Raw genomic sequence first — 144179 nt, forward strand, 5'->3', positions numbered from 1 at the left:
GGATCAAAGAGAAAAAGTAGTAACTTATGTTGTTATATATATTTTTTTAACCACCACTCACCTTCATCTATGATACAATTACCCTAAGTGAACAATAGGCATCGTTTACCGCTACGTATCAAATGCTGTAGCTAGATTATATTTTTCAAACAGCAAATGCATATTTTTTTTACATCAGCTAACACAAATATTAGCTATAAACAGTAAAAAGTTTGCGTGTATAAATGACCAGGAGAAAATGATGTATGATATGAAACGTATGGGCAGTGTTAAGGGGGTAGAATCATAAAGATCCTATGCAATTCTATGGGTATTCTATGGGTATTTTTGATCAAGATGAATTATTTGACATGAGGATGGTTTTCATGGTGTCTACAATTCATTAGGGTGTGTGCTGAAGAGTTTGAATAACGATTCTTTGCTTTCATGTGTCCCAGAGGAACGAGACCATGTGATTTCAAAGGAGACATAACACAGCATTTTGGTTAAAACAGAAAAAACTGAGATACTGTATTTGAAATGTACAAAAGCTATATACAACACACACACACACACACACACACACACACACACACAGTAAAATGGATGGGCAGCATACCTGTACATACGGTAAGGCTACTTTAATTCCAGCAAGCAAACTAAAATAAAAACTGAGGAGGTTGCGGTGTATCATTGTTCTTGATATGATTTGTAATCAAAGTAATTCATCCCTTATTTGATTCTCCATACAGTCCATGTCTAGCCCAGGGGGTAGGGAGGGGTAATGAATCCACAAATTAGTGTGTAATCATGTCCACCGAGTACACATGGAGTACTAGCATATTCCTTCAGAGATCTGATACATCCTAGACAGGCACAGGGTATGTGTGCACAGCCTGGTCTAATAGACTAGATGTAACATTGTAAACGTAAATCAGGAACACTCAAATTAGGATATGTTAAGTTTGGATTGGTTACATAAGAGAGACAGTTACTTAAGGCAAAAATTAAAGTAGGGCGGTTGGTCAGGGTGGATGGGTAGGCGTATAACACAAACGCTTAGAAACCCAAAGGTTGAGTGTTCGAATCTCACAACTTTAGCATTTTGGCAACTTTGCAACTACCTACTAATTTTAGCTACTTAGCATGTTAGCTAACCCTTTCCCTAATCCTAATCCTTTAATCCAACTGCTAACCTTAACACCTAGTCTAGCAAACATTGGCCACCCAGCTAACATTAGCATTAGCCACCTTACCACCTAGCTAATCACAACAAATTGGAATTCGTAACATATCATACGTTTTGCAAATTTGTAACATATTGAACAAATTGCTATTTGTTAAATATTGTAAGAAATGCATTTCGTAACATATCATACGGATTGTAATTCATAACATCCGAAATGGATGATGGGCATCCACAAATTAATACATAACATATCATACTAATAGGAGTGCCCCGTATTTAGATTTACTATGCTACGTCTACCCCTGAGTCCAGGTTAGCGTGTGTCTCCACAGACTGATTTACACTGAGGCAGATCTCTGTCCTTTTTTATCATACAGTCAGTCTCACAAAGAGGAGAGTCCTTGGAGGGTTACTGTACAGCTTCTGGAGGGCACTTGGAAGATATTTTATACAGTATGACAAGTGGCCATCTCCTCCACACTAGGGGCTGGTTTCATATACACAGATTAAGCATAGTCCTGGACTAAACATCACTTTCAAATGAGAATCTCCACTCAGCATGGTTTTTAGTCCTTCATTAGGCTTAATCTGGGTCCACGAAAACCGTCTCTAGCTTTGCATGGGATCCTGTTCCACTGCAAGCTCCTCTATACATGGATGGATGTTAACAATGTAGCATCACAATGTTCTATAGTTGCATCATATTGTACTTGAAATAATCAAGTCTCTTTAACATAATTTAAAGCACGTACCATACAGTATATCTATAAACATGATCAAAGGTCGTAATAAGAAAATTATTCTAATATTTCCTCATGCCTTTTTACCTGGCAACATCGTTACATGTATGTATGTTTCATGAATTCACATATTATTCAAACATAATCTATTTAGCAAGGCACTTCGTGAACTGCTATCAGTGCACTGCTTTTTAAAGAGTAACAAACATCAACAAATACGGAGCAATGGACACATATTTGCTGATGTAGTTTTATACCCTTGTCTATTCTTATTCGTAGATACAAAGTATGGCTTTTCAAAACAGTGATAATGCTCCTTATGTCTTTAAAATGTTCCTTATGTCTTTACTATACTTACTTTCTCAACACAAACACTACTTAAAATGTACTTGAGCAAATATGACATATTACTGGATAAGCAAAGTCTCTATACAGGCCAGCGGAGATTGACATGCTCCTGAAGAGTAACTATTTCCATAGGGTATTGTTACATATAATCAGTGCTTTTATAGTACATTTTCCTTGAAATGGTCTGAATACACAATGGGGCATCCCAATAATCTTTCTTTCCTTCCAAAGTGTGCACTCTTTCCCTCCTCCCCACAAAATTAAAGCATTGGATTAGTGGGGCATGGGCTAGGCTAGAGGGAGATGCGATATATTTTCTTTCAAATACAAGAAGGGAAGTGAACAAGTGCACAGTTCGGGAGAAAGGAGAGATTATTGTGACACAGCCAAGGCCTTAGCTCATCATGTTGAGGAACTTGCTCTCCTCAGCCAGGGTGGTCAACATGGAGCTCATGTCTCCGATGGCCATATTACCGATCCCTGCTGGCACAGAGGCCAGGGTCACAGAGTTACGGGGGGTGGTAAGCCTCGAGGAATTCTGGGACAGGCTGGTGAGGAGTCCGGGGCTGAGGGTCCCTGACATCAGGCTGGAGTGGTCTCCATCATCCAACATGGCGTCAAAGTCGATCTGGGCATGCTCCACGCCAGAGATCGATCCAGAGGAGCCGGATGAGTCAACGGTGCTGGTGACCTGGTTGACCCCTGGAGATGCCATGGTAACAGTGGTGCCTCCCGGAGTCTGGCCCATAACGGGGGACATGGGGGAGTTGAAGCTCACATTGTGGTTGTTATTGGGTTCAAACATCTGGATCTGGCCAGCATAAAACATTGAAGCATTGGAGTTTGAGTCTCTGTTATGTCCGCCGGTATGTGCTGCGGTGCTACCCGGCCTCTTTGGACTGGCCTCAGAGGTGTTGTGATGCAAGTCAGACTGAGGGAAACGGTTCTGCTGCATCATACCTCTGGACCCTGAGTGTTGTCTACTGCTCATAGACTTGGGCTCCATGGGAGGCCTGGGCTGCATCCCAGCTCTGTTCCCAGTATTGACGTCTTGCTGCTGAGAAGAAATACTGTAGTTCTGCTGGTCAACCTGAATCATGTGGGGGGCATAGCTTTCAACCGGAGTCCTTGACCTGTAGATCTGCGTATCAGGATTGTTGTGTGTAGCCATCACCCTGCCGTTGGGCAGTGCCATGCCATTAAAGTTGGGTCGAAAGCTGCCATTCCCAGATCCAGAGTTAGGGACAGGGATGATCTCTTGGCCATATCCCTGCTGGGGACTCATCTGCTCAGGATAGTTCATGCTGCATGGCTGCCTTTGTTGCTGTTGGACAGAGTTGATCCACTGGGAGTTGCTTCTCTGGGTGTAGCCTTGTAGCGCCATATTCTGGTTCATGGGCATCACCTGCTGGTTACTGTTACTACCCATTCTACCCTGGAAATGCCCAAAGTTCTGTCTCTGCTGGACCATGGCCAGGTTGTTGTTTCTGAGGAGGTTCTGCTTGGTGAGTCTGGAGGTGGCTGTAGCATCCACAGTCCCTGAGCTGACCTCGTTCCACTGGACTGGCATGTTGTTCTTGTTGTTCATACTGTGAGAGGCTGGGTACTGCTGCTGCTGGGAGCCAGACCCAGGGCTCATCTGGTAGGGGGGTAGGGGAACCTGGCTTGACCCAGACAGGGGCATGTTGGCATCCACCATGGCCATCCTCCTCTGCCCATAGAACTGCTGTTGGGAGGAGGTCATATTCCCCTGGACCTGGAAGCCGCCTTGTGATTGGCTGTTGGCGTAGTTGGCGGGGCCTGCTGATTGGCCAGGGCCAGTGCTCTGAGACCTGAGGTACTGTACGACATCATCAGGCAGCACCATGTCCTCATCTCCTGCATGGTCCAGCCCGTCCATGGCCATGGTCTCCATCACCACGTTCTCTGAGATGCTGGGGGGCCGTGGGGCGAAGGGGTGGTGGTGCAGGCTTCCGTCGGATCGCGTGTAGCTCTGCATGGCCAGGCCCCGGCGGTCGGCAGAGGGAGGAGGCATCATACTGTTGGGGTTCATACTGTTCATGCTGTTGTAGCGTTGGACTCGTGGAAGGGATAGTGGGTCTAGGGTAGGTCTGCGGACGGGGTCGCTGGCTCGCCGGGGAAGGTTCCCAGGGACCTCGTGGGGCATCATGCTATGGCTACCATAGCCGATGTCGCTACAGCGTCTGGGAACGGCTGCGGTAGGTGGGTGGAACAGTTGAGAGTGGGATAAGCTCTCTCTTTCCTGGGAGTGGTCCCCGTACAGGGCCATCCTGGTCCTGAGGCTCATACGCTCCATGTTGGGCAGAGGTGTAGGTGGAGCTCCCCCGATTGCAGCAGCGTACTTGGCCTTGAGATGGTAGTGCTGGGCAGGGGTGAGGCTGAGCAAACTAGAGAGGTTTCCACCTCCACCTCCACACTGGCTGGCCTCGCTGGATCTACGGGACAGGTCTGTGGAGATGGGGTCGTAGGAGTCGGCTGAGCTGATGTTGTTGTGGCGGTTGCTGAACTGCGAGGCTTCGGAGGAGCGGCGGCTGGAGTAGCAGGGGGAGATGCCAGAGGAGCGCCGGCTGATGTAGGCTGAGCTGGCAGTGCTGGTGTTGCTGTCCCGGCGGCCCTGTTCGTTTAGCTGGTTCAGCATGGTCACCTCGCATGATGACAGGTCACCAAGACGCTGACCAGGGTAGGGCCCGGGTGGAGCGATCATATTAGAGTTTTCCAGAAGGGAACCTGAGGAACCAACAAAAGGAACCACATTATAACATATACAGTGCCTTGCAAAATTATTCATCCCCCTTGGTATTTTTCCTATTTTGTTGCATTATAACCTGTCATTTTTTCTTCTTTTCGATTTCATGTAATGGACATACACGCAATAGTCCATTTTGGTGAAGTGAAATTTAAAAAATAACTTGTTTCAAAAAATTCTAAAAAATAAAAACCGGAAAAGTGGTGCGTGCATATGTATTCACCCTCTTTGCTGTGAAGCCCTTCTATAAGAGCTGGTGCAACCAATTACCTTCAGAAGTCACATAATTAGTTAAATAAAGTCGACCTGTGTGCAATCTAAGTGTCACATGATCCGTCACATGATCTCAGTATATATATATACCTGTTCTGAAAGGCCCCAGAGTCTGCAAAACTACTAAGCAAAGGGCACCATCAAGCAAGCGGCACCATGAAGACCAAGGAGCTCTCCAAACAAGTTGTAGAGAATTACAGATCAGGGTTGGGTTATAAAAAAATATCCAAAACTTTGAACATCCCACGGAGCACCATTAAATACAATATTGAAAAATGGAAAGAATATGGCACCACAACAAACCTGCCAAGATTGGGCCGCTCACCAAACCTCGCAGACCAGGCAAGGAGGGCATTAATCAGAGAGGCAACAAAGAGACCAAAGATAACCCTGAAGGAGCTGCAAAGCTTCACAGCGGAGATTGGAGTATCTGTCCATAGGACCACTTTAAGCCGTACACTCCACATAGCTGGGATTTACGGAAGAGTGGCCAGACAAAAGCCATTGCTTAAAGAAAATAAATAAGCAATCACATTTGGTGTTTGCCAAAAGGCATGTGGGAGACTCCCCAAACATTTGGAAGAAGGTGCTCTGGTCAGATGAGACTAAAATGTAGCTTTTTGGCCATAAAGGAAAACGCTACGTCTGGCGCAAACCCAACACCTCTCATTACCCCGAGAACACCATCCCCACAGTGAAGCATGGTGGTGGCAGCATCATGCTGTGGGGATGTTTTTCATTGGCAGGGACTGGGAAACTGGTCAGAATTGAAGGAATGATGGATGGCGCTAAATACAGGGAAATTCTTGAGGGAAACATGATTCAGTCTTCAAGAGATTTGAGACTGGGACGGAGGTTAACCTTCCAGCAGGACAATGACCCCAAGCATACTGCTAAAGCAACACTTGAGTGGTTAAGGGGAAACATTTAAATGTCTTGGAATGGCCTAGTCAAAGCCCAGACCTCAATCCAATTGAGAATCTGTTGTATGACTTAAATATTGCTGTAAACTAGCAGAAAGTTTCCAACTTGAAGGAGCTGGAGCAGATTTGCCTTAAAGAATGGGCAAAATCCCAGTGGCTAGATGTGCCAAGCTTATAGAGAAAAACCCCTTTCTAGGTTTCTAAGGCTTCTTCACATATTCCTCTCAACTCAATCTTTCCTATTATGGATGTGCAATATTTTTTCCACAATTATTTTTTTATTCCTTATTATCGTTTACTAATCGTTCAGAATTATTGCAGGTTCTAAAAAACAGTTGTTATCAAAAACTATATTGTTCCAATATAGAACTTCACACTTACCAACAGCAGGAATGGGAGGCAGCTTGGTGTTTCGGACCTGAGGTGCCTGAGGACCAGAGTTGGCCCAGGGACAAGAGTCCCTCACATTCTTGAGCCTCTCCTTCTTGATGTTCTCCAGCTTGATGGTGACTCCTCCCCCTTTATGAAGCCCAAGACCCACCCCCACTGAGTTGCGGGGGGAGAGGGTAGAGGAGTCCACCATGGGAGGGTCATCCAGTGCACTCAGGTCCCCAAAGCTGCCCCCACTGTGCAGGGCCATCTCTACTCCACTGTCATTGTTATGGGCACTGCCAAGTGGCGACGGCTCACTGCTACATGACGAGTGACCGCCCGGGCTGGATTGATACGTCTGGAGAGGGGGACAGGATAGGTGGTTCAGGTTAGTCACCGAATCAAGCCTATTAAGGGCTTTTCACATTACTCTAGTCGATTTGGTTTGGATTGGCATGGTAGTGTGAAACGGTTATCACTGTCAGACAGGGCATTGTTATTATAAAAAAGATGCTTAAAGATGAAATAAAAGTTTCAAAATTCAGATTAATAAATTAGGTAAACTTTGCAAAACCATAAATTAAATTAATTATGTAGCCTAGCTTTAGTTTCATAATCTTATTTATCATAGAATTGTTAGATTTTTTTCTAAAGGAAACATGTCTAGTGGAGGGACGGGGGATACTGTGATTCTCATCATAGTCAAGTGTTGACAGTGGTTATTTCTGACACAGACTGAACTAGAAAGAATCTTGATCACAGCTTGATTGCTGGAACTATTTGTTCGGCGCACATGCTGAACAGTCCCGTTGTTTGAATATTAATTTGATAATTACTTTTATCATGGCCTGATAGACATTACTGTCAGATCTCTAGGCCACAGAAGAATAGAACTGAATATAATGTGTGTGTGTGTTCAAAGGGGTCCTTATAGTATACAAACACTGGATTGCTGATACTATGTATTGGCCAATGAGAGGGTTTGAAGCCACCTGTTTAGGCACTCCCCAGGAGAGCAGTCCTCCATAGGAATGAATGGAATTCCACAGTATTCAATTAACTGTTTTAAGGACAAAATTACATGTATTTAAGTATTGTTCTGTTGCAGTGGGGGAAGTAACATTAGTACTTTCAAAAAAAGTATACTTTAAGGATATTATTATATATATTTTTAAATGTTTTATTTGTATGTTTAGCTCACATAACATAATTTAAAAGTAAGCATTAAGGTGTGTGCAATAGAATAAACATGGATTTTTTAAATTGCATTTATAAACGCATTTCTATAGCTTCTAAAATATTTCTTACAACGTTGAGGGAGTGCCAAGATGGAGGCACGCTGGCTTCAAAACTATTCGGACCCCTTGACATTTTCCACATTTTGTTACGTTACAGCCTTATTCTAAAATTGATTAAATCGTTTTTCCCCTCAACAATCTTAACACAATACCCCATAATGACAAAGCAGAAACAGTTTTTTAGAAATGTTTGCTAATTTATAATTGAAAAAAAAGAAGAAATATCACATTTACATAAGTATTCAGACCCTTTACTCAATACTTTGTTGAAGCACCTTTGGCAGCGATGACAGCCTCGAGTCTTCTTGGATATGACGCTATACGCTTGGCAAACCTGTATTTGTATTTGCAGATACTCTCAAGTTGTGTCAGGTTGGGATGCGGAGCGTTGCTGCACAGCTATTTTCAGGTATCGCCAGAGATTTTCAATAGGGTTCAAGTCTGGGCTCTGGCTGGGCCACCCAAGGACATTCAGAGACTTGTCCCGAAGCCCCTCTTGCGTTGTCTTGGCTGTGTGCTTAGGGTTGTTGTCCTGTTGCAGGTTTTCATTAAGGATCTCTCAGTACTTTTTTCCTTTCATCTTTGCCTCAATTCTGACTAGTCTCCCAGTCCCTGCCGCTGAAAACATCCCCACAGCATGATACTGCCACCACCATGCTTCACCGTAGGGATGGTGCCAGGTTTCTTCCAGACATGACGCTTGGCATTCAGGACAAAGAGTTCAATCTTGGTTTTATCCGACCAGATAATATTGTTTCTCATAGTCTGAGAGTCTTTAGGTGCCTTTTGGCAAACTCCAAGTGGGCTGTCGTGTGCCTTTTACTGAGGAGTGTCTTCCATCTGACCACTCTACCATAAAGCCCTGACTGGTGGTGTGCTGCACAGATGGTTGTCCTTCTGGAAGGTTCTCTCATCTCAACAGAGGAACTCTGGAGCTATGTCAGAGTGACCATCGGGTTCTTGGTCACCTCCCTGACCAAAGCCCTTATCCCCCAATTGCTCAGTTTGGTCGGGTGGCCAGCTCTAGGAAAAGTCTTGGTGGTTCCAAATGTCTTCCATTTAAGAATTATTGAGGCCACTGTGTTCTTCGGGACCTGCAATGCTGCAGACATTTTTTGGTACCCTTCCCCAGATCTGTGCCTTGACACAATCCTGTCTTGGAGCTCTACGGACAATTCCTTCGGCTTGGTTTTCGCTCTGACAAGAAGACAGCAGCGATTACTGCCTCGAGTCTTCTTGGGTATGAGGCAAACCTGTATTTGTGGAGTTTCTCCCGTTGTTCTCTGCAGATCCACTCAAGCTCTGTCATGTTGCTCTGATATGCACTGTCCACTGTGGGAACTTATATAGACAGGTGTGTGCCTTTCCAAATCATCTCCAATCAATTTAATTTACCACAGGGGACTCCAATCAAGTTGTAGAAACATCTCAACGATGATCAATGGAAACAGGATGCACCTGAACTCAATTTCGAGTCTCATAGCAAAGTATCTGAATAGTACCTAAGGTATATCAGGTTTTTATTTCTAAAAAATGTGCAAACATTTCTAAATACCTGTTTTCACTTTTGCATTATGGGGTATTGTGTGTAGATTGCTGAGGATTTAATATATATATATATATTTTTAACCCATTTTAGAATAAGGTTGTAATGTAACAAATTGTGGAAAAAGTCAAGGGGTCTGTATACTTTTCAAAGGCACTGTATAACTCATTGGGTAGATTTCACAGTACATCACAACATCTAACTGTAGCTAGTATACACTTTAAAACCAGAAGCTCTTGGAAAGTCCTCTGTTTTTAATACATGGAGGAACAGAGTAGTGAATTTCAAATATATTGACTGTTGACTCAGGTTTGACATGCAGTGTTAAAAAGCATTGAAAGGAATAGAAACATTGTTGGTGCTCACCTCAGTGAAGCCTGTCCAATAGGGAAAGTGTTAAGGAAAGAGAAGCACATTCAAGCAGTGACCAGAGAGGTGAGTTAGGTTAAGAAGAGGATAGACCATCAGCAGTTGTATCACAGATCAGTTCATGTGAAAGGTGATATGATAAATGGTGAAAGGCTTGCATTTGCATCACAAGACTCAAATAACATATAACATGTACGAATGATAATGTTAAGATTAGCATTTATAGTATTAAGTTGTTAGTAGTAGATGATAGGATTTTGACAATAGTCAAAGTCAATGCTTTGTTAAAGGCAGCTGTTATGACACAATAAAATGTCACATCCAGTCTTACTATTGAGTTCTCAGTCTTGATTGACTTGACCTGCAGGCAGTCCTCTGCTCCTCTAATGGTGCTGTTGGCCTCCATTTTTCCATCCATCCCTCTACGACTCTGTTTGGCGTTTGCCTCGTTCTCTCCATTCCCCTTAGGAGGACCCCTGGGGGGCACATCGCCACGTTGTTTCTTCGTGACGTGGGCCTCAGGTCCGTGGACCGTCTTCACATGCTTCCTGAGAGAGCTGGGGTCTGTGTAGCGCTTAGTGCACCCAGGGATCTTACAGATGTAGGGTTTCTGGGAAGAATAATTTTACACTATCTTATTATCTGATGTTAAAGTTGATTACCGTTTTCATCCATTGTCTTCTGAAAATACATTATGTAAAACACAAATAAAACAGAATGTTGACTGCATATTGGACATAAAAATCCTTGAAAAATGTAAACACAATGAACTTAAATGTGCATTAGGTTATTTAAATAATGGCAGTGGGTACATACATAGATGTAGCTCACAGTATGTCTCTCATTTGATTGTCTATGGTTGGGTGTCTATAGAAGCCTTACCTCATTGGAGTGAGTTCTGTTCTGGTGCTTGGCTCTGTCTGAGGCGTTGGAGAAGGCTTTGTTGCAGCCCTCGTGTTCACAGACGTAAGGCTTCTCCCCTGTGTGAGACCTCAGATGGGTCTTCAGGTTCTCCAGGCGAGAGTAGGCCTTACAGCATCCTTCAAACTAGAGAGCGAGAGAGAGGAGGGATGGATGGAAACATTGATTGATGGAAAGGGGGAGGGAGAGAGAAGAGAGAGACAGACAAAGGTCAGCGTTAGCAATAGCCTCAGAGACTCTGGCATCACACAAAAGTATTTGCTCTTTGAGAAAATTACTATTAAAAGAGACTGACATATACCACAAAAATGATTTGCTCTTTGAGAAAAATGACTATTAGAACTATTTAAGCAAAGCGCCTGACATCATGGAACACTTTGTTGAAACAAAGCAGCTGAGCAGTTCTGTGTTTAGCTTTGGTATGCTATGCATTGTTATGTGGTAGGATTAGGTATTCCTTCAGAGTGTGCTATGCTGTGCACTGTGGGTAATTGACAGAGTGTGAGAGATGGGATCAAACTAGATTAGCTCAAATGTGGACATAAAAGACCTGAGATCCTCCCTTTCAAAAACACAAGACTTGGTAGAGAGGGAGATAGCTAGGGTGAATGAGATGCATGTGGGATTTAGCAACTAAACTATACAGTAGAGTAGATCTTAATAAGGACCCATGGACCCCTAGTCCTCTTTACACTTGAATAACTAACATCCCCCTCTCATGTCAATCAGCCTTGTGAAGTCTTCTCTTCTCAGAAGTTCTCTTTTAATGGACTCACAAGCCCTCATTATTGAGCTTTGAAGCTGAGGAAACTACACACAAAAAATGTTATCATGAGTGAATCAGTGCAACAGATTAATTCCTTAGTAAAGGCCCAGAAGACTATTCTATGTGGAGTGGATGGATTTCTACTGGTGAGAAGCTGAAGTACCATTTTAAGGCTATGGTCTATAGTTATTATAGTGCACAAAGCAGAATCATAACCAGAGGTAGGACTTATAAATGTGTGTGATACAAGCAGAGATAGTTAAGTGACTGGCTTATCCGTGACCTATTATAGAAGGCTCTGGGCTTATTGGGAGAATGTGTACATGCCCGGGTGCATGTTGGGAATTGGAGTTATTACTGTGCATTTGTGTGGCTTCTCTCCAGTGTGTCTCCTCATATGGACCACCAGCATGTACTGAGCCTTGAAGGGCTTCTGTTCCCGCGAGCACTCATCCCAGCGACACACAAATTCCTTCTTCTCCCCATGGATGTGGTCATTGTTGATATGCTGCAGAGAGAACAGGGGAACATGGGGTTACATGGGAATAAAACACATGGAAGTAAAACAAAGCAGGCATATCCATGTATCTCAACCTGTCTGGGAGATAGACATGAACCTCATCTGTTTCAGGATCTGATATTCTCAATCAACAAGTTGTCAGATGTGTTTATGTCTTTAAAAATGGGAGACACAATTCAATTCTCATTCAAAATCCTATTTTATCTAACCCCTAACCCGTACTCTTACCCTAACCCAAAAACCTAACCTGAACCCTAAAACTAACCCTAGCTCCTAACCCTAACTCTAACGTAATTCTAACCGTAACACTAACACTAACCTTAACCCTAAACCCCCTAGAAATAGCATTTGACCTTGTGGGGACCAACAAAATGTCCCCAGTTGGTCAAATTGTTGATTGTTTACTATTCATAAATAGTTAAACACACACACAATCCTTACTTGTCTTCCTGACAACTGAGATTTACACACATCTCCTTCTCTCTCTCGCTTTGATCAGGAAACCAATAGTGTGTAACATACCGTGTGTACACTACTCTGAGATGTCCATGCTTGAATGCTTGATTTTATTTTCTACCTGGAGATAAATAAATGATGGATGGATGGATGGCTGGATGGCTGGATGGCTGGCTGGCTGGCTGGCTGGCTGGCTGGCTGGCTGGCTGGCTGGCTGGCTGGCTGGCTGGCTGGCTGTACTGTCTGTCAGTACTGTACTGTCTGTCAGTACTGTACAAACTGAACTAGAGTTGGTATTTTAAAATGTTAGTCGTCACTGACATGGTTGAAAGATGGTCAAAGGACCTTGTAGACATGCATCCATTTTTGCCTGAGCGTTTCAAAAACATGACAGTGATTGGACAGAAATGTCTAGAGTTACATTCCATTAAATTACAGAAAACAAACGTAGAATCAAACACAGAGTTTCTGTTTCAGAGGAACTGCCTGTCTTTCATTTAAGTGTGTGTGGTCAGGAGGGCAGGAAGACTCATTCTGCTGTATTGTCTAGGCATGCAAGGCCACTTGGTAAGATTACCCTGCTTAGTGCCTATCCCTCCATTTTCACTGAGCCACACGCACACACACACACAAACAACCACATGGAAAATATTCACACAGCCAGACAAACCACTTTGTCTCCTGGGGAACTTCACCCTCACTATACCCTACTAATGTGGCCACTTTGTCACAAGCCGGGCCCTGGTCAAAAATAGTGCACTATATAGTGAATAGGGTACAATTTGGGATGTAGCCATCCACCCACTGACTGGGTTAGTGGTTGACAGTCCTGATCCTGCCCAGTTCTTTTTCAGAGGAAAAGTGGATGAACAAATGAAGTGTTTGGCCTGCAGCAGGCTTCCATTTTCAGCCATGTACTCTTCATACCATACTGAAACCATAATTTGGGGCTATTGGGGAAGGATTACTTTGGGTAAATAGAACTTAGAAGTTCTACGCCATAATTTTGTGTATTTTTTGTCAAGGTGAGTGATTTCACTTGTATGACTGGTGAGAACATTGTGTAAAACCTTGGAACTACAGTACAGGGGGTGTGTACTGTAGATGGAGGGATAAAGTACTATCAAATACTTGGCAGCAGACTCTCAGTTATTACATCTACAGATGTCTACATCTACGTTGGTATGTAATTAGAAGTCACTGTAACAAGAGACTCATTCACACATGGACATTTACTGTTCATTTTTATATTTTCCTTCCTTGCTGCCTTTCCCTTATTCCATTATTCCAGTGAGTTGTGGTATGTGTTCTACTTCACCATGTCCATCCACACCCCACACCACCAGGCCCTAGCTTTGTTCCCTAATCCCTTCAATCCCTGACAGAGATGCAGTGTAGGGGGAATGGATCCTGGAACTCACTGGGATGGTCTGGACATGCCCTCTGTCAGGACGACTGGGGCAGGGTGGCAGGATGAGGGGGAGAAGTGATAGGGTGGGGGAGGAGAGGGGAGCAAAGGGGGGAAAGAGGGGGTAAATGGGGTTCTAAGGTGGCTCTACTCCTGGACTTTCTTTGTCAAGACAGACTGGAGGCTGGAAAGGGGACGAGAAAGGGGCTAAGGTGAATCCACTCCTGACCCGTAACACTGGGAGTTAGAGACTTCAGAACATTCCAGACTCAGCTCAGAGACTCCCAGTCTAGGTACTGAACTGACAATCCCAGTTAATCATAGCCTATTGGAGTAGAGTACAGAGCACTGCATCAGGGGTTCCTTAGAGAGGAAAGGACAGAGTTCCAGAGCTCTGAGTATGACGATGGATTTACTACCATGCCTCTAGGGTTCAGAGGTCAGAGGTGGCTGAGAGCCAGGGGTTGGGGGTCACATCTGCAGGGGCGTTAGAGTACCTCCGTCTCCTCAGTCGGAATCAACAGGCCTCATTAACCCTGCGCGTGTCCGCCACAGGAAAGGATCAGTTGCTACTGCCTTGACTGGTTAAATCTTAAACCTGACTGGAATGACGCTTTAATGAGGAGCAGAGGAGGCCATTTTGAACATTAAAAAAGTATCTGTGTGCCTCTCTCTTGCCTTACGTTTTTGTCCACTGAAAGTCACAAGCATATCCCCTGACTGTAGAGGCACCAGCAGGCCCCTACTCACAGATGTCCTAACTCTGTGTGGTTACTAAAAATCACTTAATAATTACTCACATGAACGAGCTGGTCCTGGGTGTCGTACTCCTTGCTGCAGCCGATCCAGTGACAGTTGGTCTCGTAGACAGCCTCTGGCTCCTGCTTACACTCATCTTTGTCCAGCTCCTCACTCAGGTCCAGGACATGCTCCTGTGGATGAGAGGACTCAGTCAGAGAGGGGTTCATGACTGTCTTATGTGCATGCAAGCACACAGTTTGTGTGTGTGTTGACAATAGCTTGTACTGTATATAACCAACTATACTGTCACGACTTCCGCCTGAAGTCGGTCCCTCTCCTTGTTCGGGCAGTGTTCAGCGGTCGACGTCACCGGCCTTCTAGCCATCACTAATCCATTTGTCATTTTCCAGTTTTGTCTTGTCTTCCTTCACACCTGGTTCCAATCCCATCAATTACATGTTGTGTATTTAACCCTCTGTTTCCCCTCATGTCCTTGTCGAAGATTGTTTGATTGTATGTAATTGTGCATGTATCATGTTGGTGTGCGACGGGTTTTGTATCCACTTTTGTTATTTAGTACATTTAGGTTTTTGGAGTTTTATCAGCATTTTTTAAACAACTCCGTTTTTACCAAGTTTTTTCTCCTGCACCTGACTTCCCTGCCACTAACACCATTACATATACTGTACTATTCTGCATTTGCTTATCTGCATCTTAATGATCTAAGTTTCCTTTTGCACAACTCACTGTAAAGATAAGGGAAGCAAAAAATAGGTTATGGGATAACATACCTGAAAGCATGGTGATATGGGCCGGGGTCCTTCTGCTTCTGTCTTGACCTTGTGCCTCTTGGTGATCATGGGGTTGACTGTGCTGCTCACTGCCGGGTCACCACCAGCATTCTGCAGGAGAGAGAAGGAGGTACACGTTAGAGACAGAGACTATACCAGCCTTCTGAAGGACATACTGTAGAGAGAGAAGTAGAGGTTAGATAGAGTGGTCCTTAATGGCTCAGTTGGTAAGAGTGTCAAGTTCAATTCACACAGGGATTATACACTAAATGTATGCACTCACTGGATAAAAGTGTCTGCTAAGTGGCTAAACAGAAGGAGTCAGAGATGCAGTGCTCTGGAGTGTGTAGAGACAGAGGCAGAGTTAAGATAACTCAGAGCAAAGTCAGAGCGACATCACAGTATTGTTCTTGGCGCTGGCTGACTGGCTCTGTTCTATGGTAACGTGATGATGTGAGGGTTGGTTGGTTTCAGAGTCAACTAGAGCCAGCCAAGCACCAGGCTCAGGGCCCATAACTCGTATAGCGACCCGACACAGAGACTAAACAGTTTAGACTGCTTTATGAGAGTCAGCCAGGGGAAATATGAAAAGAGAGAAATTATTATCCACACTGCAACGCTCAGAGCTTTGATCCTCCAACCAACTCTCAACATAACAGACAGACAGGCCTTTTTACGCCTCAGTCACAGGCTCTGTGGAGGAGACGCTCAGTGTGAGTGTGTGTGTGTGTTTAAGCATCATAAAAAAGGATATGAAGTGAGGGTTGGGGGTCAGTGAGGAGGGGTCTCTCTAGTATCCCACCCAGCCACTACAGTACAGTACGGCGCTGACTGTGCTTCAGGGGCCCCATGCTCTCACTAACACTAACTTCAATGGCTGGAAACCAGGGGAAATGTGGTTCTGATTAATGTCAGTGAGGGGTGGGGTGGGGGGTGGGGGTGGGGGGGGGGGATTTAGCTTTGTGTGTGTGTGTGTATCTGTGTGTACATTGGTATACTAAAATTGACATAGTGATGGAATTTATGGGTGTGTGTGTGAGGGGGTGACGGTAGATGAGGGGGAAGTTTACATTCATAGAGACCATGTATACAATAGGTTGATAAAGGAGACAGAGGAAACACTTCTATGAACTGAGACAGTTAAAAACTGCTGCTAATGGGAGGGAGTCATCCTCCAGCTCATAGCTGAGCGAACCCTAGCCAAAAACACTTGACAGTTTATGACACTCTTGGGCTGGATTAATTTAGCATGCCATCATTTTATCTATAATTTACGTAGTATACTTTGGACAATATACAGTCTACATTCCATTCACGTTAGAGATCTTTGGTTTCTGTGTTATAGCTGAATGGAATTCATCCGTATCCCTCTCTGGGTATTCACAACTCCATTCATAGAATTGCATATAAAACACGAATTATAGGATCTCTAGGACTACATCGTCATGCACGTCACAATTAAACCAGTGTTTGTGAGATATCAGACATATAAGTGCAGATATCTGACGTAAGACAATGCTACTCACCTGGTTGGACTCAGAGCTGGAGGTGTTGTGGGTGGTGTTGAGGGTGGAGGCTGCCAAGGCGTGGGCATGCTGGCGGGCAGCGAAGGAGGGCGAGGGCTGGATAAGGGGAGGAGTATGGCCGAACGCACTCAGGCCTCTCTGCTGGTTGAGCAGCTGCTGGTAGGCCATGGGGTTGATGGGGTGGGGGAAGGTGAACGACGGACTGAGAGAGGAAAGGACAGGACACTCCATTTTAAGTACAACCGCAAATAAAATAACTGTAATCACTTAGTTATAGAGTTAAGATAACTTTTAAAACTGTACAGCTATTCTATGATTGATTGGTGTATGTGGAGCCCTGTGTAGATTGAAGTAATACATAAGTTCTAGAGATGTATATGTGTAGAACAGTTGTTGTGTACTGTATGTGTGTGCACTACATGTACACTATATACAAAAGTATGTGGGCACCCCTTCAAATTAGTGGATTTGTCTATTTCAGCCACACCCATTGCTGATAGGTGTATTGAATCAAGCACACAGCCATGCAATATACTGTACATAGACAAAGGCCTTACTGACTTTCAACGTGGCACTGTCATAGGATGCCACCTTCCCAACAACTCAGTTTGTCAAATTTCTGCCCTGCTAGAGTTGCCCCGGTCAACTGTAAGTGCTGTTATTGTGAAGTGGAGAGAAACATCAGCCGTGAAGTGGTAGGCCACACAAGCTCAGGACCGCCGGGGGCTGAAGTGCATAGTGTGTAAAAAATCATCTGTCCTGTTGCAAGACTCACTACTGAGTTGCAAACTGCCTTTGGAAGCCTTCCTCGGGAGCTTCATGAAATGGGTTTCAATGGCCAAGCAGCCGCACACAAGCCTAAGATCACCATGCTTGCCGCCATTGGACTCTGCAGCAGTGGAAACATGTTCTCTGGAGTGATGAATCACGCTTCACCATCTGGTGGACGAATTTGGGTTTGGCAGATGCCAGGAGAATACTACCTGCCCCAATGCATAGTGCCAACTGTAAAGTTTGGTGAAGGAGGAATAATGGTCGTGGCTGTGTTTCGGGCTAGGCCCCTAAGTTCCAGTGAAGGGAAATCTTAACACTACAGCATACAATGACATTCTAGACAATTCTGTTTCCAACTTTTGGGATGGATTGGAACACCGACCGAGAGCCAAGCCGAATTGCCCAACATCAGTGCCCAACCTTACTAATGCTCTTGTGGCTGAATGGAAGCAAGTCCCCGCAGCAATATTCCAACATCTAGTGGAAAACCGTCCCAGAAGAGTGGAGTCTATTATAGCGGCAAAGGGGGCACCAACTCCATATTAATGCCCATGATTTTGGAATGACATGTTTGACGAGCAGGTGTCCACATACTTTTGGTCATGTAGTGTATCTTGTACCTGATGCCGCTGACGGACAGGTGTCCGTAGGAGCTGCTGGCTGCAGAGCTGGAGCGTGAGTTGTTAATGTAGGCCACGAGGGAGTTGGGCGAGGTACGGATCATGGTCTGCAGGTCGATGCTGGCGTCTGAGAGAGGGGAGATGGACAGGGCTCGCTTTCTGTTCAGCCTGGGGGTCAGTCTGGGGCTGGAGAACCGGGACACTGCAGATCGAGAGCACCAATCAATCAAACAAACATATTTATAAAGCCTTCTTAACATCAGCAGTGCTTTGCAGTACCCAGGCTAAACCCCAACGAGAAAGCCTATACACACAACATGCTAGTGACCCTTTCTCCCTAACCTGACTAAGTGTTACAACAATTGTGAGAAGAAAACAAAATGTCACTAGTAGTACACTCCCACAGCATACTAAAAATTAAGAACACTAATGTCAGTCAGACAGTAAACCCCCAAAGAGTTACAGTTTTAAGATGAAAGAAGAAGAAACCTGTTAATCCAGAGGTGTTCTAGTAGAGGTCATTCTAGTGCTAGTCTAGCCTAGACTAAGGTACAGTCCCCCTCAGTCTGTCTATGCAGTACCAAATGGCACCCTATCTATATTTAGTGCACTGCACTACTTTTGACCAAAAAGTAGTGCACTACATAGCTAATAGGGTGCCATTTGGGATGTAACCTATATCTCTCTCCATCATCTCTCTAACACCACCCCAACCCTCCTCCTCCCCTTAATGCTCACATCCTCTTATGCATAATGAATCCCTCCCAATAATTTGCTGTAATTACCGTGATAAGAATCTCACCCAGTCAGTTGTATTTCAGCATGTTAAATGGAGGCAATTTAAACAAATTGATTTGAGAATACCATTAAAAGAATGAAGCATAGCTACAAAAGGTAAAGGTAAACCCAGAGAGTCATGGATGGCTTTTACCAAGCTGTTGTTGGAGCACGAATATTACAGTAAAAAAAAAATATGAAAAAACATTAAGTTTTTTCCCACAAACTGTTGATTTGGTATTGTGTAACATTTGACCCTTTTGGAACTAATTCCCTCAGGTTATGTATATAATCATCATTATTCTGTAAGAATGCATGTAGACATCCTTAACCGAGTTCTGTGCATGGAATTCTGACCTGAATTGAGCACGTAGTTCACTTTAACCTTCCTCTTTGGGACATGCAACGGAAAGTCCCTTTTACAGGCTACATAAAACAGTTCCAGGTGGTCAAAGACATTTGGAAAGATGTCTTTCAGGGTTGTTCAAAAAGTTAATTGAATTTTTCTTTGGTGGGATTGGGTTTGACGCTGTTCCTGTGGCAATGGGTGGCAGCTAGGGAGAGAAAGACAGAGATGGTGGTAGGGAAGGTAAAGGGAAAGTGGGATACTTTCCCATTCAGTTGTACAACTGAATGCCTTCAACTGAAATGTGTCTTCCGCATTTAACTCAACCCCTCTGAATCAGAAAGGTGCAGGGGGGCAGCCTTAAATCGACATCCACGTCTTTGGCGACCGGGGAACAGTGGGTTAACTGCCTTGCTCAGGGGCAGAACGACAGATTTTTACCTTGTCAGCTCAGGGATTCGACCCAGCAACCTTTCGGTAGGGGGTAATGGCTAGCAGAATACGGGGTAAGGATGGGGGTAGCGTTGGCCAGCTGCTGTGGGCCAACAGGTGCTGAGTATTATCCCTGGTGTGATGTGGCGTGGCAGGACACATACCAGGGCAGAGTGGTGGGGGTAGTACTGGTCTGGGATGGGGGGTTATTAGGCCTAACAGGGGGCATCATCAGAGGCGCTGGCAACAGGAAGTTCTTAATAGCTCCTATCACACCTCCCCAAAACACACGGACAGACGCACACACCACCACCTGCCAACATGTCAAACACACCACTGTCAACCTGCAGCCAATCCTCTGACCCTTTATTGGGTAAATTAGTGATCCTTTCTTCCAGGCCATATGGACCCAGAGACCACTATACTTATATACCTATGGCCGTAAAAAAACGGTAGTCTTATACATGGTGTGTGTGTGTGGGTAGGTGTCGGGGCCTGCGCACGTGTGTGGGTGTGTGTGAAAAAGACTTATGTTGCTGAGTTGTAAAACAAAAGGCTTATGTGCTTACTTAAAGAGCTGCAGGACTTCAGAGGGACTCTGGCTGCTCTATGAAAACTCAGCTGTAGAGATGTCTGAAAAAGTTGGCAAAAACAACATTCGGTCCCTAAGAATGTTCTTCTATGAAGCTAAAAAAATAAATGTGTCAAGTATCATTAGGCATATTGCGAAAGGAGGGGGGGTTATCAGGGGAGTAGAGGGGGAGGAGAGAGGGGGTGGAGTGGGGAGAGGAGTGGGTTGCTACCCGGATACGACAGTGGTTTATATTATACTCTTTAGAAAGGCTAGGGGTGGATTCAGATTTGCATCGAGTGTAATGGCTCTTTCTATCTTGCCTGGGAATGGGCTGGCCCATTGTGGAGCTGCCGTGTGTTTGTCTGTGTGTGTGTCTGGGTCTGTGTGTGTGGTGCAGCGGTCTTATTCATCTCTGCTCACCACAGAACAGAACTGAATCTCAGGGGAGATTAGCTTATTAATGTGCCACTTTATAAAGCAGGAAACTAAGCGAGGTACGTCTCACAGCCTGGCGAAACTGGCGCCTGCCTCACCCCCTGGACACCCTTACCAAAAGAAAGCCTTAAACCTCATACCCCAACCCCCAAAACCCTCCATATCCCTAGCCCCAGACATGGTCTCAACCCCTTCACAAAATGCTGATTCACCCCCCAAAAACCCACCCCTATATCCCCAGACATACTATAGTAACAACCCCCTAAACCCACCATCCCACACCCCTACCCTCAGATATTGTCTCAACCCCTTTCATACCTGATACCTCTAACCCCAAAATCCCCATCCCCAGAAAAACTGTAGGTTCTCCCCACTCCCTGCGGGTGTCTCAGGGGGAGTTGGTATATGCTGAAAAACACGTGTGTAAAAGGACAAAAATAAGCACCCCTGTGAGGTCATTGTTGTATCTGCTCTGCCTGAGGTCACTCAGGCAACACACACAGTGATGGAGTGCTTTATCGATGGCGGGGCTCTAATTTAGGGGTATGCCAGGTTCTGGCAGCAGGGAGGTGGCGTGGCGCTGGCCCGAGGGATATGTCCTGTTCTCTAGGTCTAGGACTGTCTCTGTGGGAGCAGAGTGGAGCACAGGGAGGGTTGGCTATAATTGGGGGATCTGGACTGATATATAGGTTCATAATTACAGGCACTTGAGTGCACATTAACAAAAAAAACTAAAAGGGGGCTGAGCGATTATTTTAAGCATCTGCCTTGCTGTTTTGATGGAAATGGCTTTGTGGAAAATCTGAATACTGTAATTGAAGGGTAGTAATCCTTAATCCTTTACCCCCCCCCGTGCCTCCCAGTACAACCCCCAAACCAAAGCCCCCCGAATGAGAGTTGGCACAGGTTCCACACACAGCACACAAAGGTAGTCTCCCTTTGTTCAGTGCAACAGGCTTTAGAGGCCTGTAGTTAGTAGTTAGCCTGAGAGAATGATATTACAATGGGATGTAGGGTCTCTTTATCTGGGCTCTGTTTTCCCATCAGGAGAGCCAGTGGAGCCCTGTGGAGGGCCTGGCTTTGTTGGGTCATTTAGTTAGGAGTGTTGATTCACTACCTCCGCTGCTCTCTGGCTATGTCGGTCTGTCTCTCTCTCTGGTCTCTCTTTCACTCGGTCTCTCTTTCTAGTAGGGTTGCTGTACAGTGGATCCACTACCTACACTGCTCTAGCTCTCTCTCTTTCAGATGACCCCAGACTGAGGTAAAGCATGAGGGGTCAGGCGTTGGTCCTCCGAGGCGAGGGAGGGAGGCCCAGTGCGAGGCCCAATCTCCTCCCTAAACAACACCGCAGCCTGGGTACCAGCCAGCCAAGAGCCCCAGCCAAGTTCAGCCACCCCCGATCCCCTCTGCTCTCCTCCGAGTGGGGAGGAATGTTTATTTTTCCTGGTAAATCTCGCTAATACCATCACTGCACATTTTATTAGAGGGAGCTCACTGCGATGATTCCCCTATGAGCCCCCAGTGTCCTGCTAAAGCCAGCTGTGTGTTTTTGTGTATGTGCACACTTCTGCCGGGGGCTCATGTGTGTTCATACAGTAAGTGTTTGTGTATGTAGTCCGCAGGGACTGGACAAGACCCCCCTCATTCTCCGTCCCTTCCTCCCTCCCTCCTCCCCAAACACTAAGATCTCTTTTTCCTCTGACTGCATGGCAGACATTTACTTTGGCAGCAGCTATTGTCATGGGACCTTTGAGTTTCTTTTCCCGGCAGCAGGGTCCTATGCTGTTAGTGCTCTACAACCCTCCCCCCTTGTTCAGCCTTGTTTGGCGCGTTCCTCAGTGAGCTTACTATTAAGACATGATGAAGTGTAATCTGTAGGATTTACAGTATTTAAGTTTACACTGAAAAGGGTGAAAATGCTGATCCAGCTAGAGCAGGGGTGGCTAATCATTTTGTCTTAAGGGCCACATCGGCATTAAAAAAATTCAGAGGAGGGCTGTACAGATTATTTTCCAGACCGATTTGTTCCATCTATCCATCGATCTATCTGAGATTTCTGGGTGAGACCACTCATAACATCACACGCCACACGCAATAGATTTACTAAGGGCTTTAGGGAACAAGGCCCAACTGGCCTCTGCCTGGTCTGGTGGAAACATTTGTGTCTGTTATTAGCGGGGGAAATTGGTCTATGTTGTTTTAGTGGATGAGCGCGTCAGAGCACGCCACTGGCACGGAGGCACACTTGGCATTTCAGCACGGCCCACGCTAACCAACCAACTGACGGACGGCAGGAGGATCTGTCGGTGTTTGTTTTGTAGGCCTGTCGGAGCAGACTGCATGTAGCCTACATGGCACCCATGCCTCAATCAGTCACACAGTGGGCGGAGGAGAGGAGCAGAGAGCTACTGGGGTGCGTCCCAAATGGCACTCTATTCCCTATACTGTATAGTGCAGTAATTTTGACCAGGGCCCATAATGTGTTCTTAGAGAAAGCATTACTACTTAGCTACCTACTCCCCTTCACTCTCTGCGGAGCATAAGGCCTCAACAAAAAGATCCAAAACTGAGAATGGGTTTGCACACAGTCAGATTAATTATCAGATTATTGACTGTTTCATTAATTGTATTACTGTATACAATTGTCAACGTACTGTATACAGTACCACGCATGGGGACAGGGATACATGGTCTGTCCTGAGCAGCTAGCTCTGGGAAACTGGACAGCATCAGGGTGCCATGTTTAGTGTCATTTAGCTATGTTCTTGAGAAAAGACTCAGGTTATAGCTCTGCTTAATGGCAAGTGGTAAAACCTACAGTAAATCCATACATTTAGCCCTATGGAACTATGAGAACACCTGACTGTCTTAAAACTCTTAAGTACACCCGGTACTAGGGCTAGTCTGCAGAATTTTCCATTAACACATTTCTCTCTTTTATTAACCAGCACTATTTTTTAAGCCCACTCTCTCATGTTTGTAGTACTAATAGGAATCATTGGGAAGGGAAAATAACCAGCCATATTATAACTTTGGGTTCACTGAGGACTCAGCTCTTGTGGTAGGTCCAATGAATTTATTAGAGCATAAATTGATTTTTAAATATGCATATGAATTTCTTTTATTTTATCAGAGCTCGGCTTCCAAAACAAACGTAGCGGTCTCGATGCATATGTATCGCCCTCTCTGCCATTAAATGAGGTTCTTTATTCAGCCAGGCCGTATGCTGAGACTCTGAGCCATTAGCTGGCTGGCTAGGTCAATACAGAGCCTGTGTGTGTCTGTGGAGCTGCTAGCCTCGCTAACCGCACTGACGGAGAGCTTCAAGCCAGAGAGTGCCCAGGACGCTGACCACATCAAACCCAGCCAGGTCTGAGAAGTAGAGAACACCAAATAAACCTGCCAGGGGGAGGTGTGGAGGTGAGGGGGGTGCGGGGAGGCGAGGAGAAGGCCCAGTTCTGTGCTGTGTGAGTCGGTGTCTGTGGGTGTTTGAGCAAACAGCCTCCCCAAACAACTGTGGGAAGCCAGCAGCAGTGGCGGTCACGCCGGGAGAGAGAAGTGGGAGGATGGATGGAGGAATGGAGGGACGGAGTAGTGAAGGAGGAAGACAACAACCTCTATGCCCAAATCTGCATGCCCTCCCCTCCTCCTCCCTCTCTTCATGTTTGATTTAGTGATTGAGGGGTAATTTAAACGGTTCATTTCGAGGTGGATCCTGCGTTGGCAGGGATCATGGCGGTAAGGTTTTCCTAGCATGCACATGAGGATTGGTGCTTTAGCGTCACGCAGGGTGGACGGAGAGCGTGACAGGAGGTGCAAACACCGTTAGATGGTAGATGGCTCGTTCTCGCTCTTTTCCCTTGGGTGGTTTGAGACCGGATAAAAGTGATATGGATACCTAACCGGGAGTCTGTGCCAGGCAGGCAGAGAATGTATGCGTTTGACGGTCGAAAGGCATCGAAAGGCTTACTTTCATGGACAGTTTAGTTTAGCTTTCCACTCTGTAGCACTGTATTGCCCATTCATACAGCTAACTGGAAGGTTCCTGAGTTGAAATAATCTCCAGGTCCTAGCAGCATTATTAGGCCTTACTTGTCACTCTGTTCTTAGGCCTGGGACTGTCTGCAAGGCTATGGTCCCTGACCATATGTCTGACCTCTCCTGTGAAAAGCAGGGTTGTTCACCACGTCTCTTCTGTCACACTGTCACTAAATCTCCCCTGCCTGCCACTATCCTCTATCCCTGCCGTTAGATTGCACAAGCAGAGCAGGGACCACAGATTTACAGTATACCTGCCATAACACTGACTGAGAAACAGAGAAGAGACAGATTCAGAAGCCCTGGCATCTGCTGCTGCCTGAAATATAGTCCATCCACTGCCAAACCTCTCTCTCTCTCTTTCTCTATTTGTCTCTCATCTCTGTCTCATCTCTCACACACTTACTCTCTCTCTCTCCATCTCATTCTCTCCTCTTTCTTCCTCTCTCTCTACCTCTTTTCCTCTCCCTCTACCTCTTTTCCTCTCCCTCTACCTCTTTTCCTCTCCCTCTACCTCTTTTCCTCTCCCTCTTTTCCTCTCCCTCTTTTCCTCTCCCTCTACCTCTTTTCCTCTCCCTCTACCTCTTTTCCTCTCCCTCTACCTCTTTTCCTCTCCCTCTACCTCTTTTCCTCTCCCTCTACCTCTCACCATGGTTGCCCTTTTAAGGTTACCACTGTGGATTTGTAGGATGTTACTCATAACAGAGTAACACACCTGAAACACTGTGTGACTAGCTGTGTAAATTAGAGGCCTGTGTTGGGAGAACAGTGGTGGGCCTTTCTGTCATGGGCTTTTCTGTGTTTATAGACACCCCCTGCTACAACTGAGGGTTTTTATAAGTCAAGGAATGCTCCTCTTGCTTTGATGTGGGGAAGTCTTACACACAGAAAGCCATAAGAAGAAGAAAGGACATCTATGAAAAGCACAGCACCACATACCTGGAGGTAAGCACAAAGGGTGATGAGGCTCTTAGTATTTAGTAGTGTGGCATATGGGTACTTCACAATGTACACTGAGTATACAAAACATTAAGAACACCTGCTCTTTCCATGACATAAACTGACCAGGTAAAAGCTGTGATCCCTTATTGACCAGGTAAATCCACTTCAATCAGTGTAGATGAAGGGGACAAAAACAGGTTAGAGAAGGATTTTTAAGCCTTGAGACAATAGAGACATGGATTATTTATGTGTGCCATTCAGATTTAAGTGCCTTTAAACTGGGTATGGTAGTAGGTGCCAGGCGCACCAGTTTGTGTCAAGAACTGCAACACTGCTGTGTTTTTCACGCTCAACAGTTTCCCGTGTGTATCAAGAATGGTCAACCACCCAAAGAGCATCCAGTCAACTTGACACAACTGTGGAAAGAAATGGAGTCAACATGGGCCAGCATACATGTGGAACTCTTTCGACACCTTGTAGAGTCCATGCCCTGACAAATTGAGGCTGTTCTGAGGGGGAGGGGGGTGCAACTCAATATTACAAAGTTGTTCCTAATGCTTGGTACACTCAGTGAGGTGGGAGAGTCCCACATATGATAGTCAGTGTGACCTGGGCTGTGTCAGGTCAAAAGTAGTTCAGGGGTAGGAAACCCTGTAGAGGCACTTCATGTTTTGTTTTAGACCAGGTGATGAATTTAGGCAATTAAGTTGAGTGATTGGTAGAATCAGGTGTGGTGTCTGGTTGGGAAAGAATCCTGCAGTGCAGTGGCTGTTGCACTCAAGGACCAGGGTTGCCAACCCCTGATCTAGGGAATCGGATGTCATTTGGGGTACAACCCAGGATGGTGTGTTTCAGGATTTCAGGATCACTCACCATCCACAGGGCTGATGTAGTCGGGCAGGTGTGCTGCTGCGGCTGCTGCTGCTGCTGCGGCCGCCCCGGTCTGCATGATGAGGTCTCCGTAAGTGCTCCTGCCACTGGCCATGAGGTGGTAGTAATCTGTAGGGTTGGCACCTGGAGGTGGAGGGGGCAGGCTGAACAGACCATGCTCCTTCAGGTGCTCATGGGTCACTGTCGGACAGAGATGGAGAGAGGGGTGAGATGTGAGAGATGTGTCACAGGTCAACTAATGAACAACTGACATGGGGACAGGGAAGACTGACACAGGAACAGACAGAGAGAGAGACGGGGGGGGGGGGGGGGGGGTGAAATGAGAGGACGCAGAGAGACACAGACCAAAACAGTGAGTAGTAGATTTGACAGACGGAGAGACAGAGGGGAACAGACATGGTGCGCTGCTTCACAGGTTTGAAGATCTATGCTACAGAAGATGCCTGGAGGGCAAAAGGCTTTTGATAAAAGATAGGTGAAGTCTTTGAGGTTTGCTGAGGTGTGTGAATGACCCCGGGGGGTAAACGAAGAAGAGAAAGAAGGAGGGAATAGAACATTCCTGCTCTTCTCCTGTCTCGCACATAAATTCATTGAGACAGATTACCCGCACGTGTGCGCACACACACACACACACACACACACACACACACACACACACACACACACACACACACACACACACACACACACACACACACACACACACACACACACACACACACACACACACAGTGGTAGAGAAGGGAAACCCTTGAGCATTACGGAAATATTGATGTAGAACGTGTTAACACCTGCACCCTGTAAACCCACATTTAAAAATGTCACAAGCTGTAAGAGGGAGATGTAGATTTGTTTTATTTCCTTTTGCAGCGAGCCACTGAGGCCTATATCCATAACTGTGGCCTCCTCCCCTAGTTTCCTGCTCTCCGTTTGCCCCTGTGGATATATCTGAGGCTAACGTCTCCACAGATAGAGAAAGGAGGAGCGGAAGAAAGTAGGGATGGAAGGGTGGAGAATTGAACTCCCTTAAAGGGCCTAATGTAGTGGTGTCAAACCAATTTGACCCTGGGGGTCCGTATTCAGTCATCAAAGAGGTCCAGAGGGCTGCACTGAAAATGTGCTATATTTCCTCGCCGTAAAAATGTGCAAAATATTGTCCTCTATCCATAGTTTTTACAATTTCCGATGCTCCCTGAATGTCTAGCTGTCATTTGGGTGATTATTAGCAAGATGGACACAGTCAAGAAACTGTATGAATGTAGGTCTATTATCATTTCTACACAGTTTCCATTTGGTTTTAGTCATTTTAAAGTATATATGTTTTACTCCAACCACCCCTGACTATTGTTAGTTAGATAAACTGGGGAGAAGAGAGAGAGGGGGGAAGGAGGGGTGGAGGTTTGAGCCTCCTTCCTCTGCAGTGCCTAAACCATGGGCCACATCAAAACGGTCCTATCAGGACTAATTAGGGCTGGCTGTGGTAAAAAAAAAAGAACAGGCGTCTGTTTGTGCTGGCTAGGAGGCCCACAGAGAAGCTTTAGTTTCTCCTCGCCTGCCCGGATCACATAACCACTTCCAGTAGCTGCTTTGTTTGGACTGGACAGACAGACTGAGGATGGTGGAGGGTAGTGGACTGGACAGACAGACTGAGGATGGTGGAGGGTAGTGGACTGGACAGACAGACTGAGGATGGTGGAGGGTAGTGGACTGGACAGACAGACTGAGGATGGTGGAGAGTAGTGGACTGGACAGACAGACTGAGGATGGTGGAGGGTAGTGGACTGGACAGACAGACTGAGGATGGTGGAGGGTAGTGGACTGGACAGACCGAATGAGGATGGTGGAGAGTAGTGGACTGGACAGACAGACTGAGGATGGTGGAGAGTAGTGGACTGGACAGACAGACTGAGGATGGTGGAGAGTAGTGGACTGGACAGACCGAATGAGGATGGTGGAGAGTAGTGGACTGGACAGACCGAATGAGGATGGTGGAGAGTAGTGGATAGGTAAGACACAAGGACTTGAGCATGGTAGTGGAGGGTAGAGGATAAAACCAGTAGTCGTCCCGGTGAAACCAGCTCAAAAAGCCAGGGAATTCAACAGACAGAACGCAGAGCCTCCTTGCTCTGCGTTCTATCTCATTTACATGGTTTGGAGTGACCCTACACTGCTGTATCAGACATATAGTAGACATTGACAACACTGACGATAAAGGGTGTGGATGTTTCCTATAATTGGAAGATCTGTCCCTTTCTTGATTAAACCAAGTTGATATGCTGATAAAATGGACTGATTTTATAACTCCACAACAACATAGGAAAAATTATAATCTCTGGGACAAGTAACAGTAGTGTCCAGGCATTAGGTTACTAAAACTACACTCAAAACAAGCTGTCTACAACTACTTTACAGGTATTCTATCTCTAGAATTATCTACAGTATTCTCCAATAGGCTCCAAGCTTACACAACTTTATTTATGTTCACTCAAGCTTAATGCCCTCCATTTTATGACATACTTCTTTGCCACTGCTGCCACTTTATCAGTGACAGAATCTCTTCCGCATTGCTTCTCCTAAAAGCCACAAAGCCATTAAAGTCAACAGGGGAGTACACTCAGTGATTTATCATTGGGCCTCTAAGACAGCTCTATCTCTCAGCCTTTGTCGCCTCTCAGGCAGCTCTCTCTACTCCCTTCAACCTGTTGTTGTAACAGGGTCCTGAGGACAGGCTTGTCATCATATGAGCTCCATATTGGGGAGGGAAATGTGCTTTGTTAGTCTTTGCTAATTTCCATGGTTTCCGATACCCAAACATTTGTTCAGAAACGTATACACACATTCTAGCATGTGTACACATACTCTTCCTTTCTCTCTCTAGCTCTCTTACACTCACATAAGCACTCACACATTCATGCACGCTCACGCATGCAAACACACACACACACACACACACACACAGTACACTTAAGTGATAATGCCCGGGCATTATACAACGGGTAACCAACATTTAATGATTTACAGTTTAAGTTGGAAGTTTACATACACCTTAGCCAAATACATTTAAACTCAGTTTTTCACAATTCCTGACATTTAATCCTAGTAAAAATTCCCTTTCTTAGGTCAGTTAGGATCACCACTTTATTTGAAGAATGTGAAATGTCAGAATAATAGTAGAGAGAATGATTTATTTAAGCTTTTGTTTCTTTCATCACATGCCCAGTGGGTCAGAAGTTTACATACACTCAATTAGTATTTGATAGCATTGCCTTTAAATTGTTAAACTTGGGTCAAATGTTTTGGGTAGCCTTCCACAAGCTTCCCACAATAAATTGGGTGAATTTTATCCCATTCCTCCTGACAGAGCTGGTGTAACTGAGTCAGGTTTGTAGGCCTCCTTGCTCGCACACGCTTTTTCAGTTCTGTCCACAAATTTTCTATAGGATTCAGGTCAGGGCTTTGTGATGGCCACTCCAATACCTTGACTTGTTGCCCTTAAACCATTTTGCCACAACTTTGGAAGTATGCTTGGGGTCATTGTCCATTAGAAGACCCATTTGTGATCAAGCTTTAACTTCCTGACTGATGTCTTGAGATGTTGCTTCAATATATTCACATCATTTTCCTCCATCATGATGCCATCTATTTTGTGAAGTGCACTAGTCCCTCCTGCAGCAAAGCACCCCCATAACATGATGCTGCCACCCCCGTGCTTCACGGTTGGGATGGTGTTCTTCGGCTTGCAAGCCTCCCCCTTTTTCCTCCAAACATAACAATTGTCATTATGGCCAAACAGTTATATTTTTGTTTCATCAGACCAGAGGACATTTCTCCAAAAAGTACAATCTTTGTCCCCATATGGTGTTGCAAACTGTAGTCTTGCTTTTTTAAGTTGGTTTTGGAGCAGTGGCTTCTTCCTTGCTGAGCGATCTTTCAGGTTATGTTGATATAGGACTCGTTTTACTGTGGATATAGATACTTTTGTACCTGTTTCCTCCAGCATATTCACAAGGTCCTTTGCTGTTGTTCTGAGATTGATTTGCACTTTTCACACCAAAGTACGTTCATCTCTAGGAGACAGAACACGTCTCCTTCCACGGCTGCGTGGTCCCATGGTGTTTATACTTGCATACTATTGTTTGTACAGATGAGCGTGGTACCTTCAGGTGTTTGGAAATTGCTCCCAAGGATGAACCAGACTTGTGGAGGACTACCATTTTTCTTCTGAGGTCTTAGATGATCTCTTTTGATTTTCCCATGATGGCAAGCAAAGAGGCATTGAGTTTGAAGGTAGACCTTGAAATACATCCACAGGTCCACCTCCAATTGACTCAAATGATGTCAATTAGCCTATCAGAAGCTTCTAAAGCCATGACATAATTTTCTGGAATTTTCCAAGCTGTTTAAAGGCACAGTCAAATTAGTGTATGTAAACTTCTGACCCACTGGAATTGTGATACAGTGCATTATAAGTGAAATAATCTGTCTGCAAACAATTGTTGGAAAAATTACTTGTGTCATGCACAAAATAGATGTCCTAACCGACTTGCCAAAACTATAGTTTGTTAACAAGAAATTTGTGGAGTGGTTGAAAAACTAGTTTTAATGACTCCAACCTAAGTGTATGTAAACTTCCCACTTCAACTGTATGTATTTTCATTAAAAACGTTATTTAAATCTATTCATATTATTTAATCCTTCCACAAAATATAGTCCTGACACAAATCTAGGGTTGCTACCCAAGCCGGCTGGTCGTTCGTTCTATTGGTTTGGTTGCCGGTGACGTGGCCCAGTCGTTGAGTCTTCTTGTTCTGCATCTGTGGACTCATCCCTGACTTTGTTCTAAATGCTCTATTGCTATACTGGGTGGCAACGTTCTTATTCCTTGCTTGCTAGCTAGCCAACTACGAATATTTTACAGTCACGTCAAACAGCACAGCCAGAATAACAACAAAGTAGCTGCGTTTGTGTTTGTTTAAGCTGTTTTCTAGTGATATTTATTTGGATACATCAATGATAATGAGCTAATGATACACTATTTCACCTGGAATAGATAATGTGCTCTGTCGTCAGGACATTGTTGTTCAGAGGAACTAGCCAACAACACAGAAAACACAATCACTTCAAACTGAAGCTGGAAATACTGCAAACTAGATGCACTTCATTTCGTTTGACCTGTTTTTACTTCGTTTTGTTTTAACCAGTTTTTAAATGGACATTTAAATATCCACTAAAATGATGCTGATTCATGATTTCGACTGGCTGAGAAAAGCTGCCTGCCTGTCTGTCTGTCTCATTCTGACTCCCAACACGTTCATTACTATGGGACAGTTGGAGATTGAATTTAAATACTGAAACAATATTGCAAATATCAAAAGGGTAAGATAGCAAGTTTTACCGCTATTGAAAACCAATTGCTAGTCTAAAAGAAATGGGAGATAATGTCTAGATGCTTTTTACAGTGGAGATCAAGTTCATAAATTGTCTGGCTAGTGGATTGCGCAGTGAGATGGAACAGAGTAAATAGGCATTTCAACGTCATAGCTTTAGCCGGTGGTAACTTGTGGAATAAACACCGGCTGGAATGCGGTTTTAACCAATGAGCGTCCTGGATAAGACCCACCCGTTGTATAAACCATACACATCCCATTACATGAGAGGATGAAAGGAAAAAAGTTTTAATGTAGCAGAGTGTATTAGGTGTTAGACAAATTTTCACAGTATGGTGGGTAATCTGGTGTGTAAACAACATAACACATATACCCAGGTGTGTTCTGGGAGATGTGTTCCAGACATTCTCTCTCTGTGTTTATAGTGAGAACTATCCATTAAGTGTTATTTCCCTTAAACACAGCCTGATCCTCTCATCTCACCTCCTTAAAACTGAACCGAATGTCTGTAAATCTATCAACACACACCCTTACATAACAAGTTTCAAACTATATTTCTGTCTTATTTTTAGGATTTGTATATACACCACTCCAAAAAATAAAGGGAACACTAAAATAACACATCCTAGATCTGAATGAATGAAATATTCTTATTAAAATACTTTTTTCTTTACATAGTTGAATGTGCTGACAACAAAATCACACAAAAATGTTCAATGGAAATCAAATTGAGGGAGGTCTGGATTTGGAGTCACACTCAAAATTAAATTGGAAAACCACACTACAGGCTGATCCAACTTTGATGTAATGTCCTTAAAACAAGTCAAAATGAGGCTCAGTGGTGTGTGTGGCCTCCACGTGCCTGTATGACCTCCCTACAACGCCTGGGCATGCTCCTGATGAGGTGGCGGATGGTCTCCTGAGGGATCTCCTCCCAGACCTGGACTAAAGCATCCGCCAACTCCTGGACAGTCTGTGGTGCAACGTGGCGTTGGTGGATGGAGCGAGACATGATGTCCCAGATGTGCTCAATTGGATTCAGGTCTGGGGAATAGGCGGGCCAGTCCATAGCATCAATGCCTTCCTCTTGCAGGAACTGCTGACACACTCCAGCCACATGAGGTCTAGCATTGTCTTGCATTGGGAGGAACCCAGGGCCAACCGCACCAGCATATGGTCTCACAAGGGGTCTGAGGATCTCATCTCGGTACCTAATGGCAGTCAGGCTACCTCTGGCGAGCACATGGAGGGCTGTGCGGCCCCCCAAAGAAATGCCAACACACACCATGACTGACCCACCACCAAACCGGTCATGCTGGAGGATGTTGCAGGCAGCAGAACGTTCTCCACAGCGTCTCCAGACTCTGTCACGTCTGTCACATGTGCTCAGTGTGAACCTGCTTTCATCTGTGAAGAGCACAGGGCGCCAGTGGCGAATTTGCCAATCTTGGTGTCCTCTGGCAAATGCCAAACGTCCTGCACGGTGTTGCGCTGTAAGCACAATCCCCACCTGTGGACGTCGGGCCCTCATACCACCCTCATGGAGCAGACACATGCACATTTGTGGCCTGCTGGAGGTAATTTTGCAGGGCTCTGGCAGTGCTCCTCCTGCTCCTCCTTGCACAAAGGTGGAGGTAGCGGTCCTGCTGTTGGGTTGCTGCCCTCCTACGGCCTCCTCCACGTCTCCTGATGTACTGGCCTGTCTCCTGGTAGCGCCTCCATGCTCTGGACACTACGCTGACAGACACAGCAAACCTTCTTGCCACAGCTCGCATTGATGTGCCATCCTGGATGAGCTGCATTACCTGAGCCACTTATGTGGGTTGTAGACTCTGTCTCATGCTACCACTAGAGTGAAAGCACCGCCAGCATTCAAAAGTGACCAAAACATCAGCCAGGAAGCATAGGAACTGAGAAGTGGTCTGTGGTCACCACCTGCAGAACCACTCCTTTATTGGGGGTGTCTTGCTAATTGCCTATATTTTCCACCTGTTGTCTATTCCATTTGCACAACAGCATGTGAAATGTATTGTCAATCAGTGTTGCTTCCTAAGTGGACAGTTTGATTTCACAGAAGTGTGATTGACTTGGAGTTACATTGTGTTGTTTAAGTGTTCCCTTTATTTTTTTGAGCAGTGTATATCATGTACAATCTGACAGATATGGGCGTAGAAAATATGATGCACTTTTTAATATTTTGTATTTCTTTTAATGCTCTGTTACAGTAAGCTCCCCTATAACTGCCAGTAGTTTGTATGTGTGTGTCTCACCTTCTGCAGGGCTGAGTCCACGGGCAGCAGAGATCATGGAGAGGGTGGGGCTGCTGTGCATGGAGCGGAGGTAGTGCTCCATCTGGGGGTGGACGTAGGAGTGAGGGGGGCTGAAGGGGGAATCCCCCGTCCCTGCTGCGTGGGGGGACAGACGGATCAGAGAGATGCCGTCTGAGATGACCGGGCTGCCTGCTAGGCCATGATGTCTGGAAAGAGAGAGGGAAAATGAGTTAGTAACAGAAATAGAGTGAAAGAGACAACCATGCACAAGCATGAATACATTGAAAGAGTAATGCAAATCAGTGTTTAGTACAATAGGATTTTAGTGAATTGAACATGTTAGTGGTTTACATGTGCTGTATGTCTGCCATTCAGGTCGGTCCCTGAAAACATGCACATGTCAATCCAAATCCACTACTAGCGTTCCTGATCTGTCCTAGTGAACCGCTCCTGCCTGAAGCATTGAACAAGTTGAGACTGAGTGTCTCAGACTACACTCCTATGAAAAAGCCTACTGTTTGGGTGTCTGTTTGGGTGGGCACAGCCAAGGTGTCTCTCATATTAGTACTTAGCCCTGTTACGAGTCAGCACATCCATCCGGATGTAACTGTAAAAAACTGAGGCGTCTAGTTGGCCACCTTCAAGCTACCAGATTAATAGAACAAGATACCCTGACTAAAGTTGAGTCATTGATAATATAGCCCACAGGTCACAGTCAGTGGGATATAAATGTGTCATCTGTTGGCAGGTAACTAGCAGGTCTGCTTGTAGAAACACAGCCAGGAGGCTGCTGTAACTCTTGATAGCTACTCCCTGAAGCCAGAATAGAACACTGAATACCGTGCCGGCTGTCTGCTGGCCGCTGGCACAGTTCTTTTAACTGTTTTTGGCAAAGCTTGTTCTTTGAAGGGGCATGCTACTCCTTGTGTTAATATGGTTGTTGGGTCTAATTGAAACCTCTGTGTGTGGTGAGCCAGGCAGTACAGCACCTGGAAACAGGTGAAGAGGAGAAGATGTCAGGTTTTAAAGAAAGCAGGCCAGTACCACATCCTCACCTCTCCAGTCTCTATCTGCTGCTATACAGGCTTACAGGCTTCTCCTATACTACAGGCTGCTTCTCTTAACCAATGAGTAGATGTGTCCAGAGGCATTTTTAAAGAAAGCAGGCCAGTACCACGACCTCACACTTCATTAGTCTCCAAATTACCACTTTAATGAGTCACAGTATGCTGTCCATTGGGGAGGGGGGAGGAGAGGGTTGATGAAGTGGAGCGGGACATGGGGGTGGATTCGGGAGAGTGGGATGAGGAGGTGGGGGAGGATGGGAGAAAGTGGGGACGATGGGGTTGGGGGCTCAGCGTACCAGACTTCAGTCTGCTCAACTGATGAGATGCAGGGCAGGCAGGCAACACACAAAAACAACTCAAATGCTCTTGCTTTGAAGAAAAAAGTATTTGAAGCCGATATAAGTTAGTATACACAAAGATGTTTTAACATCCATTAGTTATAATGATAAGAATTCATATTAGATACTACTTGGACCTTAGACTTACAACACACATTTCCGTAGTAAATGCTGATATGTGCCAGGAGTACATGAGGTAAAGAAAATAGTTGAAATACTGATATGGCTTCTTCCCGTAAAATCTGTGGATTTGGTTATACTGATCTCCCACTGAAATCCATAGGGATGAGAAGCTGGCAGAGGCTGGTTGTGGGTCTGAAAGGTGGGTCTGAGATGTTAGCGTTCTTGGCAAGGCCTGGGTTCACCTCAGTCTCTCATTTATACCCCTCTCTGTTTGGGAGCCAACCTGCACCCAACCCAGCTCTTGCTGCTCCCTCCGTTTCCAGTAAACGCCTACAGACAACCAGCCTTGTCTGATGGCCAACTTTCTGCCGTCAACCCCTCCAATGGACGGCCCATAAAGAGGTCTCTGTTCTGGGGGAGCTGAGAAGAAACAGACGCTCCATACACAAAAACACAAGCTGATTCCCTCCCCTTGGAGCTTCCACCCGGCGCAGGTCTAGAGGCCTGTGCAAGTTTCACAGATTAGCGTTCAGCTAACCTGATGCTCCAGGTTTCGTAAAACTGGCACCAGAGTGCTCTTATCTGTCTGAGTAATTTACTACGGACCATGCTGGTTGGTCACCGTCCTTCATGTTTAGCCACAGTGTTCCCGGTTATCGCTGCGCTGTGGGGGGAGTGTCATTTGGAGGCACCGGTGGGATCTGAGGTGTGACGACCCCAAAGAGCCTTTAGAGCGGGCTGAGGCTGCGATCCCAAATGGCACCCTATTCCTTATATAGTGCACTACTTTTGACCAAAGCCCTATGGACCCTGGTCAAAAGTATTGCACTAAATAGGGAATATGGTACAATTTTGGACGTTGACTGACTCGCCTGTGGTCCCGACCTCAGCCACAGAGAATCAACACAGAGTACACAAGTGAACATTTTCAAATGTGCCATTTCTTAATAAACATTTAAAGCCAGATAAGAGGCCAATGTTGTGTTTATACATACAGTGGTATTGGACTCCTTTCAAGTATTTGGAATATAAGTCAATACACTTAATTGAAACTCTGAAATTGAAATTGGCTAGTTTGTGGAGGCTGTGAATGCTCTCCCTTATGGGAGCCCCCTCCTAGATGGAATCTAAACAAGCTTGAAGTGCAAAAATGAACAACTAACCTGACTGGTGCAAAATTAATTGGTCGTGCCCTACCTCCCAGACTTAAATGAGTTATTTGATCAGAGCTCAAATGAAGAAATGACATACAATTGACACATATACCTTTCTTAAATCCCTTGAATTCCTTTGTTTCAATGGTGAAGCGTTTCTGAATGCCTTTTTCGATGGGGTTCTTTGAGCTTCAAAATACCGCAGTAACACATTGCAGTTTTCACACATAATCATCATCAAAACCTTATTTGTCTGTCACAGTATGACACAGAACATGTTAACAAACACCATTAATCACACACGTGCGTGTTTGAGTCTTTGATAATGAGGTGAAATGTACTACCTTGGCCTGTCATGAGACAAGCAATAGGAGACCTCTCTGACAGCTACTATTATTGAAGTCTTGTCAATCTGCCCTCTTTCTGGCAAGATGTTACTTGAACTGTTTCTCCACAGACAGGTCTTAGTCACAGACAGAGCATGTAGTGCAACAATCCTGAACAAACAAGCCTGTGAGAGCAGGCTGTCTCTACATCAGAACCTGTCATTTAAAGAGAATTCCATCATACATAGCGCCATGGGTGGCTACCAGACTAAACTGATGAAACTGAAGTGGTCCTTTGTAGCTCAGTTAGCAGGGCATGGCGCTTGCAACGCCAGGATAGAGGGTTTGATTTCCGGAACCACCCATACATAACATGTATGAAAGCATGACTGTGAAAGGACCTGCATGGTCAATCTGATGTCTGCAGTGGCCATACAGCATTTACTGCGATACGGCCTCTGCAGAATTCATGGCATTCATACTTCATGCGCTTCCTGTAACAACGCAGAGCTGTTACGAAGGAAGTTTTCAAGAAAGTGAGTTTGTGTTTATATAGGACCTCCCGGCCCACCTACTGTCAACCAGCTATACAAAGTCCTCCACATTGTTACAAAATTTGGGAGGTGCACGGTGATGCAGTACGGAGCTCGATTTGGCACGGGGCTTGATTTGGCCTCTGCATGCCTCTGGAGGCTTCTCAATTGTGTCACCCCCTCCATACGGATCCTCCGACCACATTTTCAGATCAAGCATAAATGGGTTTTAAGTCGCTTTGGATAAAAGCATCTGCTAAATGGCATTTATAATTTATTTTATTATTATTATTTATATTATGAAGTCATTAGGAGAGTGGAAGACAGACAGTCGTCTCTTTATCTTTGTCTGTAGCTATGTACAGTGCATTTAGAAGGCATTCAGAATCACTTTTTCCATGTTACAGCCTTATTCTAAAATGTATTAAATCGTTTCCCCCCCCCCCTCAATCTACACAATACCACATAATGACAAAGCAAAAACAGGTTATTAGGAATGTATAAAAAAACAACTGAAATATCACATTTACATAAGTACCCTTTACTCAGTACTTTGTTGAAGCATCTTTGGCAGCAATTATAGCCTCGAGTCTTCTTGGGTATGATGCTACAAGCTTGGCACACCTGTATTTGGGGGGTTTCTCCCATTCTTCTCTGCAGATCCTCTCAAGCTCTGTCAGGTTGGATGGGGAGCGTCGCTGCACAGATATTTTCAGGTCTCTCCAGAGATGTTCGATCGGGTTCAAGTCCGGGCTCTGGCTGGGCCAACAAAGGACATTCAGAGACTTGTCTCGAAGCCACTCCTGCGTTTTCTTGGCTGTGTGCTTAGGGTTGTTGTCCTGTTGGAAGGTGAACCTTTGCTCCAGTCTGAGGTCCTGAGCGCTCTAGAGCATATTTTCATCAAGGATCTCTCTGTACTTTACACCATTCATCTTTCCCTCAATCCTAACTAGTCACCTAGTCCCTGCCGCTGAAAAACATCCCCTCAGCATGATGCTGCCACAACCATGCTTCACCGTAGGGAAGGTATTGGCCAAGGGATGAGCAGTGCCTAGTTCCTCCAGACATGACGCTTGGTATTCTGGCTAAAGAGTTCAATCTAGGTTTCATCAGACCAGAGAATCTTGTTTCTCATGGTCTGGGAGTCCTTTAGGTACCTTTTAGCAAACTCCAAGCGGGCTGTCATGTGCATTTTACTGAGGAGTGGCTTCCGTCTGACCACTCTATAATAAATGTCTGATTTGTGGAATGCTGCAGGAAGGTTCTTCCATCTCACCTCCCTGATCGAGGGCCTTCCCCCCCGTTTGCTCAGTGTGGCCAGCTCTAGGAAGAGTCTTGATTCCCAACTTATTCCATTTAAGAATGATGGAGGCCACTGTGTTCTTGGGACCTCAATGCTGCAGAAATGTTTTGGTACCCTTCCCCAGATCTGTGTCTCGACACAATCCTGCCTCTGAGCTCTATGGACAATTCCTTCGACCTCGTGGCTTGGTTTTTGCTCTGACGTGCACTGTCAATTGTGGGACCTTATATAGACAGGTGTGTGCCTTTCCAAATAATGTCTAATCAATTGGATTTACCACAGGTGGACTCCAATCAAGTTGTAGAAACATCTCAAGAATGATCAATGGAAACAGGATTCACCTGAGCTCAATTTCAAGTCTCATATAAAGGGTCAAGTACTTATGTAAAGTAAAGTACATAAAGGGTCTGAGTACTTATATAAATAAGGTATGTTTTTATTTTTAATACATTTGCTAAAATAAAAAAATAAAAAACATTTTTCGCTTTGTCATTTTTTATTTATTTTGGGGTATTGTGCATAGATTGAGGAGTCCATTTTTGTTATTTCATCCATTTCAAAATAAAGCTGTAACATAACAAAATGGGGAAAGGGTGAAGGGGTCTGAATACTTTCCAAATGCACTGTATATTGTAGGAGGAGTAGAAAGTGGAGAATGAATACAAGCCACACAACCTACAGTACATTTCTACTTGAGGTAATTGTTGTTTTCTTCACTGTATGATTACCAGCTTATGTAGCTACTCTCTGCTATCCCATTGTTGGATTCCTAGTGTGAGAAAAAGTGCATTTGGACAAGGGATTGCTTGTTTGAGCTTCAAAAACATATGAGTAAGTGCATAACTGTGTGTATGCATGTGGAGTACAGAGGATAGGGGAGGGGGATGTTTCTGTGCGGTCCTTTTGGTGTGGGGCAGGGCAGTAAATGGACATAGGCTGGTTAGGGCCACCTGGACCTACTGTATTCAACACCTCTTTTTAAGTAGCCTTAGTCTTTACGGCAACTCCAGGTTGTTGGAACAAGGAGTTAAGGAAGCCTTTCTCTGGACCAACAGACAGACAGATAGCAGCCTTTACCTCTCCTCCCCAACACTGAAGGTTATGTGAATTCAGGCATCCTGTTTCGGTGGATCTCTCGCTCTCTACTTTCTTTGCCTGACTGTCTGGAACCGCCAACAAGTTAGTATTTGCCTCTCTGGCATGTTTTTCCCTACTGGCTCAGCAGATGAATTACGACGTGACACACTCTCGTCTGTACTTCTGGGCAGCCACTCCCATTGAGATAAATCACTGTGTCTGTGTGTCAAATGGCACCCTATTCCCTATATAGTGCACTACTTTTGACAAGGGCCCATAGGGATCTGGTCAAAAGTAGTGCACTATAAAGGGGATTGGGTGCCATTTGGGATGCAAGCTGTGTTACCCCACAGGGGCTGGGGATGGGGCTGCAGTGAGCTCCTAGTTGTTTTTGGGACTCTTCATCAGGATGCTGAGGATTTGGACTCAAACTTTGATGGTATACTATTCTTTAACAAGTGGACTCTGTGTACAGCAGACAAAGGAATGAGGATGACCTAGAAACCTAGTGGGGACAGTAGCTAGTATGCAAAGACACACTTATCTTTTATTCTGATTCAACTTGGTGACTTCTGCAGTTCTTCAAACCAAATGATCTAAATTTGCCAGATAAATCTTGACATTTTCAAACCATTTGATTGATAGCTGCTTCTGTCCTTTCATGAATGCATTCCTCACAATAATTCACAGGAACCTTTAAATCCTCCCATTAGTACTGAGTGAAGGCTAGAACCAACATCCTAAAAAACTGAGTGTCAATGGACTGACAGCCTATCAACATGCTCAGGATCAACCCAATCTTCCAATGCTAACCAATCAGCATGCTCAAGATCGTCTTCCCTTCTAACGCACGCTCGGGAACTGTACTTTAAACTACAAATAAAACAAATATCTGATCTGGAAAGTCCATTTAATCAACACATTCCAAGCCTAGACTGATTGCCTGGTAAGCTGGACCGCATGTGTTTGCGTACAGGGGTGGTGCAGGCCACAGCTCTCCGGCTCCACCTCACAAAACCTTCAGAATTCAGTTCAGTTCAATGCTGCAATTTGGATCCAACTCCCAAAAAGAATAAATAGCGGTCCTGCTGATCTGGAATGAGTGGGGATCTGTTTTCTGCTTCCTCTCGTTGTGTTGCCGTTTATGTTCTGGGAACGGAAGGCTGGATTTTGGGTACTAATTACCCCCTCCAACATGTTGGCAGAGAGAAGAGGCTGGCTTCCCTCTTCACTGACTTGTGGGTTCACACAGAGGATGCCCATTCCCACAATCCACTTTAGGCCTACACCGCACATTATAAGCACTGTCTCAAAGCAAAGCTCTGTACTGTTACACTGTCTCAGAGCAAGCAAGCGCTGTACTGTTGAGGGATGAATGCATCTTTCCCAAAATGTCCCAATCTTTCTCCAAAGAACTTCGCCAAATTCCCCTAGTCCAGACAAGCGAAATGCTCCAGGCATTTTACTCTTATGTCTTTGGTGCATCTAGCCATATCCATGAGTAACCAAGAGGCCTATCTAGCCAGGTACTGACTGATGCAGCATCCCTCCCTAGGAACTGGTTCTGGCTCTTGTTCCTCCTGTTCTTTCCATGATATAGACTGACTAGGTGAATCCAGGTGAAAACGATGATGCCTTATTGATGTTATTTGTTAAATCCTCTTCAATCAGTGTAGATGAAGGCTAGGAGACTAGTTGAAGAATGATTTTTAGTCCTTGAGACATGGTTTGTGTATGTGTGACATTCAGAGGGTGAATGGGCAAGACAAAATATTTAAGTGCCTTTGAAAAGGGTATGGTAGTAGGTGCCAGGCACATTTCACGCTAAACAGTTTCCTGTGTGTATCAAGAATGGTCCACCACCAAAGGACACCCAGCCAACTTGACACAACTGTGGGCGGCTTTGGAGTCAACATGGGCCAGCATCCTTGTGGAACGCTTGACACCTTGTGGAGTCCATGCCCCAATGAAGTGAGGCTGTTCTGAGGGCAAATGTGGTTGCAACTCAATATTAGGAAGGTGCTCCTAATGTTTTGTTCACTCAGTGTATATGGAAACTAGTTATAAACAGAGAAGGAACTGTCCCATATCTAGCTCTGTTCTGAGGCGCTGCCAGACAGGCATGAAGGCAGCATCCATCCCTTCTACCAGAGTAGGAATAGTCCGATAGCTGTAAATTTGACAGCTCTGACAAAATGACCCATGCCCTCATTATTTTCCAAGCAAACAGTGATGAAGGGTCTCAGTGCGGAACTGTCTTGTTCAGGTAGACAGGAAGCAGAACCCCTGACATACTGCAGTGTGGGTAACAAAGCGACATACACCACCAACATATGACACCACTACTTAATTTGCAGAGCAAGGTATATGTAATTAGGGTGATTTTGGCACAGGCGGAGGAACAGACAGCTAGATCAGGGCATTGATGAATTAGGGGAGCACTGTCAAGATCAAATCACATTAATCATGGCAGTGGGAGTAAGGACCCTGTTTTCAACTCCACTCGTCCTCCTCCCTGGTTTGTCTAGTGATGAATAGCTTTTCCACTGCAGGAACAATGTATGTATCACCATCACCATCAGATCTGGGAATGCAAATAGAAGTCCCACAAACCTATTGATTTGTTTCATCCACCTCTTTGTGTTTTTTAAGATAAGCGGAGAAAGGAGAGGAGAGCTGGCAATGTTAAGCAGACCAAACTTTTTCTGGGACGGACAACAAATTAAAAGGTGTGGACTGGATAGAAATGTGTCAGTTTGGGTGGAGCCTGAATGACAAAAATAAACCCAATTTGGCCAAAGTTCTGTCTATCTTTCTTTCTTGATAGCTTGCATGCCTGCCTGCCTCAGTCTGTCTGTCTGCCTGTCTGTCTGTCTGCCTGACAAATCCCTCTCTGTGGATCTCCTCTAATGTGAAGAGGATGTCTCTCTGGCAATGCTCCCTAGCGTTTCAGCGCACAATGCCAGCGGGACTACAGAGCTTTCCAAGTCCCACACCATGAAACGAAAGGAAGGGAGATACGAACGGAAATGTTAACATTCTGTTGTATTGGTGCTAAACCGACTGGTTCTTTATTTTCTCCTTTCTCTCTCTCAGTATCATCTGTCTTTAATATGGACCTGGCTTTCTCTCTCTCCGTATCATCTGTCTTTAATATGGACCTGGCTTTCCCTCTCTCCGTTTGGAAAGGTTCCTCTCTCTCTGACTCGGATGAAAGGAGGGAGAGATGGCGGGACCACCGAGGGTAAATCACTACAGGGTGATGACTGACTGACCTGCTCATTCACATTCTTGTAAAGAACAGGACACACTCCAGAAAACATTCAAGTACATTTTCATTTAATTAAAGATAAGGTTTAACAAACTTAAACAGAAGCCAGTGCCCAACAATTCAGCTAGATAAGGTATTCCCAAACTGGGGTATGCAATACCATCGGAGGTACGCCAAATACATTTTTTTCTTCACATTTTCAAACAGTGCATTTAGCTGCTGCTCATGTTGGTATCTGTACTGATGGCGCAAAACCCATGACATAGTGGAGTGGTAACGCACGTGCAAGCAGTTGCTCCCGACGCCACTTGGGTACACTGCAACATCCACCGAGAGGCTCTTGCTGCCAAGGAAAGGAATGCCTGAAAGCTTGAAAGACGTTTTGGAAACTACAGTGAAAATGGTTAACTTTATTAAAGCAAGGCCCCTGAACTCTCATGTATTTTCTGCACTATGCAATGATATGGGCAGCGACCATGTAACGCTTTTACAACATACAGAAGTTTGCTGGTTATCAAGGTGCAAAGTACTGACACGTTTTTTTTAATTGAGAGACGACCTTAAAGTTTTCTTTACTGACCATAATTTTCATTTGTCTGACCGCTTGCATGATGACGAGTTTCTCACACGACTGGCCTATCTGGGTGATGTTTTTCCTCGCCTGAATCTTCTGAATCTAGGATTACAGGGACTCTCCGCAACTATATTCAATGTGCAGGACAAAATTGAGGCTATGATTAAGAAATTGGAGCTCTTCTCTGTCTGCATTAACAAGGACAACACACAGGTCTTCCCATCATTGTATGATTTTTATGGTGCAAATGAACTCAAGCTTACGGACAATGTCAAATGTGATATAGCGAAGCACCTGAGTGAGTTGGAAGCGCAATTACGCAGGTACTTTCCCGGAATGGATGACGCAAACAACAGGATTCGTTATCCCTTCATGCCCTGCCTCCAGTCCACTTACCGGTATCTGAATAAGAGAGCCTCATCGAAATTGCAACAATGGTTCCGGGAAAATTTAAATGAATCAGAAGCCACTTCCTGATTTCTGGATTGGGCTGAGCTCAGAGTATCCTGCCTTGGCAAATCACGCTGTTAAGAGACTGATGGCCTTTACAACCACGTACCTATGTGAGAGTGGATTCTCGGCCCTCACTAGCATGAAAACTAAATACAGGCACAGACTGTGTGTGGAAAATGATTTAAGACTGAGACTCTCTCCAATACAACCCAACATTGTAGAGTTATGTGCATCCTTTCAAGCACACCCTTCTCATTAACCTGTGGTGAGTTAGGCACAATTTTCAATGAACAAAAGGTTTTATATGTAAGATGGTTAAATAAAGAACAAAGTTATTGATAATTATTATATTATTATTTGTTCCCTGGTCCTATAAGAGCTCTTTGTCACTTCCCACAAGCCGGGTTGTGACAAAAACTCACTCATTCTTATGTTTAATAAATGTATCGTATAGTGTGTGTGTGTGTGGCAGGCTTACAATGATGGCAAAAAACATATATTTTGAGAGTGTGCTGACCCTGGTACTAGAGGGGGTACGCAGCTGGAGGTTGAATGTATGAAGGGGTACGGGACTATAAGAATTTTGGCACCACTGAGCAAGATGCCTTGGCCATAATCACTTTCATTCTGCCCTCCTGTGCAACACAACTGGTGCAAATCTGAACTTAAATTGAAACCACCGCTTTATGAATTACTGAGTACATTAGTCGTACTTACCCATGCATGGCGTGGAGGGGATGTGGCTCGTAATGGTACCTCCCCTCGTGGTGACGCATATCGATTGGGATCGGTGTGTGAAACGTGGGGAAGAGATGGTGAGGACCTGTATGAAGAAAGAGAGAGAGAGAGAGAGAGAGAGAGGGAGGAGACAGGGCAAGCAGGGAGAGAAGAAATCCACCTCAATAAAGACTTTCCAGTGAAATATTTTAAAGGGTAAAAACCTAAATGCTATAATGCAGCAAACATAACCACTTCAGAGGGCTGGCTGATCGAGTTTTGTGTCAAATATTGACACTATCACACATGAAGAAGAATGACTAAATAAAGAGTGGTCCTGAGGAATCCTACATCTCAAACATGAGAGATGACAAAGACCTGCTGTGATCCAGCCCTTTGAACTTGGTGTCTGTGTGTATGTAAGTGTGTGTGTAAGTGTGTGTGTGCATGTGTGTGTGTGTGTGTGTGTAGAGGTGCCCATGTGAAGGAGTGCTTCAGTCTGGACATAAACACGGAACAATAGCATTGAGATGAAAACCTCCCTGCTATACTGGAGATGCTCACCTTACAGGCAGCAGCTACAAGCAGCAGCTAAACCATTATTACCCTACACACTAGTAGTGGTTCATGTAAGAGGAGAGAGAGCACTTACTTGCTGTCCTGAGCTGGAATGAGTCAAAAAAGAGAAGCAGCAGGCATTTCACCAAGCTAGCTAGCTAAGGATTATGTACTCCTGCTCCATACCTCCACAGGGAACTGTACCTTTTTACACTTCCAATAATAGAAACCTTAAATTACAATCAGTTTGGTCTGGATCGTTCGCCCCGGGTACTGTGTCCCTTAATAGCGCTCTATGTGTAAAAGGGATGAAACACACAGTTATTTCACGATGAGTGTGTTTGTGTGAAAGACTAGAAAAATGCACAAATCAACAATTTCCTGCCATAAAAAAAGGTTCATAGCTCATGGGACGTCTAGTTAAAAACAACAGACATTCCTTAATTAGTGTGATGAATACATCTGAGTCTGAGCCTATTTACACCCTCTTTAGCTCCATCTCTAGCTGTCTTTATGAACACTTTCTACGTTGTAACCAGTTCAGTTTCTCCTCCTTTAACATCCTCCCCTTTTAAATGTATGCTGAATAAAATCAAAGAGTGGATATTCAGCAGCACATGCCACCCTAACAATTGCCCTGATTCCACTCCACAAATGGAAATAAGTGAAAGCATATGTTTTAATAACTGAATCCAGGCTAGTGTGTGTGCATTGCAGTGAGGAGAAAGAGAAGAAGGAGAAAGAGGCAGCGGCCAGCTCTCTTGGGTTGGCTGGTTGGTCTCTGGGATCTCTGTATTAAGATTCTTTGTGCAGCATCACGCGCTCCAGTGAGTCAAAGATGACCTGGGGAGCAGAGACCATAGGGGTCAGGGGTCAGAGGTTAGGTGGCACAGATCATTATCTCATGTGTGGGATAGGGTGATGAAGGAGATAGGGGGATGTGGAAGCAGGCAATGAGGTTGTGTGTGTGTGATTTCAAGGGGAAGTTCTACCTGCAAGAGTCAGCATTCCTGGGTCATCACTAAAGCCACTAAAGCCCAGCAGAGCCCCCTGTCACTTTGATGGACAGGCACCACACTACAAAGCTTAGCCCACAAACAGAGCACAAACTGAGGCAAATGACAGAGATGGTTGTGGCCTCATGTCTCACCTGAGAGGAAAATGACTAAAGCTATAAGGACTGAGGCTAAGCCCACCGCAGAGCTTTGCCTCTGAGCAGTGGTGTTTGAAGACAAGACAGGAAACTTTCTTCAACTTTCTTCTCTGAGCATGATGGCACCTTCCTTGGCAGCCTCCTGTTTGATATGTACTTAGCTTCATTACTGCACAAAGACTCATGGAGGCTCCTGAAGCCATGGCTGAGAAAACATGCCACTGTAACTCGACTCTGTCTGCCTGGAGGCCAAACAGGAATGTTTTGAATGTTTTTCTTTGGGAACTGCAAACACAGAGCAAGACATTACTGGTACTTATTCACGATTGAGCCTATTGTTCTCATGATTGCCTGTTGTACCGTACCCTAATTTGTGGGTTATTGTGACATACAAATCCATGGTTTCAGGTATGCACTGTCCCAACAACTGTGATTGTTGTTAGAAATGGTTGACTTGCATGGAATTGTTTACAAGCGTTGTGGCATTAATCATGAAGAAGAGAAGGTATATGTTCTCTTGTTTTCATCATTGACAGCTTGCCAAGTAGCACAACTGCAACAAAACAGTGTTCATCATGACATCAGGTCAGTGTAATTGAACATCCTCGCCCTCCACGTTACAGGACCTCAGTCTCTGTAACGTTCTACACCAGGGTCTCCCAAACTCGGTCCTTTTGGTTTTTGCCCTAGCACTACACAAAAACTACATTGGGGGGGGGGGGGGGGGGGGGGGGGACGTCTGGACGTCTGCCAACGAGCCTCTCTCTTCCTTTTATATGAAAGAGAAGACACATTCAGACACAAGTCAACTTGTGCGTTGGAAGCAACAAAAAGCCACCCTGTAAAAACTTAATGGGGGGATGATTGTGCGGAGAAGTTCCAGCGTTTATCCAAACATGTCTCCTGGCTCCCAACAATTCTGGATGCGAGGCAGGGAGAGTGGGCTGTTGAAGAGGATGGAGTGATATGGAATGGGTCTGAGTCAAGGAGGTCAGTGGTACTCAGAGTCTACTGGAGTTGGCATATCCTAACTTGAAAACAAGAAAATAGGAACAACTTCCTCTTATTAGACAAAGTAAGGAGCCCCAGAGAGAGAGGAGCTGTTCTGATCTAGGGGGATAGACTGAGTAGGCCTGTTCCATCACCCAGACAGCTGCATTGTTTCTTGGGCCACAGGGACAACAAGAGGCAGGTACAGGGGTTGGGTACATGGTACAGGGTAGGGTCCACAGGCACTGGACTGACAGCTGTCCCCCTGGGCGAGCAGCAATGTAGGGACACACTGCCCCAGCCTCCCCTCACACACTTTTGCACCCTGACACTCTCACTCTCCTCTGGCAGGACAATGCTGAAAGTGTCTAGAACACACCCTCTCACTTTGCTCTCTGTAGACTCTACAGTAGTGTAGACTTTACAACACTGCATGTAATCATAGACATATAACTACTTGAATGGATAGAAGGGGTCCTATTTTCCTCCTGAAGCTAGGCAAGTAGAGTCCCTGCCCATCTTCCGAAAACACCTGAAACCCTACCTCTTCAACGAGTATCTGAAATAATCCCACAGCACCCCCCCACAACCCCCACCTTACTATGAGGAAGGCCCAAAAAATGGTCAAAGACTCCAGTCACCCAAGTCATAGACTTTTCTCTGCTGCCGCACGGCAAGCGTTACAGGAGCGCCAAATCACGTCCAGGAAGCTCCTTAACAGCTTCTATCCCCAAGCCATAAGACTGCTGAACAATTAATCAAATGGCCACCCGGACTATTTACATTGACCCTCCCTTTGTTTTTACACTGCTGCTACTCGCTGTTTATTATCTATGCATGGTCACTTTACCTACATGTACAAATGACCTCGACTAATTTCACGGTAAGGTCTACACCTGTGACAAATAAAAATGTATTTGATTTGTTGTTGTCCACCTCGCGGTCTTAAGACCGTCCGCGAAATGACTCAAATGTAAAATGTAAATGTGAGCCTCCAGTGCAGAAAGGTTTAGTTACATTCAGGATGTTCTCATCAGATTCCAGTTAGTGTCCGTGAAGCAGCTCCTTGTCACTTCAAGGCAGTTACTTTCATCTCTGTGGATCGAGTTGATCGCTTAAGTGGAGTTGATCCACCCACCTCATGGGAACATGCTTCTTAAACTGTGGTAACTTTGTTTGTGTTCATTTACATATCTGTGTGCTCTCAACACCTGTAGATGTTCCCTCATCATTACATTTGCTTAAATGTCTTTAAAAATATTATTGGATTCCATCCCCCGTAATAATCTTCTCAGATGTGTCAAACATCCAGACAACAACCTTTATTCTTGTTGTGGTCGGGTGTGATCTCACCCTAAAGACAGAGACATGTGTTATTAACAAAGGGCACTGGTGTGTGTTTTTTGTCTGTGATGCTCAGAGCAAAGGGAAAACATTCACTTTTCATGTCCAGACACAGCCGGCTCTACATTGAAGTGAAGAGGGTCTGCATCCCAAATGGCACCCGATTCTCTATATGGTGCACGGTTTTTGACCTAGAACCCATAGGTCTTTGGTCAAAAGTAGTGCACTATATATAAGGAATAGGGTGCCATTTGGACCGCACAGGGGCTCATCCTCTAAGGAAGTACTTAGTGAGAGATATATATATATATATATATATATATATATATATATATATATATATATATATAGAGAGAGAGAGAGAGAGAGAGAGAGAGAGAGAGAGAGAGAGAGAGAGAGAGAGAGAGAGAGAGAGAGAGAGAGAGAGAGAGAGAGAGAGAGAGACCTAGCCTGGACAGGGTAATTAAAACAGCTTTTCTGTCTCGCTCTCTGAGAAAATGAGGGAGGACGCTAGCAGAGAGGGGTATGAGAGAGGGAGGGAGCTAGGGGAAGAGGGGGAGGAGGAGAGGAGGGGGCTAGGGTGGGAGGGAAAGAAGGAGAGGAGTAGGAGGGGGTTCCATTCAGACAGGAAATTCCAGCAGAATAAGTTGGCTGGGGTCCTAACTACACAGCACCATGCCAACTTCTACACACAACGAACGAACGGCCCCGTCCCGTCTTGGCCTGTGCTGCACTGCACCATGGGAAGCAAAGCAACAGTCTGACCGGCCTAAGGCTACCGGTGAATGGAGGAAAGATTTCGGTAGCTAGCGTGCAATTTGTTAACACCAAGCTGAGGAGAAATAGAGGGAGAGAGGCCTTTTTTTTTTAGACGTCAATAGTACTGCACATCCATTCAACCACAGCAGTTTAGCCCCATTTGAGAGGTTAAACTGTTCCAATTGTGTATTTAGATGACCTATGACTATTATTACACACACACACACAGCATGAACCAGCCAGGTTAATAAGCCTGTGTGGTTAGTCAGATCCTAGTCCAAATCCACACACACAACAGGTTAATAGGCCAACGTATTAAGGCTGATCCAAGACCAGTTTAAAGTTCACAGCCCCAGGTTTAGTCGGCGGTGCTGACTCCTCCTGAGGCATGGGCTCGCCATGGCGACAGAAGGATTACGGGCTTACAGCAGAGCACGAAACAACCATACCACCTCTGAAAGGAAGTATTAAGTGTGTGTGCGTGCGAGAGAGAGAGAGACTGTGTGTGTGTGCTCTTCTCTTCACACCCCTCCCTCAGGGGCAGATGGTAAAATGATACATGTTTTATTGATAGGGGATTTGGGGTTAAAGGTAAGGCTGGCTCCATAGCAACATGTGACATGAAGAACGGACGTCTATCAGAGAACCTGTGTTTATTTTCTTTGACTGATTTGAAGTCAGTGACTGGCTGCTAAGAGGCAGAGGAAATTCACTTTAATATTCAAATAAACATACAGTATGGAAAAGTAACATTGTTTTCAGTTCCAGCTCTGTTGACTCAGGGAAGTGGTGGAGTTCAACTATTTATTTGAAGACGTTGACGTCTCAAACGGTCCATTGTCCATTTGGTGACAGTTTCAGCTTGGCTAGGGCATCCATATACCGTGTTAAACAGTAAGACTGAGGGGGCTGAAGGGAGACTATGTAGGGAGGATGGGAGAATGTTCTTTCAAAAATGTTTTTTTTTTTTAATAGAAAGGACTCATTATTCCATTTCAGATTCTTGGAAGGTGTTCATTAAATAATATCAGGCAGGGAAACTTTGTGTGAGAAGCACCATTTTAAATGTTAGACCATGTGTGTGTAAGAGAAAGAGAGTTGTGTACAGGAAACGAACTCAGGACATGGCTACACAACGCCCGATGAAGATCGGACACATCTTGGGGTGCCCATGGCAACTGGCCCTAAACACAGCCTGCATGATGGGCCTTATCAGCCAACACTCTCACAACATACACCCTCTCACTCTCACAACATACACCCTCTCCCTCTCACAACATACACCCTCTCCCTCTCTCCCTCCCTCCCTCCCTCCAGCTGGCTTTTCTCTGCCATCATCCGTCTCCATCAAACAACAGGCCTAATCCAACCAATCACTCCTAAGAAACTCAGTTTCAGCAAACCCCAAATCTGACTGATCTTTGACCACCAGTCAGTATGATGCATCACCTATACCTGAGCTGAGGTAGGGAGGGGCACTGTTCCTCTGGTGCTCTTAATTGTCTTTAGGGCACTGTAATAAGACTAGGACCTCACCTCTCTTTGCCATATAGTAAGTTATAACAGTAGGTGCCTGTATGTTATGGTAGTGTAGGGGAAAGGGGGACAATGGCTGGAAAGGAAATGCAGATATCAGCGTTGGGCAGACGTGTCTTGGGGATCAGGGGCTAATGACCGCCATGCATCACCCAGCTGGGAGTGGACTACATTATGCTGAGCATTTAGAGAAAGGAGAGCTTGAGGGGGGCAGCCGTGTGGCCTCACTGGCCTGTGATGTTCAAATCAAATCCTCTTTGTCACATACGCCGAATACAACAGGTGTAGTAGACCTTACTGTGAAATGCTTACTTACAAGCCCTTAACCAGCAATGCAGTTAAGAAAAATACGAGTTAGGAAAATATTTACTAAATAAACTAAAGTAAAAAAAAAAAGTATCAATAAAATATCAATAATGATATACAGGGGGTACCGGTACAGAGTCCATGTGTGAGGGTACAGGTTAGTCAAGGTAATTGAGGCAGTATGTACATATAGGTAGGGGTAAAGTAACTACGCATAGATAATAAACAGTGAATAGCAGCAGCGGAAAAAAAGGGGGGGGGGGGTCAATGCAAATACTCCGGGTAGCCATTTGATTAGCTGTTCAGCAGTCTTATGGCTTGGGGGTAGAAGCTGTTCAGCAGTCTTATGGCTTGGGGGTAGAAGCTGTTCAGCAGTCTTATGGCTTGGGGGTAGAAGCTGTTAAGAAGTCTTTTGAACCTAGATGCAGTGGTGTAAAGTACTTAAGTAAAAATACTAAAGTATTACTTAAGTAGTTTTTTGGGGTATCTGTACTTTACTATTTATATTTTTGACTACTTTTACTTTTACTCCACCACATTCCAAAATAAAATAATGTACTTTCTACTCCATACATTTTCCCTGACACCCAAAAGTACTCGTTACATTATGAATGCTTAGCAGAAAAGGAAAATGGTCTAATTCACTCACTTAAAGAGAAAATCCCTGGTCATCCCTACTGCATCTGATATGGCTGGGTCACTAAACACAAATGCTTTGTTTGTAAATTATGTTGGAGTGTGCCCATGGCTCGCCGTAAAAAAATAAAAGAAAACCGTGCCGAATTTCAAATGATTTATAGATTTACTTTAAATACTAAAGTATATTTTAGCAATTACATTTACTTTTGATAATTAAGAAAATTTTAAACCAAATACTTTTTAACTTTTACTCAAGTAGGATTTTACTGGGTGATTTTCACTTTTACTTGGGCCATTTTAAGGTATCTTTACTTTAACTCAAGTATAACAACTGGGTACTTTTTCCACCACTGCCTAGATGTTAGCATTAGCGTGCCGTCTCTGTAAGACTGATGACTGGTATGTTAGCATACCGTTAGCTTCCTGTAGCTTTGGGGACCAGAGAGGAGCGAGGGTCTCTGTAAGACTGATGTTCTGTCTGGTTAATCAGCTACCTGACCAGACTCTGATGGATCACTGGATCAGCTGACCTAACCCTGGTTAACACACCCAGGTGTGGGTCTGGTTCACTAATTACCTTAGAGCACAGATAACTAAGTCTATTGTCTCTACAGCAGACATTGTGATAAAATGAGGTTGTCTGTTGAATTAAGATTGTGTGAATAAAACTGTCCCTCGACACAATGCTATCTACAAGCTTACTTGTATTATTTCTTATTCTAAACACAGTTGACATGATTTGCAATTTCTATATTATTCTCTATTCTTACTGATTGCACATTGTCTTTTTTTGTTGCTCTTCCTAATGCAACAACTAAGCAAAGTCTCACATCAAACCCAGTGCGGGAACCCCGGCCACAACAGCTAGTGTTATCTGACCCTTTGACCTCTGCATCACAGGTGATGGAAAAGCTGCCAGCTCATACAAAGAACGCCCTCACAACCCTAACGGCCCGATGACGGCATGGTCAGCACTGGTTCAGCACATCCCCCCTCTCCCCCTCACTAAAAGGGTATTTTTAACGGGAAAAGGGAGAGAGTGGGAGAAACAGAGGAAGTGCCCTCCATAGCCAGACAATGCGTGGGAGCATTGTCTGAGGGGGGTTGGGTGTTGTGGCTGGGGGTCACCCCGGGGTGATGGCCTCCTGGGTAGCCAGGGTTCTGGGCCCTAACTGGGGCCTGACAGGGGTGGGATGAGCCAAGAGGGGATGCGGGGAGTGTCTCAGAGAGAGACATATTCTGGACTCTATTAAACTGCCACTGATAACACTAGGCTGCTGACACAGAACAAGAACCTGACTCACCTCCTCACAGACAGTCTGGTCTAAGGATCATTCTCCTGGGATTTCTGGTCTGAAGGAAACTCTCTCACTCAGGGAACGAATTTTAAAAACAGCAATGAGAAACAGCTGTGGAGGATCTGAGATGGTTGATGTGATTGGGTAAGGGTCAGAGATCCTCTGTCTGATTGGTTCGCAGGTGCTTTTTTAGGGGTCTGAGAATTCAGACAGGCTGTCCGGCCAGGCTCGGACTCTTTCTCTTCCTAAAACAGAACCATTTTGTTTGTGAATATACTACTGCTAGTCTAGTAGGGGATTTAACTCAGTGCCTTGCAACTACTCTTTGGTTTTTGTGTCAGCTAGCTTTGCAGGCTACGCTAACTGAAGGAATCAATGTCACATTTACATTAAAAACAACAAGCAAGGTCTTAAACTAGGAGAGTGTTGGCTACAGCTCCATCTCCCACACGGAGAAAGTTAAATTATTTATCGCCAGCCTTAATTTTATAAAAAAATGTACTGCAAAGACCCGCAGTGCCAGTGTGACAGCCACTGAACTTTGGGACGCATTTCCCTTACACCCCCCCCCTCCTCTTTCTACCTTTCCCGCTCTTTCTTTCTCTGCCCCTCTCTCCCCCCTTTTCTCTTTCTCAGTCCCTTTCGCTCTCTCCCCCTTTCTCTGTCCGAGGGCCTAGTCAGAGATTAAGGCTCTTAATTGGAGCATCCGGGTTGGTTTATAGTAAGGCAGTCAGGGGTGGGGGAAAAACCAAGGGAATGTCCAATAGCACAGCATGGAAGGGCCCGGTCTCAAAAGGGGACAGTGGGGTGGGAAGGAGGAGGGGGGAGAAGGAGAGGACCTTTTCTCCCTGGACAATAGGGGTGCATTTTTGGGTTGTTAAGTGGGTGTTCACTGGGGTGGTTAGGATATTACCAGGCTGGACTGTATAAATCTGGAGCATGAGGATGAACCATGGGTGAGGGGGTTGGATGTTTGTAGGGCTGGGTTAGGCTAGGTATAGGAAGTGGGTGATGATTAGGTACAGAGAGGGTGTTGGAGGTTGGCGGGTGAGATGGGGGGGGGGTGATGCGGCCGGGTAATCATTCAATCAAAATGGGAGCTAGTCGTCCTTTCACAACATCCTCGGCCCAGTAAGAGAAAAATAAACACACTGACTAGCTTCACGCTGGAGTAGAGGAGGAGTGGAGTGGGATTGGGGGATGGCACAGAGCCAACAATGGCATGAATTAAAAGGCTAACCTCAGGAACAGCCAAGTAAACGTGGTCTTTATCTTTCTGTCGTCTGTCATGGAGTGCTTGTATAAGTAGACCAACCCTTCAGGCAGAAGAGCTCTCCTTACCCCAACACTATCAAGCACTACAGAGAGAGAGAGCGGAGAGCTGAGAGCTCAATGCATCAACACACTGCCTACACTTCTCAGAGCACCCACAGCTCAGCATGGTACCCATATCAATAATAGACTAAATGTTTTTGAAACCGTACTGCTTTCCAGATGTAGAAAGGTATGTTTATGGACCCTTCATACAAGTTTCAGTGGATTTATCGTAAATGTTTTTGAAATGTTGAACTGTACCAAAATCGTTTGCATTTTTACTTAGTTAGACTCAGATTACATCATCTTGATTACATTAATGTGTTTAATCCAATAAAAAGGTAATACACGATTCCACCAATGGGAGATGCTTCTCTTCCCTTGAGCAAACTATAGCATTGAGAGGGCCTTGTGGAAAGCGATAAGCCGTCTCGCCATAGTACAGAAGCCGGCATCTTTGAGCTGGCTTCACGTACCAGACGCAGCTGATATGTTTACTATGCTGTAATGCAAGTATAAAAGTCAAATAAACAGGGGTCTATGAAGAACACATGTCTCTTTCTTCAGCCCCTTCCTGGCTGGCAGAGAGGTCAAAATATTTAACAGTAGATCTACATGGTAGAAGAGAAGGGAGGTTAATCTGTCTTAGTCTATATGTCCATCTTAATTAGTCTTCATTTAGTTTGAGTGGGCAGGCAAATCAAGCACTGGAGAGTTCATACAACATTGCGAGTGACTTGAGTAAAGCGTAGTGAGAGTAAGCCCATTGCAGAGACCTTAGACACACACACAGCTACTAGTACTGGGGGATATGGGTTGACGTGTAGGATGGTATAGGGCCGAGGGTGAAGTCATGTTGTACTGGGGAGTCCATTTACAACTCAAGGAACATTTTTGTTTAAGATGTAACTTGTTAAGCACCATCCGTGTTTGTTGCAGCTCCTCACTGAAAATAGAGGTGAAAAAAAAAAGATCTGAGATGAAAGACAGAGAGAGAGAGAGAGAGAGAGAGAGAGGAGAGAGAGAGAGAGAGAGAGAGAGAAAGAGAGAGAGAAAAGGGAGAGAAAAGGGAGGGAGAGAGAAAGAGTGTCTGGAACATTACTCAGCTACAACAACCTTCATGATAACTAATCATCTGTCACCAGGAGTCCAGTGACAATAGCTAGCTGCTACATTGTGTGATAAAATTAGCTTCTACTTCCCCAGTGTGTGAGACAGTCCCAGATGAGAGAGTTGAGGAGAGTTTTTTTCACCTCAGAACTCGTCTGCTGGGATCTCCTTTATCTTCCCAAAAAGTTTGTGTGGGGCAAGAATAAATAGTAAAAAACAATTTGTCACTATATAGCTCTAATAAGATTGTATAAGTATACATATCAAGGCCCCTCAGAAAGAAAGTCCATGTGTTGAAGTGCGTTTGGAGTCAAGCCCAGGAGTCAATTGTGAGTCCACTAAGTTTTCTTCACACACTCCTTCCTATAAGCCTTCTCAACATCATGTTATATATTGTCAGAGGAGGGCATGGCGTACCTCTGTCTTCTCTCCGTCTCTCTCTCAGATTTCAGTCCTTGATGAGCAAAGAAGTGTCATATTGATCTTAGTGTGGTCTGGGGGGGGGGGGGCTGGTATGCGTGGTTTGGTGAGGGGGGAGGAACAGACGGGCCTTCCTGGGTAAACACCCTACATGGGTTCTAGACAGATACACACATGTACACAGGTGTAGCACATGAGGATGTGTGAAACTTACTCCTCAGCCTGAAGTACCCCACCTTCTCCGCGGAATAGCTAGCTCTTCGCATGGCACAACTGGTAACACACTTTGGCAGGGCGGTCATGTATGCTAGCAAAGCCGAGGCTCGAACATGGGTTCGAGCCTCGGTGTGAGCCGAGTCAGGAGGAAGTGTAATTAGCTAAGCAAGCAGTGCCCTTTACACACGTACACAGCCCAGAGTGGGCTATCATCTGTTCACCCACTACCATTAAGAGACTGTCTGGTGATAGAAAGGGTGCTACTGAGTGTAACACTTGGTTAACGGGAGTGTGCCGGTACTCATGCATTTCCATCACTTTTTGCCATCACATCTCATTGATGATTCAGTATTACTCAGCAATAATGTCAATAACTTTTTTCCATGATCCAGTCATAGACATATAAATAGAATCCCAGCCTTTTAAGAATCAGAAACATTCTAAATGTAGTTCTATTGATCCAGTCAGACCCAAGTCCAAGTCTGTCAATCTGAGGTCCTCAGGAAGAAGATACAAATCAGTCTAACAACTATAGAGGTCGTCAATCTGCTAATAGAAGTCAAACCTCCTCCCACTGTCACAATGAAAGATTCATGCTAAGTATCCAGAATGAAGGATTGATAATAGTCAATGATTTGTAAGAGGAGACGGTGAAGTAGAAGAGAGAGCAGTGAGCCTGCAGCTGACTCAAGTGTTTAAATGGTGAGGAGTGTGAGTGAATAGGCAGAGAGTGACAGTGAGAGGGGAGTGTTCAATAGGTGCTGTCACAGCTAACAGGAGGGTCATTATCCTGTAGAAAAGAGCCAGGCATCACACTAGACACATTAATATGGTAATTACACCGTTAATGACAGGTACAATTACTCTCTGGGAGAATGAGAGGTGAAAAGAGATGGCGGGAAGGCTGTGTGTTTGTGTGTGTGTGTGTGTGTGTGTCCTCACCTTGCACTATTCAGCCAGGCTTCGTAGTGACTAGACTGATTTTGACATGCAACCAATGGATTTTTGAATTCATATACTATATATTTCTTTCTCAGCATCTGGAACAAATTAACTAGTATGTTTTTACTATATACTGTACAGATATACCATTACACTCATAATTATAATATTTCTAAACATATAAAAGTCAAAAATAAAAACCCTATCCTAGAGTAATTTAGATTACAGAAATGGTACATGGTTGCTTTGGAAAAAAGTTAATTCAAAATTGAATCTAAACTGTGATGACGCCAATACAAATCAGGACTTTCTACATGCCCCCCCCCCACACACACACACACACAACGAGTCCAATGCACACAAGCACACTCACGCACACAACGTGGCTGTCACCAGTGATAGCGCAGCAGTGTAACTGAGGAGTATGTCATTAAGGCTTCAGCACACATCTAAATCACTACCAGCCGGTGAGACCCTCTCCTCTACTACTGTTGTAATGAGACGTTTAGGGAACTTATCAAAGAGCACAGAGAGGTTTTATGTTTCCCATCAAGACTTAAAAGGACTCCTTAATGTTTATGTGGAGGTGAGGAAGAAAAGTGGAACTTAGTCAAGGCTGTTTGTGTGTACGTGGTGACAACATGGATGACATAATTTTAGTGTACTGGATTCTTGCTTGAAATATACTGTGCTTACTCATGTTACCATACTAGAACTTATTGATGATTTTACATGTATAAGAAATGTGTATGTTGGGGGGGTCAATTAAGGTTGAGTAGGAACTCTGTGTATGGAAAGTTACTGAGACACAAGTGGAAATACAAAAGTTAATATTCTATTCAAACATGTTACGCTGAATATTGATATTTCTAAGGAAGTAGGCAAAGAGCAGCCGTCTGGTTTTAGTTCCTGATAAGTAAAGCCAGTTGCTGTGGAACTAGGACCATGAAGCATGTGGAACCCACCCTGAAGACCATCTGATTACAGTCCACATGCACACGCACACACAAGTGTCCTAGACTTAGGCAGGGCAATGACAATACCGGTAAGTGGAACCTACTGTGTTTTGGCTTAGTGACAAAGAGGGAGTGTTTATCTTAGACATGCAAGGAGATGACTCCGAACTAGTGGGAAGGTATAAATATACGCTTGTGTGATTGTACAGTGCCTTGCGAAAGTATTCGGCCCCCTTGAACTTTGCGACCTTTTGCCACATTTCAGGCTTCAAACATAAAGATATAAAACTGTATTTTTTTGTGAAGAATCAACAACAAGTGGGACACAATCATGAAGTGGAACGACATTTATTGGATATTTCAAACTTTTTTAACAAATCAAAAACTGAAAAATTGGGCGTGCAAAATTATTCAGCCCCTTTACTTTCAGTGCAGCAAACTCTCTCCAGAAGTTCAGTGAGGATCTCTGAATGATCCAATGTTGACCTAAATGACTAATGATGATAAATACAATCCACCTGTGTGTAATCAAGTCTCCGTATAAATGCACCTGCACTGTGATAGTCTCAGAGGTCCGTCAAAAGCGCAGAGAGCATCATGAAGAACAAGGAACACACCAGGCAGGTCCGAGATACTGTTGTGAAGAAGTTTAAAGCCGGATTTGGATACAAAAAGATTTCCCAAGCTTTAAACATCCCAAGGAGCACTGTGCAAGCGATAATATTGAAATGGAAGGAGTATCAGACCACTGCAAATCTACCAAGACCTGGCCGTCCCTCTAAACTTTCAGCTCATACAAGGAGAAGACTGATCAGAGATGCAGCCAAGAGGCCCATGATCACTCTGGATGAACTGCAGAGATCTACAGCTGAGGTGGGAGACTCTGTCCATAGGACAACAATCAGTCGTATATTGCACAAATCTGGCCTTTATGGAAGAGTGGCAAGAAGAAAGCCATTTCTTAAAGATATCCATAAAAAGTGTCGTTTAAAGTTTGCCACAAGCCACCTGGGAGACACACCAAACATGTGGAAGAAGGTGCTCTGGTCAGATGAAACCAAAATTGAACTTTTTGGCAACAATGCAAAACGTTATGTTTGGCGTAAAAGCAACACAGCTCATCACCCTGAACACACCATCCCCACTGTCAAACATGGTGGTGGCAGCATCATGGTTTGGGCCTGCTTTTCTTCAGCAGGGACAGGGAAGATGGTTAAAATTGATGGGAAGGGGGCCTCCCGGGTGGCACAGTGGTTAAGGGTGCTGTACTGCAGCGCCAGCTGTGCCATCAGAGTCCTTGGGTTCGCGCCACAGGCTCTGTCGTAACCGGCCGCGACCGGGAGGTCCGTGGGGCGACGCACAATTGGCCTAGCGTCGTCCGGGTTAGGGAGGGATTGGTCGGTAGGGATCTCCTTGTCTCATCGCGCACCAGCGACTTCTGAGGCGGGCCGGGCGCAGTGCGCGCTAGCCAAGGTTGCCAGGTGCACGGTGTAGCCTCTGACACATTGGTGCGGCTGGCTTCCGGGTTGGATGCGCGCTGTGTTAAGAAGCAGTGCGGCTGGTTGGGTTGTGTATTGGAGGACGCATGACATTCAGCCTTCGTCTCTCCCGAGCCCGTACGGGAGTTGTAGCAATGAGACAAGATAGTAGCTACTACAACAATTGGATACCACGAAATTGGGGAGAAAAAGGGGTAAAATTCAAACAAAAAAAATAAAAAATTGATGGGAAGATGGATGGAGCCAAATACAGGACCATTCTGGAAGAAAACCTGATGGAGTCTGCAAAAGACCTGAGACTGGGACGGAGATTTGTCTTCCAACAAGACAATGATCCAAAACATCAAGCAAAATCTACAATGTAATGGTTAAAAAATAAACATATCCAGGTGTTAGAATGGCCAAGTCAAAGTCCAGACCTGAATCCAATCGAGAATCTGTGGAAAGAACTGAAAACTGCTGTTCACAAATGCTCTCCATCCATCGAGCTGTTTTGCAAGGAGGAATGGGAAAAATGTTCAGTCTCTCGATGTGCAAAACTGATAGAGACATACCCCAAGCGACTTACAGCTGTAATCGCAGCAAAAGGTGGCGCTACAAAGTATTAACTTAAGGGGGCTGAATAATTTAGCACGCCCAATTTTTCAGTTTTTGATTTGTTAAAAAAGTTTGAAATATCCAATAAATGTCGTTCCACTTCATGATTGTGTCCCACTTGTTGTTGATTCTTCACAAAAAAATACAGTTTTATATCTTTATGTTTGAAGCCTGAAATGTGGCAAAAGGTCGCAAAGTTCAAGGGGGCCGAATACTTTCGCAAGGCACTGTATGTTGTGTCTGCAGCTAAAGCACACAGTGGGTTAAATAAACTTGGTTTGAGTTTTCACTCTGTTTGTTCAGAACCTAACAGGTGTCAATGGTTTGAGCTCTAGTCTCTTAAGTAGGACACATAGGACTGGCGAACCACTCCAAAAAAAAAATCACCTGACTGTTGCCCCATCTTTTTGGTTTGTCCCTACCTTAGAGCGATGTAATATAAAGTACTATACATTCACATACTGCACTTGAGATCTAAATGTCAAGGAATGTATCCATACATACAAGTAAGGCAAACATCTGGCCTCCTGACATTGGTTGGTTGGTTAGGATGGTTTTGACGGGGTTAAAACAGCACAGTGCTTGTTTTTCCAAGGCTCTGATAAAGTAAAATAAAATCCCACTCAAAGCAAAGAAAGCCCTCAATCTAAGAGCAGCACATTGAAGTTTAACAATCGCCGCTGCCGCCTTGATGATGAGATGATCCACATGTGCCACAGATGTCTCCTAAATAATCCAAGTATCCATCGCAAATAGCACCCTATTCCCTATAAAGTGCACTACCTTGGACCATATAGGCGGAACAGGTTGCCATTTGGGACGCAACACAAATTGTTCATGCCATATGTTGCCCGTGTTATTTTTAATTCTCAGAACTTTAAATAAGCCAACCACATGCTGCTCTCTCGACAGAGACGAGTTCTCGTGTGACCGTGAAGTCATCATAGCTGCTGGATGTGGGAAATTAATGACGACGTTGCAGAAATCCAGTGGTTGCTTTGATAGCCTTATATTTAATATTTTTCTCCAAGACGTATTATATTGCCAGAGCCACACACAGCTTAGCGCCACCACCACCACCACCTGACTCAAGAGCTGCTTTCTTTGTCTTACCTCAGCCTCTTTTCCCCTTACGCTTAGGCCACTAACTCCTGGGCATTTCCTGCATTTTACACCCATAGCTGGGGTGAAGTGGGGTGGGATGGACAGAGGTAGGGCTTTGGCATTCATTGCATTTTGTTAGCTGGTTATTGTCATGCAAAGGTCTTCCAGTCGCACAGTAATTGACCATTAACTAACATAAACCCGTTTAGCATCTCCAGGCATACAAGCCGCTGATGCGCACATTTGGAACATTTACATAAAAAAGTTTCAGAAATACATTTAATATAGGCCTACACCGTCACAATAAATCCATTGCCACAGGCTGTAGGCTTGTTCATTTAGCAGACAAGATATGCTTATAAGTCCTGTGCCATTAATTTATATTATATGATTTTATAGTAAGAAGAATATAATTTCACTTAGATTAATAAAACAGAAAGGATATTTTTTGCGAGTACGTATATGAAGTGACTATGTTGAGCGTAAAAGTGATCATTTGAAACACGTCCTATTTGCTAGATTTAGAGTTATTTGGCAACTTTAGTTGTGAATGATACAAAACATATATAGGCTGCATGACGCAACTAGAGGCTATTGATGATTTGTGAAAGTAGCAAAAAGAGCTGGTGCTCTATTCCTGCACACACTGTTCTCTCATCAAGTGATCATGTTTTCACTATTTAAAATGTAATCTCGTCTTTACCAATATGTAAAATGAGTTTTTATTTAGAATGGCCCATTATCAAATGGGCAAGAACAGGGGCAGGGGGGAATAGGCATCATCCTTTCCGCTGCTTCGTTTTTCAGACTACTCTGGTTATTTCACTCCACATCACCAACCACTGTTTGAGGAGCATGCAGCCTCTTGCTGCGCGACAGGTGATATTCCACCCAAACTCTTTTATGCCATGGGCTCTCCAAGCCCTTTCCTGCATTTACCCAGTGCTTCATTTGGGAAACCTAGTGAAATCTGTTTGGGAACATCGATAGTAACGTGTTTTCACAATGAAACTCATTTCTCTGCGCTCTGGAGAGAGGGGAAGAGATGAAGGAAACGCATGGTGGTGAGCTATTCTGTAGCTAAAAGGTCATTTGTCAGCCTATTAATAATGAAAAAAAAAAAAATCGCTTTTACTTGGCTATTCAAAATCAAATACAAATGTACTATAATTCTAGGCTTAGCCGCCATGCACAATCAATGAACCAACGGCATCGCTTAGGCTTATAGGTCCTCTCCCAGAATAGAACGTTTGGAGCGTAGCATAGGGTAACCAGTCCATCTAGTATGCATAATAATACAGTTCACATTCAAAGGCGATTACTAGAATTTGTTTAATTTTGGAGTGTGTACCAAAGACATCTTAAATAAATACAAATATTCTGCCGTGCGTAATATTCGGTAGGCTATGTATTGTATAATGCAATCATTATTTTAATTCAGGGTTTTTTCAGGCTTGGGCTCATAGGCCTATGCATAAACTCTAATATGCTTTTGGGTGTTTTGAATTGATCATCGTAGAAAGCGCTGTCCACTTCATTGTGTTAGGCTTTGATACAACATCCACATCAACTATGTTTTCCACTCAGTTTTAACCTGTTGTTGAACTTCTTTCTTCAAACTGATCATCACAGTGAGGTGAGCTTTAAAAGCACATACTGTTTTGATGATAAGTGTTTGATGTGATTTTCAATCACATTTACATTAACGTCAGAGTGGTTAGAGGGACAACAGAGCCCTGAGTACCAGGCCATTAGCAACCGGATTGTCATTAGCGAGCTGGGTACTACCAGCACGTGTCCAGAGTATGGTAAGGAGGAGATGACCGTGACTCAAGGGTCCTGTTGAATTTTATGACTCATGACTGCCAGTGTGGCGGTAATCTGGTCACCGCAACAGCCTAGACAGGGGAGTGAGTGGGGAGTGAGTAGGGGAGACAGAGCTTCATCCTGTTAAAATAGTTATATATGATCCTGATCAAAACATTGTACATTTACTAGCCTAATTAAAGGTATGTGGTGGAGCAATGGTGTGTGCAGGTCCTACTTCACTGTCTTTTAGAGTCTCGAGGCTGCTCTATCACTGAGCCTGAACAGGATCATGTCTGAAACCATGTATGCAGCCAGCAGCAACCTGTCAGACCTGCAGACTGCCACGTATCAGCTCTTATAGATACCAAGTAGTGGACCTAATCACCCTAACCATGGAGTAACTGTGCCCCTCCACCAGCCACCATAGCCCCACGTCTCCCAGTTCCCCGTCTCAGGAGACTTTACATGCACCGAGGCCTGAGATCACCTGAGGTTATATCTATTGTAATATGACAGGGTAATGGATTCATTAACTGAGTGGAGGCAGAGAGAGGGGGAGACTAGCAGAAACTATACTTTTTCCCCCCTACAGAAAATACATTTGCTGCGCTTGAGGGAATAAACCTAAGTAAGAAGTCACACAGAATTACTGATCTACAAATCCGCTACAGTACTGCAGCATCCCCAATAACTACTAATTGTATCTGTTCAAGTTGAATGGATCTGCACAGTGCCTTGTTCAGGCCAATGCTTTTGAATGCTCTGCCTCACAACAGGAACATGTCTGCCTGGCTGCATGTTGCAGTACATTTAAAACCCTGGCGGTGACAATTATCCTTAATAACACAGTCCTTAACAAACAAAAGGGCCTTGTTCAGTTCAATGTGTGACCTCTCCACACCTGTGCTAAATATCGTGACAAACAAGCAGCTGGTTAATTGGGACTTTTTTCGATTGCTCCTGTAGGAGAGAAACTGGAGCCGTTCGATTCAGACCAATTCCATTTCACAGTGTTTGTGAGGGAAAAAAATTCACCATACGTTTTATGTAAAACTTTAGAATACAGAACATTCTCGACAAAGAGTTTATTTTCTTATACGAGCAGTGTGCACACTGTTTTGTAACTGGCTAAGGAGGACAAGGTGTCAGTTTCTGAAGGAATTCATTTACATACCAACACTACTTATGCTCTTTCACAGATATTTTACTTTACAGGAATAATGGTACAGCTTGTGAATTTTTGTAGTAAGGCTTGATTTCTAGGCTACACTGTTATGGCTTTTCTCATTGTAGCAGAGTTGTGTCAATTGGAAATGGAAAAAGGTTTCGTATTCATGTTATTTCGTCAGTCAAACTAGGATTTCTTAGGGAGTTGAGGGCAATTACACTGTCTCTATTGGTCTGACAAGCTGCCATGTCAAGTTGTCCTGAACATGAGCTAACTAAACAGACAGACAGGCACACAAGGCCCTATTTAAAGAATAATTTAAAGCCTTGTCTAGTGTTAGTCGATGCATGCACACCTGCAAAAACACTTCACTGTTTCTCTTGACTTGCTAAAAGTTATATTTTCTGGCAAAACCATACAAGACTGTATTGAAGGAATCTGTGTTAGTGAACATAAATGATACTTTTTTTACATTTCGGCAAGCAGACAAGAACAAATGTCTTTGACACTTGTACATTCCTTGACACACTCAAATTTCAGCTCTCCTATGTAGTAAGTCATTTGTAGCTGCTGTAGGCCTACTAATGTCTATATATATATAAAAATCTACCTCCAATTCCAATTGTCCTTGAGGCTTGAACTGAAATGGAATTGACCCCAAACCTGCACTGGACAGTCCCGTATGTGTTTATGGAGTGATCATCAGGCCAAGGAGTAGTATTGGGAAAGCTCTGGCTCTATGTTCCTCGAGGCCAGCATGCATGGGGCTTGCCTGGCTCTATGTTCCTCGAGGCCAGCATGCATGGGGCTTGCCTGGCTCTATGTTCCTCGAGGCCAGCATGCATGGGGCTTGCCTGGCTCTATGTTCCTCGAGGCCTGCATGCATGGTGCTTGCCTGGCTCTATGTTCCTCGAGGCCTGCATGCATGGGGCTTGCCTGGCTCTATGTTCCTCGAGGCCTGCATGCATGGGGCTTGCCTGGCTCTATGTTCCTCGAGGCCTGCATGCATGGGGCTTGCCTGGCTCTATGTTCCTCGAGGCCTGCATGCATGGGGCTTGCCTGGCTCTATGTTCCTCGAGGCCTGCATGCATGGGGCTTGCCTGGCTCTTGGCTGTTGACAACCCCTGACTGGTTCCCTCTAGGAGAGAGAGATTGGCCTGACTGGCCTAGAGGAAGGAAATATTACCTGGAGCATAACACTAAATGCAAGGGACCCTGACACCCTGCAAGTGCTAATGATCAGGCAAAATGTTCATAACTGAACAAATAATATGAGAGAGAGAGAGAGAGTGAGAGTGAGACAGTCAGAGAACCAGGAATAAACTAAACTGTGGCCTCAGGAAGAAAAAAGTCCCAGATACCTCTCAGCCTGTGAGCTCAGCTTCCTTCTGTCTGTGGATTAAGCAACTTCCTCAGTCATAATTAAAGGTTTATCCCCTCACAATGAAGAAATTAAACTGTAAAAACTCACTGGCTAAATTATTGTTATTCATGGGAGTTTAAAGAAGCGGACGCTTGAAATGTAAACATTCCCCCCCTCTTCAGTTAAGTACACTGTGTAGTGAATACAGCCGTGGGAATTTCAGAGTGAGCAGGAACTACAACTTTGATGAATAAGAAGGATTTACTGAGCTCTTAAGTATCCAAACTCTCTCAGAGCCAAAGCTAACACTTGGACAATGTACACATCCATAGGACATGTACTGTATATACTTTACACATGTACATTCCTGCAAATGTACATGTCTCAGACTGCTTCTACACTGTTATAGATTGAGTAAGTGAACTCTCATTGTTTCGGATTCCACGTGTTTGGAATCTGTATTTAGGAAATAACTGAATTAAATGTAACATACTGTAGATGCAGCTGTGTGCAATGCTGCAGTATGTGCCATTAAATTGAGAGTCGAGACCCTATTGGCCAGAATTGAAGTGGAAAGTTGGCTCTGGGTCTTATATTAATCACAGTCTATAACCATGCCACAACATGTCAGAGACTACCGCCTTGTTTACCATGACAGTTTGATGCCATCCTCACTATCATTGATAAGATAAGGACCTGTTCTGAGTCCCATGTTAAAGCAGCGGGATCAGGAGATTTAGAAGAGGTGGAGGCATGTGTCTGTGTGTGTGTGCATGCGTGTTTATGTGTGTGTTTGTGTGCGTGTGGAGGTGAGGGCTGGGGGGGGGGTCTTAGGGTGAGAGAGAGAGAGAAAAAGCGAGAGAAGGACAAGTCTGTATCTGCTGCAGCCGTGGGATGACCCTGTTGATCCTTTGAAGCCTGGGCCAAGAATGCACACGAATATTTCCTACTGTGGGAAATTACCTAGGCCACAACACAGACTGCACAGACTATACTGCTAATGCACAGGCTTTACATTGTAAGTCATAATGCGTTGGAAAAAGAAATGTCATTTGACTGAGGTTAATAATGGGTCCAGTCTAACAACACTAACCTCTTGTTCACCTGAACTGGTCACAGTGTCAGAGTGGTAATAGGGAAGGCAACACTTCATTACTGTAATAAGTATACAGAGGGCATGACCCTATCTACTATTGCCACTATGTACATCGCATAAGGACAAGATGCATTTAAACGGAACAAAAACACAACATGCAACAATTTCAAAGATTTTACTGAGTTACAGTTCATATAAGGGAATCAGTCAATTGAAATAAATTCCTTAGGCCCTAATCTATGAATTTCACATGACTGGGAATACAGATATGCATCTGTTGTTTGCAGATACCTTAAAAAAAGGTAGGGGCATGGATCAGAAAACCAGTATCTGACGTGACCACCATTTGCTTCATGCAAAGCAACACATCTCCTTCGCATAGAGTTGATCAGGCTGTTGATTGTGGCTTGTGGAATGTTGTTCCACTCCTCTTGAATGGCCGTGCGAAGTGGCTGGATATTGGCAAGAACTGGAACACGCCGTCATACACATCGATTCGTCGATTCAGAGCATCCAAAATATGCTCAATGGTTGACATGTCTGGTGGGTATGCAGGCCATGGAAGAACTGGGGCATTTTCAGCTTCCACAAATTGTGTACAGATCCTTGTGATATGGGGCAGGGCATTATCATGCTGAAACATGAGGTGGTTACACGGGGTCTGAGGTTGTGAGGCCAGTTGGACGCATTGCCAAATTCTCTAAAATGATGTTGGAGGCGGCTTATGGTAGAGAAATTAACATTCAATTCTCTGATAACAGCTCTTGTGGACATTCCTGCAGTCAGCATGCCAATTGCACACTCCTTCAAAACGTGAGACATCTGTGGCATTGTGTGGTGTACACATTTTAGAGTGGCATTTTATTGTCCCCAGCACAAGGTACACCTGTGAAATGATCATGCTGTTGAATCAGTTTCTTGATATGCCACACCTGTCAGGTGGATGGATTATCTTGGCAAAGGAGAAATGCTCACTAACAGGGATGTAAACAAATTTGTGCACAGAATTTGAGAGAAACAAGCTTTTTGTATGCATGGAAAATATCGGAGATCTTTTATTTCATCTCATGAAACATGGGACCAACACTTGTTGCATTTGTATTTCTGTTCAGGGTAAATTCAATTTTAATGAAATAAAGAAGGTATGAGGGAATCCTCCAAATCTCCATACTTCCTAACCAAAGAGCTCACATGAAAGGATTTCACTCACTCACTCAATCACTCACTCCATTCCTACCCAGTTGTTATGAAAATTACTATTTATTTTTCCCAAATCCATCCTTCTTCTCATCCTCCAACACTTTTGCCAGAGCTGTCTGATGTATGAGATTACAAACTAGTTTTCCATAAGGCTGGTAGCGGCTTGTTTACATGTTACTCAGGACCATGACAACCATACATTGAGGTCTCAAGGCTGTAGTATAATTACAGGGTGTACTGTATATACTGTAATTTAACTAGTGATAGAAAGGACTTTCTCAGAATGGAGGAAATGCTGCTACTCCATTGCATAGTGCAGGGGATATGTGCAGAACTGAACTGATTCTGCCCTCATTTGCACTACCCACCAAACAAGAAAAATGGAGGAGACTTCAACGCTACACAATGGAAAACACAAGGCATAGATTGGTTCTTGGATTGGCTGTTCCTTCCTTCCCGACCCTGTTCTAGGAGAACTGTATACTCGTCTCCAGCCAGGACAGAGTGTTGATCTGGGATGCCTCTGTTTGTTTGTTATTCCTGGGTCTGCTGCATTTACTCAGGCTACCCTGTCTGCTTATTTTGCTGGTCACACAGTTTACTGTAGTCATGCCGTCTGCATGCCTGCCTGCATGCGTTCTGTCCTTGGAGGAAGGCCAGTAGCCCTGGTGTCAGGGCCGTGGGCCACACTGGGCTTGTCCCATATGGCACTCTATTCCCTGTGGGACTTGTTCAAGAGTAGTGCACTACAGATAATAGAGTGCCATTTGGGACGTACTGCTTTCTTGTTTCAGACAGGATTCACGCAGCTGACTGCTGCACTGACCACACAATGTTTATTGAATTTCTTCTCCTACTCATCATCAAGCTAAGCTGACCTGGCGCTTATTTCGGACAAAGGCGACCCCAACAAATAATGAAAAAAAGTTAAACCATTTCTGTTTGTTATTTAAACCAAAAGAAACATGTTTTAAAACTCTTCCTTTTGTCTGTTTATTTGACTGGATTTTACTTAGACAAAGTCTGTCTGGCTTACAGGTGCAGGGGATTGAACATGTGATATGTGACTCTCTCTACTACTAAAAGCCATCCATAAGGAGACTAATTGCTAATGCTGTGGTATTACCAGCCGTTGTGAGCAGTGTAACCTTAGATCTGTAATTACTAGCAAACTAACTCCCCCAGCTTGAGGAGAAATTCTAGTGTCGCTACAAGTCAATTTCCTGTGAGCTTAACAGAGCTGCAACAGCACAGTCAAAGCGCTCTGATACTGGCGATGGCTATAGGCCAATAGCTCTTTTTAGGTGAAGTGTCAAATTAGCTAAGCACAGTAAAGAACTGTGATTTTATCAATTGTGGCAATAATATATCTCTGGTTGTTTACAATCAATATTGGAATTAACTTTCCCCGACAACATTCTCAGAAAAGATGGACTCCTCTGGCCTCAGCCTGTCCTGCTGTAGCCTAGAAGACCAGCCATATGAATAGCCTGTAGCCCATGTACCCCAGCTATAGGAACAGACCTGTTTACATAAGCACCCCTGCCTGTGTTTACAGTTTTATACACATTTCTGTTTAACTCCTCAGTGGTTTATTTTTGTTCACTTGAACTGTGAGCGTGAAGGGGTACATTAGTGGATGAAAGCAGGCGTGGAAGGCTCTTAGTTCAGGTTGATAAGAGTTAGAGTTACATTGGGTGAGGGGTGGGGGGTGAGGGGTGGGGGTCTTTTTAGAGGTCTACGTTTAGCAGACATTCCCGTTTTATTTATGTAGTGGATCTTGTTTTTGTCCAGCTAGCTACTGTTATTATCTTGGATGTGTAACCCCCCCCCCCCATTTAGAAAAGGCAAAGGGCAGGGGTTGCCTAGGGGGGGGGCACTGGGGGGGAAAGGGGAGAACCAGAACTCTACAGCCCATCCAGGGCTGACCGACAGATCCATATCAGGTACCCAAAACAGGAAATATACATCTCAGAGTCGGAGACCAGGATTAAACAGAGCATGTTGGGAACGGCGTGCTGTTAGAGAAAAAGAAGGAGAGAGAGAGAAAGGCTGTCAGCAAATCCCCTAAAGTATCCATATATTGCTCTCAACTCCTAACGTGTTGTCTTTGCACGCTGTGTGTGCGAGTGTGTGGGTGTGTGGACACATCTTGTAAGGAGAGATTTACGTGTGTTAGGCCTACGGTGCCCAAAGCACACAGTTTATTTTCTTCACTTTAACTAGAAGCTTTGAAGCAAGAGGCAGAAGAACGTTCCAAAGAAACAACCAATATCAGAGATGTATTTTTATTACAGAATGATTTATGCTTCATAACCACATTAGAGACATAACTCTGTCAAAGTGTTCAGCTCTGTCAATCTATTGAAAAGAGACAGTACAGAGACTATACTGTTACTTTAAGCATTGATGTACTATACTGTGCTGATTTAATTAATTAATTAGCACACACACACATTTTTCCCCCATTGTGATCACAGTAGTGTTCTAAGTATCTTAAAAATTAATCTGAACTCAGCATAGGAATGTATTTACTTCATGTAACAACTATCCAGAGAATCAACTGTAAAATGCAAAACCAAACCCGTGTCCAATTTCCGGCAAGAGAACAGAAGTGTATCAGACCCTGTGCTGAAGCCTATACAGGCAACAACTTTTTCAGACTTGAACTTGCTATGACTACCGACAGAGGCAGAGTAACTTCTGAAACTCCTCAGTATAACACAATCTGTTTTCCAATGAGCTCTGTTTTACACTGATGTAGACTTAGAGTCAAGGGAATGTAAAAGTATGAAGAAATGTATTGAGCTGTCTGCCCAGGACAGACTCTGCATGAACCTATTTTAAAACATATTAGATATGAAATATAACCTATTTACTGTAAAATAAGACACAATTTTCGGAGGATCTATACAGTTTGACAGAACATGACCATAAAAATAAAATGAATGTCTTTCCCGCTCTGTAATGATATCTGTCTCTGTGTGTTATAGAAGAGGAGCGCCCTGACAGGAAAGCAGAATTGGGCCGAACCAGTCAATAGCTTGGCCTTCCTGTAAGACCTGCCTGGTATAGTCTTCTCAGGTATCGGGTCTTAGCCAATGCAGTATTGATACAAATGCAATATTGATACAATGTCATGAAATAGATGACACTGGATAGAGTTGGTCCTTTCTTTCCCAACATGACAATATACTGGGGAAATTAAAGATACATATATTATGGGCTTTTCAAATGTGTGTGTCAAGCTGTTTTCAAAATAATAAGGTGAATGGAGGTGGTGTCTTGTGCAAGACAGTAACCAGAACTATTTATCTCTTGCATTGTCTTGATTACTCTTTTTAAAGTCAAAGGGAACGAATACGAAGGCACTCATCCACGTTGTGCAGTTAGAGTAACGTTATGAATATCTTAAAAAGTACAGAGAATATTCCACTCATCAGGATATTTATTATTTGATTTTAAGTTTAAAACACCAGAGGAGGACCATGGAGTTAGTTCAACATATAAGGGAGGAGGTAGAGGTCAGACAGCACTGGCTAACCGCTGAGTCTCAGATCCTCTATTCTCTCCCTGCTTTTTCATGGGGCCACAGTACCACAGCAGAGTAAGGGCCTCAGGTAGCCTAGTGGTTAGAGCGTTGGGTCAGTAACCGAAAGGTTGCTGGATCGAATCCCCGAGCTGACAAGGTAAAAATCTGTTGCTCTGCCCCTGAGCATGGCACCGAAGACGTGGATGTTGATTATTGCAGCCCCCTGCACCTCTCTGATTCAGAGGGGTTGGGATAAATGTGGAAGACACATTTCAGTTGAAGGCATTCAGTTGTACAACTGACTAGGTATTCCCATTTAGTGAGAAAGAGCAGAAATCCCTTTCTCAGGAAGATTTGTGTCTGTCCCTTTGGAGTGATGCTGCCTGTGGACAACCAGGCGGGTAGCCTTTTTTTCTGGTCACATTTTTCTCTGCCCGCAGCCTAACCTCCAGAGCAGAGCACCTCAGGGACCATGAGAGAGGTCTATGGCAGAGACGCACCTTGCTCCCCCTCTCACGCACACCTCAAAAGCCTTATGCACGCTTCGGTCGGCTGGCGACTAGCCAAACTCGAGAAAAAGGTGGCAATAGTACCGTTTGTCCATCTTGAGATGATGTAGCCAGTATACACTTCCTCAAAATAGTCAGAATAAGTCTAAAATAATTTAAGAAATCTGTCAAATGTTTATGCTTTTGCTGAGGATATTTTAGTTACGCAATTTTACATCTAACTAAGATGTTTGGTGCAGTATTTTTCAAGTGAAAAAATGTGCATGGAAATGAGTCGTCTACCATTGAATAACAACAAACACTTCATTAAAGAATCCCCACAGCTGAACAATGACTGACGAATGGGCGTAGACTTCGGCTACTGAAATTTGGGTTGCACCGAGATAAAAATGTGTGTGCACAAACAGTGGAAAAAAACTTTGCCGAAGACCAAAATGAACAAAAACCTCACAAAATGTTGTCATAATATATTCACAAACTGTCCCGAACTGTTTCAGATTGGATGCCTTAACCTCCCCATCACCCCTCTGAACCCATCTCACCCTGACCTTTACTCACTCACCATCTTTACGACACCAGGGGCGTGATTAACACACTGCTCCATCCTTATCACTAGCTCACCACTCTCTTAACGAAACTAATGACACTTCATCCATCTAGTGTAGTCACTAGACCCAGAATTTAGGCTAGTGGTTACAGTCCACATTTGCACAGCCAGTGTATGTGGAGTGGGGGGGGGGGGGGACACACAACAGGGCACAATGGTGACTGTTGAACTCAACTCCAATCTGAGGGTTACATAAAGACAGTGTATAGTGTAAAAGTATAACAGAAAAATCTACCTCTGGTTTTCTGGGCTAACCTCTTTTTTTAACATAACCTTGAAGACAATGCACCCTGCTTACTAGAGGACAATTAAAATAAAATAGCAAAACAGAAAGACTGTTCAAATACTCCTACTAACCGCACTAACCGTACTATTTGTGATGTAAATTGAGTATGTAGTATGCTTATTGGTCAAATTATGTCAAAAGGTTCCCGGATGTCGTACTACATTTGCCAAAATATGAAGTATACAAGCAGTGGACATTATTTCTGTGCTTTGGGGCCATTAATGCATTTCTTCCAAAAATGGGCATGGCTTCACAACATTTTCAGATTTGAAGAAAATGTCAGAAAATAATCAGCCAAGTCTGACGAGAGCGGATACAAATTCATTGCCTTAACTAATTATGACAAATGTTAAGAAAATATTGAGCAATGTAAAAAAATGATGCCTTTTCAAATAACTTATGTTACACTTCTGTTCAGTGACATTTTGTTAGCTAAGCTAGCCTTACCATCCGCATAGCATATCATTACAGCAGTTGTTTGTATGTACTGGTATGTTAGCTAGCTACCTAACGTTAGTTGGCTAATAATACATAAAACTTGCCAGCAGGGATGTCACTTGGCTTATTATAGGAGGGAGTATGCCCAGACCCCCCTAAAATAAACTTAGCCCCCCTATCCATGAATCTCTAGTTCCGTCCCTGCTTGCCAGTATATTAACTAAATGGTATCTAACTAACTACCCAACGTTTATTGACTTATTCACAGCATCCTTAGCTTAGCTAAAATGTATAGTCGTTGTGTGTTCTTAACGGACATTGCTAATGAAGAAGTAAAATGATTTGTTAGCTATGCTAACAAGCTAGCAAGAAGTTGCATAGCAACAGCATCAACTTTCCGGTAGACAGGCAAAGCGCTCAACTTAAGGGATACTGTTTGTTTACAGTATACTAAAATGAACTAATAGTATATACACTCCTTAAATATGTAGTATACAGTATGATAGTATAGGTATTTGAACACAGCTTGTGTCTATCTATGCCTACACATCCCTCTTCCCTTGCTGAAAGAGAATGTGCTAAAGCCAGGCCAGGTTTAGCTTTGAATGTTTTACTGTCCCGGTATGAAGTACCTATTCTGTGCACATGTTCCTACAACTGGTGAACCACAACCTGAGAGACAGACCAATAACTCCTACAGACTAGGGGTCGTGTTGCAGTCTTGCACGCACGCACGCACACACACACACTCACACACACACAGTAAGAGCCTGCCCTGCCAGACAGATGCGGGCTGTCACAGAGAACGTGGGTGCCCATTTAAAATCATTAACAAGGCCCGGCTAAAGAAACAGCCTGATGCATATCAAGGAACAGGCGGATTCATGCCAAGCCAACATCATCCCCCTCCCCTCCTAGTCAGGGCCCCTTGCACTAAGAGCTATAGGGGCTACACATACTTTCATTCTGGTTTAAGAGTCATGGACTCCAATTTAAAAAGGGACATTTCACTGCTGCTCTTTCAAGGTATATGTCCATTCATATGTTATATGCGTGTCAGAAAAATCTAGAATTTCCTCACTACATCCAAATACAAGCATTTCTGCATCTCACCGGTATAAAACGTGCCATGTGAATTTCCTGGTTAAAAGCAAACCACAATATCCATCCTTCATAGCGATTTCAGGACGTAGTACTGCCCTTGTCGAGGTGGATCCAGCTGAGAATGGGTGTCAACAGGTGCTAAAATTACTCACTGGACCAGCCACTCGTTCATAGAACATCAGCTTGCGAACAACTATTTATTTATATTTTTGTGTCGACAACAACTGTAAAGTTTAGTCATGGTGTGGTGCTCATTACATGGATGTGCAAACTACAAGCAAGCACAGACTGCTGGGGTAACATTTCATTGGTTACCTTGCTAAGAAGTCGAGCAGAGGTAATGTAGCTAGCGAACTACATTTGTGTATCTAAACCAAGCGAGTTAGTTTTCTTAATATGCTGGCTAGACATTCCAAAGCAAATCAATGTAATTTTCCAGTTGCTATCTGGCAATGTGATTTGTAACTTTGCAAGCGAACGTTAGCTAAAGTTAGCTACAGCCTACCGGACTGCATCTAACCCATAGCCAGCCAGCTAACTACCGCAGAGGCTAACGTGACTGGCCTGTGTGTCCATTTACAGAGTCCGATACCATCAACATCTGTAGCGTCATCAAAACCAGGAACTAGTATACAGTGCATTTGGAAAGTATTCAGACCCCTTCCATTTTTCCACATTTTGTTACGTTACGGACTTATTTTAAAATGGATTAAATATTAAATTAAAAATCCTCATCAATCTACACACAATAACCCATGAGTTCGAAGGAATTGTCCGTAGAGCTCCGAGCCAGGATTGTGTCGAGGCGCAGATTTTGGGGAAGGGTACCAAAATATTTCTGCAGCATTGACGGTCCCCAAGAACAGAGTCGACTCCATCCTTCTTAAATGGAAGAAGTTTGGAACCACCAAGGATCTTCCTAGAGCTGGCCGCCTGGCCAAACTGAGTAACCGTGGGAGAAGAGCCTTGGTCAGGGAGGTGACCAAGAACCCGATGGTCACTCTGACAGAGCTGTAGAGTTTCTCTGTGGAGATGGGAGAAGCATCATGTTGTGGTGGTAGCATCATGTTGAGGGGAAGATTAACAGAGTAAAGAACAGAGATATTCTTGATGAAAACCTTCTCCAGAGCGCTCAGGACCTCAGACTGGGGCAAAGGCTCACCTTCCAACAGGACAACGACCCTAAGAATACAGCCAAGCCAATGCAGGAGTGGCTTCAGGACAAGTCTCTGAATGTCCTTGAGTGTATGACATATGACATATACTGTATGCAGTAAAGACAAATATACTACTAACGCCTATAATAAATACTACAGGTCTACAAAGGGAATATTTGTATATGGTGTGTTAGGTGGGTGCAGTGAGCTGTTCGGAGTCACTTTGATACAATGGGAGATTGTTGTTATGGACCTTTCACATCTCCCCGAGTCATCCACTTATTTGTATCCACATACTGTCCATCGTGTGAAGGATAAATTGTTTGAATGGCCCAAACAACACACGCAGGCAAGGGGATTTGGTGTTCTGTGTCTAGCTTCTCCCCACATAGAACAAACTACACATATAATCCCTAGGCCACTAAGTGGTATTGTCTGTAAAATAATTACAAAAATGTTATTATGGGCAATTGTTGTGTACTGTCTGTATTCGTATTGCAGCACAATAAAGAATATTACACATATCATAGACACACGTTACCTAGCTAGCTACAACACACAGGTATAGTTATTCAAAGACTAATACGAGTCATAAAGACAAAGTAATTTCATTACTCTTCGTTATCATCAAAACATTTCTCCAGTTTTAATCCTAATAAGATACATTGAGGCTAGCTAGCTAATGTTAGCTAACTACCTATAACATTAGGCTACAGTACATTTTTGGGTAAAGCAAACAAAGCTACCTCAACATGGCTAGCTTGGCTTGTAGTGTTACTAGTAAGCCCTGTTATGGTTGAATCGATCACAAAATTCTACTTTACTGAACAGCACTGCCTTGTGTGAAAAGAGAGCTTTTATTGCTAGCTAGATACCAACAGCCAAACAAATTACTTATTTGTCATTTGCCTTCCTGGTCTAGATATCCTGCAATGATGTGGCAGTTAGGAACATTGTTCCTATCTATTGAACAAGGACAATCATATCTACTCACTGCTAGCGTGATCGTCATGCAATCGTCAAAACACAAAGGTCACAATAATTGCAACAAAACATGACTAAACCCATGACATCATTGGTTGAACTCTCCCGGGCAAAAATTCTAAAATACCGCTATGATGCATAATTATGTCTGAAACACCTCATCACTCATAATTATGTAGGAAACTGGAAAAACACCCCAAATAATATTCAGCGGTGAAGTTTCCCTTGAACTAGGCAAGGTATGTCTCCATGAAACTGAAATGGAGTCTTCTTTGTAAGACACTGATGTTCAACCTGCCAACGTGTCCAGGGCAGGCCAGCGAAGGGAAACAATGTACCGTAGTTGGAACTATGTTCATTTGTAATGACTTGGATGTTTTACATATGAAGCTAGAGAGTTTTTCTTAGACCTTTCACCGAGTGGTCTGATGATCCTTCAGTTAGTTACCCTTTGACTTAACAGTAGTTTCAATAGAGTTGAGTGAATGAGGCCATTGATATTGGCTACTTTGAGATATGTACTAAGAATAATACACTATCATATTGATTTATTCACATTATGCCCTATATCAGGGCTCTTCAACCCTGTTCCTGGTGAGTAAGTTCACTCCAACCCTAATCTAGCACACCTGATTCTAATATTTAGCTAGTTGATAAACTGAATCAGGTTAGTTACAACTGGGGTTGGAGCGAAAACATACAGGAAGGTAGCTCTCCAGGAACAGATTTGGCCCTATATTCATATTCATACTAATTGCAGGACCAGTGAAAAGACTGATCAAAAGGACAAAAACAAATGATAAACATAGGAGTATAACTATGTAACAAAGTCAGTATGGGTGTAAATGTTCTACTTTCGCTGTTGCCAATGTGTGAATAAAGAATGCATGATGATTATAGTTTGGCGATGGCAGGCCACCAAGCCATTCATTAAACAGTAAAAATGTACGACTGATAAGTTCTATTAACATTTCAGTGGTGGGCCCTCGCTAGATGTCTTTGTCCATCTCAGAAGGAAGGACTTCAGAGTCCAGTTGAACCGCTCCGCCATGCAGTCGTTTATAATTCATAATGTTAAACCTCTGGAGGCAAGAACAAGGTACTCAGTCCTCGTTATGGGGAGATTTCATCACATATACTCACTGATGAAAACATGAGGTCTCATATTTAATAGATGAGGGGTCTCTCTCCCTGTCTCTCTTTCTGTCTCTCTCTCCCTTAATCTGTATCTCCCTCTTCCTCCCTCCCTCTCTAACACTTTCTGTTTCTCTCACTCTTTCTCGCACACTCTCTCTTTTTTCTTCTCAGACCGGATGGAAACTCACTACAGTTATCATCACATAAGAGTTGCCTGCCAGCTACTTTCCATAAAGATAAACTATACCAGTTTTATATTACTTACAATATCATTTGCAACTATCACAATTATTTGGTCTATGTAGGTTTTAATAATTGCAATAGGGTACCCTGTATAGGATACAGTACAATAAATATAATTAATATGTTTGGAAACAATTTTCTACGATTTCTTTGAAGAGGTGCCATTGAGGGCAGAGAGAAGCGTCCTATTTTTCTTAAATCTATTTCTCTAAACAATTAATGCTCATATGGCTTTGCTTATGGCAGGTCACCAAGCTTATCATTAAATATAACTTACCAATGCCACAATATCAGATACAACTCATTAGCATATCAAAAGGTACTTCCCGGTCCTCGCTGGTGTCAGAGGACTCTGATGCACTGTGCCATCCACTGTTACAACAGACTGCTTTAGTAATTTATAACGTTTATACTCACGAGGTAAGAACAAGGTCTTTCGCCCTCATTAGTGGGGTTTTTCATCACCCAGTTTCTGACATCCTTGAAACATGCAGTCCCTCTCCATATCTATTTTTTTGATGTGCCACTGAGTGGGTCAATAAGACACTATGTAAAACATACACCAACATGGACCACCGAAAGAAAAACAATACCTAAAAGGCAAGATTTTACCTTCTGCACAATCAATTTCAGTCAAGAAGTATTTTATATTGAAAATATTTTCAGAATGAAAATATTGGAAGAATACTTCTGGAGATACCATATGACAGGGGAACACCTATAATGTATTTGATTTGGGTATCAAAGACGCCAACTTCTGACTGGGAGCACTGCTATAGTGTACAGACAGAGACTTGAGGTATAGTTGAAGGTGTTAGCTCTTAGTCACAGTGCTGTAAAGTAAGTCAAAATACTTTGAAGTACTACTTAAGTTGTTTTGGGGGGTTTCTATACTTTAATATAGATCATTGACAAGTTTACTTTTAGTCCACTACATTCCTAAAGAAAATATATTATATTTATGATACCACACATTTTCCCTGACACCCAAAAAGTACTCGTTTTCGAATGCTCAGGCAGGGCAGCAATATGGTCCAATTCACGCATCTATCAATATAACACATTGTCATCCCTATTGCATCTGATCTGGCAGAATCACTAAAAACAAATAATGCATTCGTAAATGATGTCTGAGTGTTCCCCCATCTGTTTTTCCCCAAATATAACTAAAGTATGAACATGTAGTACTTTTTACACCACTGCATTTAAGTAATTTTAAAACCAGAAACTTTTAGACTTTTACTGTGTGACTTTCACTTGATTCATTTTCTTTTAAGGCATCTACTTTTACTCAAGTATGACAATCAATTGAGTACTTTTTCCACCACTGCTTAGTCATTCATACCTCTGGTCACAGTAGTGGGAGATGGTTTCTTTGGCAGGTCTGAGAAGCTGCTTCCATCTAGACCCGATCCCTTATGCTCCTTTTTCTCAGTGGCTGTCGGAGCAGAGGTCTCCATGGTGGACAGCAGGGAGTCAGAGAGTCGACCTAGAGAGTCGACCTAGAGAAACAGAGAGGGAGAAGGAGAGATTAAAGCAAAACATGTGGAATGTGAATAAAAAGGTTGTTGACACAATTCCTTTTTAAACGAGGATATTTTGAAATAAGGAGGTTGTTTTGGTCACAACACATGGACACACACATACACACACACGCAGAGAAAAAACACATTCACTGCTTGAATTATCCTATGCGAGTTCCCCCAGCTGTGCCCGAGTTGCCAACAGAGGGAGCGCTACAGATTTTACACTGTATTACAGTCCAACAATGTGTATAAAATATGAAATGAATAAGAAAGAACATGCTTGCGTTTAATAAATATATATATATATATAACTATTAATTTCTATGACATGAAGCAGACTTCTCTGAGGTAAAGCATAGCGTTGCTGGTTACTGGGCACTGTCTGGGAACAATGACACAAAAGGAGAAATTAGTCTAGCTAACATATTACATCATCTAGCGTGTCTGGTCCTAGTCTTCTCTCTTGCACAGTTAAACTAAATGTAGTTATTTAACTTTTTGGCAGAGAATAAAAACAAAACGTTTTGATTGTATGTCATAAGAAGTATCGCTCAGGATATACAGTGCCTTGCGAAAGTATTCGGCCCCCTTGAACTTTGCGACCTTTTGCCACATTTCAGGCTTCAAACATAAAGATATAAAACTGTATTTTTTTGTGAAGAATCAACAACAAGTGGGACACAATCATGAAGTGGAACGACATTTATTGGATATTTCAAACTTTTTTAACAAATCAAAAACGGAATAATTGGGCGTGCAAAATTATTCAGCCCCTTTACTTTCAGTGCAGCAAACTCTCTCCAGAAGTTCAGTGAGGATCTCTGAATGATCCAATGTTGACCTAAATGACTAATGATGATAAATACAATCCACCTGTGTGTAATCAAGTCTCCGTATAAATGCACCTGCACTGTGATAGTCTCAGAGGTCCGTTAAAAGCGCAGAGAGCATCATGAAGAACAAGGAACACACCAGGCAGGTCCGAGATACTGTTGTGAAGAAGTTTAAAGCCGGATTTGGATACAAAAAGATTTCCCAAGCTTTAAACATCCCAAGGAGCACTGTGCAAGCGATAATATTGAAATGAAAGGAGTATCAGACCACTGCAAATCTACCAAGACCTGGCCGTCCCTCTAAACTTTCAGCTCATACAAGGAGAAGACTGATCAGAGATGCAGCCAAGAGGCCCATGATCACTCTGGATGAACTGCAGAGATCTACAGCTGAGGTGGGAGACTCTGTCCATAGGACAACAATCAGTCGTATATTGCACAAATCTGGCCTTTATGGAAGAGTGGCAAGAAGAAAGCCATTTCTTAAAGATATCCATAAAAAGTGTCGTTTAAAGTTTGCCACAAGCCACCTGGGAGACACACCAAACATGTGGAAGAAGGTGCTCTGGTCAGATGAAACCAAAATTGAACTTTTTGGCAACAATGCAAAACGTTATGTTTGGCGTAAAAGCAACACAGCTCATCACCCTGAACACACCATCCCCACTGTCAAACATGGTGGTGACAGCATCATGGTTTGGGCCTGCTTTTCTTCAGCAGGGACAGGGAAGATGGTTAAAATTGATGGGAAGATGGATGGAGCCAAATACAGGACCATTCTGGAAGAAAACCTGATGGAGTCTGCAAAAGACCTGAGACTGGGACGGAGATTTGTCTTCCAACAAGACAATGATCCAAAACATAAAGCAAAATCTACAATGGAATGGTTCAAAAATAAACATATCCAGGTGTTAGAATGGCCAAGTCAAAGTCCAGACCTGAATCCAATCGAGAATCTGTGGTAAGAACTGAAAACTGCTGTTCACAAATGCTCTCCATCCAACCTCACTGAGCTCGAGCTGTTTTGCAAGGAGGAATGGGAAAAAATGTCAGTCTCTCGATGTGCAAAACTGATAGAGACATACCCCAAGCGACTTACAGCTGTAATCGCAGCAAAAGGTGGCACTACAAAGTATTAACTTAAGGGGGATTAATAATTTTGCACGCCTAATTTTTCCGTTTTTGATTTGTTAAAAAAGTTTGAAATATCCAATAAATGTTGTTTCGCTTCATTATTGTGTCCCACTTGTTGTTGATTCTTCACAAAAAAATACAGTTTATATCTTTATGTTTGAAGCCTGAAATGTGGCAAAAGGTCGCAAAGTTCAAGGAGGCCGAATACTTTCGCAAGGCACTGTAGATACTTTTGTACCTGTTTCCTCCATCATCTTCACAAGGTTCTTTGCTGTTGTTCTGGGATTGATTTGCACTTTTCGCAGCAAAGTACGTTCATCTCTAGGAGACAGAACGTGTCTCCTTCCTGATGTTTATACTTGGTGTTTATACTTGCGTACTATTGTTTATACTTGCGTACTATTATTTGTACATATGAACGTGGTACCTTCAGGCGTTTGGAAATTGCTCCCAAGGATGAAGCAGACTTGTGGAGGTCTACAATTTTTTTTCTGAGATCTTGGATGGTATATTTTGATTTTCCCATGATGTCAAGCAAAGAGGCACTGAGTTTGAAGGTAGGCCTTGAAATACATCCACAGGTACACCTCCAATTGACTCAAATGATGTTAATTAGCCTATCAGAAGCTTCTAAAGCCATGACGTTATTTTCTGGAATTTTCCAAGCTGTTTAAAGGCACAGTCAACTTAGTGTATGTTAACTTCTGACCCACTGGAATTGTGATACAGTGAATTATAAGTGAAATAATCTGCCTGTAAACAATTGTTGGAACAATTACTTGTTTCATGCACAAAGTAGATGTCCTAACCGACTTGCCAAAACTATAGTTTGTTAACAAGACATTTGTGGAGTGGTTGAAAAACAAATTTTAATGACTCCAACCTAAGTGTATGTAAACTTCAGACTTCAACTGTACATATGAGATGAGTAATGCAAGATATGTAAACATGATTAAAGTGGCATTATTAAAGTGGCCAATGATTTTAAGTCTGTATGTAGGCAACACCCTCTCTGTGCTACTGATGGCTTGGGTATTATGTGTCGGGCAGTGATATATATTTAATCTACTTTAAATTCAGGCTGTAACACAACAAAAAGTGGAATAAGTCAAGAGGTGTGAGTACAGTAGTTTCTGAAAGCACTGTAGATACAGGTTTTTCAGTGTAATACGTTCCTAATGTCCTCCATAGTAAAAATGTGACAAGAACAGACACTCAGCAGTCTGTCCTGAGCCACTATGACACCACTATGTCAACACATTTACATGTTTGTTTGAACGGCAGAAGACTTGGCAGCAAGCCATTTGTTTGAGTTTGTGGAACCTACACGATTATCCTCGGGTAAGTGCAAACAAGTAGCGGTCTAAAGCTAAGAGGGGAGGTCATTCCACACCCTCACTAGGCACTAGCTTGTGGTCATGGTTATCCACACTGGTTTTACTCTTTAGTGAGAGAACATGAGGGTTTCCGTATTGACAGTGTCTAAACAAACCTAATTGATTTAATTCATGAGCTTATTAAATCATGATTACCCAACAACAGATAACTTGTGCTACCTAATCCACGGGTGGGATATTGACAATTCTGTAGTACTTTAGGATTACTCTTCAATGTAGTAAAATACACTTAAAACAGCTCTGCTGTGGTGTCAAAGTGAAGTGACACAGTTTCCACACACTTGTTAACAGACGTGGGCACTTGGCAGTCAGAACTTTAAATGAATGCAACATAAACTCTTTTACACTGTTTATTTTAAACTGTCATATACTAAACATGTTTAAATGACTTGATAGGTTCAGAGCTTAAGAAAACCAACAGCACTTGAGTTATGGCATACACAGTATTTGGATATTTTAAGAGACCAAATAGGAACTTCTCAACTGATGATGTCTTTCGAAGAATGATTCTATATGCTTTGGTAATACATTGATTAAATATGTATTTTCTGTTCCTCAACCGTTATACACAAGTCACTGTGAGCAGTACTTACAGAACTCTATCAAGTAATTGAATGTGTGCTCATGTATGAAGTATTCTTTTTGGTATCATGTGGTCCTCCAACATGTTATGTTCTATTGGAGGAAGGCTGGACCACTGGCTATTGGTATGACCCTTCAAAGGTGCCAGTCGCCCATCCCGCTGCCCGTCCCTGTGCCAAGGTAAGCCGATTAAGAGGTGGGTAGCTAACAGGTTTAGAAAGCATCTGTTAATTTATTGTCACGCCAAAAGCAAATAAAAGCTGTCTTCCTTCCAGCCATCTTGTCACTAAGGCTGACAACTCAACCATAAGACATTTCCTTTTCCGATCACAATCCAAAGTAGTAAGAAGTGTTATATTTAGGAATTTGGAACAAAGATGTTTGTTTTACAATCAAAACGATGAAAGGCTCTTGGATGAGCCCCAGAGCACATACTAAACCCTCAACGTCAGTGTCTAACTGTGTTCCATGGAATGACCCCTAAAGAGAAGAGTTTCTTCTTGATAGCATCACAGGAAGGCCAGAAAATCATCAACGAGCTCACCCCGCTACCATCTAGAAGGCAGAGACCCTGCACCTTTACCATGCACCTTAGTGACTGCTACATTGTTAGTTCTGATATTTCTTAATTAATACATTTTTAGTCTAGAGATGTGTGTTATGTTTGGTATTACTGCCCTGCTGGAGATAGAAACATTTCGCTGCACCTGCGATAACATCTGTAAAATATGTGTACGCGGCCAATAACATTTGATTTGATTCATGTTTTATAGGAACATCTGGCTGGCAACCCATTAATCGCAGTTGTTTTCTGCTTTTAAATCAAGTCGAGTATTGGTTTATCAATTACCCTTCCCTATCACAAATACAAATTAAGCTCTGAGTTGTGAATTTAACAGACAAAAGCTTGTTCTGTTAAGTCCATTATAAAAAATGTAGGGCTTGGATCTTAGGGTACTGTAGGCTTGGGTTATAGAGCTAGAAAGTGTGTTGCTGGGATAGAAGCGAAGTGGCCCCAACTTCACCCCCATCCCATCCCCCCACAGCTCCACCATGCAGGTCTCGCTAGCTGCCCTATCCTTCCCTCCATCAGTCCCTGAAGATGGGGCCTATCTGCCCCTGTCAGGGTGTCAGGCTCTGACAGGACAGTACAGGTGTCAGGAACTGAACAGACAGATGGAGGACGAGGAGAACAAACAACAAGAGGCCATTTCTTCGTCTTCTTTTCCCCTTCTTCTGGTTGGCTGGTCAGCCTAGTGCAGCGTGCCAACAGAATCACAGCACCCCGGCCCCCTCCACCCCACGGTACTAGAGGCAGAAGACTCTACGGTGCTGGGTGGTGGGGATAATCCCCTTTACCAGACCCGCAGCCCCCCTTCTTGAATTTGTCCCTCTGCTGCCCCATTCCCAATACCACACCTCTCAGTGAGCGAGTCTGCACCTGGCCAAGGCTGGGTCCTGGGATAGTAAAAAGCAGCTTCTTCCATCCATACTCTACTTTGCACTAACTACAATGAGAGAAGGCTTTTTGTGTTGTTATTCCCTGCCTCTGCTCAAGGTCCTCTAGTGCTGTTTTTATCATACTGCATTACACAAGTTTATTTTTCAAAAGCCATAAACAACTTGTATACATGTTACTTCATGCACATTGTCATTATAGCGTTTCTGAGTGAGACAATCAACAGGAAACAAAGGCATGTGTAACAGCCCATTTGAGGGAAAAGCATGAGGACCGCAAACAAGTGAGAGGAGACCCAGATATTGTACTTCTGCCCCATTATGAACGCTTCCTTGCCCTAAACAGTGGTTATGTGACACAATGTCCCAAATGGCACCCTATTCTCTATGTAGTGCACTACTTAAGGAATAGGATGTAATTTAGGACTAAGCCTGATACTGCCAGCCTTTACTTAGCTAGATGGATCACCAGGACGTGCCACTTAACCACAACAAAGCCTTAAAACAGCACAGAGATGTAGTGGACAACTACCCTCTCTCTGCTCTCTCACACACACACTCTCGCTCTCTCTCCCTTCCTTAAGTCTCTCGATCCCTTGATCTATACACTCTTATTCTCAATTATTCTCCCTCTCTTTCTCTCTCTCTCCCCATTGCTTTTGTTCAGAGACCTGGTGTGTGTTTTTCTTAGCGCCTCATTCAATTTCAAGTGTCTCCCTCTCTTCCACTTCCGTTTAACATCTCTTCTTTCACCAACACTGAAAGGAATGCAAACAGACATCAAAGACAGCTCTCTTATTTGAAGATTCTCAGACTCCTCACTCCTTTTCCTATATCATGATATTGATGCTGGTAAGATTCTCTCTCTCTCTCGGCAACCTGCCAATACAAAAACTCTCCCCTGTCCTGGCCTTAACAGAATACAGTGAATGAACATAGTCATTCAGCTAACCCAAAATCCAACCCATTTCCTCCTCAAAAAAATGGAAGGCCACCGGCTAATTCAGACAAAATACAGCTGTTTTATTTTCCATTGCATGGCCAGACCTAACTTAACTGCCTTGGCCAGACCGATGCTGACTTCCTTCTGACTTTGTGACATACAGCACCATCAAAACACCTATAATTTAATCCTCTTTTCACTTACCAACAGTTTTCCCTCCAAGGTCGCAACTGTGCATTTACTCTGGCTAACCTTAGCAATGATTTTACCACAACAACATAATGGTTTAGGCCTAGGTATCATCTCCCTTTAGAATTGGCCTATCCTACTTACTATTGTTGTACCTAGACGTTGCACTTGTGCCCAGTGTACTCCACATGCCCTCTGGACCCTGAGCACATGTGGCGTTACAGGACATTACTCACTAAAACCCACAGAGTACTTACAATACTACAGTACTTATCTATCAGCAGGACAAACAGCTCAGATTGTTCTCTCTCTCTCAGGGGTAACATCTGGGGTCAAGGCACTCACACAGTGTGTTATTCTCAGTACTAACCTCTTTAATCGTAATAACTCAATCCCACTGCATGTGGCGGTTTGGTCATCTGGAGGCCTCACACAGTGAGTTATTCTCAGTATAATCTACCTCTTTAATCGTAATAATTCAATCCCACTGCTACAGTGGTTTGGCTGATGATGAGCCCCTGTATCATTTATGTGGTTTTCATCTCATTCTTCACTCAAGATAGCATGTGTAATGCACATTTTCTCTCCCTCTCTCTCATATATTGTACACAAATAAGTGTGTTGTCTTACTATAACATGCGATTGGATTTATTTGAATTCAAACAAAAAGCAACATCTCCAACCATTCTGTTTAGTTTCAAAATCGGAGTTGATTTAGTCTATGTTCCAAGCCTTTCCAGGAGCCATGTTTCACATTAGACCTATTAGGTTGATGACACACGGAGATGTCTCTGTTAAACAAGACAAGCTGGGGTTAAGACAAAGGCACATTCTAGATGGGTGAATCACTGTCTTCAGAAAAACATATACTCCTGCAAACCTTTGAAGCCCTGGTTTAAAAAGGGCACATGTTTAAATATGGCGAAAAAAGACCTGGGAGCCTTCATTAGTCATGTGCCTGACTCAGATCCAGGAAGGAATATCTGTTGTGTGATATGTCATGTAGATAGGCATCCTCCTGGTCAATGAACCGAGAAAGGAAACTATTACCTTAACATTTTCACAAAGGAAGATTGAGTGAACCAACAGTAGATTAAGATAATTGAGCACAAATGCTAGAGGAAGGCCAGACTAACAGTTGAAGAGAAACAGTGAAAGGTGGTATGGATTCAGTGTGGATTCCCAGGCTAGGAAAATACTACTATTCCTGCCGTAACATGTTCACATAGGAAGCCTGAAAGAACCGGCAGTTGACTATATACCCTATTCATGATAAGTGCACTACTTTTATCCAGAGCTAAGTCAAATGTAGTGCACTACATAAGAAATAGGATGCTATTTTGGATTTGACCTATTAGAAAACAAATGTTGTACACACATACAGTCAATGACTGGGGTCCACTAGATCCTGTGTCCTGTCCCTACTAACTGGGAAGCAATCAGTCAGTCCCTCAGAGGCCATGTTTCTCCAGTCAGCCCCATAATGAAAAGATCTACACAGAAAGAAAAGTAATGTGGATGAGCTGTTCCCTGTTACCCACCCTCCTCACCACCACTCCCTGCTAGTAAATGTAATATCCTGTGGTTAATCTCTTTGTCTCCTGACCAATAGAAAACAGATGTGGAGACTCACACACAGCCTACACACAATCACCCAAGGAATTTCCTAACTGTTGGTTATTTAACTTCTGCTTGATGTTCGCTAACAGTGATCATTTCAATGTATCTCTATGTAATTACCGAGGGGTTTGTGTGTTGGGGAGGTTTTTGTTATGTAATGCTCTGGCCATGCAGAAACAAGCACATTAGGGCACTTTATCGTTGTGTCATGTATGGTCAATGAAGTGGTCATCTGCTTAGGGCAGGAGATCCCCTTGTCTTCCCTTCCAGAGGACAAACCAAAGATGCTCATATAATTATACGGGCGAAACCCCCAGCTCAGATCAGCTGTCGTTTGTGCCACATTGCAGAGTTGTCTTCTTTCTCCCAGTAACATTTGGGGCCTGGTCATTTCTCCTAAATGTGTTGTTAGCACTCACTCTCAACAGTTACAGCTGTCAATACCCTCACTAGGCCCCTTAGACCATGGTGAGTGGTGTGGGTGGTATGGTGTGTAGCATGTGTGCATCCCTTTGAATCAAAGTTGGCAAAAATCTAAAGTTGCCATTTGTCGTTCTAAGTTTGTCTATCTAATGGTGACGTCCACATTGTTATTACAAGAGATTATCATTCCAGTATAAGTGCTTTTGAAACTAGACTGTATCTCTGTAGTGAGTGTGTGTGGTGTGAGTCGTCAGTGTATCAGCTGTTTCTCAGATCGGATGCCTTGGTGACAAGAAGGGGACAGCCCTGGCTGTGTGTGTGGGGGTTCAGAGCTCTGTACCACCAGCTGCCCAAGTACACCAAGAAGTGAGAAGAGATGACTTTACTTTTTGCAGTTGTCAGAACCTCACGACGTTGAGGTATAAAGATCAGCCACCCACACGAGATGGCAGGAGTAGGCAGTTTAACACCGCAAGTGACTTTATTACATTTTACAATCTCTGCAGGAACTTCCACACTTCTCCATACTGACAAAGGAGAGCTATGTGTAGAAGAGGACAGACCAATCACCTCTTTTTGTCACACGCTTCGACGGCAACAGGTGTAGACACAGTGAAATGATTACTTACTGGTCCTTTTCCAGTCATTCAGAGTTAAACATGACATGTTTCTTTTATTTTTTATTTTAATAGCGAAACAGTGAATAACAAATAGAAATAACAAGTAAATAATAACATGGCTATCTACACGGAGTACCAGTACCGAGTCGATGTGCAGGGGTACGAGGTAAATGATGTAGCTTTGTACTGTACATATAGGTAGGGGTAAAGTGACGAAGCAACAGGATAGATAGACAGTAGCAGAATCATATGTGCAAAAAAGTTTGTGAGTTAGTGCAAAAATGGGTCAATGCAGTAGTCCGGGTAGCCATTTGATTTGCTATTTAGCAGTCTTGTTTAGAAGTCTTATGGCTTGGGGAAGTCTTATGGCCTGTTGGTTCCAGACTTGGTACATTGGTACCACTTGCTGTGCGGTAGCAGAGAGATCAGTCTGTGGCTTGGGTGGCTGTAGTCTTTGACAATTTTTTGGGCCTTCCTCTGACACTGCCTGGTATAGAGTTCCTGGATGGCAGGGAGCTCGGAAGTACTGGGCCATACGCACTACCCTTTGTAGTGCCTTGTGGTCGGATGCCAAGCAGTTGCCATACCAAGCGCTGATGCAGCCAGTCAAGACGCTCTCAATGGTACAGCTGTAGAACTTTGAGGATTTGAGGGCCCATGGCAAATCTTTTCAGCCTCCTGAGGAGGAAGAGGCGCTGTCATGCTCTCTTCACAACTGTGTTGGTGTGTTTGGACCATGAGAGGTCCTTAGTGATGTTGACACGAGGGACTTGAAACTCTCGACCTGCTCCACTACAGCCCCATCGATGTGAATGGGGGTGTGCTCAGCCCTCCATTTCCTGTAATCCACGATCGGCTCCTTTGTATTACTGACGTTGAAGGACAGGTTGTTGTCCTGGCAGTGTCTCTGACCTCCTCCCTTTAGGCTGTCTCATCATCATCGGTGATCAGGCCTACCACCGTTGTGTTGTCGGCAGACTTAATGCTGGTGTTGGAGTCGTGCGCGGCCACGCTGTCATACAGAAGGGGACTAAACACGCACCCCCGAGGGGCCCATGTGTTCAGGGTCAGTGCGGCAGATGTGTTGTTGCCTACCCTCACCACCTGGGGGCAGCCCGTCAGGAATCCAGGATCCAGTTGCAAAGGGAGGTGTTCAGTCCCAGGGAGCTTCAAGGGCACTATGGTGTTGAACACTGAGCTGTAGTCAATTAATAGCTTTCTCACATATTTGTTCCTTTTGTCAAAGTGGGAAAACTGGTTGGAGAGGGTCCAGGGTGTCTGGGATGATGATGTTGATGTGAGCCATGAACAGCCTTACAAAGCATTTCATGATGCGAGTGCTAAGAGGCGATAGTCATTTAGACAAATTACCTTGGCATTCTTGGGCACAGGGACTATGGTGGTCTGTTTAAAACATATAGGTATTACAGACTGGGTCAGGGAGAGGTTGAAAATGTCAGTGAAGACACTTGCCAACTGGTCAGCGCATTCATCCTGGTAATCCATTTGTCCCTGTGGCCTTGTTAATGTTATTCTGTTTCAAGGTCCTATTCACATAGGGTACAGAGAGTGTGATCACACAGTTGTCCGGAACAGCTGATGCTCTTACGCATGGTTCAGTGTTTCTTGCCTCGAAGCATGCATAGAAGGCATTTAGCTCATCTGGTAGGCTCATGGCACTGGGCAGCTCGTGGCTTGGTTTCCCTTTGTAATACGTGATAGTTTTCAAGCCCTGACACATGTAACGAGCATCAGAACCGGTGTAGTAGGATTCGATCTTAGTCCTGTATTGATGCATTGCTTGTTTGATGGTTTGTCTGGATTTCTCCTAAGCGTCTGCGTTATTGTCTCGTTCATTGAAAGTGGCAGCTTTAGCCTTTAGCTCAGTGCGGATGTTGCCTGTAATTCTGGTTGGGATATGTACGTACGGTTACTGTGGGGATGACGTCATTGGTGCACTTATTAAGGAAGCCGGTGACCGATGTGGTAAACTCTTCAATGCTATCGGATTAATCTCAGAACCTATTCCAGTCTGTGCCAGAGAAACAGTCCAGTAGCTTAGTGTCCGCTTCATTGGAGCACTTCCGTATTGAGCGTGTCACTGGTACTTCCTGTTTGAGTTTTTGCTTGTAAGCAGGAATCAGAAGGACAGAGTTATGGTCAGATTTGTCAAATGGAGTGCGAAGGAGAGCTTTGTATGTGCCTCTGTGTGTCGAGTAAAGGAGATCTAGAGACATTTTTGCCTCTAGTTGCACAGGGGACATGCTGGTAGAAATGAGGTAAAACAGATTTCTGTTTTCCTGCATTAAAATCACCAGCCACCAGGAGCGCTGCCTCTGGGTGAGCATTTTCTTGTTTGCTTATGGCCCTATACAGCCCTATGAGTGCGGTCTACAGCTTATCATAAGGTATTTTAAACTCAGGCGAGCAGAACCTCAAGACTTTTATGCCATAACTGCCTGCTGATGCAACCCTGACCAGCACACATCGTGCAACGGCATTGTATTTGACAGTCTTATATGTTTCCAGTTACATTCAAAGAGAAAACGAAGACAAAGGCAGCATGTACACATACAATCATCATCCCATCCTGTTCTCTCTCTGTAATGAGAGGATTCCAAGACAAGAGTAACCTCAAGCTGGACTGAACCCAGAACCAGTCTTGTTCTGAGTCAGAGAGAGGCCGATGCAATGGCGGCAGGCAGACAGCAAGTGGACATGTGTTTGGGAGTTTGGGAGGGAGGAGGGGTAGAAGAAGGGGAGAGATTGCTAAAGACTACCACATGGTTTCTTAGCAAGCAGCTCAATGCTTTCAATGCTTTTAGCCCGTCTCCCAGTCTATTACAGAGGAGTCTGTGGCCTGGCTGAGAGTCAAGGAGTTAATATTTCTCATTATATGAAACGTAATAAGAAGAGCCTAGCCAGCCAACCGCCCAGCCCCTCAGCCCTTATGGGCAAGTCAACAAGTCAACTTTGCTTTGTAGCTATGGGAGGCCTTCGGATAAATCACAACTTACAACTGACTCTTCTCGCCTTTCTCAAAACCCCAATGTTGGAAGCACAAACAGAGCATGCATGCACAGCACACACACACACTGTTGAATGTGCTGCGTGTGCTGCCAGTGCCTCTTGCTGCATCAGATTAAAGCCGACGGCAAACATTCAAGACAATGCTGCATTGTCTGGGAGTCCATGTCAGTCTTAAGAACAACCAACACAATGAATCTGTTCATTCATTGGCAATGGAGAGGAAGATAGGAGAAGACACAGTGGTGTTAATAATGCTACTCTGCCTGGGCTGCTGCCAGCTACAGTGGAAGAAGGTTTCCCTGATGTAACAGGAGATCAAGTTTTACTCTAGCTAACCCACTATAGGAGGTAATTAGCAGCAGGATCAAGGCAACCCCCTCAAATGAGCCACGATGAGCTCAGGTCTCTCCAAGAACTAAGAAGAACCAGGCACAGGCACATGGTTCAGCTACATTTTGGTGCCAGTGCACAGAAAAGCTTGACCAGTAGTGTATTGGTGGATGTAATACTAATGCAACCAGTCATTTTTTTACAGCCATGCAGCGGGTTGAGCAAAGTGGGCCTGTCCAATTGTGGTTTTTGCTGTGCTAGTGCATAGCTCTGCAGCTTAAACCCAATGGTTTATTTTAGGGTGAAGTAATTAAATAAATGTTGTGTCATCCCCTCCACAAACTGGACAACTTCCTTTGACCTGCAGAATCATTGCTAAAAGCCTGTGTTTGGAGAACTCTGGCATGGGGCTGTTAAGATGTTCTGGTGTTGACACATATATAACACAGTGTAAATAGTATACATCGTTTAATCTGTTGAAGTTTCATTCCATCCCCCCTCAGAGAACAGCTTGGACATGTAAAGGTAGGCTGAGACTACAGAGTCATGGAGTCCAGAGGCCCCAAAGTGGCACACTATTCCCTATGTAGTGCACTTATTTTAACCCGGACTCTTCTCACAACTAATGCACTATAAAGGGAATAGGGGGCCATTCTGGACACTCACTTGAAGTCCAAAAGCCCCCCAAATATCCCCACTTTAGTGCCTGTCATTGTGATTGACTGGGACAATTTGGTGAAATAAATGGCTAGGTCTAGAGGAAATAGATCATTAGGACTTGTTGCGTGACTAACAGAAACCTGGAAATAGTGTTTCCTCGAAAGAAACTAGGTCCTTCATAATTGTAGCCTAGCTTCTTGCCTTTTGATGAGGGGGACTCACTGTGCCTGCCGCCTCCCATGATTGATGACATCAATCGCGATGGAAGGAGGTTGTCAGTGATTTTACCTTACAGTACTTAAACGGCTAGTTAAAACCACACCGGGCTCGCTCCTTTACTTCTACAATGACATATGGCTTTTACAAAGAACTAGGCCATACCGGTTTCCCATTTTCTTTTGACAACAGAAGTCAATTCTCTCAACCCAATGAGACCTCACTTTCCATGTGACTGTGTGTCTCATTCATGGCTGGCACTATGAGATGGAGAAGGGGACGAGGTCGGATCTAAGTGCTCACTCCTAGCCAACCCTGTAGGAGATGTAGAGGGGGATGAGGGGACAAGGCCAGTCAGGGAGGGCTGAACTGCACTCTCTCTCCCAGACCGGATATCATGTGATCCTATTTAACCCCAGACACTTGAGAGAGAATGAGCCGGATGCCTCGAGGGTGTGGGACAACAGCCACTAAAAAGCCTTGATTGTGTCCTCTTGCCATCCAAGCCAACGCAGAGAGGAACTCAAACAGGGACCCTGAAAATAAATGAATGTAGCTACTCTGCCGGCTGCTGGCACTTTAGTCGTCTCTGTGTTTCTCCCCACTTCCCACTTTGCCCCCCCATCTCAAGTACAGGCTCGTTGTAAGAAGAGCAAGGCGCGGCCGACTAGACCAACTCATCACATAGCTGTCTTTTTACAGCTCCCTAAATGGCCATTAAATTCCCACCAATTGAGCTCCATACATGAGTGTACTTCAGCCACCCTCCACAGCTCCCCCCGGGCTGGGCTGAAGGAAGGCTGCAAGATCTGCTAGACACCCAGTATTGTCCCACAGGCTCAAAGTGGTGTCTCTGACAAGTCTAGAATGATAAAGCTAATTTCACTCCATAGCAACCACTCGTTGTACAAAATGTCAGGGATATACTTCATGCAGATAAAATGGAAATAGTGTTGACCTCAATAACGTGTTCCAAAACATACAGCAGGCCTAACAAGTTGGGAAGTTGGCATGTTCATTTTCCTTAACAATAATGGAAAGATGAAAATACATTTTAAATGCACTGTAGGGCACTTTGGATTAAATTCAACCATCAACGTTTTCACTGTGTATCTAAACTGTGTGGTTTAAAATCATAATGGCCTAATATAATCATGTATTTTGACAATCAAAACAAGCACATAATTGTGGGAAAGCAGCCTTCTGCAAAAAAATGTAATCTATGGAGAGATGAACCAGCTGTAGTTCTCTTAGAAGCACAACAACAATTATTTCGTAAGCACAACCATTTTCTAAACTTAACTGAAATACTGACCTTTCTCTAGATAACAGAGCAGTTAAAGACATGCTCTGGTACGTTGGCGACTACTAAGTATATTTTTTACCTCCTGCTTTGGGCTGGATGTGTCAATGTGTAGTTCATACATGCATAATCTATGAGCAGATTTACCTCAATTAGCACAAAATCCCTAGTTTGAAAGCAATTGTTTTTCTGAAACCTATGCTGTGCCATTTTCCCTCACGTGGGGGCAATTCGAGTTCAACCAATGAGCTTCAGCCCCTTGCTATATGAGTGACAGCTAGCATCTGCTGGGCACCCAAAAACTGGATGTTCCGGTTTTCAGGGGAAATAGAAAGAGAGCCTTCCACTTTTGGACATTAACAAGGCGATTTAATCTGTATTAGTTATTAATCTGTAATAGTTGTGACTGAAAATAATATATATCATCTGTACCGGACATGTAAAAATGTTTTTTTTTATTTAAATGTAATCAATGCAAATGTGTATATAAAATCCAATGCTTGTAAAAATGTATTTGTAACAACAGACAGACAGAGAGAAATGATGTGGTGCGTATATCTGCACATACAGTTTTCAGTGCTACTTTTAGAAACTGGCTAAAAAGTATACAAAAGTACCAGAGAATCCCTTTAAGTTTAAGGGGGACTGCAATCTAGGAATACCATGCAGCGGTAAATGAAATGGCTTTATTAGTACAGTACAGTGTCTTAGCTCACTGAGGTGAGAGAGTGAGGGAGAAAGAAGAAGACCCTGTTATTTTCTAAACTTTTGAGATGGGGGGGGGGGTATTTTCCTCTTCTCCCTTCTGCACGCTAGACTTCATCGGTATTTGTCTTTAAAAAAGCCTCCCCTCCCATCCTTTCCAGTATTCGGTTCATTACATTTTACGCAGACTGCCAGAGAAGAAAAGGAGAAGATCAATAAAGTGGGTCTAGCTGTGGAGAGACGTGTGAAAGAGAGAACGGGGGGAAACGGGGTACGGGGAAACAGAAAAGAGAGAGGCTGGATCTGGCTCGGGAGATGAAAGTGACATCGCCACCATGGGTTTCAGAGCCCAGAGAAGGGAGCCCCAGGCAGGGTCTGAATAAGCTGAATAGCCCCATAATTTCTTTACATCCTTTCACTCTCCCTGGGTCTGACTGCTGGAACTCTTCATTCAGCACAATGGCAAATGCACTAAACCTTTTTTCTTATGCTAATGATCCCTCCAACTGCATGGGCATCATCATATTAAATTAAAAACACACTCACGGTGCATGCACAGAGATACACACCATGCACAGAGATACACACCATGCGCAACGTAGAAATACACACCACCAAAAATGCTTTTGGAAAAAGTCAGATTTTTCCTGAAACATTGGTTCTCTCTTACTTGTTTCTTACTCTTAATAATTTCTGTAATTTCACTGTTTTCTTTTCACTTAATTCTCTACAGAAACTCCTATTGTTCCTTTGTAAAACCCTGCAGTTTTAACATAAAATAACTTTCACATGACTTTCATCAGATTTAACATTGAGTTGATGAAAGTCACTGATTAAGGAATCTATCCTATGAAATGACACACAACCCTAAAACCAGTTGTTCTATAACTGATCTGAGACCAAAGCAAGGAAGAAAATGGTGCTCATATTATTAGTTCAGGCGTGAGCCTAGGGATTATTAGCACACACTCTAGATGGGTAAAAGCCAAGCGCAAATATAGGTGTTTTTACCCGCACAAAAGCATCAAGTGTTTGTTGATTACTCAGGCTACAGTGCAAACAAGCTAACTGAGAATCTTTCAACAATAAGTAGGCTACACAACTCCTACTGACCAGGGAGATCCAAGAAGGTGGCCTTAATTCTACAGCATGCCAAGTACTTGAAGCATTTATTTTTTAAATCTTTATTTGCAAGTGTTTAAATGAGAGGGATCTTGAAATAGTCTGTACACAGAGTGAAGTGAGAGCACTCCTGAGCACATACCTATCACTTTCTTCGACACTATCAACTTGTAGCCACTACCTTGAGTTGGCATGTAGTCTATGCAGTATTTGTCTATCAGAATGCACAAAAAAATGATGATTGACAATACAACAATATTTGAAAACACAAACCTTCCAGAGGTTATAGCCTCTCAAAATGGGTCTTTCAATCTCAACCCTAAAAAATATGCACAAAATGTATTGCAAAATAAAAGTTATTGTTTACACTGAACTTTGAACAAACTTTTGGGATCATAGATAAAGATGGTGAGTGATCACAATATCTCTACTACTCTGAGGCATTTGGAAGTCAGTAGGACTGGCGCTGCTGCTTTCTGATCACATCTCTCCACATTTGGATCAAGTTGCAGGACAGAATTATTTAGATTCCTATGTAAAATAATTTCAAAGTAAATGAGATGTGGAGTTACCCCAAACCCCTTCTGTCCTTGACACGCAATATTAAACTGTGACTGCAGGATGGTGGTTTAAGTTTAAACACATATTACATTCAACATCAAGAGTTGTCAAATAAGAAAATAAGAACAATTGGAATTGTAAAATGTATCCAAATAAATGTGCGGTTGTGAAAGCTGTCATCTAGGCTACACCACAACAAAAACTTTTCTTACCTTGAATGATTTATTTAGACCCCGTACTCTTGTTCACTTTGTCCGATGATTCTCCGCAAAGAATCCGGGAACTATAGTACTGAAACTCTACTTTTTCAATCAAAACCGCTTGGACAGGATATGTCCCTTTGAAAAAAGTCCATTGAGGTGCACTTCAAGAAAAGTTTGAAATCCTACTCGAAATTACGGGCACTGCATTCCTCAGATAACTAATTTAATTCGGAGGGGCGCATTTATACTCGCATCTAACTTTTACAATCCATCATCTTCAAGCAGTACATTTCTCACTCCCTTTTGCGTTTTTTCATGTGAAAGCGCATTGCGTGTTTTCGCTGAAAGACTCGATTTTAACCGACAGTTGTTCTAGACATGCGGTGGTGAGATCTTCAGGCTGATCTGTTTTCAATCCGATCCCCTCTTTCTCTCCCCCTCTACTCTCACCCCCTCACCTCCTCCCTGCTCCCTGGTGAGTTGGGCCATTTGCTGCTCCAGATGGGCCGGGCTAACTCAATCCAACAGTTGGGTTTCGGGAAAAGTTAGAGAAAGTGTAATTATTGTTCGATTTCACGGACAGAACGTTTTGTGCGAGGACAGTTTTTGTCAGAGACACTTGGGTTATTCAATTGAGAATACGATATCATTGCAATTTATTAGTATATCACCCACCGAGCCCCTCCCCATGAATAATTATTTGGCCTTTACATATTTGTAAAATTGATATGTCTTTCCCCATCTCCAGTTGTCTTGGCCTGGCATTATAGCAGCAACAACACTGATAAAAAAATATATATTTGGAAACAAGCCTTCCATATACCCTACACATTAGGCACTTTCTGCAATTATCAATGGGCTTGACACTTTTTTTTATATATATATATATATTGCAGGCCTTTCTGATAAATTTGTCTGAGCAACATGATGTTGTATGGATAATAGGCAGGGTTGGGTAGGTTACTTTCTAAATGTAATCTGTTACTAGCTACTTGTCCAAAATAGTAATCAGTAACGTAATTTTTTGAATTACCCAAACTCAGTAATGTATTCAGATTACATTCAGTTACTTTTAGATTACTTCCTTCCTCAAGAGGCATTAGAAGAAGACAAAAATGTATGTTACCAATTGAACAACATCATTGCAGGATAAATCAATGTTAAAGTTTACATAGCTGGCCATATATAGATGTAACATTTTACTTTATGGGTTGGTTATGTAGGCTTATTCTAACCCATTGCTTTCTAATACATATAATAATACAATTAAATGATATCTTTACATTAAAAACCAAAGTCTATCAGAATTCCAGTCATTCCAATAAATGTTATACCCCTTGATCTTCCAGAATAGGACTTGGAAATATGGAAGTATAGATTAGCTAAATTGATTTACCTGAGCAAAACCCCAAAACACAAAACAAATGACTTATTAGCCAGCCCTACTCTGTTGTTTATGATTTTGTTGTCATGGAGGACTGATTGGGCTCATTGATATGAGTTGAAAAAATAAATGCTGCCCTTATGGAATGGCATGCTTTGAGCACTACTGAAAAGTGCTATTTACATGTGAAAAATTAATGCCATATGCTGCATTTGCTATAGGCCTATTGTTTACCTTTTTGTTGGTGACACTTTGATATCTTGATCATATGCAGCTGTTTAAAGGGCAAATCCACATATGAAACATTAACAAAATCGTCGGCTCGCCTCTGTTTTGGTAAAAAGTTGAGGGATGGGCCCGGAGAAATGTAATCACTCTCAGATGAATAGACAGAGCTATGGATTCAAGGACTGACCATCCATGATATCAAACTATCAAAATTATTGTTTAAACCATGTTATGAGGCTATACAGTGTTTACATTTACAATGTTTACAAACATTGGAGATAAACAAGTATATATTTTGGGTTCTCATGTAGTATGACAGTTAAACTAAGCTCATGAGGCATTTCTAAGTTATATTCTTCAAGAATCAATGGATATATAATTTATTAGTCAACAAAAAAAATTGATGTAACAACTACAGATTGCCACTTTAAGTCTATCAAAAGTGTGCAAGTTTGAGCATGTGTCCATTAGGCCTATGGATTTTGTTTTTATCAGCATGAATTAGATTGAGCAATAAAAGCCCACTTTTATTCCATAGGCTGGGATCCGCACTATTCAGCTGTTGCAAAAATGTATTTTTCACTGGCTGTCCACTGGTTTAAAAAACAATGACTGATAGTCAGTTTAAACTTCTTGAATTCAACCATCTTGAGTTCAAATACACATTTAGATTTGTGAACAGTCATCCACAACAACCACAATCCCGTAAGGTGCAACTAGCTAAATGAGAGAGCAGCAGTGTGATTCACGTTAATGCTCTATGTAGATATCTTTAATAAGGGATATCCGTATTGCCGAAGACCACACCACTGCTGTCATCCTTACCTTCATGCAGTGGTGGAAAAAGTACCCAGTTTTCATACTTGAGTAAAAGTAAAGACACTTCAAAAGAAAATGACTCATGTAAAAGTAAAAGTCACCCAGTAAAATACTATTTGAGTAAAAGTCTAAAAGTATTTGATTTTAAATGCACTTAAGTATCAAAAGTAAAATATTAAGCAAACCAGAGGACACAATTGTCTTGTTTTTTAAATTTACGGATAGCCAGGGTCAACACTCAGACATAATTTACAAACGAAGCATTTGTGTTTAGTGAGTCTGCCAGATCAGAGGCAGTAGGGATGAGCAGGGATGTTCTCTTGATAACGTGAATTAGACCATTTTCATGTCCTACTAAGCATTCAAAATGTAACGAGTACTTTTGGGTGTCAGGGAAAATGTAAGGAGTAAAAAGTACATTTTTTTCTTTAGGAATGTATTGGAGTAAAAGTAAAAGTTGTCAAAAATATAATTAGTAAAGTAAAGTACAGATACATATCCCAAAAAACTACTTAAATAGTACTTAAAAGTATTTTTACTTAAGTACTTTACACCACTGCCTCCAAGCGTTTATTCAAGTTAGATCATCTTTGGATGCCGACATACTTGGACTGTAGCCTACAAAAGCCTATTCCTATGCTTTTCCCTCGATCGATCAAACACATTTGGTGTGTCATCACTCGCTCAGGTGGAACAAACTTAATCTTGCACCTTTTTTTAATGCTGATTTGAATGTCATTGAGAAAACAGAGAAGCGTCAAAGATATTTTTAGTTTTCTGGACTATTTGTCAGATTAAGTCTCATAATTCTCATAAGAATAACATAGAATGGTCATGTCAGCCTTTCCCTATTATCAGACAACTACTCAAAAGCTTAGCACGTCTTGGAGTCTGGATTTGACCCCAGCTCAGCAATTCAGCAGATATTGAGCAAAAGTAAACGGCGCCTTCTTGTGGACAACTAGAAAACAACAATTGGATTCAATAAAGGTATATTCAGGGCTTATGTGTGTAGGCTATGTGTGTGTGTGTGTGTGTGTGTATGAGAGAGAGAGAGATAAAGAAAGAGAGAAGAGAAGACGAGGGAGAGAGATTAATAGCGCTTTGTGAGTAACATGCCTGGCTGGTTAGGGCCCTGTGGTGTGTCCACCTATTGTTACTCTCTGTCTTCGGGCACAGCATGCCTGGATGCCACCTCTCAAAACCAGGCTTTACACATGAGCCCACTCTGTGCCCCCGCTTGTTTGTATAAAACAGGGTGAACACCAGCGTCAAGCAGTTTGCCTTTCTCCTGTGCCAGCGGGTCCTACAGCCCGTAATTTTAATGAGTATGTTGGGTTTCTGATCTCAGGAACTAAACTAGTATTTATAAGCACTACAGATGCTTCATAAAGTCTTCATAAGAACTGCCCAGGTGCTTAGCAAATGAGTGGCATCGGCAAACTAACAGCAGTTTCGATAGTGAATGAAATCACTTGTTGCTGATGATGTAGTCACATGATCTCATGCATTCTTTCAGCATTACACAACCCTCATCTCAAGGTGCAGATCTAACCAGAACATAATCAATCAAAAGTGTTTGTGATCATGTGTGTTTTGGACTGTGAACTAATTATTCATTGTTTTTCATATTTATTGCATTAGGCACAAATGTGTTCACACTTTGACATAGTCTTTCCTCATTTAATGAAATCTAAAACAATAAATTGCAACATATTTACTGTTCTATTCTGTTGAGCTATTTAATTACAGAGCAGCGATGCTTCTGGCTACTATAGACTATGTTTATTATACTACAAAAGTTACGTATAAATGACATTTAATGTATTTTGTCGCATTGTTCACAGTATGATTATTTGTTTTCAACTGAGAACCGACAAGATGTGTCTGATTCTTTGAGAGAAGGCATATGTTTGTTATATCACATCCCTGTCCTGTACACACACACACACACACACACACACACACACACACACACACACACACACACACACACACACACACACACACACACACACACACACACACACACACACACACACACACACACACACACACACACACACAAAATCTGACAAAATTCAAAAGCAGCATTAGTAAACCAGTGATCAAATTGTAAACCAACTCCTTAGTCTTACATGGTGTACTGTATGTGGAATACTTACTCCGGATGAAATTGTTCTGTAGGCATAAACATAGAATTTTGGAAAAGTACATTCTTATGAAAACACTGTCATCTAGTGTTGTAAAGTGGTATCACAGTGTGTTTGTCATTACCAGGGTATAGGTATGTTTTTTTTTTTAAATCAACTTTTTTTTATTTCACCTTTATTCAGCCACGTAGGCTTGTTGAGAACAAGTTCTCATTTACAACTGCGACCTGGCCAAGATAAAGCAAAGCAGTGCAACACCAAAACCAATTCTTTCTTTGCCGCCTCTCCTTCCAGTTCTCTGCTGCCAATGACTGGAACGAACTACAAAAATCTCTGAAACTGGAAACACTTATCTCCCTCACTAGCTTTAAGCACCAACTGTCAGAGCAGCTCACAGATTACTGCACCTGTACATAGCCCACCTATAATTTAGCCCAAACAACTACCTCTTTCCCTACTGTATTTCATTTATTTATTTATTTTGCTCCTTTGCACCCCATTATTTTTATTTCTACTTGCACATTCTCCCATTGCAAATCTACCATTCCATTGTTTTACTTGCTGTATTGTATTTACTTTGCCACCATGGCCTTTTTCTTTTTTCTTTACCTCCCCTATCTCACCTCATTTGCTCACATCGTATATAGACTTGTTTATACTGTATTATTGACTGTATGTTTGTTTTACTCCATGTGTAACTCTGTGTCGTTGTATGTGTCGAACTGCTTTGCTTTATCTTGGCCAGGTCGCAATTGTAAATGAGAAATTGTTCTCAACTTGCCTAACTGGTTAAATAAAGGTGAAATAAAAAAACAAATAAAAACACAAACAACACCACAGAGTTACACATGGAATAAACAAACATACAGTCAATAGTACAATACAAAAAGTATATATACAGTGTGTGCAAATGAGGGAGGATAACGGAGGTAAGGTAATAAATAGGCCATAGTGGCAAAATAATTACAATATAGCAATTAAACACTGGAGTGATAGATGTGCAGAAGATGAGTGTACAAGTAGAGATACTGGGGTGCAAAGGAGCAAAATAAATCAAATAGATAACTGTATGGGGATGAGGTAGTTGGAGGGGCTAATTACAGATGGGCTAATTACAGATGGGCTATGTACATGTGCAGTGATCTATGAGCTTCTCTGACAGCTGGGGCTTAAAGCTAGTGAGGGAGATATGAGTCTCCAGCTTTAGTGATTTTTGCAGTTCGTTCCAGTCATTGGCAGCAGAGAACTGGAAGGAAAGGCGGCCGAAGAAGGAATTAGCTTTGGGGGTGTCCAGTGAAATATACCTGCTGGAGCACGTGCTACGGGTGGGTGCTGCTATGGTGAACAGTGAGCTGAGATAAGGCGGGGCTTTACCTAGCAAAGACTTATAGATGACCTGGAGCCAGTGGGTTTGGCAACGAATATGAAGCGAAGCCAACGAGAGCATACAGGTCGCAATGGTGGGTAGTATATGGGGCTTTGGTGACAAAACGGATGGTACTGTGATAGACTGCATCCAATTTGCTGACTAGAGTGTTGGAGGCTATTTTGTAAATGACATTGCTGAAGTCAAGGATCGGTAGGATAGTCAGTTTTACGAGGGTATGTTTGGCAATATGAGTGAAGGATGCTTTGTTGCGAAAAAGGAAGCTGATTTTAGATTTAATTTTGGATTGGAGATGCTTAATGTGAGTCTGGAAGGAGAGTTTACAGTCCAACCAGATACCTAGGTATTTGTAGTTGTCCACATATTCTAAGTCAGAACTGTCCAGAGTAGTGATGCTGGGCGAGCAGGCAGGTGTTTGCCTGATGACTCAATTTCCACTACCTTATCTCTCCAGAAGAAATGCTAGTGGGCATGATGTTTGGCCAAAGCGATGTGGATGTGTAGTCAGGTTATAGGCCTGTGCCAAGCAGCTGATCGTTGGCGTTGTTACGGGTGGGCATCCAGGGCTTCAGCTCCAAATGTTTTTGGTCCAGCCCGAAACCTTTTGATGGTTGAAGAGTTGTGATATTGTAGGCTGTAAAGAAAAACGCTCACCGGTGTGCTTAAGGACCATGCGGACACCTCAGAATCGGAGTGCAGGCTGTTTGACTCTACACCAGGGGAGAACTGCCCCCTTTTTGGGAGCACGTGATGCCACGGAGCTGAGCAGACGTTGGCAAACCGAGCTCTTCAAAGTTATTCTATTATTACCTAAATAACAACATTGAAACAATATTCTAACATCAGCTGATAAATTGTCAAGTACTTACCTTCCCAAAGAGCCATGCTCTTGCGAGCCTGCGAGACATGCTGGCTACTCTCCTCCGGGAAATTCATGGGGGTAACAAAGGTCTTTCTCTGAAAATTGACAAGAAATCATCTTTACTCCATTCTTCCATTGATGACCTGAAATCCTCCATGAATGATCTCCTTCTGAGAATGACTGAGGCAGAGTTGCGCATTACCACAGTTGAAGATACCATCACTCGACATGACCAGGTTCTGATGCAACTGCAGAAGGACAATGCTAACCTCAAAAACAAGGTAGACCAGATGGAGAACCAGAACAGACGTAGTAATATCCATGTGGTGGGATTGAAAGAGGACAGCGAGGGTCGTGACCCGGTCAGTTTCTTCACTCAATGGATCCCTGATGTCCTAGGCATAATCAACTTCACCAAGCCGTTGGAAATCGAACGTGCCCACAGAACATCAGCGCTGAAACCCCGGCCAGATGAGCCACCACGGGCCGTCCTGAACAGGTTCCTCCGTTTCCAGGACAGAGAGAAGATACTGCAACTCGCAAGAGCCAAAGGTGACATCACCATCGATGGCAAGAGGGTCAGCCTTTTCCCGGATATGAGCACCAGACGTCGCAAACAGTTCAGACCTGCCGCCAAAGCACTGAAGGAGAAGAACATCACCGGCTACCTCATCCACCCTGCGTGGATGAAAGTTCAATACAAAGGCCGAAGCCATCTCTTTAACACCCCCCGGGAGAAGTGTTCACTTTTCTCAAAGAACTGAACCGCGTCTGAACCAGGATGGTTTCTCTGGGGGATAAGATGCAGTTTTTTGTTTTTTCTTATCCTTGCTGTCCTGGAACTGAAAGCTGTCCTGTCCTGGAGCTGATATCTTCTTGGAATTTGGATCCGTTTACCCCGCTATCTGGTCGCTATAATTGATTTGTACACTTTCAACGAACCATTTTTTCCCCCGGGGTGAGTTCTATTACATTTACAGGAGAGTATATTTTGGTATATTCAATATCCACTGGGCGAAGCAAATTAGTGGGCCTAGGCCCACTGATCCCCCCCCCCCCCCCATTTATCTTTCTCCTCTCCTGAAAAGAGACTCAAGCAGCCCTTACTGTGGGCAGTAAATATTCAGCCATAAATGTCTATTCACAACGTTTGTTTTCAACTTAGAAAGCTCGCAGGTTTAAGTTTTAGCCAAGGTTAGGCTAGTAAGAGCAAGATGGAAAGCGAGCAACAACGTATCTGTAACGGCAGATTTCCTCCTCTTCGTCTGAAGAGGAGTAAGGATCGGACCAAGATGTGGCGTGGTAAGTGTTCATGGCGATTTTAATAAGAAAACACTGAACACTATGAAATACAAAAACAATGAACAAATACGTGAAATAACCAAACCAAAACAGTACCGTGTGGCGACAAACACACACACGGAAACAAACACCCACAAACCAACAGTGAAACCCAGGCTACCTAAATAAGGTTCTCAATCAGGGACAACAATAAACAGCTGCCTCTGATTGAGAACCATATCAGGCCAAACACAGAAATAGAAAAAACAACAACAATGGGTGGGGTTTCTGGTTTTTTTTCTCTTTTTCTATGTTTATTGTTTTTTCCTTCCTAAAGAGACACATAGGTCACTTCAGTGTTCAAACTAAAGTTGAAACATTTCCTGACTATTTACATATGAGAGATTTCCATTCGGTTACATATTTGAAACCCAACCTATGCTTAATCCACTAAAATATGTCATATTCAAAGTAAAAGGTCTTAACAGCCCGATTAAGAGGAAAATACTCTATACATACCTTAAGAAATTAAAGGCTGACATTGTGTTTTTACAAGAAACACATCTTACAGCCAGTGAACACAAGAAACTGAAGAAGGAATGGGTAGGACAAGTTGTTACGTCCTCTTTTTACTCCAAAGCAAGAGGAACTGCAATTTTGATAAGTAGACACATCCCCTTCTGCGTCAACAACACCATCTCTGATCCCTCTGGCAGGTTTGTTTTGGTGCAGGGGCATATGTTTTCGGAGTCTTGGACCCTATTGAATATTTATGCTCCTAACTTCGATGACCATATGTTTATTCAGAATGTCTTCCTTCAGGGCGCTCAAGCACCACCAGGATGACTACTGGTTGGAGGAGATTTTAGTTTTAGTTTAGATACAGTTCTTGATAGGTCCTCTGATAAACCCTCACTTCTTACCAAAGCCAGCAAGCTCACCATGTCATTCATGAAAGATCTTAATTTATTAGATTGCAGGTTAGGTTGCACCCACAGGGTAGGGACTACTCTTTTTATTCACACAACACACACACACACACACACAGGCATAGATAACTTTTTACTATCGACCCAACTGTTTCATAGTGTTCGATATCGAGTATCTCCCCAGATTGTTTATTGACCATTCTCCTCTAGTATTATCAATCTTCATTCCTACCAAGGTAAATGGAGCATATAGATGGAGACTCAATTCTACACTCCTAATTCTGTGCATTCATCAAAGAGCAGATCAATATTTTTACTTTGACAAACAAACCGCCCGCTCCTGACAGTTTCATTCTTTGGGACACATTGAAAGCCTTTCTGAGAGGACAGAACATTTCCTATAGTAAAGGGCTGACGAGAAAAGACGGTGCGGAACTGAATGTCTTTGAATCTGAAATCTCTGAGCTAGAGAAAACCTACCAAAGAGGCCCGACTAAAGACCTATACAGGCTTTTGGTAAATAAAAAACTGAAATATAATATTCTGAACACATATCAAGCTGAGAGGGCCATCACTAAATCAAAACAGCGTTATTAAGAGCTTGGAGAGAAAGCACACAAAATATTGGCATGGCAACTGAAAGCAGATGAAAGTAAGAGGACAATTAAGGCTATAGAAACTCTTACTAATCCGATAATATTTCGACCCTACTGAAATTAATCATACTTTTAAGAAATACTACGAAGACCTCTACACTTCCCAATCAAGCGATGATCTATCAGAGATTGACTCCTTTCTCTCCACTCTCAACCCCCCTTGCCTGTCAGTGGAAGAAAGAGAGCGCCTGAGTCAGGGGTGTCAAAGTCAAATGGACGGAGGGCCAAATAAAAAAATCAGCTACAAGACGAGGGCCGGACTGTTCGAATGTTCATTGAAAAAATTTTAAATGACGCATATAGTCTAGTGAACCTAATTGAACCTACTGAAAACCTAACAAATATATTACAATATGATCAGATAAATAAAGCAATATTTTCTTATGGCTCTGTCAGTAATCTTTAATTTTCAACAGACACAAAAGACAAATTTACTTTATATAAATATCCCCATAACATGAACATTAAATGAAAGAAACCGGTATTCAAGGCACCATCAGTAGACTATATTTTCTATTTTAGCAAAAGTGGGCTAAATTTACTTCAAAGAAAAAACAATAATAGCAATTTTCTATCATCCACTCAACTGAAATATTTTTAAAATATAATTGGATTGAAATACAAAAAAATAAAGTGCAAAAATCTATTAATCAAAAACAACACTTTGTTTAAGGAGAAGTAACATGCAGTGAAAACAAATATTAAATTTTAACTTTTAAACTTGAACTGAGTAAAAACTCTAAATATGTGATTGCACAGTAATGTTCACTTGTTTGAGGTTGAGGGTGATACTTGGTGGTGTCCCATCTTTTCCACAAGTTCATCAATGTTCGGGGTAAGGCTCTGAGCTGAAGAAATCCTCAGAATTGAGTGGAGGTGTTCAGCAGTAAGTCGACTTCTGTGTGATGTTTTGTTCAGGTTCATCAAAGAAAACAGTTGTTCACACAGGTATGTGCTGCCAAACATAGACAACGTTTGAGCAGCCTGGATGCGCAGCTGGGGCATTGTGCCGGGGAGGAAACGGGCGAACTCCGCAGCACCCACTGCCGCATATTTTGCCCTCAGTGCATCATTGCATTGGAGGTCAATCAACTCCATTTGGAGGTTTGGTGGTGAGCTTTCCACGTCAACAGCAAATGGGTTACCGAGCAGTTCCAACCTGCTTTTTTGTGCTTCAAAGTCAGCAAATCGGCGTCGAAAGTCAGCGGCAAGCATACCTATTTTATCAGCCAACTGTGTGCTCGGGAACGCACTGGTAGAGAGCTTCTCTTTCATGGTCTGGCAGCTGGGAAAGTGGCTCAAATTTTCTTTCCGCATCTGCGTCTCCCACAGAGTCAGTTTGGTTTTAAATGCCTTCACTGTACTGTACATATCAGAGATGACACGATCCCGACCCTGCAGCTGCAAGTTTATTGCATTCAGATGACTCGTAATGTCACACAGAAAAGCCATTTCACACAGAAACATTTCGTCTCGGAGTTGTGTTGTGTCTTTCCCTTTGCTGTCCAAGAACAGACAAATCTCCTCACGAAGCTCGAAACATCTTTGAAGCACCTTTCCCTGGCTTAGCCATCGCACCTCTGTGTGATAAGGCAAATCACCATGCTCCGTTTCTAACTCCGTCAGAAATGCCTTGAACTGGCGGTGATTCAAACCTTTGGCTCTGATAAAGTTAACTGTGCGCGTGATGATGCTCATTACATGCTCCATTTTCAAGGCTTTACCGCACAACGCTTCCTGGTGTATGATACAATGATAAGCTGTCAGCTCACCTGTCGCGTTTTCCTCTTGCATCTTTTCCCGTATCTTCGCCACCAGTCCGCTCCTGTGTCCACACATCGCAGGTGCTCCGTCGGTTGTCAAACCCACGAGTTTTTCCCAAGGCAGCTCCATCTCATTTACACATCTTGACACCTCTTCATACAAATCATGCCCCGTAGTTGTGCCATGCATAGGACGTAAAGCCAAAAACTCCTCTGTCACGCTTAGGTTGGAGTCCACTCCGCGGATGAAAATTGACAACTGGGCAATGTCAGAAATGTCGGTGCTCTCATCCACAGCCAAGGAATATGCAATAAAATCTTTTCCCTTTTTCACAAGCTGCTCTTTTAGATTGATGGACAACTGGTCTACTCTCTCGGCAATGGTGTTTCTGCTCAGACTCACATTTAAAAAGAGTTGCCTTTTTTCTGGGCAAACTTCGTCACAAACTTTAATCATGCAGTTTTTGATGAAATCCCCCTCCGTAAATGGCCGGGCTGATTTAGCGATCTCTTCTGCCAAAATAAAACTGGCCTTGACAGTTGCGTCCGCGTGTGTGTCCGCGTGTTTCGTTTCATAATGTCGTCTCAGATTATACTCTTTCAGTACCGCCACACTTTCTCCACACAGAAGACACACAGGTTTTCCAGCTACCTTCGTGAACATATACTCCGACTCCCACCTTGTTTGAAACCCCCGGTTCTCAGTATCCACCTTCCGTTTTGCCATTTTTGATGGGTATCTGAAAGTTAATTTTACTGTGATGCTGACGACTGCTGTGCCAATAAATATTGAAATGAAGCAGCCTACTGCTCGGTGCGTCACCTTTGCATTGTGGGAAATGTAGTATTGGTGCGTGTAAAAGATCTGCGGGCTGCCGGCTTGCTGCGGGCCGGTTCTAATAATAAATCAAGATCATCCCAGGGGCCGTAAAAAACCTTCTTGCGGGCCGGATGTGGCCCGCGGGCCTTGACTCTGACATATGTGGCCTGAGTGAACAGTTCTCAGTAACTAAATTGTTAGAAGCCATTAAATCCTTACCTGTTGGTCCCCTACCTTATGGAGGTACTTAAAAAAGCCGGGGAAGACAACCGCTTTCCAGAGTCTTTCTCTCAAGCAATGATTACTGTAATCCATAAGAAAGGGAAAAACCCGCTAAAGTGCGCCTCCTATAGACCAATCCCTCTCCCTAACACGGATTGTAAACTGGTCACCAAGATGCTATCTAAGAGACTGGAGTCATGTCTTCCCCTGTTGGTCAACCCAGATCAGACTGGCTTCATAATTAATAGATTGTCCTCCAATAATCTCAGAAGGTTCTTTGATATAATTCACCTTGCTAACAAAAACAAAATACCTAGTGTCGCAGTCTCCCTCGACGCTGAAAAGGTCTTTGATAGGGTTGAATGGCCATACCTCTTTCGCGTCTTGGAAAAGTTTGGTTTAGGTACTGTGTTTGTAAATTTGATAAAATCACTCTACAAATCTCCTAAAGCTAGGATTGCTACCAATGGGATTACTTCCTCCTCTTTCCCTCTCTATAAGAGGAACAGACAAGGTTGCCCAATTAGCCCCCAACTCTTTGCCCTCGTCATCAAACCATTGGCTGAGGCTGTTAGAACGTGCCCTGATATACATGGCTTTGAGGTGGGCCCCCATATCCATAAGTTATCACTCTTTGCGGACGACCTTATCTTATTTCTAACAAACCCAGAACGCTCCCTCTCTCACTTGCAGATCCTACTACAGTGTTATAGTTCTTTCTCTGGATATAAGGTCAATTTTGATAAAAGCGAAATCTTACCGTTGTCTGTCTTTGACCATCATACCATCAAGCACAAGTTTCCTTTTAGATGGTCGCCTATGGGCTTCACATATTTGGGCATAATGGTGGATGGTAACCTGAAGAACCTCTATAAACTCTTGCCAGCTTGTTGCAAAAGGTGGAAGGTGACCTTTGTAAATGGATGGACTTGCCTCTCACTCTACTGGGTAGAATCAATGTAATTAAAATGAATGTCCTGCCCAGATTTCTATATTTGTTTCAATCGCTCCCTATCCCTGTTCCCACAGCATTCTTTTCCTCTCTACGACAAGCTGACCGGACGGTTTATCTGGCACGACAAAACCCCTAGGGTTGGCCTGGATAAACTGACCCTTGATTACGGTCAAGGGGGCTTAAACCTCCCCGATTTTAGAATATACTACTGGGCTGCACAGTCTAGGTTTCTGGCTCAGAGGTTTGACAATGGTCCCTCTCCCTCATGGTTGAACACTGAAACGTTGGAGGTAAATGATGACACTGGGGCAGATTTGTTTTACAAATGGGACAGAAAATCTATAAAAACCCTCCCAGACAACCCTTTAATCATACATTCTGTCCTGGCATGGTGCAAACTGCATGAGCTGTTCGGATGAGGGGGATTCCTTTCCCCTAAAACCCCTTTATGGAACAATAGATTGATTCCTATGTTTTTCCAGAATAGTAACTTTAGACCATGGTCTGATAAGGGGATCACTCTTCTGGAACATTGTTATGAGGAGGGAGTTCTTATGTCTTTTGAACAGCTGAAACAGAAATACCACTTGCCAAACAGGGACTTATTTAGCTACCTACAACATCAAAACTTTATTAGGGTGACTCTCAAGGGACAATGGAACCTACCTAAGATGTCACCTATTGAACAACTCTGCCACGCAGACCAACCACTGTTCAATACCATTTCCCGTGTTTATGATGCTCTTATGTCAGGACTAACACTGCCTGAGCTAGATAAACCCTGACTTAGATGGGAAAAGATCTGGGTATTGATCTTGATGAGGGTCTATGGAGTGACCTTTGCAGGGATGGTGTTACATCCACATTGAACTCCAGATACAGACTGATCCAGTTTAATTTCCTACATCAGCTCTATATCACCCCATCTAGATGACACAAGTTCAACTCTGATATCTCCTCCCTATGTTTTAGAAGTGGCTCAGATGAAGGAACATTCCTCCATTTCACTTGGCAGTGTTCAAAACTACACGGTTTCTGGCAGGGGGTATGCGATACCATATCCTCAATTCACGGGGTTGCATTCCCTTTAGACCCGGAGGTCTGTCTACTGGGTAACTTTACTAACTCCAATCTTAGGCAAAGCCATACTATAAAGCTAACAGAAATATTGCTAGCGATTGCCAAGAAATGTATTGTCTTGAAATGGAAGTCGGATGGCCCTGTATATCACTGGGACTGCGCTCCCTGCCATCCAGAACCTCTTTACCAGGCGGTGTCAGAGGAAGGCCTGAGACTCCAGCCATCCAAGTCATAGACTGTTCTCTATGCTATACCACGGCAAGCAGTACTGATGCACCAAGTCTGGAACCAACAGGATCCTGAACAGCTTCTTCTCCCAAGCCATAAGACTTCTAAATAGTTAATCAAACAGCTATGTGCATTGACTTCCTTTTGTACTAACTCTTTTGACTCATCACATATGCTGCTCCTACAGCTTATTATTTATCCTGGCCTAGTCAGTAGCTATATGTACATACCTACCTAAATTAACTTGTACACATTGACTCGGTACTAGTACTTTGGTTGATTTGATTTATTCATTTGAATTATTAGGATCCCCATTAACTGGCACATAACGAAAAAGACGTTACAGACAAAATACCTTACAATTTACATATATTTAAAAACATGCACATGCAGTGAGTGTGTGTATGTGAGCATCTATCAGTTACACATACATGTCAGTACATACACACAACAAGTAGGTCACATGGGGGAGGTGTTACTTTATTTGTTTTTTGAAACCAGGTTTTCTGTTCACTTGCACTATATAAGATGGAAGAGAGTTAATAGTGTACGTTTCCTTGAGTTTGTTCTGGACCTGGGGACTGTGAAAATACCTCTGCTGGCATGCCTGGTGGGGTAAAACAAAGGGCTGTGAGACACGGGCTTAATCCTAGACACATATAAAGTAGGGTAAACACGCAGGGTACGGGGTAACAAAATACAAACAGCAGTGGGGCTAATGACTCTAGAGATGAAGAACTGGCCGATGAAATGGGGGGAAAGTTTATTGTACTCCACCCGGAGGGGCAGGTCCCGGGTGGAGAGCCACACCCTCTGCCCGAGCTGAAAGCGCGGAGCAGGGGTCCGGTGGTGATCCGCTTGTCATCCTATACCTGGACGTGGTCTTCAGCAGAGCAGCCGGGCTCTCTTCCAGGTCCGGTGACAGCGGCGGATGAACATCTGGGCAGAGGGATTGCAGACTTTCTCCTCTTGCTCGGGGAAGAGCGGAGGCTGTTATCCCAAGGAACACTTGAAGGGTGAGAGACCAGTGGCAGAGCAAGGAAGGGTGTTGCGAGCGTACTCAACCCATACCAGTTGCTGTCTCCAGGTGGTAGGTTTGGCGGAGACTTGGCAGCGCAGAGTCGTCTCACATCCTGGTTGGCTCGCTCCAACTGGCTGTTGGACTGGGGGTAGAATCCGGAGGACAGGCTGGCCGACGACCCAACGAGCGTGCAGAATGTCTTACAGAACCAGAACTGCGGACCCCGGTCGGAGGCCATGTCCACCGGGAGTCGGGGCTCCCGGGAATGTGGAGTGGCCAGTGGGCTGCACTGCTAACCACCAAGTTATTGAGAGGCGGTGGGGTTACCACCGTGGCAGGCTGCCCCCCAGACAACCTGTGCAATAGCTCCAGCAGCATGTCCAACGCCCGGTCATGGCACTCAGCCAACGTTTGGACCCCCTCCATAAGACCACAAAGCAATTCCTTGTGCCTCCCAATGGAGGCTCCTTGGGAGGAGATGGCATTGCACAGCTGGACTGGGTCTGCTGGGTCACTCATGGCCAGTTCCAACTATCAGATATGAAGGTAAGACCCAGAAGCAGACAATGTCGAATTAACAATGGTTTAATAATCCAACAGAGGCAGGCAATAGACAGCTCAAGGCAGGCAGGGGTCAGTAAACCAGAGGTGGGGCAACAGTACCGGACGGAAGGCAGGTTAAGGGTAGGCAGAGGTCAATAATCCAGAGGTGGGGCAGGGGTACAGGTCGGCAGGCAGTCTCAGGGGCAGGCAGAGTGGTCAGGCAGGCGGGCTCAGAGTCAGGACAGGCAAAGGTCAAAAACAGGAGAAAAAGAGAGACTGGGAAAAGCAGGAGCTGAGACACAAAAACGTTGACTTTACTAACAAGACGAACTGGCAACAGACCAACAGAGAACACAGGTATAAATACACAGTTGATAATGGGGAAGTTGGGTGACACCTGGAGGGAGGGTGGAGACAATCACAAAGACAGGTGAAACAGATCAGGGTGTGACAAAAATAATCAGCTTCAGCGACAATTATTCAAATAATTCAATGGATGTTTTGTGCACCAAGGTGATGACTAAAGTGTCTTATTAGGAATTTAAAAATCTGACTTCTCTATGTGGCCGTGTATGGAAATTGTCTTTCTGGGCCGGGCTTCAGTTAAACTGCAGTACCGAATCAAAAGGAGCAATCAAAACCGTGCTTCTAGACCGAACCCTGGCCCCTTGATCGAGAACTAGGTTTCCCTAAATGGAAAACCTGGGGAAGTCCATGGCACAAAATCTGTAAAACATTTTTGGGAACCTGGTGTAAATCAGTGACGCCTCGCAACACATCAAACAAATCAAATACCTTGCTTGGGCAAGGTGCTCAATAGATTAGTGTCGTAGGTGCAACAGTGCGTAAGGATGGCCATGAAATCGTTGATCAGAAATACACTGAGTGTACAAAACATGCTCTTTTCATGACATAGACTGACCTGGTGAATCAAGGTGAAAGCTATGATCACTTATTGATTTCACTTGTTAAAACTTCTTAAGGATAGGGGGCGCTATTTTCACGTCCGGATGAAAAGTGCGCCCAAAGTAAACTGCCTGCTACTCAGGCCCAGAAGCTAGGATATGCATATTATTAGTAGATGTGGATAGAAAAAAAACACTCTAAAGTTTTCAAAACGGTTTGAATGATGTCTGTGAGTATAACAGAACTTATTCAGCAGGCGAAACACAGAGGACAAACCATCCAGGAAATTGAGGTCACTCTCTTTTCAATGGGTTTTCAATGGGAGTCTAGAATTCTAAGGCAGTTCCTATCGCTTCCACTAGATGTCAACAGTCTTTAGAAATTGGTTGATGTTTTTCCTTTGAGAAATGAAAAAGTAGCCCTGTTCAGAACGAGGGTCGAGTGAAGTGTACTGTTTTGGTTGGGGCACGTTACCTGAAAGCTCGCTCCACTTTCTTTTACTCCGGTATTGAACGCAGTTTATTCCTTCTTAAATTTGATTGATTATTTAAGTTTAAAAATATCTAAAGTTGGATTAGGAAAGTTGTTTGAAATGTTTGGATCAAGTTTACACGTAACTAATTAGATAATGTGTAGTCATGTTGCGCGAGTTGGAACCGGTGTATTTTCTGAATCATATGCGCCAAATAAATGGACATTTTGGATATATAACGACAGACTTTATTGAACAAAAGGACCATTTGTGATGTCTAATGGACATATTGGAGTGCCAACAGAAGAAGATCTTCAAAGGTAAGGCATGCATTATATGTTATTTCTGACTTTTGTGTAGTGCCTGGTGGGTTGAATTAGGATTTTCATGTGTATGTTTGATGGGGTGCTGTCCTCAGATAATAGCATGGTTTGCTTTTGCCGTAAAGCCTTTTTGAAATCTGACACTGTGGCTGGATTAACAAGAAGTTCATATTTAAACCCATGTATAACACTTGTATGATTTATGATTTATTATTATGAGTATTTCTGTTTTTGAATTTGGCGCGCTGCTATTTCACTGGGTGTTGTCAAATCAATCCCGGCACACCAAGGGATCACTAAGATTACATTTACTTCAATCAGTGTAGATGAAGGGGAGGAGACAGGTTAATGAAGGATTTTTAAGCCTTGAGACAATTGAGACATGGATTGTGTGTGTGACTTTCAGAGGGTAAATGGGCAAGAAAAAAGATTTAAGTGCTTTTGAACAGGGTATGGTAGTAGGTGTCAGGTGTTCTGGTTTGTGTTTCAAGAACTGCAAAGCTGCTGGGGTTTTCCACCCTCAAAGGTTTTACGTGTAAATATCAAGAGTGGTCAACCACACACAGGACATCCAGCCAACTTGACACAACTGTGGGAAGCATTGGAGTCAACATGGGCCAGCATCTGACGAATTGAGGCTGTTCTGAGGGCAAAACGGGGTGCAACATAATATTAGGAGTTGTAATGCCTTCATTTATTCGTATAGAGCACATTTCTGGCAAAACAGAATTCAAATTTTCTTCCTTTTTCTGCAATGTTGCAAATGAGCTAGTATACGGAACAACTTTCTACAAAATGTGTACTATCCGGGGGGAAACAGTGACGAACACAACATGTTCCACCCCCTTCAACTGGCATGTGTTGGGATGGTTCTTGAAATGTAACATCCAATAAAAATCTTGAGGACCATTCAACCCATTTTTGTAATACAAAATTCTCCAGACCTCCATGGAAGGTTTGACAACGACGTGATTTTGGAGGTTTGGCAACGCAACACTACCCCAAGCCATCCTAGCGTACTTTGTGCCTCGTCAGATTTTTAGGGTGCATGACGCCCCTGCCTGCAGCTGACAATGCATTGGGCAACTCAGGATACTCACCCCTCTGGCTGCTCAATATTTATGGTCAAGTTGAAAAGCAGTGGTTTGTGTCTCTCAAACTGACCTGAGAAGGTTCACACAATAAAGCACGTGCGCACACACACACACAGTCAGTTTACTAACAGTATCAATGCCAGTTATCACATAACTGTTCTGTTCCCCCACAACTTCAGGCTTGACCATTCTTAAAACAATGTATCATAAGCATATGCCTCTATCACCTCACCTGTGCACCCACAGTTGTAGTAGACCTTGTCGTTCATGATGTTCTTCAGTCTCTTGGGCAGGATGCTGTCAGTAGTTTCCATTAACTTGTCCAGTGAATTTTGTGGACAAGTTTGCAGAGAAAATAATATAAAGTTTAGACCTTTCTGGCTCACAAGTCACTACACTTCAGTAGGAAACACACATAGATGTTGCAGTTACTTGCAAACATTTATTGGGGGAGAACTACCGCAATGTAGGCTACAGCTATTTCGCCATTGTTTAACTCACAGTTACTTCCTGGCTTTATCAGCTGTTTTCCAGCACTTGGTCAAATGGTGTTCTTGGCCAGAGGTGCACAGTTGTTGTTTGGTGTGACGTCCTTGAGGGAGACCATTTGACCTGCTATTCAATTATGCCTTGGTTAGGTTTATTGTTGTGTTGTTTTTTGGTAAATATGAATACTGAAGGCTTGAATATTTACTGTGTATGGAGATTCCTGTTTATGATGAGGTGTTTATCAATCATAGCCTTAGCCTACCTAATGAAGTTAAAAGAACAGTGCACACCTAATATGGTTGCCAAACAAACGTGTTGTGAGGTGTGCCATGTTGCATTTCTATTTAGCTGTTTAATTATCTTGAAAAGGTCATTCAGCTAACAGTTGTTTGTCATGTCAGTTAACTTTTTGGTGTTGTGTAGGCCTTCATATATTTGTTTATTTTTGATCCTTTACTCTCTCTAACCTACACGTGGACATCCTGCACTCATATGTACAGTGCATTTGGAAAGGGGGATACCTAGTCAGTTGTACAACTGAATGCATTCAACTAAAATGTGTCAGAGAGGTGTGGGGTGCTGCCTTAAATCGACATCCACACCTAACCCAGGGAACAGTGGGTTAACTGCCTTGCTCAGGGGTAGAATGACAGATGTTTACCTTGTCAGCTCAGGGATTCGATCAAGCAACCTTTTGGTTACTGAACACTGCTACCCACCAGGCTATTCAGACCTCTTGACTTTTTCCACAATTTGTTTACAGCCTTATTTTTGCCTCTTCAATCTACACACAATACCCCATAATGACAATGCAAAACCTGGTTTTTAGAAGTCTTTGCAAATTTTGAAGAAAACCCCCCCGGAAATATCACATTTACATAAGTATTCAGACCCTTTACTCAACACTTTGTTGAAGCACCTTTGGCAGGATTACAGCCTTGAGTCTTCTTGGGTATGATGCTACATTTTTACTTTATTTTACCTTTATTTAACTAGGCAAGTCAGTTAAGAACAAATTCTTATTTTCAATGACGGCCTAGGAACAGTGCTACCCACCAGGCTAATCAGACCTCTTGACTGCCTGTTCAGGGGCAGAACGACAGATTTGTACCTTGTCAGCTCGGGGGTTTGAACTTGCAACCTTCCGGTTACTAGTCCAACGCTCTAACCACTAGGCTACATACGCTGCTTGGCACACCTGTATTTGAGGTCCTGAGTAATCTGGAGCAGGTTTTAATCAAGGATCTCTCTGTATGGGGCCCCCCCGAGTGGCACAGTGGTCTAAGGCACTGCATCACAGGCTCTGTCGCAGGTGGCTGTGACCGAGAGACCCATGGGGCCATGCACAATTGGCCCAGCATTGTCCAGGTTAGGGGAGGGTTTGGCGGGTAGGGATGTCCTTGTCCCATCGTGCTCTAGTGACTCCTGTGGTGAGCTGGGCGCATGCACGCTGACACGGTCGCCAGGTGTACGGTGTTTCCTCCGACACATTGGTGTGGCTGGCTTCCGGGTTAAGCAGGCATTGTGTCAAGAAACAGTGCGGCTTGGTTGGGTTGTGTTTTGGAGGACGCACGGCTTACGACATTCGCCTCTCCCGAGTCGCAGCGATGAGCAGCGATGAGACAAGACTGTAACTACCAATTGGATACCACAAAATCGGGGAGAAAAATTAATTAATAATTAATTAATGAGGATCTCTCTGTACTTTGCTCTGTTCATCTTTCCCTCGATCCTGACTAGTCTCCCAGTCCCTGCCGCTGAAAAAGGGATGATGCCAGGTTTCCTCCAGACGTGACGCTTGGCATTCAGGCCAAAGAGTTTAATCTTGGTTTCATCAGACCAGAGAATCGTGTGCCTTTTACTGAGGAGTGGCTTCTGTATGGCCACTCTACTATAAAGAACTGATTGGTGAAGTGCTGCAAATAGGGTTGTCCTTATATAAGGTTCTCCCATCATAGAGGAACTCATAGAGGAACTCTAGAGCTCTGTCAGCGTGACCATCGGGTGGTCACCTCCCTGACCAAGGACCCCCCCCCCCTCCCCTGATTGCTCAGTTTGGCCGAAGCCGAAGCTCTAGGAAGAGTTGGTGGTTCCAAACTTCGTCTATTTAAGTATGATGGAGGCCACTGTGTTATTGGGGATCTTCAATGCTGCAGAAATGTTTTGGTACCCTTCCCCAGATCTGTGCCATGACACAATCCTGTCTTGAAGCTTTCCGGACAATTCCCAACCTCATTGCTTGGTTTTTGCTCTGACATGCACTGTCAACTATGGGACCATATATAGACATGTGCCTGATTACCAACAATGACGAGACAGCTTACAGAGAGGAGCTGAGGGCCCTTGGAGTGTGGTGCCAGGAAAATAACCTCTCACTCAATGTCGCCAAAACAAAGGAGCTGATTGTGGACTTCAGGAAACAGCAACAGCGCCTCTTCAACGGCAGGAGGCTGAAGAAATTTTATTTGGAACCTAAAACCCTCACAAACTTTTACAGATGCACAATTGAGAGCATCCTGTCGGGCTCTATCATCGCCTGGTACAGCAACTGCACCGCCCGCAACTGCAGGGCTCTCCAGAGGGTGGTGCGGTCTGCCAACACTAGTCACTTTAATATTGTTTACATGTTTTTGCTTTACTCATCTCATATGTATATACTGTATTATTTTCTACTGTATTTTAGTTTATACCACTCTGACATTGCTCATCCTAATATTTATATTTTTCTTAATTCCATTATTTTCCTTTTAGGTTTTGTGTATTGTGTGTATTGTTGTGAATTGTTAGATATTACTGCACTGTTGGAGCTAGAAACACAAGCATTTCGCTACACCCGCAATAACATCTGCTAAATAAAATGTGATTTGATTGTGTGCCTTTCCAAATCATATCCAATCAATTAAATTTACCACAGGTGGACTTCAATCAAGATGTAGAAACATCTCAAGGATAATCAATTGAAACAGGATGTACCTGAGCTCAATTTGGAGTCTCATGGCAAAGGGGATGAATACTTATATACGTTTTTGTTTCTTTTTAAAAAATTATATATAAATGTGGAAAAATGTCTAAAAACCTGCTTTGATTTGTCATTATGGGGTATTGTGTGTAAATTGATGAGGGACGAAAAGGATTTAATCAATTTTAGAATAAGGCTGTAACGTAACAAAATGTGGAAAAAGTGAAGGGGTCTAAATACTTTCCGAATGCACTGTAAGTAGGGCCTAAACCATTCTGCACTTGAATACCATTTTGTTAAAGGAGAAGTTTACCCAAAATTCAGAAACTCCCAAGTGAATTCCATACATTGAAACTAGTTCAGTGGAGTTTGCCCTCACCCCCTCTCACTCCCTTGATTGCAGAACTGAGACAGCTGCAAAAACAGGTCACGGTACTCGTGACAGTGCTGGATGCAGGCCTTGCTCTGCTCCTTTGTCAGTGAAACTATGATTCACAAATCTGAAAACTGTGGAAAAATGCATTGTTTTATTGAAAGCGTATAGCCGAATTAGCTATTTTTGTAAAAACTTCTATCGGTTTGGAATCAGTATTTTATGTAGCTGCCACAGCAGCGGAGATGGATAACAACCATGCATGAGTGCTGTCATGGGGGATGTCACAGTTTTATTTGATGGAAAAAGGAGCGAAAGTTGATAGGCCTATTGCATGTAAAGTTAGTTACGCAAAGTGGAAAAAGAGATGGCAGCAAATGCAAGCTGTTGTTCAGTTCCTGGCTGCACTTTATACAGGAAACCAAGGGAAGAAGGCACCAAATTCACACTTCACGTAAATACGATGTACAAACTCCTACAGCCAACCTTACATTGCTGTGTGTAGCAAGCACTTCAGCGACAATGCAAGTGAACGCTATATGCAATCTGAAATACTAAAAGATACAGCTGTTGCTAACTGTATTTCCATGGACTTGATCTGGCACAATGCCAAAATACAAAGGTGCATTTGAGTAGAGAAAGAGACAAAGCAAGTGTGCGGAGGAATGTAGCCTAGGCTGATCCTTCAAGGTGTTCGTATTGTGTTATTACCATTGCACCATATCATAGGCCTAGGTGCTCTACAGGTTAGCAAGAGGGGTTGAGGAGACAATAGACATTGTGTTATCTGAGTCACTGGCTTACTGGTGCTTTTTCATGCCGTCCCTAGGAGGAGTGCGTCACTTGAGTGGGTTGAGTCACTGATGTGATCTTCCTGTCTGGGTTGGCGCCCCACCTTGGGTTGTGCCGTGGCGGAGATCTTTGTGGGCTATACTCGGCCTTGTCTCAGGATGGTAAGTTGGTGGTTGAAGATATCCCTCTAGTGGTGTGGGGGCTGTGCTTTGGCAAAGTGGGTGGGGTTAAATCCTTCCTGTTTGGCCCTGTCCGGGGGTATCATCGGATGGGGCCACAGTGTCTCCTGACCCCTCCTGTCTCAGCCTCCAGTATTTATGCTGCAGTAGTTTATGTGTCGGGGGGTAGGGTCAGTTTGTTATATCTGGAGTACTTCTCCTGTCTTATCTGGTGTCCTGTGTGAATTTAAGTATGGTCTCTCTAATTCTCTCTTTCTCTCTTTCTTTCTCTCTCTCGGAGAACCTGAGCCCTAGGACCATGCCTCAGGACTACCTGGCATGATGACTCCTTGCTCTCCCCAGTCCACCTGGCCGTGCTGCTGCTCCAGTTTCAACTGTTCTGCCTGTGATTATTATTATTTGACCATGCTGGTCATTTATGAACATTTGAACATCTTGGCCATGTTCTGTTATAATCTCCACCCGGTACAGCCAGAAGAGGACTGGCCACCCCACATAGCCTGGTTCCTCTCTAGGTTTCTTCCTAGGTTTTGGCCTTTCTAGGGAGTTTTTCCTAGCCACCGTGCTTCTACACCTGCATTGCTTCCTGTTTGGGGTTTTAGGCTGTGTTTCTGTACAGCACATTGAGATATCAGCTGATGTACGAAGGGCTATATAAATACATTTGATTTGATTTGATTCTATTTTGGTTTCATCTGACCATATGACATTCTCCCAATCTTCTTCTGGATCATCCAAATGCTCTCTAGCAAACTTCAGACGGGCCTGGACATGTACTGGCTTAAGTAGGGGGATACGTCTGGCACTGCAGGATTTGAGTCCCTGGTGGCGTAGTGTGTTACTGATGGTAGGCTTTGTTGCTTTGGTCCCAGCTCTCTGCAGGTCATTCACTAGGTCCTAGTGGTTCTGGGATTTTTGCTCACCGTTCTTGTGATAATTTTGACCCCACGGGGTGAGATTTTATGTCTTCCATTTCCTAATAATTGCTCCCACAGTTGATTTCTTCAAACCAAGCTGCTTACCTATTGCAGATTCAGTCTTCCCAGCCTGGTGCAGGTTTACAATTTTGTTTCTGGTGTCCTTTGACAGTTATTTGGTCTTGGCCATAGTGGAGTTTGGAGTGTGACTGTTTGAGGTTGTGGACAGGTGTCTTTTATACTGATAACAAGTTCAAACAGGTGCCATTAATACAGGTAACGAGTGGAGGACAGAGGAGCCTCTTAAAGAAGAAGTTGCAGGTCTATGAGAGTCAGAAACCTTGCTTGTTTGTAGGTGACCAAATACTTATTTTCCACCATAATTTGCAAATAAATTCATTAAAAATCCTACAATGTGATTTTCTGGATTTCTTTTCTCATTTTGTCTGTCATAGTTGAAGTGTACCTATGATGAAAATTACATTCTCATCTTTTTAAGTGGGAGAACTTGCACAATTGGTGGCTGACTAAATACTTTTTTGCCCCACAGTAAGTCCTCCGGTCGAGTAGGAGCTACAGAATGCCCCAATAAACTAAGTGGAACAGGCCATGTTATCAGGGTTTGTGTCCATTTCCTAGATCTTTGCTTTAAGTGGCAAATCACAACGTTTGTTGTGGGAAGAGTTTATATTGTTTGCACACTGCCACCACTTCAAACCTCTGGGAGGGATGGAAGACAGGGAAGGGTTAAGGGTTTTGTCCCCTCAAATGACTCACTAACCACTAAATGTCTCTCCCCCTTCTCTTCCCCCTTCAGGCCCATAGACTAGTCCTGTGAACATTGAAGACCCAGCCGACCGGCCACAGGCTGCCAACACTGCAGGTTCGGTACAGTAACAGTAGCAGTCAACCTGTAGCTGTGCCCTAGAGTAATCATGCCATGAAATAAGCTGGGCAAGGTAAGGGAGAGGAAACTTCCCTTGCTCTCCCTCTTTCATGGCGGTTCTGAGACTCAGTGTAAATCTTGGTGTACCTTTATCCCTCCCAACTCTCCTTTTGACTCTCTCTCTCTCTGACTCACATCCCATTCGTCTTTTATTGCCCTCTGGTATCGTGCTAAACATTTGCTATGGACCATGTAACATACATCCTCCCCACTAATGAAAAACTGCGTCTCTCTGAGAGGAGGTAGAAGTCTACAGAACTCGGTGAAGTTTGGCAATGACCCAGTATAGTGTACCCTGTGTTACCGTAAAGCATGGCATCATTAGGAGTTGGTGTTTGAAACCACGGTTTTAGAGCAGTGATGGTAATGATGTTTTACTGCATTGTTGCTATGTTGAGATTTCCACTGATTCACTGTCAACAGAGGTCAACAAGTGTGGGGTGTTGGTAGTACTGGTAACAAACACCAGGGGGCAGCAATGAGCTGTCTGATGCTAATAGTCCAGGGATAATCAACTAGAAACGGCCACGGGACAATTTTTTTTAAGCAGATAGTAGGGGCCAGAATATAATTACAAATAATTTCTAGTTTGCAATTTGTCCATAACAATCTCAAACAGATATAATAGTTCACTAAAACATACACATTTCAAGCCTTGCTTACATTTGTATTCGATCACATGTATCTCTCTCTATTATGCGTGGGAATACTTGGGAACAGATTTCTAAAATTAAAATCACTTGGAGCTGTTTTCCTGGTGTTTTTACAGTCTTTAATGCCCAACAATAAGTTGCCAGTGGGGGAACTACCATTGTAATACAAATAAACTTCTTACTCATTGTTTCCATTAATTGTTGTTTTGATTTACTCTGATCAAACTGACTGATTAACATTTTTGATAAAAATATATCTGATGACACACACACACACCAGGTTGGGGTCTCACAGTGATTGTGTGTGAAACCTTGAAGTAAGAAAAGCAGGGGAGCAGAGCAGGGCAGAGAGCTGACTGTCACTGCAGGATACCATATGCGTTATGCACTGGGAGTGCTACTCTAGCCAGTGTCTACTGTCAGAAAAACTCTGCAAGCCGGATTCACTGTCAACTCTTTAATATAAATGTAGCTTGAAGTATGTGTGCTTTGTAATCTTTGTTACATGTGGTTTGTTGGCAATAACGCACACAGATCTACAAATAAACTAAAGAACACTGGACTGTTCATGAGGGAAGGATCTGTAGCTGCAGGTGACCGCTGACTCCAGTGCTGAGCAGGCAGACTCTCTCACTGGTATGATGTCAGACCCCAGCTCATGACTGAAGGCAGGGAGTTCTTCACTCAAAAATAAATTACTGTGCACCTTGACCATACCATTTTCGGGAAACCAAACTACAACTGAACAAATTGCCTGGTGACCCCTTGGCCTGTACCTCCTCCTTGCTCACCCATTGACAGGTGTGTGAGTTACAACCAGTCCTCCCTGCCCTCACTTTACACCCCCTACCTCCTCTTTCTCCTCCCCACTTTGTATGAGAAACCTTTTCCTCTGGTATGAGAGAGAGTGTGTATGTGTGTGTGTGTGTGTCACGGTCCTAACCTTTGACTCTATCTCCCCTCAGAGGCCCAACATAGAAAGCCCCGAACTACACCATGTTTCATGATTAACTGTAATACCTACCGTACCTGTTCCTCAGTATTTGCATAGGGATCCTTTAGAGGGGCATTCTCTCTTCTTTCAATGCAGCCTTTTATAGGTTTGAAACCAGTTAAGAAAAGGGCACAGTTTAAGAAAATGGAAAGAGAGACTGTCTGAGAGAGAGAGAGAGAGAATCAGGTTACAACAGCCTATGCCACACTGTCAAAATAAAAAGACTCAAAACGCCATGATTGTGTAATAAAACCATGAAAAGTAGTGCATCTAACCTGAAATCTGGTGTTTGGAGGGTGTTTGAATGTAACTCAATGGAAATGTTATGATACACAGAAAGGGGTTTAAAACAGAATAGAAATACTCTGAAACACCCAAAAGTGGTTCTTCAATCTGAATTGTTTTAAGAGTGTTGTGAAAACACTTTTTGGTGGGTACATGTAAAAGGCAGCATCGAAACCAAAAACAACTAAATATTTTTTCACTCACAACCACACAGCCGCAATGAAAATAAAACATAGACTTAATAAAAAGTTATGTAAATTGTTTCAATAATTTGTCAATTTTATTTGACCCAAAAATGTAATAATAAATCAAATTGAATATGTTGCTCAAAATATAAGTATATTTTATGAGGATAACCATAGATAGAGAAAATTGAGTGGTTGAACTCAAGTCTGGTTTTTATCTCCTTGCACTTCCTATCTTGAATGGCTCAGTTTTTAGAGAACTGTGGGTAATTCAACATTTTTAGAATTCATGATTATTTTACACAATGAAAACCATGAGACAAAATTACATTCAGTGATGAAACGACACAATCCCACGTCACCAACAATTAAAGGTAGACTCAGAGTTATGACGTAGGTGCAGAAAGTAAACAGCACAGAGGGTCAATTTTCACAACAGCTAAGAGTGTTGAAGTGCAAGGCTCAACTTCTCCGCTTTTTTGGTGCTCTAGCTACCACGATGTGAACAGCGTGAAGCGAACCCCTACAAATGCGCAGGTAGTCTGTGTGACTGTGTGAGAGTGTAGTCTTGCATCTTGCTCATCTCAATATCTGTGATGTTGTTTCTGGCAACACCATTTTGCTGAGTTTACCTTTAATGATGCAGGTAAACACACTACCCTGCAATACCAGCTGTAAAACTGTTAGATACTGTTGGGGGATTGAATACTGTGCTCGACAATGCCTGTCAAAATGGGTTATACTGGCAAATGATCAGAATCATAAATCCATGTTAAACATTAAAATAGACCAGAAGAAGTGATCTAATTCTGCACTAGACACAATTTGAAACACCATTATAGTGTTTAGAAGCTATAGCGAGGAAACCACATTTAAAGAAAAGGGATCTAATTCTGCACTACACAGGACTCGAAACACCAAAATAGTGTTTAAAACCTTTTCCGTAGTGCTCCCAGTCCCTGGCAAGGTGTTGCACAACACTTGATGAAGTGTTATTACAACACACCATGTAATGTTTCAAAACATATCAGGATGATGTGTTTCAACACTCCAGAGAAGTTAAGGTTTGGTCTCCTTCACGTTGATGGCAGCTCAGTTACCAGTAGTTTTGGTGTTACAAAGCACTTCATTTTAACAGTGTACATCCCATTCCTCCTGCATCCTGCTCACATCTATGTTTATTTACCTGGATTGGTCTACGAGAAAGTCTACACCAGTTGTTTACGAGGCATATCTGACAAATAAAACAGTTTATTTATTTGATCGTCAATTTGACTAAAATATGTATGCTGTTCATAACTGGGCGACAGGTCTATATGGATATAACAATGAAATGTGTACTTACGGGCCTTTCCCAACAATGCAGAGAGAAAAATATAAGAACAAAAAGAAAAAGAAAAACAAGATAATAAATACACAATGAGTAACAACAACTTGGCTATATAAACAAGGTACCAGTGCCGAGGCACTGTGCAGGGGTATGAGGTAATCGAGGTAGATCTGTACATATACAGTGCCTTCAGAAAGTGTCACAACCCTTGACTTTTTCCACATTTTGTTGTGTTACACCCTCAAATTAAAATTGTTTAAATTGAGATTGTCACTGGCCTAAACACAAATACTCCATGCTGTCAAAGTGTAATTATGTTTGTAGAAAGGTTTACAAATGAATTTTGTAACTGAAAAGCTGAAATGTCTGGAGTCAATAAGTATTTAACCCCTTTGTAATGGCAAGAATAAATAAGTTCAGGAGTAAAAATGCACTTAACAAGTGGACTCTGTGTGCAATAGTAGTGTTTAACATGATTTTTGAATAACTACCTCATCTCTGTACCACACACATACAATTATCCATAAAGTCCCTCAGTCAAGCAATGAATTTCAAACACAGAATCAACCACAAATACCAAGGAGGTTTTCCAATACCTGATAAAGAAGGGCACCTATTGATAGCTGGGTAAAAAAAGAAGCAGACATTGAATAACCCTTTGAGCATGGTGAAGTTATTCAATACACCCAGTCACTACAAAGATACAGGCATCCTTCCAACCGGAGAAGAAGAAAACAGGGACTTGGCCATGTGGCCAATGGTGACTGTAGCCCTCTCATGCAGTCAAATGACCTCGTGGCTTTATGGGTGGAAAGTTATTCATACCTTTTCATCATTTCAGAAGGAATCAACATGATAAAAATCCAGTGTTTCTATGTCAAAAGGTTTTGTTATATTTCAGTCTTCTGTGATGTATTTAAAGTTTCATATAGGGATGCAAACTCAAAATGGAATTCATTTCAACTCTATATCAAATCAAATCAAACTTTATTTGTCACATACGCTGAATACAACAAGTGTAGACCTTACCGTGAAATGCTTACTTAGGAGCCCTTAACCAACAGTGCAGTTCAAGAAGAGTTAAGAAAATATTTACCTAATAAACTAGAGTAAAAATAATAAAAAGTAACAATAAAATAACAATAACGAGGCTATATACAGGGGGTACCGGTACTGAGTCAGTGTGCGGGGGTACAGGTTAGTTGAGGTAATTTGTACATGTAGGTAGGGGTGAAGTGACTATGCATAGCACTGCTGCTAAGTGATTAGCAGCAGTGTACAAAATAAATGGATGGGGGTTGGGGTGTCAATGTAAATAGTCCGGTGGCCATTTGATTAATTGTTCAGCAGTCTTATGGCTTGTGGGTAGAAGCTGTTAAGGAGCCTTTTGGTCCTAGACTTGGTGCTCTGGTACCACTTGCCGTGCGAAAGCAGAGAAAACAGTCTATGACTTGGGTGACTGGAGACTGACAATTTTATGGGCTTTCCTCTGACGCTGCCTAGTATATAGGTCCTGGATGGCAGGAAGCTTGGTCCCAGTGATGTACTGGGCTGTACGCATTACCCTCTGTAGCACCTTACGGTCAGATGCAGAGCAGTTGCCATACCAGGCGGTGATGCAACCGGTCAGGATGCTCTCGATGGTGCAGCTGTAGATTTTTTTGAGGATCTGGGGACCCATGCCAAGTCTTTTCAGTCTCATGAGGGGAAAAGGTTTTGTTGTGCCCTTTTCACGACTGTCTTGGTATGTTTGGACCATGATAGTTCATTGGTGATGTGGACACCAAGGAGCTTGAAACTCTCGACCCACTCCACTATAGCCCGTCAATATTAATGGGGGCCTGTTTGGCCCGCAATTTCCTGTCTGTAGTCCACAATCATCTCCTTTGTCTTGCTCATACTGAGGGAGAGGTTGTTGTCCTGGCACCACACTGCCAGGTCTCTGGTCTCCTCCCTATAGGCTGTCTCATCGTTGTCGGTGATCAGGCCTACCACTGTTGTGTCATCAGCAAACTTAATGATGGTATTGGAGTCATGTTTGGCCACACAGTTGTGGGTGAACAGGGAGTACAGGAAGGGACTAAGCACACACACCTGATGGGCCCCAGTGTTGAGGATCAGCATGCAGATATGTTGCTGCCTACCCTTACTGCCCGGCCTGTCAAGAAGTCCAGGATTCAGTTGCAGAGGGAGGTGTTTAGTCCCAGGGTTCTTAGCTTAGAGATGAGCTTCGTGGGCACTATGTTGTTGAACCATGAGCTGTAGTCAATGAACAGCATTTTCTCATAGGTGTTCCTTTTGTCCAAGTGGGAAAGGGCAGTGTGGAGTACGATTGAGATTGCGTCATCTGTGGATCTGTTGGTGCGGTAAGCAAATTGGAGTGGGTCTAGGCTTTCCGGTTGATGTATATCTGACATGGTACAGTTGTCTTCTTTTTGTAAGCCCATAAATATGTGTGTGAGGTGTACACTTTTGTTTTAAAGTAGATTTGTTTAAGACTACTAAGAAACACTCTGTGTGACCCTGATTTAGCCCACTGCAGTAAAAGGTTAAAACAGTTACAGAGTTGAAAGGCAGTGACAGTGGAAAACTGGATCAACAACATTGTAGTTGCTCCACAATACTAACCTCAATGTCACAGTAAAAGAAGGAAGCCTGTACAGAATAAAAATATTCCAAAACATGTTTGCACTAAAATAAAACTGCCCCAAAAACTTTATGTCCTGAATACAAAATGGTATGTTTGGGGCAAATCCAACACAACAAATCACTGAGTACCACTCTTCATATTTTCAAGCATGGTGGTGGCTGCATCATGTTATGGGGGTTTGTCATCGGCAAGAACTATGCAGTTTTTTGGGGGATCAAAATAAATGGAATAGAGCTAAGCGCAGTTAAAATCTATAAGGAAAACCTGGTTTAGTCTGCTTTCCAACAGACACATGGAGACAAATTCTCCTTTCAGCAGGACAATAACCTAAAACAGAAGGCCAAATATACACTGGAATTGCTTAACAAGATGACATTGGGCCTCCCGAGTGGCGCAGCAGTCTAAGGCACTGCATCACGGTGCTGGAGTCATCACTACAGACCCGGGTTTGATCCCAGGCTGTGTCACAGCGATGGGACAAGAATGTAACTACCGATTGGATATTAAGAAAAAGGGCTAAAAAAGACAACATTGAATGTTCCTGAGTGGCCTAGTTATTGGCCTAGCTTTGTGTGTGGATGGGTGACAAAAATACAAAATGATTTAGCCTCATTGTAAAATCTGTAGAATAGCATGATTAGATATAAAACTGAAATTATTTATCTCTGCCCCATGGCAATACGTGTAGAACTCCCCAGATAAGGTAGCATATGAACAGGTCATAAGCCAGGCTTTCCCCAAACTCGGGATCCCAAGAGGTGCACGCTTAGTTGTTTAACCTAGCACTACACAGCTGATTCAAATAATCATCAAGCTTTGATCACTTGAATCAGCTGTGTAGTGTTAAGGCAAAAACCAAATTGTGCACCCCTTGGGGTACGAGGACCGAGTTTGAGAAAAGCTGTCATAAATATAAATTACAGGAAATTAGCTTTAAAACAGCATTATTTTCTCTCAGCCTCATGGCAAAATGTCTAAAATAGCATGAGATTAGCTATTAAACTGCTAATTATTCTCTATGCCGCATGGAAAAATATGTACAATTATAGGAAGTTAGCTGTTTCCCCTATGCCACTGACGTTCTCCCTATATCCTTAGTGGTCACATGAACAAAGAGTCGAGACGCACGCACACACACACACACGAGACAAGGAGTTAGATAGACAAACATCTTTATCTACGGCTGTTTGAAAAGGACATCAAGTTCACTTTTCAGAATTCTAATTTTACAGTGACTATGGGCAGACTTTCCCGATATTACCTACCACAGAAAAATACCCTTTAGGCTCAATTAGTGCATGTATCCTGTTGTTTTCAAACTGGATATCTGTTTGAAATTATCTTCTTTAAACCACTTAAACACATTAAGACAATTAATGTAAACAGCCGACTACCTCAGGGCATGGGCTTCTCATAAAGTCACAAAAGTAAAGTTACCTTTTGAATGTCATTTACTGTAAATACCCAAATAATATTCTGTATTTGTTGTGCAAGGAGCAAAAAGTCAAGAATCTAGACATCTACTTGGATAACAAACTTGGGATATTTAAAAAAAAGTATATTTCCAAACCAAATGTTCCTCTCTCAATAACATGCATTGGCTCACACTAGAGTTGTTACTTTGTTGTCCTTCTTGAAAAGTCTGAATATTAGTTTGTTGTATTTCAAAACCATTAAAGTTTCTCACTTTAGCTCACACCATAATGTCACTGTGTCTCTGTTTACATGTATTGATCCCCCATTCATTGTCCTATGCCATTTGGCCCCCCCAAGTTTCTGAGTAAATTGTTGGACATAAAACACTAAAAACTCCAGCAAATCAGCTCCAAGTAATTTTAATTTTGGAAATCTCTTTCAAAGTATTCCCATGCATAATAGAGAGATATATGTGATCGTATACAAATGTAAGCAAGGTTTGAAATAATTAGTAAAATATGCAGTACCAGTCAAAAGTTTGGCATTCTTTCAACCAGCTTTTCCAACAGTCTTGAAGGATTTCCCACATATGTTGGGCACTTATTGGCTGCTTTTCCTTCACTCTGCGGTCCAACTCATCCCAAACCGTCTCATTTGGGTTGAGGTCGGGTGATTTGTGGATGCCAGGTCATCTGATGCAGAACCCCATCACTCTCCTTCTTTGTTAAATAGCTATTACACAGCCTGGAGGTGTGTTGGATCATTGTCCTGTTGAAAAACAAATGATAGTGGGAATAAGTGCAAATCAGATGGGATGGTGTATTGCTGCATAAGGCTGTGGTAGCCATGCTGGTTAAGTGTGTTTTGAATTCTAAATATGTCACCAACACTGTCACCAGCAAAGCATCCCCACACCATCACACCTCCTCCTCCCCTTTCCACCTCTACTTTGCATCTCACAAAGACAAAGTGGTTAGAACCAAAAATCTCAAATTTGGACATCAGACCAAATGACAGATTTCCACCAGTCTTGTGTTTCTTGCCCCAAGCAAGTCTCTTCTTATTATTGGTGTCCTTTAGTAGTGGTTTCTATGCAGCAATTCGACCATGAAGGCCTGATTCACGCAGTCTCCTCTGAACAGTTGATGTTGAGATGTGTCTGTTACTCTGTGAAGCATTTATTAGGGCTGCAATCTGAGGTGGATTTAACTCTAATGAACTTATCCTGTGCAGCAGAGGTAACTCTGGGTCTTCCGTTCCTTTGGTGGTCCTCATGAGAGCTAGTTTCATTATAGCGCTTGATGGTTTTTCTGGATTGACTGACCTTCATGTCTTTAAGTAATAATGGACTGTTGTTTATCTTTGCTTATTTGAGCTGTTCTTGCCATAATATGGACTTGGTCTTTTACCAAATAGGGCTATCCCTACCTTGTCACAATACAACTGATTGTCTCAAACGCAATAAGAAGGAAATAAATTCCACAAATTAACTTTTAACAAGGCACACCAGTTAGTTGAAATGCATTCCAGGTGACTTCCTCATGAAGTTGGTTGAGAGAATGCCAAGAATGTGCAAAGCTGTCATCAAGGCAAAGGGCGTCTACTACTAAAATAATAAATATATTTTGAATTGTTTAACACTTTTTTGGTTACTACATGATTCCATATGTGTTATTTGATGTCCTCACTATTATTCTACAATGTAGAAAATAGTAAAAATAAAGAAAAACCCTTGAATGAGTAGGTGTGTCCAAGCTTTTGACTGGTACTGTATTTGTTTAGGCTTCTTGCTGTCCATTTTTAGTGGACAAATTATTTGGAATTATGTTCCGGAAACCAGACCATCTGTTAAAAAAAAAAATTGGCCTAAGGCTGAATCTAGTTGATGATCTCTCTCTCTTTCTCCCTCTCATGCCTTCAGTAGGGCCGTGCAGGAGGTGCGGTTATGTCATGATGTTATGCGATGGACCATATTTTGGGCCCTGCAGCGTGAGCCTGTGTCTGCAGAAATGTGAGTTGATGGGCATGTGTTGGAGCCACACTCCTAGCTGCTGATGCCGAGATAAAGAGCAGCGACTTTGTGCGTCACTCTCTTGTCATGGAGCTTTGAATACTATCTGCTGTCTTTCAAGCAGACCCAAACACCGGGGAGAGCTAGTGGAACCCCTGGGAGGGCTCCATCTAGATAGCCAGCCCAGGCAGATACTGATACACATCTCTAGCTGGTCTATGTGTATGTAGGGAGAGGAGAGGAAACTCTTCCCTTGCTCTACCTCTTTCATGATGGTTCTGAGACTCAGTGTAAGTCTTTGCATACCTTTAACCCTCCCAACTATCCTTTGTACAAAGACTCTCTCTCTCTCTCTCACTCTCTTTCTCTGTGTGTCTTTGGGTGAGGCTCCAGAGTTGAAAGCAATGCCTGGAGGAGATTTAGATTCAGACACTCCCCTGTCTGTGCTGCTGGCTCTCTCTTTACTCTTCTGCCAAAGTTAAGAAGTGCAATACATTTTTATTCCTTTTTTCAGTTGGTCATTGTTTTCTCTGTCTGTAGATACCTTTATACATGGCTGACTCTGAGTCAGTTGAAAACAACACTATGCAGACATTGGAGATCAAGGCATTTCCCCTTTGACATGCCTGGCTCTCCCCCTCACTCCCTCTCCTACGCTTTTCATTACATTAGCCTGCGATACTACACAGCAGGCGGGATAGCCTACCTGTCTGTTTTTCCTATATGACCAAACGTCTTGAAAGCCTTCGTCTGAGACAGATGAGGAAATGAGACTGACTAGGTCTCTCGTAATTTCTTCTTCAGAGAGCCCCGGTGTATAAGGTGAGTATCCTGTTGTATTTATTCTCTCAGATATGATCCAGTTGTGATATCTTAGAACCCACCTACCACCTCCCTTAGCTTAAGACCCCTCAGTCAGTTAGTGCCATAAAGGGTAGACTTGATATTACAGGGGGTCATATATGCCATATCTGAGAGCCATGAGTCCTCATGGGAGTATGTCTCACACACACACACACACACACTGACACACATACACGTGCCCACGCACACACGTGCGTACATGTACACACATACACACACACGCACACATACCCTGGTTCAGATCTGAAAGCTATGATTCCTCATGGGGGTGTCTGAACAGAGAGAATGTCAGAGGTCAGCGAGTCCCTCATCTTCTTCTCTCTGTCTTTTGTTGTGATCTCTTCCAACAGCTTTAGTGATTAACCAAAGGTACTTTGATGTCGCCTTACACAAGATTTTGGAAAGACTGTCATCTGTCTTCTCAGACAAGTGAGGTTGGATGAAAGAGAATCAGCCACTATGCTGTTGACAGTTTCAGCTTCCAGTGTTGGGGAATCTACTCTGAAAATATAGTTTACCAAGCTACCAATTACTTCATACTGGAAGAAGTTAAGCTACACTAAAGTTACCCTTAAGAAATATATATTTTACTAAACTAAAGTACTTTAAAAAAGTAGTTCACTTCATCCAAACTACTAAAATTATGTAAATCTGAAATATCATAGACCTCAAATTGCAAAAAACAGATCACTTTTAGCTAATTAAACAAACAAAAACATGTTTCAAGTGATATTAGGCAGGACTGATGTGCAAAAATGTTTGGGTGTAGTTAGTTAGCTACACCACTACACAGCTTGACCATATTTTACGTATTTCTGAGCACCTCCAAGACGTATGGTACCTACTAATGGTCTAGTTACTTTAGACAGAAAATAAAGTAGGGAGGTTGGTCTGGGAGGATGGTTGGGTGTAATGCCTGCCCGTCTAGCAATACAAAGGTTGCAGCTTACATGTTTCGAGTCACGTCGGGGACAACGGGAGCATTTTACCTAACCCTACCCTTAACCCTTATTCTAAACTTAACCCAAAATCACCTAACCTGCTACGTAAATTCACCTAACCGTTGTTGTTTTAGTTCTCTTACCTTTCATGTAAATGATCCTAAACTTTGTCGTTAATTCACCTTACCATTAACGTCAATTTTCCTTGTAATTCTCTTTTGTTGTTACAACGCAAAAAGCAACCTGGTCTCAGAGTAAGATGTATAATACTATACGTCCTAAAAGCCGTATTATAAGTTACTTTATCCAATTCATATGCTATTGCATGACCGGGTAAGAAGTAAGATATTATACGACCTCCATTCCATTCATAATGTATCCTAATAATGTAACGTAATGTAAGATATCATACAGATTTACATATAGAATACTACGAATTGTTGCGCTACATGGAAAAAAAACTACTGAAAACACTACCTAGATTTTAATTTAGTTACAGTGCCTTCGGAAAGTATTCAGACCCCTTGAGTTTTTCCACATTTTGTTATGTTACAGCCTTATTTTAAAATGTACTAAATTGTTTTTTCCCCTCATCAATCTACATACAATACCCCATAATGACAAAGCAAAAATAGGTGTTTAGAAATGTTGGCAAATTTATTACAAATAAAAAACTGAAATATAACATTTACATAAGTATTCAGAACCTTTACTCAATACTTTGTTGAAGCACATTTGGCAGCGATTACAGCATCGAATCTTCTTGGGTATGAACTTGGCAAACCTTTATTTGGGGAGTTTCTCCCTTTCTTCTCTGCAGATCCTCTCAAGCTCTGTCAGGTTGGATGGGGATTGTTGCTGCACAGCTATTTTCAGGTCTCTCCAGAGATTTTCAAATCGGGTTCAAGTCCGGGCTCTGGCTGGCCCACTCAAAGACATTCAGAGAATTGTCCTGAAGCCACTCCTGACTTGTCTTGGCTGTGTGCTTACATGCTGACCAGATCGGACACATTGCATGTGCAAGTGTAGAAAAATAAATTTAAACATACATGCTATTCAATCATTGCACCCCCACCCCCATTGCTCGCGTGTGTTTGTGTAGCCAGGCGCTAAACTAGAACTTGGTGCAAGTTCTGCCTCTCCTATCTCCTCATTGGTTTGTAGGAGCATATACCCACGTGGGTGATTAAAAGACAAACTGAAGTCCACACTCCAGTCAGTTGTGGTAATATACCTAAACGTTGGTTGCCAACTGCCATATCAAGTCCAAAGAAGAAGAAGAAGCCTGAAGGAAGAAGGAGAGATTACTAGAAATGAACTTTGACCGTTTTATCTGTGGATTAATTGTCGGAGTAGAGAACCTTGTGCATTTCAGGTAAAATAACAACCCAATGTTTATATCCCATGACAAATTAGCTAGCAACAGCAAGCTATCTATCTAAATTGCCATAAATGTTTAATGCTTTTTGACTTGTCCCCAAATTAATATAATTGGTTCAGAGTTTGTTTTATTACTTTAACCTGCGTGTCCTGATTGCGTCTGATGTGGGTGGACAAAATCAACTTGCGCACGATGGCACACGTGGACACACGCGGGTGTGCGATCTGGTCAGCATGAACATTCGCCCCCAGTCTGAGGTCCTGAGTGCTCTGGAGAAAGTTTTCATCAAGGATCTCTCTGTACTTTGCTCCGTTCATGTTCGTCTCGATCCTGACTGGTCTCCCAGGCCCTGCCGCTGAAAAACATCCCCACAGCATGATGCACACACAACCATTTTTCACCATACAGGTGGTGTCAGGTTTCCTCCAGACGTGACACTTGGCATTCAGGCAAAATAGTTCAATCTTGGTTTCATCAGACCAGAGAATCTTGTTTCTCATGGTCTGAAAGATTTTAGGTGCCTTTTGGCAAACTTCAAGCGGGCTGTCATGTGCCTTTTACTGAGGAGTGGTTTCCATCTGGCCACTCTACCATATTGGTGGAGTGCTGCAGAGATGGTTGTCCTTCTGGAAGGCTCTCCAATCTCCACAGAGGAACTCTGGAGCTCTGCCAGAGTGACCATCGGGTTCTTGGTCACCTCCCTGACCAAGGCTCTTCTCCCCTGATTGCTCAGTTTGGCTGGGCGGCCAGCTCTAGGAAGAGTCTTGGTGGTTCCAAACGTATTCTACTTAAGAAGGATGGAGGCCACTGTGTTCTTGGGGACCTTCAATGCTGCAGAAAGTTTTCGGTACCCTTCCCCATATTTGTGCCTCAACACAATCCTGTCTCGGGGCTCTACGAACATTTTCTTCGACCTCATGGTTTGGTTTTTGCTCTGACATGCACTGTCAACTATGGGACTTTATATAGACAGGTGTGTGCCTTTCCAAATAATTTCCTATCAATTGAATTTACCACAGGTGGACTCCAATAAAGTTGTAGAAACATCTCAAGGATGATCAATGGAAACAGGATGCTCCTGTGCTCAATTTCAAATCTCATAGCAAAGGGTCTGACTACATTTTTTAAATATATTTGCAACATTTTCAAAAAACCTGTTTCCACTTTGTAATTATGGGGTATTGTGTGTAGATTGATGAGGGAAAAATGTGTTAATACATTTTAGAATAAGGCTGTAACGTAACAAAATGTGGAAAAAGTCAAGGGGTCTGAATACTTTCTGATTGCACAGTATGTTGAAAGCACAGGGCACAATTGTAAAAGAGACCTAAGTCTCAATACGTCTTCCCTGTCAAAATAAAGGTTAAATTAAATAACACATTTAATCACTTAGTGGCTATACCAACTTTGTGGATTGTCTGCCTTGAGATTGAAAGGTTGGGAGTTTGATTCCCGGCCGAGTCATACCAAAGAATCTGAAAATGGGACCCGATGCGTCCTGTTCATGGGGTGTACTTGTACATCAAGCTGCCTCACGCTAGAGAAACAGGAGATTGGCTCATGAGAGAAGAAGCCTTTCCGGCTCGTGCAAGGCTACTTACTTTACTTAATAGCAGTTTTATAGAGAATATATTTAAAAAATATATTACTGAACATAAATATAAATGCATCATGCAACAATTTCAATGATTTTACTGAGTTACAGTTCATATAACTATATCAGTCAACTAAATAAATAAATGAGGCCCTAATCTATGGATTTCACATGACTGGACAACAGCTCTGGTGGACGTTCCTACAGTCAGCATATTTTAGAGTGAAAGTTAATTGTCCCCAGCATAAGGTGCACATGTGTAATGATCATGATGTTTAATCAGCTTCATGATATGCCACACCTGTCAGGTGGACAGGTTATCTTGGCAAAGGAGAAATGCTCACTAACAGAGATATAAACAAATTTGTGCACAAAATTTGAGAGAAATAATATTTTTGTGCATATGGAACATTTCTGGGATCTTTTACTTTAGCTGATGAAACATGGGACCAACATTTTGCGTTTACATGTAGCAGTTCTATTTTTGTTCAGTATAAATTGCACTCTATTCCCTGTAGTGTACTATATTTGACCACAACTCTATGGACCTTGGCATGGAAGATTTATACTGTTGACCAAGCTACCCAGATACAGTAGCTGGCCTACATTCTAATATGACTCCTAGCTTAATTAATGACAGTAAATCCCATTATAGCGGTACCAGAGTCTTGACAGACTGCATGATCTCTCTACTCTTAACAAACTCCAAGCTGTGACTCCATGATGACAAATAACCTCCTAGGTGTCTAATAGCAACATCTGTGTGTGTGTTAGCGCGTGCACGTCCGTGCATGTGTGACTGCGCATCACTCACTCAAACAGCAGTTCTACCGTCAACCAAAGCTTAATCCCACAAAAATAAAAATCACTGCTATAATCTGTGCGGAACATTAACTGGCTGCTGGCCAGACAGAGATTGGTAATCTTTCTAAAAAATACTATGAATGACTGCTAAGCTGTTTCATATTCTGGTATTTATGTATGCACCCCCTGTTTGTTTATTTACTGGATTTTGTTGCACTTTAATTTTTCTGCTTTCCAGGACCTTGTTTTTGAGCAAAACTGATTGATTTGTATTTGGGAAAGTCTGGTTTATGAGGAAGACAATGTTCCAGATGGGAACACGTGGATTAAATAGAACATGTTTGTTCCTCCAAACTGAGGGCAATGGGGCTGTCCTTATGATGAGCACAAACAATCATCTCAACTATAAAAGTACACCAACAAAGTACACAACCATACTCATTTTAGAGTACTTTAAAAATGGTACTCATGCCGGCAGCATCTCACTGCTGGCTTGCTTCTGAAGCTGGCTTGCTTCTGAAGCTTCTGAAGCTACGGTCGGTTCCTGGATGGGACAATAGATGCTGCTGAAAGTGATGTTGGAGGTCCTCTAGTCTAAGGAGATCCCAATGTTCCTGAGCAGCGAAGGGGACATTGCCCTGAAAAGGGTGCTATCTTTCTGATGGGATGTAAGAATGGGTGTCCAGACTTTCTGTGGTTACTAAAGATCCCATTGCACTTGTCGTAAGAAGATCACATTGCAATTAACCCCTGGCTAAACTCCCAATTCCAGCTTTCAATTGGATCTTTCATTTCCTCTCCTCTCCCCTGTAACTCTTCCCCAGGTCGTTGAAATAAGAGAGAACATGTTCTCAGTCAACTTACCTAGTAAAATATGGGTAAATAAATCAATTCGGTGCTGGTAATTTTAATGTAACATTTTATAGCCAATATTCTACGAGGAGCCAGGCCATCTCAAGCACTGACAACACATGGTGATGTAGGCTACAGATGCAGTCAGGTCAAAATATCTCACAACATAACAAGTAGGCCTAAAGTATTTATATTCTTTACATGCTTCTGATTTTGCTGTTCATCACCATGCTTTGTTTTATTGATAGCTGAGAACAGACTGAAGGGGTACCCCTGGCCCTCGATTATTATCCAGATGTCTTTAGGGCGTTTGCATTGCTAAATATCACCACTTTATTTGCAGAAGGGGACTGAAGAGAGAGATCTGGCCAGCTGCCAGAGGTGGGCTCTTATTGCAATGTTGTCATAGCTCCATCTTCACCTGCCATCTATTGGCCCTGTTATCGATAGTGGGGTAGAGCTACAGTGTTTCTCAGTATTTCTGAGTGTTTTTTAGTGTTTCTCATCTACAACAGGGAGATCAATTAAAATGTAGCCTTAGGCAGTTTGACTTCTTTTGACTTCTCTGTCCCCGAGAGGTTCTAAGGTTCTACGTATTACATACACAGATTGAGATCATTGTGAGGGGTGTTCTCCAGGGGTTTTGCATGGGAATTGGGCTTCCTGGGAAAATGTTGGCAGAGGTTGCAACAGTAACCAAGGGGCATGGCTCAACGAATGGTCAATTATGTTCCAATAACTGTGTGTTCTTTCTCTACTCTGTTCCAATGGTACAAGAGGCCAAAAGGTCTTCCCTGCAGAGAACCAGCGCCCAGTTTATATCTCCCATAATGTGATTTGGCCACTCATCCCATTGTGTTTCCCTGTCGTATCGATAACATGTGAACTATAAAGGTATTGTCCCAGGTTTAAGTCATGACACGCTGCATATTTCTGATTTCTATAACTCTGCAACTCCTCCGAGAGATATGTCATGCTAGTGTGTGTTACCTCCCTGAGGACATTGGGGTATCACTACACCAACACTAGGCTGAGTCGACACAGCACAGTTTCTGTTCTATCCACAAAACAGTTAATGCGTTTCAAATGGAATCCTATTCGCTATATAGTGCACTACTTTTGACCAGAACCCTATGGGCCTTTATGGGCTCTGGTCAACTGTAGTGCACTATATAGGGAATAGGGTGCCATTTGAGGCACAAACAGTGTTATGCCAACAGTGTTATACAATGTAGGCTTATGTTCTTGACATCTATCTTTCATTGCAGGAGAGGAGAGGAGCCTGAAACTGTGCCCTCTATGAATGGAGTCGGTCACTTCCCAGCTAGCATATAACATTCGGAGAACCATATGTTTCTTAGAGTAGGGTTTCTTTAACTATGGGTCAGGACCCAAAGCGGGCCCTGGGCATGTGAGAGGTGCGTCGTGAGTTATGAGAATACATCTATAATCAACACTATTTCTTTGTAAATTGGGTCGTTGTATGATGGTCAAGTTCTCATTTGGGTCTCGAGCTGAAAAGGTTTAAGAACCCCTGTCTTGGTGCTTGGTGAGAGAGTGGTTGTTCTATGGTTATTTTGCATACAACCTTCCCACAACCTTCTGGGAGAGTTGCTTGCATTTGGAACATTCTCAGCACATTTAAGAAACTTTAAAAAAGCATTTATATTATTGGTATTTCATTACTCTAACAGAACATTTCCTAAAAGTTCAAAAATGGTTACATTTAATAAACATTTTGGTTATGTTCTAGGAATGTTCTCCAACTAGTTTGACATTGGGAATGTTCTCAAATAGTTCAGAGAATGTTAAGAAAACACTATATTCTATGGGAATTTCAGTACATCAGCATAGTTTCCTACAGTTTTTATCATAGTTCTATTTAAAGTCATGTTCTCAAGAATGTTCCGAGAACATTAAGAAAACGTTCCAACATTCCAATTAGTGGCCACACCTGATCTTAATGACTGCTTGTTTCCTTTTAAATGGGATCTGTTTGAATAGACTTGGCTTGCTAGCTCCATCTCAGTGGGACAGTGGACTAATTCCATGGATGAAGAACAGAAGACTCTGATGAGTGTCAATCATTTTTTGTATGTGTTTCCATGATTAATGCCTAAGGAAATACATTTCCATGTGTTAAAGGAAAACTTTCAAGGAACCAGAGTAAAACATTCTCAGAACCTGAACTGAATGTTCCCTTCTATTCTCAGAACGTTAAAAAATGTTTTCCGTTTTATCGGTCAGGAAACGTATAGCTTCATTTCCACAACCAATGTGAAACCAAAAACATAAATTCCCACAACTTCCAAGGAACCAAATGTGCTAGTTGGGTTGTATTTCATTCAGCTTCATATTGGATACACTCTCATCTCTTTACAAAGTTCTTGTAATTGGAAACTTGACCAAACCCTTATTACCTAGAAAGCAATACATCTCCATTGTTGTGTAGTGAGAATGTTGGACAGTAATACTCCCTTATCCCTTCAGACCCAACCCTCCTGACTCTTCATAACTCCATAGGACAACTGGTCAGGCCAGGTAGGGGGTGTGTCCCAAATGTCACCCTATTGGCCCTGGTCAAAAGTATTTCACTATGTAGGGAGACATTTTGGATGCAGCCTTGGCCAGTCCAGGAAAGCAGTGTACCTCAGCTCCTGGAGCTGCCAGCTAACCCACACTAGCAGATACAATTAAGATCCTCAGAAGGGATTAGCCGAGGTGAATCCCCACCGACAGTCTCCTAATACTTATTAAGTAAGCAGTGAGCCCCACCGCCCCCTCCCTGACACTTTCCACCCCCTCCGTGCCAGTCCTGCCCTGCTTTGCCCTGCCTCTCTGTCTTTTGCCAAACTTGTGCTCACCTCACACTCTGCCAATGGTTACAGCATTGTACTGTAGCCTAACTCGTGTCCACCTTGACCATTCGTATGAGCGAGATATGGGACAGGCTGGGGTGAAGGCAGAGCTGTGGACAGATGCATCAGTCACATACAGTGCATTCGGAAAGTATTCAGACCGCTTGACTTTTCCACATTTTGTTACGTTACAGTCATATTTCAAAATGGATTAAATCTACACACAATAGGCCATAATGACAAATAGAAAACAGGTTCTTAGAATTCTTTGCAAATGTATTAAAAATAAAAAACTGAAATACCTTATTTACATAAGTATTCAGACCCTTTGCTATGCGACTCGAAATTGAGCTCAGGTACATCGTGTTTCCATTGATCATCCTTGAGATGTTTCTACAACTTGATTGGATTCCACCTGTGGTAAATGCAATTGATTGAACATGATTTGGAAAGGCATACAACAGTCTATATAAGGTCCCACAGTTGACAGTGGATGTCAGAGCAAAACCAAAGCTATGAGGTCGAAGGAATTGTCCATAGAGCTCCGAGACAGATTTGGGGAAGGGTAACAAAAATGTTCTGCAGCATTGAAGGTCCCCAAAAACACAGTGGCCTCCATCATTCTTAAAATGGAAGACGTTTGGAACCACAGAGACTCTTCCTAGAGCTGTCCGCCCGGCCAAACTTAGCAATCAGGGGAGGTGACCAACAACTCGATGGTAACTCTGACAGAGCTTCAGAGTGTGTCTGTGGAGATGGGAGAACCTTCCAGAAGGACAACCATGTCTACAGCGCTCCACCAATAATGCCTTTATGGTAGAGTGGCCAGATGGAGCTACTCCTCTGTTAAAGGCTGATGACAGTCCGCTTGGAGTTTGCCAAAAGGCACCTAAAGGACTCTAAGACCATGAGAAACAAGATTCTCTGTTCTGATCAAACCAAGATTGAACTCTTTGGCCTGAATGCCAAGTGTCACGTCTGGAGGAAACCTGGTACCATCCCTATGGGGTAGCATGGTGGTAGCATCCTCTTGCTTTGGGGATGAGGGAAAGATTAATTGAGGGAAAGATGAACGGAACAAAGTACAGAGAAATTCTTGATTATAACCTGCTGCAGAGCCCTCAGGACCTCAGACTGGGGCAAAGGTTCATCTTTCAACAGGACAATGACCATAAGCACAGAGCCAAGACAATGTCCTTGAGTGGCCCAGCCAGAGCCTGGACTTGAACCCGATCGAACATCTCTGGAGAAACCTGAAAATAGCTGTGCAGCGATGCCCCCCATCCAACCTGACAGAGCTTGAGAGGATCTGCAGAGAAGAATGGGAGAAACTACCCAAATACAGGTGTGCCAAGCTTGTAGCATCAACACCAGGAAGATTTGAGGCTGTAATCACTGCCAAAGGTTTCTAACAAAGTACTGAGTAAATGGTCTGAATGGGATATTTTCCTTTAAAAAAAAGTGTAATACATTTGCAAAATTTTCTAAAAGCCTGTTTTTGCTTTGTCGTTATGGAGTATTGTGTGTAGATTGATGAAGGAAAAAAACGATGTAATCAATTTAGAATAAGGCTGTAATATAACAAAATGTGGAAAAAGTCAAGGGGTCTGAATACCACCCCTCCCGCAAAGTCGGAGTCCGAATTTGCAAAGCATCCGCGGACCATTTGCCTATCGTTAGGCTATCAGATTATGTGGTGCTAGTGCTTGTAATAGCTTATAGTTTTGCTTTAATGGATACTTTTCTGATGTTAAGTCTAACGTGTGCGTTTCACCAAGCTATAGACCTACGGTTTCGCATTGTTGCTATTTAGAATTGCTGGCAGCAATAATGTATTTACTTATTCAGTAATTAAAGTGGTAAATTCAAACACTCAGATGGTAAATTGAATTTTCAGTGCGACAGGATACTCAATAACCAATCTACATATGTTTTGAATATACAACTGTCCTGTAGGCCTATAGCCTACCTTAGCCGTCCTCTCGCAGCATAAATA

The 144179-nt window shown here is 43.2% G+C and overlaps 1 protein-coding gene across 1 annotated transcript; it reads right to left on the reverse strand.

Moving 5' to 3' along the window:
• Positions 1-479: 479 nt before the first annotated feature.
• On the reverse strand, positions 480-98040 carry LOC139401096 (zinc finger protein GLI2-like). The gene is made up of 14 exons (XM_071145588.1): positions 97594-98040; positions 80075-80231; positions 45356-45461; positions 34420-34625; positions 26745-26942; positions 18328-18529; positions 16934-17135; positions 15408-15518; positions 14676-14807; positions 11850-11999; positions 10687-10851; positions 10136-10414; positions 6601-6949; positions 480-5004 (listed from the first exon to the last, which is right to left on the reverse strand). The coding sequence occupies exons 2-14, from the start codon at positions 80187-80189 to the stop codon at positions 2651-2653; spliced, it is 4569 nt and encodes a 1522-aa protein (XP_071001689.1). The 5' UTR covers positions 80190-80231; positions 97594-98040; the 3' UTR covers positions 480-2650.
• Between the last annotated feature and the right edge of the window lie 46139 nt (positions 98041-144179).

The sequence above is a fragment of the Oncorhynchus clarkii genome, chromosome 3 (assembly GCF_045791955.1).
Source record: "Oncorhynchus clarkii lewisi isolate Uvic-CL-2024 chromosome 3, UVic_Ocla_1.0, whole genome shotgun sequence".
In the NCBI taxonomy this organism is placed as follows: Eukaryota; Metazoa; Chordata; class Actinopteri; order Salmoniformes; family Salmonidae; genus Oncorhynchus; species Oncorhynchus clarkii.

What these genes read in the sequence shown, in the direction of transcription:
- LOC139401096 (XM_071145588.1), bottom strand. Translation starts at nt 80,189, where the DNA reads ATGGAGACCTCTGCTCCGACAGCCACTGAGAAAAAGGAGCATAAGGGA. An exon ending in TCCCACTACTGTGACCAGAG is followed by an intron (nt 45,462 to 80,074) that starts GTATGAATGACT and finishes TTCTTCATACAG; the next exon opens with GTCCTCACCATCTCTTCCCC. An exon ending in ACAGAACTCACTCCAATGAG is followed by an intron (nt 10,415 to 10,686) that starts GTAAGGCTTCTA and finishes TATTCTTCCCAG; the next exon opens with AAACCCTACATCTGTAAGAT.